The 144179-nt window shown below is 36.0% G+C and overlaps 12 protein-coding genes across 16 annotated transcripts; 6 read left to right on the forward strand and 6 right to left on the reverse strand.

Moving 5' to 3' along the window:
• Positions 1-596: 596 nt before the first annotated feature.
• Positions 597-28659, forward strand: LOC110690535 (calmodulin-binding transcription activator 4-like). Of its 2 annotated transcripts, none has more exons than XM_021867394.1 (13): positions 597-894; positions 2726-2851; positions 2927-3042; positions 3732-3820; positions 4219-4264; positions 7089-7464; positions 21807-21958; positions 22708-22792; positions 22918-23120; positions 23432-24105; positions 25411-25987; positions 26592-26888; positions 28118-28659. In XM_021867394.1, the coding sequence occupies exons 1-13, from the start codon at positions 885-887 to the stop codon at positions 28220-28222; spliced, it is 2856 nt and encodes a 951-aa protein (XP_021723086.1). In that variant the 5' UTR covers positions 597-884; the 3' UTR covers positions 28223-28659. The 2 variants fall into 2 exon arrangements, with proteins under 2 accessions (XP_021723086.1, XP_021723085.1); XM_021867393.1 differs by having other exon boundaries at positions 598-894; positions 7089-7518.
• An 8781-nt stretch (positions 28660-37440) lies between these two features.
• LOC110690536 lies at positions 37441-40520 on the forward strand. Its single transcript, XM_021867395.1, has 2 exons — positions 37441-37788; positions 39736-40520. Exons 1-2 carry the CDS (start codon positions 37636-37638, stop codon positions 40201-40203), a joined length of 621 nt encoding a protein of 206 aa, XP_021723087.1. The 5' UTR covers positions 37441-37635; the 3' UTR covers positions 40204-40520.
• A 1974-nt stretch (positions 40521-42494) lies between these two features.
• LOC110690538 (nuclear transport factor 2-like) lies at positions 42495-45259 on the reverse strand. The gene is made up of 2 exons (XM_021867397.1): positions 44839-45259; positions 42495-42840 (listed from the first exon to the last, which is right to left on the reverse strand). The coding sequence occupies exons 1-2, from the start codon at positions 45130-45132 to the stop codon at positions 42766-42768; spliced, it is 369 nt and encodes a 122-aa protein (XP_021723089.1). The 5' UTR covers positions 45133-45259; the 3' UTR covers positions 42495-42765.
• Positions 45260-47421: 2162 nt separating this feature from the next.
• LOC110690537 (histidine kinase 3-like) lies at positions 47422-55597 on the reverse strand. The gene is made up of 11 exons (XM_021867396.1): positions 54337-55597; positions 53397-53678; positions 53050-53219; positions 51882-52094; positions 51497-51683; positions 51353-51404; positions 51036-51265; positions 50823-50921; positions 49441-50561; positions 48451-48814; positions 47422-47974 (listed from the first exon to the last, which is right to left on the reverse strand). The coding sequence occupies exons 1-10, from the start codon at positions 54841-54843 to the stop codon at positions 48556-48558; spliced, it is 3120 nt and encodes a 1039-aa protein (XP_021723088.1). The 5' UTR covers positions 54844-55597; the 3' UTR covers positions 47422-47974; positions 48451-48555.
• A 17873-nt stretch (positions 55598-73470) lies between these two features.
• Positions 73471-75156, reverse strand: LOC110690583 (serine/arginine repetitive matrix protein 1-like). Its single transcript, XM_021867444.1, has 2 exons — positions 74479-75156; positions 73471-73887 (listed from the first exon to the last, which is right to left on the reverse strand). The coding sequence occupies exons 1-2, from the start codon at positions 75154-75156 to the stop codon at positions 73471-73473; spliced, it is 1095 nt and encodes a 364-aa protein (XP_021723136.1).
• Positions 75157-88324: 13168 nt separating this feature from the next.
• LOC110690539 (protein gamma response 1-like) lies at positions 88325-91648 on the reverse strand. Its single transcript, XM_021867398.1, has 3 exons — positions 91425-91648; positions 89464-90620; positions 88325-89109 (listed from the first exon to the last, which is right to left on the reverse strand). The coding sequence occupies exons 2-3, from the start codon at positions 90617-90619 to the stop codon at positions 88397-88399; spliced, it is 1869 nt and encodes a 622-aa protein (XP_021723090.1). The 5' UTR covers position 90620; positions 91425-91648; the 3' UTR covers positions 88325-88396.
• A 1130-nt stretch (positions 91649-92778) lies between these two features.
• LOC110690540 lies at positions 92779-96883 on the forward strand. Its single transcript, XM_021867399.1, has 2 exons — positions 92779-93365; positions 93921-96883. Exon 2 carries the CDS (start codon positions 94011-94013, stop codon positions 96324-96326), a length of 2316 nt encoding a protein of 771 aa, XP_021723091.1. The 5' UTR covers positions 92779-93365; positions 93921-94010; the 3' UTR covers positions 96327-96883.
• Positions 96884-98876: 1993 nt separating this feature from the next.
• Positions 98877-101571, forward strand: LOC110690541 (stress-associated endoplasmic reticulum protein 2-like). Its single transcript, XM_021867400.1, has 3 exons — positions 98877-99062; positions 100044-100200; positions 101384-101571. Exons 1-3 carry the CDS (start codon positions 99060-99062, stop codon positions 101428-101430), a joined length of 207 nt encoding a protein of 68 aa, XP_021723092.1. The 5' UTR covers positions 98877-99059; the 3' UTR covers positions 101431-101571.
• A 1725-nt stretch (positions 101572-103296) lies between these two features.
• On the reverse strand, positions 103297-109096 carry LOC110690542 (F-box only protein 6-like). Its single transcript, XM_021867401.1, has 2 exons — positions 108342-109096; positions 103297-104824 (listed from the first exon to the last, which is right to left on the reverse strand). The coding sequence occupies exons 1-2, from the start codon at positions 108479-108481 to the stop codon at positions 103576-103578; spliced, it is 1389 nt and encodes a 462-aa protein (XP_021723093.1). The 5' UTR covers positions 108482-109096; the 3' UTR covers positions 103297-103575.
• Positions 109097-115750: 6654 nt separating this feature from the next.
• Positions 115751-119088, forward strand: LOC110690543 (4-coumarate--CoA ligase-like 1). The gene is made up of 6 exons (XM_021867402.1): positions 115751-116547; positions 117213-117803; positions 117925-118126; positions 118226-118371; positions 118524-118591; positions 118688-119088. Exons 1-6 carry the CDS (start codon positions 116119-116121, stop codon positions 118917-118919), a joined length of 1668 nt encoding a protein of 555 aa, XP_021723094.1. The 5' UTR covers positions 115751-116118; the 3' UTR covers positions 118920-119088.
• An 8247-nt stretch (positions 119089-127335) lies between these two features.
• LOC110690544 (squamosa promoter-binding-like protein 2) lies at positions 127336-132571 on the forward strand. Of its 2 annotated transcripts, none has more exons than XM_021867403.1 (6): positions 127336-127633; positions 129132-129259; positions 129462-130258; positions 130420-130556; positions 131220-131471; positions 131917-132571. In XM_021867403.1, the coding sequence occupies exons 3-6, from the start codon at positions 129567-129569 to the stop codon at positions 132222-132224; spliced, it is 1389 nt and encodes a 462-aa protein (XP_021723095.1). In that variant the 5' UTR covers positions 127336-127633; positions 129132-129259; positions 129462-129566; the 3' UTR covers positions 132225-132571. The 2 variants fall into 2 exon arrangements, with proteins under 2 accessions (XP_021723095.1, XP_021723096.1); XM_021867404.1 differs by lacking the exon at positions 127336-127633 and adding an exon at positions 127684-129018.
• An 848-nt stretch (positions 132572-133419) lies between these two features.
• On the reverse strand, positions 133420-140327 carry LOC110690545 (ranBP2-type zinc finger protein At1g67325-like). 3 transcript variants are annotated; one of them, XM_021867405.1, is made up of 10 exons: positions 140092-140327; positions 139781-139826; positions 138642-138757; positions 137285-137564; positions 136605-136681; positions 136296-136341; positions 136085-136194; positions 135900-135924; positions 135652-135803; positions 133420-133633 (listed from the first exon to the last, which is right to left on the reverse strand). In XM_021867405.1, the coding sequence occupies exons 1-10, from the start codon at positions 140098-140100 to the stop codon at positions 133604-133606; spliced, it is 891 nt and encodes a 296-aa protein (XP_021723097.1). In that variant the 5' UTR covers positions 140101-140327; the 3' UTR covers positions 133420-133603. The 3 variants fall into 3 exon arrangements, with proteins under 3 accessions (XP_021723097.1, XP_021723098.1, XP_021723099.1); XM_021867406.1 differs by lacking the exon at positions 133420-133633 and adding an exon at positions 134820-135462; XM_021867407.1 differs by lacking the exon at positions 133420-133633 and adding an exon at positions 134820-135424 and having other exon boundaries at positions 140092-140322.
• Between the last annotated feature and the right edge of the window lie 3852 nt (positions 140328-144179).

Here is a 144179-nt window from a genome sequence, read left to right on the forward strand (position 1 = left end):
GAATTACCACAGATTCTTACACATGCAACATTCATCAGGGTTGTGTGATATTGAGTAGAGAGTTGGTTGTTTGCACTTTATTTCTTTTGCAAGTTTGAATTTATTTTAATTCGATTTTATTCGACACTATTTCTTTTGGGTTTGAATTTATTTGAACACTGAATTTAATCACTTACTACTTTTATTGGGTTTTGAATAAGGGCCTTAATGGTTCCAAGTTGTATGACTTAATTTGGTTTCATTCGTTGGTTTTGAAACTTATTTATAACTGATTTAGTTTTTCCGCTGCTATTTTCTGATAAAACCTTAACGTTTGAACACGTGGCGGTAGCACACCAGTAATTCTCTTGATTATTGTTCAGGGTCCTCACAAATTTAAAGAGAGAATTATTTGGGTGTTACAATAATTTTCTTACGCAGTATTACACTCCTCAATTATGATAAGTCGATGACATAACACTACTTACACAAGTGCATTATAAACCGGCTTTTGATTTTCCTATTATGTTCCACACAAGTGCGCTCTAATTGACAAACAACTTTTTTTTTTTTTTTTTTTTTTTTTTTTTTTTTTTTAAACCTCATGTTGTAATCATGTCCATTTGATTTTTTATTTTTTATTACATAATCACTCTCTTTCTCTTTAATCACTCGACGACGAAATTTCTCACAAAGTCTACTCAATTGCCCACCCAACAACTTTCTTCCTCCAGTCAATCTCTCTCCTACCCAGTTTCCATTTCATTGATTTCTCTTCAACTCACAAAAGATCTGCAATTTTAGTCAACGGGTTGTCAATTTTACTTCGATTTTTTCTGAATGAAAACACAAATTTATACTCAGCTTCTGTATTGAATTTGATCGTTCCGGGTTAATTCATAGTCATGCAGTCTGGTAAGCATTCTGCTATCTTCAATTTATTCACATTTCTCATAATAATTATGTAATTTGTGCGAATTGCATGTTTTTTCTATATGTTGTTGCTCTAATTATTGATTGTAATTGTGAATTTGTGTGAATATTATGTAATTAGAGATTTAAAATTTGAATTTTTCGTGTAAAGTTACAATCTCTGGGTGTAATTTTGTTTATTTATGGGTGAAAACATAAAAAATTCCCCAAATTATAGTGTTTTAACCCAAAAATACACTTGTACTTCGTATATTTTAGGAATACAGAATAACATGCTCAAAAAAGGATTGGGGTTTTGAATTATTTATTATTCCTATTGGAAGCCGTACTTCAATTTTGTGAAATTTGATCTTTAAAAGTAAAGTGTTGTAACTCTTTTGAAGCAAAGGAGATATATTAATGTAAATAGTTAATGGTGACATTTTGGAAAATATTTGATGTGGGTAGATTGATTGTGCACGATGATTGTAATAGTATTTTGATTTCCGAAGGTCAAACTGGCTGTTAGTTTACAATTCCTAGAGAGAGCAATTGCTTGGTTGACCGTAGGAATCTGAAATTCCCATGGGGATTTCTAGTTACTGCATGGGGGAGGGGGGTGGGGGGTGTGGGGTTTGATAGGGGGAGGGTAAGCAACTTTCTCCTTTTTTGGCAAGTAAAACTTTCTACTGGACTTTTTATGCTTATGTCTACTAAACAAATCTTGAGTAGTATTATTTCTACTTCCCATGTATTTGGATGTCGACCCAACAATTTTTGATAGTCTAAGTGAAATTGAAAACAATTTGGTCATAACTTGTTGAGATGTTCAAAGCAGTAAAGCACATCTTTGCCTTATTTTAAATTGAATAGTGAAGCCTTTTCTTAAATATTCATAACCTTATGTTCGTTGTTCAAAGAGTCCTGTAATTGTCAATATGGGTCTTATGGGTACATATTTTTCCAAATAATGTGAAAAGATAATGTAGGTCAAAGATGTGTCTCAAAGGCTTACATGTGTCAATTGGGAGTCATTTAGTTGACATACTGTGACATATAAACTTGTACATCTTTAGAAGTAGAAATTTGAAACTGTTTAGTTGACAGGACAAGGTTTAGCTATTTACCTAGCCCGTTCGAGTAAGTGGAGCTTCATGCTAGTTAACTTACCAGATTTAGGCACTACTTTGTGGGGCTTACAATGTCTAATATTTTTGGGAAGTGACCTGTATGTTTCCTCTTTACATGGGACATATAGGTGCAAAGTTCAATTTAAACAAATATTCTTATATTTTTGGGGCATTTGCTATAGTTTCAGCATAACAGCAAATCCATGGCGAATTTGTCAATGTATTTGCCCATCTTTTTCATCCTAGACAGCATTCACTTATTGCAAGTGGGAAAGAAGTGGATTTTTGAGCAGCGCTTCTCAAAGCCAAGTATCTTTTATAATTTGGGATGCTTAGTAAGGATTTTTCACTTTGTTTGAAAATAGTAATTTGAAGGAGACCTAGAGTAACAATTAGCTGTACTTTACCCTTGTCTAATGGTCCGGAGTACATCTTTGAAAGCTTTGGCATAGAGAAAATATGAGAGGCAACTGTACCAGATGTTTATTTGTTCAAAAATAAGTAGTGATTTTCTTCCCTTTTCCAAATTAGGCTAACGACTTTCGGATGAATCTCCTGAAACATTTGGCATTAGATATTATTGTTTGGACTATGGAATTTTGTTGGTCATTTAGATATCAAGCAATCAACGTAACCGCAGCTGTTCTGATTGGATGTTGAATGAGCTACTGGTGGACACTAATATGTCTTGTTTGTACTTTCAGGATTTGATATAAAAGAACTACTACAAGCAGCTCAGACACGTTGGCTAAAACCTGCGGAAGTGCTGTTCATTTTACAGAATCATGAAAACTACAAGATAACTGAGGAAGCTCCTCAAAAGCCATCTAGTAAGCTTTACTGTAACTGTATCAGTGCATTTTTTTAATTGTTTGACCTGACTGTACTGATGTTAATTTGGACAGGTGGTTCTTTATTTCTTTTCAACAAGAGGGTTCTTAGGTTTTTTCGGAAAGATGGCCATAATTGGCGAAAGAAGAAGGATGGCAGAACTGTTGGGGAAGCACATGAGCGTCTCAAGGTTTGCTTCGGTTGGTTGTGAATTTTTTTTTTTTTTTTTGTTGTTGTTGTTGTTGTTGATGAAACTAGTGGCTGTGACACTGTGTACCTTTTCTTCATCTGGAAATTATGCTCAAAGCCTCAAAGATTTTTGTTGAATCACTGAATTATATGGAGAATGAGCAACCTCCTCATGTAGGTTAAGCAAGAATCAACTGCTACATGCAGAGATCATATGATGGGTTTGAGTCTTTGAGAGGTAATCAGAGAGGCTATGTTTTTCTCCCGATGGCTTTTTTATCGAGCGAATAAAAAAAAGTTGCTTCAATAAAAAATCCTTACACTCTCTGTCCCCAAATTAAAGTCCCTTTTGCCTTTTTCACATATTTATAAGAAGGTGAATAGAATAGTAAGATAGTGGGCTTTGGTTGATTAAAGGTGAATGAAATTAACAAGATTGTGGGATTTGATTGATTAAATAGAGCGTATAAAATATGATAGTGGGGTTTGGTTGATTAAAAGGAGGGTAAACAAAACAAGGGCTAATGATGTTGAGCCTTGGGTTACCATCCCCCTAGACTTTAATTAAGCTGGTTATCATCCACTATTATTGTAGACTGTAGTATATGTTTTTGAGCATGTGCTTAGTTTCAAGATGCATGCTGTCTCTGTTCCGGCTATTAGAGGCTTAAATGTCATTTATTTGGCCAGGTTGGAAATTCTGAAGCTTTAAATTGCTACTATGCACATGGGGAGGATAATCCGAAATTTCAACGGCGAAGTTATTGGATGTTGGACCGGTGAGTTCACTTGATTCCTCTGCTGTCCTGATCTCTTTTCCATGCATGCACTGCAGTTTTCATTTCAAAAATAGAGCCAACCATCTCGCTTTGGCATCTGTTTGGTTCACCTAGAAATAAATTTACCAATTATTCCGGGGAAGCCCCTCAAGGAATTATGTCCAATTCGGCCATTCCTTGTATAATGGGCACATTAGGTTGAATCACCTAAGTGGACCAATAAATTCGGCAGATATGTTCTGATAATTTGCTGTATCAAATAAGTGACATATATTAACAAATGTTTTTTTCCCATTGTAAAATAGTTATCCACTGGTGACAGTGATACTGCTAGTTAAGGATAGGATGTACATGCTTAAGTACTCGCATAGTCTAATAGTATATGCTCTTTTTTGTAGGGAGTATGAGCACATTGTTCTTGTTCATTACAGAGAGATCACAGAGGTAAGTCAAGGAGCATGATGTACTCAATTCAATTTTATCCTAACTATTGCCAATGTCAGTTCTTGATTCTTTCTAGGCACCAGTCCAACGACCTGCTCATGATGTGTTTAGATTCTCCATAAATTTTAACATTTGAATGTTTTTAACCAATCATAGCCCATTTTCCTGACTGTTTATATTTTTTGTTGTTTGAACTTGAGAAGTTTTATTAAATCTTTGATGAGTCTGACATCTTGGCACAGTGGGATTTTGAAAACTTCCAAGGCCTCATATGCTAAATGGCTTTTCCTTATTTGCTTCTGATGGCTTTCCCAAATTTGTACTATGCTCTGGGTTTGACAGTTGTGTCCAGAATCAAGATGGAACTTTCTTGCATTGAGTTTTTTCATGGCTTTGGTGGATAAATAATATATATCATTAAATCTATTTTAATTAATCAATCAATCAATCAAAGCCTTAGTCCCGTAATTGGGGTCAGCTACATGAACCAAATTTGATTATTTCATGTAGTCATCGACAAAAATCTTCCTCCTCCATCCCTTACAATCCAATGCTTCATCCTCACGCAAATCCATATACTTCATATCCTTTCTAACTCTTTCCAACCAAGTCATTTTCGGTCTCCCTCTCCCTCGTTTAACCCCTCCATGGTTCCACTCTTCCACTCTTCGTACTGGTGCACCCTCGGGTCTCCGTTTTACATGCCCAAACCAGCTCAGGCAATTTTCCCTTAGTTTGTCTGCAATGCCTACTTTCTTGCGAATAACCTCATTTATTATTCTATCTCTTAGAGTGTTCCTGCACATCCGCCTTAACATGCGCATTTCCGTAACCTCCATCTTTTAATGTGCTCCTTAGATTCCCAACATTCTACTTTAATGCCTTTTTTTTTTTTTTTCAAAGTTATCATCAGAAAAGCCATTTTGACATATACAATGAACATAATTCATAAAAGAAAGTAAATTTAAACTACTAACATAAACATTACATCGACAACATGCTAATAAATGTTCATACTCTAGCACAGCTATATGCCCATGGGTTCTGTCTTCCCATAAAACACTTTGCATAGATACATCCTTTATAAGTAAAAGACCTCACAATACATGCAATGGTTGTTTAAAATGAGATATTTATATCATAGATTAATCATATATCATACCCTTTACAAATTAAATTTCTGGAAAATTTTCATTTCAAAACAATAAGAGGAGCAAAGAAAACTCTAATCACTAGTGAGACCTAACAACACTAAAGAGAAGAGATACCTCTCACAAATGGGGAGACCATCTATATTATTTATATGAACTAAACCTAAATATAGAAAATATTATTGAAACCAAATACAAAAATGGGCTTATCACCCAATAACATCTGAGGGATGCCTGAACATATAACTGTACGTGAGGTAAGACACAGTAAACGAAGGCTCTTTTTCTATCTTTCTTTTGGTACTTTAATATTCCCTCTGTTTCAATTTTGATATTCCTAGCTGGAATCAAGGTAGAAACGAATGCAATGCCATGTGCTACTCCATTTCTAAGAATCTTACAAGTATTCTCTTTGTTAGAATCTTATAAGAAGTAATTTAAGTTACCTCATGTGCTACTTTCTTTTCTAGAAAAGGATGTAGTGGCTTCATGAGTGGAACATATTGGGATACATTGTGGAATAAAATAAATCTATGAAGAAGAGTTTGAGAATATAAATTTATCATCAATATGAAACGGAGGAAAACTTATTTAAGAACTTGGTTTAATTCAATAAATTTGCATAGGTATTGTATGAAGACATTTGATATTGCATTGATGGTTGAAAAGTAGTATAATTCTACGTAGATATTAATATATTATAGTTTACCTTTTTTTTTTTTGAAACAAATCAATTCATTAATAAAAAGCTATCCGGCATATACAAATGAAATCTAAATTAACAAATACATAAAATTGAATCAAATTAGGTTTTCCTTCATCATAGCTACGATCGTTGAAAAGATTTTGCACTGTGGTACATCTCTCGCACACATCGCTGGAATATACAGCCTTTTCGGAGAGACGATCTAACGATTTGTTGTAGCCGTAAGGATGATATTCTTATCTGATTCGCCTGAATGCATTTAAAAATTTGACAACCGTTGCGATCCCGAACAAATCTTTACCAAAGAACTGACAATAGGGCAAAAGATGATTCCTTTTTTAATGAACCCTAATACACAAACAAACCCTAAACAAAAACAAACAACTAAACTAACGAAAACTAACGACTCCACCATAGGGAGACGGACGAATATCTACACTACTTGTGTAGATTTATTGAAATTCAAATTGCAAAACTAAATAAAATTAAAGGAAAAGGGTCGGAGATAGTCTAATTTCCAAAGAAATTAGACTATTTCCGGCCTAAACGGCCAAGATTTTGGAGAAACCCTAGAAGAGAGGAGGAGAGGAGAGGAGAGGAGAGGAGAGGAGAGGAGAGAAAAATAAAATATTTGCCTAAGTGACATTATATTATAGTTTACTTGTAACATACTAACATTTAACAATGATATATTATTGGATAATATGAAATTGGTGTACGTACACTTTGGATTAAAGGGAGGATTCAGATTTCTTTTTGCTTCTTAAGGATCTGATGCCCCCAAACCCTAGTATTGATAAATCCAGACCCCTCTAATTGTCTGCCGGCTGAAATATCAAACAATAGCTGTAGCCTTTAGGCCATGGCTTGGGCATGGATACATGCTCTCATTTAAAACTTCCTTTTTTTTTTGTTGTGAAAAAAGTTAAAGCTACTTTATACAAGTCCTTTCATTTATATGCTGCAGGGGAAGCTTAGTTCTGGATCTGTCGCAGACTTGTCACCGGGAACATCTTCGACATACCAGAGCCCCAGCGCATACACTATGCAAAACCCAGGATCGTCTTGTTTGAGTGACTTTCATGGATCATACCAGAGTCACGCGAGCCCTGGATCCATAGAAGTCAGTTCAGATGCAGCTGCGAGGAAAGGACTTGACTACTTAAACGGGTCAAACATAACTGAAGATATGAGTATGTTGCCTGAGATTGAGGTTAGCCAGGCTCTACGAAGACTAGAGGTGCAACTGAGCTTGGATGATGACATCCTCAAAGATTATACTCCAGCTGATGATCTAGGTGGGGATGCAGACATATATAAAACGCTGGATGATCAATATGACAGTAAGTATGCTGGATTGTCGTCTAATTCAAATGGCTTATCACAATACGACTCAGGTACAAACTTCTCTAATGTAAATTCATATTTGGTTTCCTTTCAGGCTGTTTTGTGTCATTTGATATGTTTAGACTACTGCAGCAAGGCTTTTTAGGCCTTCTCTTTGATTATAGACGATCCTACTACATGAGAGTGAGAGTGAGGGCTTTTGCACCAAAAATCAAATGACAAGAGCTTTGGTTGGGCTATTCCGGCCTAGGTTGCACTGATACGGATACGGGGACAAAAACGGGTACGGGATACGGCAAAAACAAAATTTCAAAAAACGGGTACGGCTCGGATACGGAAAAAAAAATCCATAAAAATGTGTTTTAAAAAATAAATTAATCCATACAGCACAACTTTAAAATTAGAATTTTCCTTTTTATTAGACTTTCAAATTTATGAGACTTTAATTGGAAAGCACTCCATAATAAGCTATCTAACCAAAAAAATAAATAAAAAGTTACACTGTACACTACCTTCAGCACATAACTAAAAACTAGGCACTAAATATAAAATAAAAATAAAAAGAAAAGATAAACAGCTGTACATAGAGTAAAAACTAGGAGTAATAATAAAAAGAAAAGATAAAAAGGGCGGGTCCACCATTTTGTTTTTAAAAATTAAGTTAGCCATCAATGACCTTCCTTCTACTCACTTCTTTCTTCATTTTCCTCCATTAATGGAATTTTAAGCTTTAATTAAATCTAAAAAACTTAAGAAAATAGAAAATTATTTCGCCTATAAAAACACGATCTAGATCGCGAACCATCATGAACCCAACGCGCCGTCGTCTCGCATTCCGTGTATCAATGCTCCGGCCGCCTTGAATCAGATCCGACTGTAGGAGAAACAAAATAAGAGTTCGAAAGTTTTAGGGCTTTTAAGATTTGGGGTAAATCGACAGTTAGGTAGGTAGATTATACTGATTTGGGTTTTTTTTTTTTTAAAAAATTGGGTGGGTTTCATAGGAAACGTCAGAAATTGGGCTTTTTCGTACCCGATACGTTTCCGATCAAGATGCTAAACGTCCCCAAATTGCCTTGGCGTACCACTTTTGTAAGGGACGGTTTGGGGACGTATTCTAGGCGTACCCGTACCGTTCCCGATACGTTTCGGGCACGAGAAACGGCACTCCATTGGCATACCCGTGCATCTTGATTCCGGCCCTCCCTTGGGATTGAGTTACTTTCTATAAATTTTAATTTTTGGAGTTCCATGACCCTTTTAATCTACCAACTCCAAGGTTGTTAACTAAAGAACTACTGATGTTATCTTCTTTTAAAATACTTCCTCCGTTAACCATTATCTGCAACTTTGGGGAGAGGAACGGACTCCAATGCAAAACTTCTTAATGGTGTTTAACAAAAAATAAGGGTATATCATTAATAGTTAATCAATCCAATTCTAAAAAAAAAAAAAAAAAAATAAATAAATTGAAAGAACAATCCAGCGCCCCAGCCACCGAAACCCACCGACAGAACCACCACCTCCACAAACCACCACCAAAACCCACCTACCAAAACCCACCCGCCAAAACCACCCACCGAGAACGACCTGCGAAAACCCATCTACGAAAACCACCTGCGAAAACCACCCACGAAGAACGACCACCCACCGAATTTTATTCACCGAAATCCACCAACCCACCAGAAACTAAACCCCCAACTCGAACCAGATTACGACCCACCCCAATTCGATGCCAAAACCACCAAAGAAACCGCCACACCCAACCGAATACCAGATCTTCTTCTTCGTCGTCTTCTTCTTCGTTGCCTCTTCTTCGTGATACCAGATCTTGATTGAGTTTGAAGGAGGAGGGAGAAAGGTAATGGGGAAGATGAAGAGGGTGAAAAATTAGGGTATGAATGTGGAGAAATTGGATGATTTTAAACTAGTTTGGTTGATTTTAATGAGTTATTGGGGGAGATGAATTAAATTTGATAGGAGTAGTAAGATTAATTAGGTTAGACTAGTAATTAATTAATTATGTTTTTAAGAATGTAATTGATGTTATAAAGTTTTAAGTAATGGCATTTTTGTAATTTTGTTAAGTTTTTATTTACTAAGTATGGAAAGGTTTGGAAATGTTGCACATAATCTTTAGCGTCCATTTTCGGTAAAAGTTGCAGATAATGGTTAACGGAGGTAGTAATACACTTTTTACTAGGATTGAGAATCCTGGTGTAGTTGTGAAGCTATTTATGGCACTTTAAAAGTATTCTACTAGAATTTAAATTATTATTTGATCTACCATCCTAAGGCTACAAGATAATCATTGTAATAGGTAATAGGTGTTGGGGGGGGGGTAGGGGGGTAGAGGTAGAAAGGGCTCTTTACGAGCATTCAACTTTATTGTTCTCACTGTTGCTCTCTGCCATCTTTCATTGACAAAATAGAAAACCAGACTTTTCTTTTGAGACTTTCGGACTTGACAAGATTACAACTAAAAAATTGTCTTAGGGCTTTTAAGCAAAGAAGCCTTGATTATTACTCATCCGAAAAAACGTAATAGGATTCAACTCATTTTCCATGTAAAAAAGCTCTTTTACCTTTTTCTAATATTCTTTTCATCCACTGTTATGCCCATTGCTTTATCATTCACAGTAGATATGATACATAACTTTTGAGAAGTGTATGATCGATCTTCTTTGGTTTAGGGGTGGAGGAATATAGATCAGTTTGCGATCTCAGAACTTGTCTCAATGCCAATTGAGGAGGTGGGCTTGGTGGTGCACTGGTGCATGACAATAAAACTAAAACCTTGAAGGCGTGATATCGCTGGATGACGCTAGTCTTTATTTGATTATTCCTTATGACCTTATCCAGAAAAAAGATCCTATTCCTCCCTCCACTTATGCCTAGTGTTATATATTCATGCCAATCTAGTTTCATTGTCATCATTTTTTTCCCTCCATCTAAGCCATCTTTGCCTCCTTAGGGCTCTTCTAAAACCCACATGGTCCCAACTCTCCACTTTCCTCACATCCACCAGTCATTGTCTCTTAGGCTCAAACCAACGAAGTCAGTTCTCTGTAATCTTATCCTCAACATTTACTCTAACATTGTTCAGTGTGTCCTCTTTTCGAATTCTATTCTTTAATATGGGCTTGATAGTTTTCCGTCAGCTTTGATGATTTTCCTAGTTACCTGATTCAGAATATTTGTGGCCTTGTCAACAATTGGTTGCTTTGGATGGTTGAATAAGTGCTAGGTTAGTCATAGTTATTTGTGTTAAGAGGCAATCCACATTTGGAATCCTTCTAGGAACCGGTTTTAATGAGGATTTCAAAGAAATTTGGGAAAGAGGTTATACTTTTTTTTATGGTTGCGAGGATAACGCTAATTCAACCATGTTTGTCTAGCTTCCCTCTAATACTTTTTTTTGGATATTCTCTTTTCAAACTCTGGTGGCAGTTGCAAGTAAGGTTGTGGTCTAGCCTAATGATATGAGGATCACTCATTTAGTGAGTTGAAGTTTGGTGTGTTGTTCGAAGGCTAGGGAGATTTAGGATTGGGGAAAATGGTGTAAAATATTATTGCTCCTGTGGTAAAATGGTTATGACGTTTTCCTTCTAAATCTTAGTCGCTTTGGCTAAGCTAATAGTTAAGGGATAGATTAAGCGGTTACAACCGCTCAAATGGCCTCTTTAGGTCGTTTGGAAATTTTTGCAAATTACCTTGGCCTCTATCATTTTGACACCCGACAGATTCAAATTTTTTCTGAAATTGAAGAATACTATATGAAATTTCAGATCATTTCGAGAAATTTCTTTTAAAAAATATAGTGGATGTAATAGATGTGTCTTGAGTCATAAAAGGTTGTCTCGCTCGGAATGTCAAGTCAACAAAAGGAGACATATCCATATTAGGATAAATTGATAGTTAAGAGGAAGAATTTATGGTTTAAACCACTCAAATAGTCTCTTGGGGTCACATAGCCTATGGGAAGCACCTCGACAACTATTATTTCCGATTCTAAAAAAATTAAAATTCTCTAAAATTGAAGTTTATATACGATTTTGGATCAATTATGTGGAAATTTTCCGTAACTAATAGTAGATGTAGTAGGTGTCTCTTGGTGTCATAAGAGGTTGTTTTGTGCAATGGACTAGCGTGCACAAATATGTATTAAGCGTAAGGTTGTGCGTTTGATTGATAGTAAAGCTCAAAGCTTGCAAAAGGGTTCCATGGCTTTAGGCCATGACTCTCAAAGTTTCACTTACAATTTTCTGGATGATCTCTCACTTGCTAGACTACTACTTCTTATACTACCAATGCATATAAATGGCAAACAAGCCTTAATTACTACCATTACTACTATTGGAATTTAACTACTTTAGTTCAATACAAACAAAAGACTAAAGCATCTTGTCCCCCTGCTGCACATCAACGGTCCTCTGCTTCCTTGTGCCTTGGCCAAATCAGGTTGTTGTTGTTGTTCAATTGCTGATTCTGTTTCTGCCTTCTTTTATATACCAACATCACGGGTGGTGTGTGCGAGTGCCTTGCAATACTCCCCCCCAAAGAAGCCACCTTGTCCTCAAGGTGGAAGTCCGGGAATCTCTCAATGAGCGTTGCGGAATCCTCCCATGTAGCCTCAAATTCTGGTATGTCTCTCCATTTAATCAGGACCTCCGTCCCCTCCTTACGGCCAGCCTTTGGTCTGACATCAAGAACATCTTCCGGCTCCACCACGAGCTAGCTCTAAATCCGGGGTAATCTGGCTGGTATGGTGGGAGAACTTGGCACCTCCCCGAGTGCCTTCTTCAGTTGAGAGACATGAAAAACCGGGTGAATACGACAATGATCGGGCAATGACAATTTATAAGCCACCTTGCCAATGCGTTGTAGCACTTCAAAGGGCCCATAAAACCTTGCTGCCAATTTCTCAAATGGTCTCTTGGCCAACGACTTTTGCCGATACGGTTGCAACTTAAGGAAAACAAAATCCCCTACTTGAAATTCAAGCTCTCTGCGCTTCCCATCAGCGTTTTGCTTCATGATTTGCTGGGCTCGAACTAAGTTAATTTTCAACTCATCCAGCATCAAATCTCGCTCTCTCAGCATCTCCTCCACGGTATCCATGGTAGTTTGACCCCTTCCCATGCGCACCAACTTAGGAGGATCCCTACCATATAGGGCCTTAAATGGAGTCATTATACGAAAATTCAGCCCAAGGCAACCACTTTGCCCATGCTCTTGGTTGTTCTCCGGCGAAACATCGTAGGTAAGTTTCCAATCTCTTATTCACCACCTCCGATTGGCCATCGGTTTGGGGGTGATAAGATGTACTCTTTTTCAACTCGGTCCCTTGCAAACAGAAGAGTTCCTTCCAAAAGATGCTAACAAATACTCGATCACGATCAGTCACTATGCTGCTCGGCATACCATGTAACCGTACAACCTCCCTCATGAAGATTTCAGCCACCGAGTATGCGGTAAAAGGGTGTTTAAGCCCGATGAAGTGCGCGTACTTGGTTAATCAGTCAACCACCACCAACACCGTGTCCACTCCCTTAGATCGAGGTAACCCCTCGATAAAGTCCATACTTATATTTTCCCAAGCTCGCTTCGGAATCGGCAAGGGTTGTAGCAATCCCGTCGGTGACTGTTGAGAATGCTTGTTTCTCTGGCAACTGAGCAATTTCGAACATATTCCGCAACATCCTTGCGCATTCCACCCCAAAACCATTCACTTCCCAACCTCAAGTAAGTTTTTGTATCGCCCGTATGGCCGCCCTCCGGAGCGTCGTGATATAGCTTCAACAAAATGGCTTTCCACTGAGAATTTCTTGGAATTACCAACCTCCCCTTATACACCAGGTATAGATTGTCATACCCCTGAGGTCCTTCCCCTTTTCCACCGCAGCTCTGATTCTCTGAATTTCCGCATCCCCCGCAATCTCTTGACTGAGAGGTTCCCAATCAATCCCCTGATTGACATACAAAGCCCCGCAACTAGTAGCGACCACCTCTTTCCCCCGCCGTGACAGGGTGTTGGCAACCTTGTTTGAAATACCCGACTTGTATTGCAATTCAAAATCGAAACCAATCAACTTTCTCACCCATTTCTGATATTCGGCACCGATTTCCCTTTGTTGTGTGATATACTTGAGGCTTTGTTGATCACTTTGCACGATGAATCGTCTACCCAACAAATAATGCTTCCATTTTTGCACTGATAGGCACACGACCATAAGCTCCTTTTCATAGACCGATTTGCCGTGGCTTCCCGGACTCAGAATTTTGCTACAAAATACAATTGGTCTCCCTTCCTGCATTAACAAGGCCCCCAGCCCGTACCCGGAAGCATCCGATTCCACTATGAATACTTTCGAAAAATCAGGCATAATTAATACCGGAGCCGTGCTCATGGCCTCCTTCAAACACTGGAAAGCCACCCCCGCCGCCTCGGTCTAGCCGAAATTGTCTTTCTTCAATTGGTCAGTGAGGGGGTAAGCTATCTGAGCATATTGCCCGATGAATTTTCGATAGTATCCTGTTAAACCCAAAAAGCCCCTTAACTCCTTTAAGTTCCTAGTAGTGGGCCAAGTCAACATGGCCTTCACTTTCTCTTGGTCCACCGACACACCATCTCTTGAGATCACGTGGCCCAAGTATGCCACAACCTCTTTACCAAACTCACATTTCTTTTTATTAGCATACAAAATATGTTCTTTTAAAGTAGCTAACACAATTTTTAAATGTTGGGCATGCTCTTCACGGTTAACACTATAAATGAGTATATCATCAAAAAATACAAGAACGAATTTGCGTAAATAAGGGCAAAATACCTCATTCATAAGTGATTGGAAGGTGGCCGGTGCGTTTGTTAAATCGAAAGGCATCACAAGGAATTCATAGTGCCCTTCATGAGTTCGGAAAGCTGTCTTATGTGCATCTTCCGGCCTCACAAGTATTTGATGACATCCGGCCTTGAGATCGAGCTTGGAGAAAATTTGGGCCCCATGTAACTCATCTAGTAACTCGTCGATCACCGGAATGGGGTATTTATCGGGCACCGTCTCCTTGTTGAGGGCCCGGTAATCTACACAAAAACGCCACGACCCATCCTTTTTCTTGACTAGTAACACCGGGCTAGAGAACGGACTCGTGGAGGGTCTTATAATCCCGGCTTGCAACATTTCTCGAATGAGTCTCTCAATTTCATCCTTTTGGAATTGAGGATACCGATAGGGCCTAACACTAACCGGGTTGCTCCCCTCCTTTAGGACAATAGCATGCTCATGTCCTCTAGTGGGCGGAAGCCCATTGGCCTCGGCAAACACACTCTCAAACTCGGCTATTACTCCCTCCAAGTAAGCAGGTAACTCACTGCCTCCCTGCCCTCCTTCATCCTCTTCTATCCGATTCAACTCCACAAGCATTCCCCCGCTCTCCTTTCGTAGAGTTCGAATCATCGCCTTGAGGGTGATTCCGGTCTTAGATAAACTCGGTTCTCCCTTGATCGTGACGAGCTGCCCTTTCATCGTGAAAGTCATTTCTTGAAGCTTCCAATTCGTCATCACCATCCCCAACTTTTCGAGCCATTGTACCCCTAGTATAACATCTGAGTTTCCCAATTGGAGGGGCAGAAATTCCTCCTCTATCTCAATCCCCCCCCCCAGCTTTAGTCGAACATTCTTGCATTGTCCTTGCCCCTTTATGGTTTCCCCGTTACCGAGTGACACGCCAAAGATCCCCTTCCCCTCAACTAGTAGTCCCAACTTTTCGATGACTTGCAATGAGATGAAGTTGTGGGTTGCCCCCGGGTCAATCATAATGACCACCGGTTGACCCTTAATCGATCCCATCAACTTCATAGTCTTGGGGTTTGTTAATCCGACAATGGAGTTCATAGAGACTGATGCCGGAATCTCCTCTTCATAGTTCCCGGGCTCCTCTATGGCGGAGAACTCTCCTTGCTCCTCCTCGGCTTCCTCTTCCACCATTAACACACTCAACCGGTTGGGCACACATGTGTGGGCCCTGTCCAACGCCCATCACATCGGAAGCACTGACCCCGTGCCCTCTTGTCTTGTATTTCGCGGTCCGTCAGTTGTCGGACCTCACCGTTGAAGCGCGAGGCACCTGACGTTGCTCTGTTCTGAAAGTTGTTAGATGGCTGGGATACCGAAGCTACGGATCCGTGACTGGATTGGCTGGCTGGATAATTGGGTTTGGGTGGGGTCGAAGAGGTGTTGGCTTTGTTTGGGCTGGAGGCTGTGTTGTAGGTTGGGCTGTTTGTGGGGAAAGCTTGGGCTGACCCAGCTCCAAGTAAAGTGGTAGTTGGACTTTTGTTGAAATAGGAATAGGGCCCGGGTTTGGCAAAGGCCCCACCCGTTCTCTTTGGACCGGTAACTCGGTTTCTCTCCTCAACCCGGATTGCTAGGTCCATTGCATCTTCAAGGGTATGCGGATTCAGCATTCGGATCTCCACCCTTATATCTTCCTTCAAGCCACTAATGAACTGTCCCTTTAGGAGACTTTCCGGTATATCCGTCAAGGGCGACGCCTTCTCAATGAAAACGCGGCGATACTCCGGCACCGTCGTGGTCTGCTCCACGGCGAGCCACTGCTCGTGTAGGGTTCCGGCGTTGACCGGTCGAAACTGAGTGAGGACCCTCTGTTTCATATCCTCCCAGTTGACGATGGGGCGGCGGCGATTCTCCCATTGATACCACCGTAAAGCATCCCCCTCCATCGCGACCTCCGCCAACGTGTAAAACTGAAAATCCTGCTCACCGCGCAATATCCATCCGTCCGGATCGGAGCCGTCGAACGTGGGTAAGTCTAGCTTTCGGTACTTCCACGATCCCCGATTGTGGTTGTCGTCGTGGTTGCGATAGTCACTACCACCCCCTGTTCCCAGTTTCCAAACCTCAGGCCGCCAAACCCCCCTAGCGGCGGTGGTTGTTCCACCTCCTCGTTCACCGAAATAGGCGGTGTATTTAAGGACTTGAGGGCGTTCCGTATCTCATCCATGACCTTGTCCTGGCGGCTCGTCGTCATGTGAAGTTGCTGCGTTATATCTTGCCGGAACCTGTCCATTTTCCCGTCGTTCGTTTGCCTCAACTTTTCCATGGTTTCTTCTTGTTGCTTCAACAATACTCGCTGAAGGGAGTTATCCCCATCTCCAAGCCTCTCGAAAATTTCCTCCACCTTTTCCTCGAGCGCCGCCACCCTCTCAGGCGTCACGGTCAGCGGTGTTGGCGGCATGTCGGCTCTGATACCAACTGCAACGGACTAGCGTGTACAAATATGTATTAAGCGTAAGGTTGTGCGTTTGATTGATAGTAAAGCTCAAAGCTTGCAAAAGGGTTCCATGGCTTTAGGCCATGACTCTCAAAGTTTCACTTACAATTTTCTGGATGATCTCTCACTTGCTAGACTACTACTTCTTATACTACCAATGCATATAAATGGCAAACAAGCCTTAATTACTACCATTACTACTATTGGCATTTAACTACTTTAGTTCAATACAAACAAAAGACTAAAGCATCTTGTCCCCCTGCTGCACATCAACGGTCCTCTGCTTCCTTGTGCCTTGGCCAAATCAGGTTGTTGTTGTTGTTCAATTGCTGATTCTGTTTCTGCCTTCTTTTATATACCAACATCACGGGTGGTGTGTGCGAGTGCCTTGCATTTTGAACCATATATGCCCACTAATCTATCATGTAAATGCTCTTGATGGCCTTGTGCTACTGATAGGAGACGTGTCTGTAGGAGGCTAAACTGATTGTTTAGAGGAAGAGTAGATGGTTATACCATTGTAGTGGCCTCTTGGATATCATGATTTATGAATTACATGAGTAGCATCTTCGCAATCTGTCCTTTCTGCCTTCTGCTTTCTGCTTTCAGAATTTTGTTTAGAATCATATGTTTGCCCACATTTTAGTCACATAAACACGAGAAGGCCTTAGTCAATGACGGAAAATGTGATCGTAACAGGCTAAGTTGACATTTTAGAGACATGTTATATAGTTCAAACTACTTAAGTAGCCTCCCAAGTCTCATGGAGTCATTGGTAGACACTGTCCTTTGTAATTCTAATATATATGGAAATAGAAGAATATAGTACACATGTTTTGGATCACTCAGAATTTTTTCTGAAACAATAGTGGATATAGGAGGTGTCACTCATGGTCACAAAAAATGTGTGGTACTTTGGTATCATATATGCCCACTATACAGGAAACTTTTACAGAACTGAAGTGGGTGTAGAAGGTGGATCATAAAAGTTTGTTTGTAATCGTATATGCCCAATGACAGGAGACGTGTCTATAACTATATTTCAACCACTCTAGTAGCCTCCCAGGGTATCACGGAGTTCATGGGAAGCACCTTGTCCTCTATCCTTTCCATTTTTGAAAGGTTTTAAAATAATGTAAAACTGAGGTTATTATACACAGTTTTAGATCAATTTCAGAATTTTTTTCACAACTAAAGTAAATGTAGGAGGTATTTGTAAGGTCACAGGAGGTTTTTTGTACCATATGTCCATTATTCTTTTCTTATAGAAGTCCAGGATAGCCTTGTGCTAATAATTAAGTGACAAATTAGATAGTTTCAACTGCTTAAGTGGCCTCATTGGGTGGCACTTGGTCCTCTATCATTTCTGTTTTGAAATAGAAGTATTCCTCCTTTTTTTTACTTGCAACATTTCTGTTTTTTTACGTTTTCCAATGCATAACTTTAACGGTGTATATCTCTAATTTTGCATTTGTAAAAATTATAAAAATTAGATTATTTTAACAAGCTCCCGTTTGACTTTTGAATGGCACTTACCATTTATGGAAAAACTCTAAAGGGGTGGAACTTTTGAATGTTTCTAATCAAGAAACGTTGAAGAACAAAAAGGATCAAAAGGAGTAGTTAACAGGCAAATTAGCTTGTTCAAACCACTCATGCGGCCTCCCGGGTCCCATAGAGGCCATGGAAAACATCTCGTCCTTTATTCTTTCTAAGAAAATTTTAAAATAATAATTCTTATGCTTTTTTGTAAGTGCAACATTATGAGTTTGACACTATTTACCTAATACCCTTTGGCCATCAATTGTGGTTTCTATACAAGGAAGAGTATAGTCGTGTAGGGTATTGTTAAAATTGTCTTGATCTATAATTTTAAAATATAAAAAAAAAAAAAAATTATTTTTGCTGAATGATGATTAAAAATATTAGAATTTGTATTAGCAAGCATGATAGTCCAAATGCCTCTTATTAAAAAACAAGGAGAGTATAAAATTGTAGACTATATAACACACAACATTGAATCAATTTCGGAAAAATAATATAAACTAAAGGGGACGTAGGAGGTGTCTCTCAAGGTTATAAAAGATTGTTCGTTCTGCGAACTGTTTAATGATTTATAGTGGACGTAGGAGGTGACTCTCGGAGTCATAAAAGGTTGTTTGGAACAATATTCCCTTTATTCAATCTTATAAAAACTGGCTCAATATATTGTTTAATGGAAGAGTAGATGGTTATAACCATAAGGGCCTTGTGAAGTATCTTAAAGTCTATGGATAGCACCTCGTCCTCTATCCTTTTTGAAAAGTTCTAAAATAAACGTAAAAGTCTAGTCTATTCACAATTTTGGATCAGGATTTCAAAATTAAAGTGGATGTAAAAGGTGTATGTGGGTCATTTGAGGTTGTTTGAAATATGTGTCTACTATCTAGTCATATAAAAGCTCTGGGTAAGTCAAGAAAGGGAATCGGAATCGTGTTTGTAACCGTCTTAATTAATAGTGAAGTGCCAGTTGATGGTACTAGCCACTCAAGTAGCCTCCTTGGTTTCCATGGAGTACATAGGAAAGATGCAATACTCCATCCTTCCCTTTCTAAGAAAATTCTATAATACTCTAAAATTCAAGGTTGTAATAACCACTGAAGTAGGTGTAGGAGGTGTCCATAGTTTAGAGGTAGATGGTTCCAACCACTCTTGTGGCCTACCGGGGTATAGGGAGTTCATAAGAAACACCTTGTCTTCTATCCTTTCCTCTTTTTAATAATGTAGCCTATATTACACAAATTTGGATTAATTTCATAAATTTATTCGCAACTAAAGACCTAAAGTGGGCGTAGGAGGTATGTCTTGGGGTCTTTAAGAATCAAGAAGTTGTTTGGAACCATACATGTCCACTAATATGTTAAATAAAAGTCCGTATATAATAAAGTCAATGACGAGAGACATATGTGTTACATGCTAAGTTGTTAGTTAAGAGACAGATGTATGGTTCCAACCACTCAATTGGTCTCTTGTGGGTCTATGGGAAGCATCTCGTCCTCTATCATTTTGACGTTTGAGAAATTGAAATCCTCTTAAATTGAAGGATATTATACACAAATTCTGATTAATTTTATGATTTGTATTCATACAATAGTGGATGTAGAAGGTGTTTCTCGGGCTCACAAAAGATTGTTTGGAAACATATATACCCACTATTCAGTCACATACATAAAATTCATGTCCTTAGTTATTGGAAAGGGATGTCTCCGTAATAGGCTAAATTAATATTACCTCCGTTTTTTTAGCTGTCACGTTTTGAATTTAGCACTATTTACACACTTCCCTTTGACCGTGTTTTATGCTTTATATGTAGTCATGTAGGGTCTTGTTAGATTCGTCATCACATATATTTTCAAAATATCAACTTTGCATAATTTTTGCTTATCGGTAATTAAAGATATTAATGGTTGAATTTGTGCTTTGGAAAATGTGACCGAAGAAACGTGTCAACTAAAAAGAAACGGAAGAAGTAGTTAAGAAGGAGAGTAGATGGTTTCAACCATTCAACTAGCATCTTGTGGTCACATGGAGTCAATAATGCAGGAGGTGTCTCTCAGGATAATAGGAGGTTATTTGGAACCTTTTATGCCACTATCTATCTCAGTCGGCTCATAGCATGTGCTCATTAACTCAGGACCCCCACTTTGAGGGGCCCCACATCCAAAAAAAAAAAAGTCTAATTTATATACTATTGAAAAAAGCAAAGCAAAAATAAAAAAGATATACTTCTTTTTTTTAGATGTCGTTCAAGCTTCCGTAAGAACATAAAAATTAATTAAGTGTAGTTCAAGATTTTTTTCTTAGTCTCTCATCTTATTTACTTTCCATTTCTCACCTCCCAATATTTATAACTATGTCCCTTAAAATCCTTCACTGAACTTACTTATATATATATATATATATATATATATATATATATACACACACACACACACACACACATACACACACACACACACACACACACACATACACACACACACACACACACACACACACACACACACATATATATATATGTATATGTGTGTATATACACACACACACGCACACACACACACACATATATATATATAAGAGAAAAGATGAGTCGGATTGTGAAAAACATTAAAAAAAAACAAGTTAGCAAAAAGGGCGAGTTAACCCAATCTCAAATGACTATCATGTATTTGTAATTTTGGTAAAGTTTTAATATAAAATTTAGGAAATATTATTTATGAAATACAACTCAATCGTTTAAGGTACCCTTTTTAGTTTTTGCTCCGAGCTACAAAAAAAATGTCTGAGATGGCATTGATCTATCTTTAAAGGCCCGTAATGGCCTTGTGGTAATGACAAATTGACAAGAGATGTATCCGTAATAGGCGAAGTTAAGGTAGAGTAGATAGTTCCTACCACTCTAGTGGCCTCATAGGATACCATGGAGTCCATGGGAAGCGAAGCACCTTGTCCATATTCCTTAATTACTTTGGGCAAATTTGAAAATAATGTAAAATTGTAGGCTTTATTATGTACAGTTGGATCAATTTAGGGAAAAATAAAAAAAATTATGAAAATTTCCTATTTTGAAACTACATATTGAAAATAATCTAAGAAGATCTTACATGATCATGTTTATAATTATATAATTCCTCCGCTCCCTAAATATTGCAACATTAAGAGGAGGGGCAGCGGGGGGTGGGGGGTGTTATGCATCCCAACACACATTTTCCTTCAATACATTTTATGTAAGAAAAGTTAATATCATAGAGGTATCTGCGACGATTATACGAGAAAAGTTTGGAACTATTATAATGGAGGGAGTTGTTTAGTAAAAAAATTATTCGGCCAAATTTCAATCTTTTTGGTGTAAAGTTTAATTCTAAGAGCTTATGATGCAAATCTTATTATTTTGCGGATATTGGTGAACATTTGTATTATTATTTTGCTGTGTCCAACCTTCTATTCACTAGATTGGTAGATGCAGTAATCAAGAGAAATTAGTCACTGAAATTTATTTGATTTTTAGGTGGCAATGAAGTGCATCACCATGTTACTCCTGGCATGGCACAAAGTATTGAAAGTAATGATTCTTTATACTGGAATGATGTCTTTGATACGTCCAAGAATTCCCTTAATCCGAAGGCAGAAGGGGAGAAATCATACATTGTAATTGCAAATGTAAGTTCATAGGTATATAAGATGGTTGTCTTTTCATTTACATGTCTCTTTAAATTATATTTTGGGTACCTTTTTTTTTTCAAAAAAAAAGCTTTCTTAGGTTAGATTTGAGAAGTGTGATTGATGATTTCTGAGCCATGGCCTGAGTTGTTCAAAGCTGTAGACATGATGCAACCTTAGTAACAACTGCATCAGGTTGTAATTACAGTATGACTAGAAGTAGTTATGCAGGAAAGTACAATGATGTTGGTTACTTACTACTACTCAATCCAGGCATGTTGAAATGGTTTTTCATCAGTTTTGTTGTTCTTTATACTAATTTGAATTGCTATAAAACAGTTGACTTGACCATGTTTCATAAAAATACTATTATCATATAGGCCATGATTTGTTTTCTTTTAACTATTGGATTAACTATGTTATGGCAAGTGGATAGAAAATTCCTTGGTCATAACTCATCACATTTTAAATTATTTATTATTGAAAGTGATTTAGGGCAGATAACATAAGGTCTAGAACAATTCCTTGTTTTTATTCTTTAGAGGGAGGGGGGGTGTTTAAATTTGTTACTTTTATACTCTGCGCAGTGGAGAGAATACAAGTTACTTTATTGCAGTATGTGATCATGTGCAGTCAGTCTTTATTATTTTAATTTTCTTTCTAAGCCACTAATAAGCTGTAGGATTTCAGCTTAAACATGGATTATATTGTCTGTTTATTTACACATTTCTGGAATAATCACATGCCAGGGAAATGAATCATCTTCCTCTGCGAGGCCAAATGAGCAGGAAAGCCATCAACCTCAAGATTATGAGGCATATATTGCTCACAAATGTAAATTTTCTTTTAACTCTCGAAGTTGTATAGGTCCCTCCCATGGATCTTAATTCATTATAGTATAGAGTGTGAATAAGTATTTCTCTTTAACAGTCACTTTTTATTTACAACTGATGAAATAGGGACTGAAGCTGCCAAGGATACGGATATCCTAGCTTATTCCTCTTCAATATATTCCTCCACCCCAAAGTTATCCACCATGTTGCTTGATCCAAATCTCGGATTATCTCTTGACTCTGATGTAGGCTTGACATTAGCAAAGGAGCAGAGATTTACCATTCGAGAGATATCTCCAGAATGGGGATTTACTGATGATTCTACTAAGGTACTTTTGAGGCTGTCATGATATCTTCTTCAATGCTAATGACAATTTGACTTGGGGATATCACTTATTTATGCTTTATAATCATAGTGCTGCACGAAGCTGGAAAACTGAAATGTATTGGTTTCTGGAATGTTTCGTTCTAATTTCTTGTTCCCCTTATCTTCTCTGTTTTCCCTCTTATTTTATAATAGGTGAGGGAGTGGTGTGTATGACAGTATTTCATATCTTTGCTTGCAGTGATTCTGTTAATTATAGCTGCATTAATTCTCAGATTGATTTGTCAATCATGCAGTTTTTATTTTCTAATGCAGGTCATTATTATTGGGTCTTATCTCTGTGATCCGTCAGAATCTGAATGGCTTTGCATGTTTGGTGATGTTGAAGTTCCACTACAAATTGTCCAGAATGGTGTCCTTAGTTGCCAGGCTCCTCCACATTCATCAGGAAAGGTGACCCTCTGCATCACTTCTGGGAATCGAGAGTCCTGCAGTGAGATTAGAGGATTTGAGTACCGTGATAAGCTTACTACTTGTGTACATTGCAATAAACATGAAGGAGAAACAACTAGAAGTACAGATGAGATGTTGTTACTCGTCCGATTGGTGCAGATGATTCTCTCAAATCCATCTGCCCAACACGGAGAAAACAATGAATTGGGATTTGATAAACAAAAGATTGATGGTGATATGTGGAATCAAATCATCGAAGGTCTCCTGGTCGATGGTGCTTCTTCAAGTGACACCCTTGATTGGGTGTTGCAACAACTTCTGAAGGACAAATTGCAGCAATGGCTTTCCTCCAGGTCCATGGAAGGAAGGGAATGCGGTGACTGTTTCTTGTCAAGAAAGGAACAAGGAGTAATTCATATGATTGCTGGGTTGGGATATGAGTGGGCTTTGAACCCAGTTTTGGGATGTGGAGTTGGCATAAATTTTCGTGATATCAATGGTTGGACTGCCCTACACTGGGCTGCTAGATTTGGAAGGTAAATCTCACTTTCTTGGCCCACTGTAACACTTTCATAAACAGTGTTCTTAAATGCTCCCTTTTCAAAATGTCAAAAGTGGTTTATTCTAAAGATCTGGATTTGACTACGGAACTTAGGATTGATTGCAATTTATATGTAATCAAACACTTCCATTATAATTTAAGTTTTTCTCTGTAAGGGGTGACATTTGACAAAATATGTATATTTCATTTGTGGCTAACTTCTGGAAATAGTAGTTGGCTGTATATATATATATATATATATATATATATATATATATATATATATATATATATATATATATATATATATATATATATTTATTTATTTTTTTTGGGTGGGGGGGGGGGAGGTGTGGGGTGGGGAAGAGGGTTGATAGGGGAATGTTTATAGGTTATGCACTTATGCATATACAATCGTACTAAATTTTGGTAGCATTTATTATGGAAAGTAAACTTCTTATGCCTCAATCCAAAATAATATTAGCGAAGTCTTTTCCTCTTTTTTTTTTTTTTTTTTTTTTTTTCGGGGAGTGTATCAGTAACTTAGAATTTGATCAGGCAATTAGAATTCTAGCCACAGGTTTATGTGTTAATATTTGTGCTTCTACTAGGAAATGGTATCTTTTTTATTTTTTATTTTATTTACGAGAACTAGGAATTGGTACTTTAATAATACAAGGATCATTCTCAGAATCCTAAGCTGAAAGGCTTGACTACTTAAACTCTTATGAGGTCAGAAGCTTCTTCGACCAAGCTACTTTTAAAGTGCTTGTTGAAAACTTCATACCATTATGCATTTCTTTACTAATTTTGTGAGATGACTGATGCAAATTGGTGAACCCTCCTGGGTAAGATTTTCAAGTTATGAAAAGAAATAGTCAAGTCTTCTCTCCTAACCTTTCTTATGATGCTGTAGGTTTAAGGAGAAGTTATGTTGTCACCATATGCTTGAGTAGGGTCTGAGATAATGTCCTTAAATCTACAGATAGCTTTCATATCTTTTTCTGCTTTTTGGTTATAGAATAGGTTAGATTCTCACTGGTGGTCAAGATGTGTATGCCACTTTTAATTTTTCAAGGCCAGGTTGCCATGCTCCCATGCGTCGATCTGGAATTTATTTCTCTAGTAATCTCATAAAGGAGCCTCTTGTGAGTAATGTTATTGTGGAACATTATATGAGAATCAAGGATTGGATGCTTTTCACTTCTATTTTATATTATTTATGCTTACAATCCCTTACTGCTGGATTATTACTTTCGAATATTGTGCAATGACATTAGACAATTTGTTTCTATGACAGGGAAAAAATGGTTGCTGCTCTTGTTGCTTTGGGAGCATCGGCTGTGGCATTGACTGATCCAAGTACACATGATCCAACTGGTAGAAATGCTGCATACATTGCTGCGGCAAGTGGGCACAAGGGACTTGCTGGTTATTTATCAGAATTGGCGCTAACTAGCCATCTCTCGTCCCTCAAACTGGAAGAAAGTGAACTCTCCAAAGGCTCTGCTGATGTTGAGGCTGAATTAACTATTAATAACCTTTCAGAGGACAACATTAACTCAACTGATCAGGATCAACTTTCACTAAAACACACCTTGGCAGCAGTTAGGAATGCTGCTCAGGCTGCTGCACGCATCCAAGCAGCTTTTCGTGCCCATTCCTTCAAAAAAAGGCAACATAGGCCTAGCTCGGAAGTTGCTTCTGATCTAGATGAGTATGGTTTCACTATAAATGACATTCAAGGTCTTTCAAAATTGGCATTTCACAATTTGCATGACCATCAAAAAGCTGCATTATCTATTCAGAAGAACTATCGGGGTTGGAAAGGCCGGAAAGACTTTCTGACTTTGCGCCAAAAAGTTGTGAAGATACAGGTACACATCTGCTTTCACTTCATGACATGAGATTTCAGCACTTCCTTTCTACACTGTCATCTATATGGAAAACCTACTATATATATCTGTAGAAATAGTAATGTGTTATGCTGCTATTACCGTCTTTCCTTAACTGTCCCTTCACCATTTCTCCACATCTCTATTCTTGCTCTCATTCTTTCTCAAATCTTCTCTTTCATACTATCCGACAATATCTTTTGCCTTCTTGGGAGATAAGTCTATATATTCAATATTGTTATGATTTTTTCAGTATGTGATAACTATGTCACGTCCAATATGTTTATAATTTTCTTTTGATTTGGGTTGGGGTCAGAGGGAAGGGAGAAACTTTTTTTGGGGTAAAAAGGATCAGACTGAACAGATACCTCTCATAGGCAACACTTGAGAGTAGGGGGAAGGTAAGGGAAACCCCAGTTTCAAATACAAGTAGATGGTGAGGCTCAACTTGTGACCTCAAAGTCACAAGATGAGTTCTCCACCATTTTCATCAATCTTACTTGGTTAGAGCTGGAACTACATTTACAATTTATTCTAATGTCTGCCTTCAGAATTATTATATCCTGTTATTTTCTGCTATTGGCAGGCACATGTGAGAGGTTATCAGGTTCGAAAGAAGTACAAGGTTATATGTTGGGCAGTTGGTATTCTAGACAAGGTTATACTGCGTTGGCGCCGCAAAGGAGTTGGCTTGCGAGGATTTAGACCTGAGTCAGATTGTGTTGACGAAGACGAAGAAGATGATGACATTATTAAGGTATTCCGGAAAGAAAAGGTCAATGTTGCTATTGATGAGGCTGTCACAAGAGTGCTATCCATGGTTGAATCTCCAGAAGCCCGTCAACAGTATCTTCGCATGCTTGGAAGATCTCAAGAAGCCATGGTAATAATACTGCTGAATATCATATTGATGTCCAATGGATTCTCACATATATAAGCTGTGAAATATAGTTGCTGTCATTATGGCCTCATTTCCAATAGTTTTTTTTTTTATCCATTGCTTCGTTAGCTTAGTAGCCTACCATCAAAATGAAGGCATTTCTTATACTTTTGCCTAGGTTCTTGCGGATGATTTAATTTTATGTGATTGTTCCTGTACTTCCAAATTCCAAATCTCATAATAAGCTATTGATCCTTTTTGAAGTACTATGGGGGAACCAATGCTAGGCTGGAAAAACTAGTAAAATAACCAATTAGAGAATGAGCATCTGATGAAGTTTAGTGAGGCATAACATAGATTAGAAAGCATTTGTCAAAAAAAAAAAAAAAAAAAAAAAAAAAAAGATTAGAAAGGAGGTGAAATTTGAAACGTGGAAGGGGTAGAGGGGGGGGGGGAGTCTCAGCTCAGTTTGTTGGATCTGAATTTTGCTGTTCAAAATTGATCATAGCTATTAGGTTGAGGTTGAGCAGTTTAGATGTGGACGTGTAGTTTGAGCTTCAGCTCATTTGGATTACATTAATTTATACTTTGAATTATTCAATTTGAATTTATTTATTTATTTATTATTATTATTATTATTATTTATTTTTTTAATATATTTTATATGCAATATAAGCCTTTTTTTGTTACTTTGAATGTTATACTTTATATGGGAAGGTTGTACTGAAAACAAGCCTTATGGCTTATCGTGAAAACTAAAAACATATCTCAACCGTTGATTAGCTTGATATATGGCTTATATCACCCCTCCACTAAAACTATTACTGGAGAAGTGGAGAACCATTCATGGTTCACAATTTTCCTCACTCTGAAATTCCCCAATTAACATGCATGATTCTCTGACTTCTTTTGAGCAACTATGTTCTTAGGTGTGACCTCACTGTCTGACTAGCTGTTTGTCTGCACACTAAGCTTCTGTCCTGCAAACACTTTTGGTGCTCAAGCAGGTGTTAAGTGAGCTTAAAACTTGTTCTTTTTGGTATCTTGCACAGAAACTGTTCAGAATTATGGATGGAGCAATATTCAATGTAGTTTACCTTATTATTATTTTCCTATTATTCTGTAGTTGCAGTTTTCTATATTTTACGAGGACTCTCTGTCTGAAAAGAACTTCCGAAGGTCCACTGGTTTAACTTGTATATGGCTCTGAATGTCTATTCATTTTATTTCAGGCTGAGGTCCAACTCCTAACAAGCTCAGGGGCTTCAGGTTCCCAAGATGGTGTTTTAAGCATGGACAATGATGATATCCTCACCTTCCTTGAAAGTTCTGGTTGATTCACCTTTGTAGGTACAAGATTGGTCTAACTCAAGCTATTAGTTTACTTTGGTCTCGTCAAGGTATATATATTGAATAGATAGCCATTGTGTTGTGTTGTGTTGTGCGCTGTTTCTAGTCATCTAGATATCAATTATATATACTAAATTTTACAGCAACCAATTTTTAGTATATGGGTTATTACTGTTCAGGAAGTCGGGATATTCATAAGTTGATGTAAATGTTTGTAAATAATATGGTATTGTGGGTCTAATAATATTTAACCAAGTGCATTCTCATTCACCTGACATTGGCTAGTGAACTGAGTTTGCATGACAGTTTGAAAAAGTGCTGTAACATGTGCTCCAGAGCTCTCTGTTCATCTCTATACCTTGTCGAATCTGATCATGTTGATTATCTTACCACAGTATAATACAAAGTCTGTTTTAAGACATTACTAGCTTGTACAATCGAATGCCACTTCAATTTATTTGTTTGCCTTTTCCTTAAAAAAAAAAAGCTGTTTGCTTAGAATAGATAAAATATAGGTACACTTCCGTCTCAAAAATGGGTCGAAGTGCAACTCATTCCAGAAATCACGTCACATACTTGGTCCTCTGGCAAACTCGTGTAGTCGTGTGGCTTCATCTCCCCAGTATGGAAGGATCCTAGTACGAGAAAGCCGGGTGAATGGAGAGTTGCTGCTTTCATGTGCAGCAGAAATGCAGGGTAGGCCTTCATCCTAAGGCAGGAAGCCGAATTTTTCCAAGACCTTGATGCAGGCATAGAGTGATGATAAATTGGATGGACGAGTTGGCCAATGCAAGAGAACGCAATATGATCCTCACGTCACATACCTAATGGCAGGCGAACCAAGTTCAAGAAATCAGAAAGTTAGCTAAGCAAATACGGAATAGATTCCTATATACGAGTACTTCCTTCGTTTTCTTTTACTTAACCTGTATTCCTCTTTGGGAAGTTTCCTATTCCGCAAGCAACTGGAGAAGTCCACACTCTTTTGGTCCGGACAAGGAAAGGGAATAAACTTTTTATTATTTGATTATCGACAAAACAGTATAAAAAAACAAACACAAGCATGCAATAAAAACATCATCCCCATTCACTGATGAAAATTATGCCACGATGATTTTTTTTATTTTTTTTTAACGAAAGCAAAATGATGCCGCGATTGATTAGCAAAAAGCATTTTTTAAAACATTATATTGAATTTAAAACTTTAGAGAATTCAACTTTAACATATGTGTTCTATCCTAAAAACTAGAGTTGTCGATTCGGGTAAACGGATCGAGTTTAGGTTAGGTAAGAGTGGGTCGGGTCAACTCGAGTTGGGTAAATTCAGATTAGTTCTATAACCTATGGGGGTCGGGTTTGGGTAGGGTCATGCTTGAGTCGGGTCACGTCGGGTCATACTTCTTATCGAGTTTGGGTCGGGTTAATAACAGGGCGGGTTACATTTAGGTCGAGTGAACAATAGGTCAGGTTTAATTCGGGTTTTCACGGGTTAAAACAGGTTGGGGTAATTCTGGGGTTCGAGACGGGTTCGGTTCAAGTCAATAATTTGCGGGTTAGAATCAATTCAGGTCATTCTCGGGTTTGAATCGGGTTCGGTTCAAGTCAATAATTTGCATATTATAATCAGGTCTGGTCATTTTCAAGACGGGTCATTCTAGGGTTCGGTTCAAGTCAATAATTTGCGGGTTATAATCAGGTTAGGTCATTTCCAAGTCAGGTCATTCTCGGATTCAATTTGGGTTATGTTCAAGTCAATAATTTGCAGGTTACAATCTGGTCGGGTCATTTCAAAGTCAGGTCATATTCGTGTTCAACTAACTATAAATAGATAGTTATCATTTTATCAAGCTAATTATTTCCTTTGACTATAATATATAAAGGAATATACTAGGGAACTATAGTCTATAATTTAGAAAGAGAATTATCTCCTTTAACCATACAACTAGGGATGTCAGTGGGGCCGGTCAAGTAGGAGACCCGTCCTATTCCCGCCGCAGTGGGGCGGGGATGGGTCTCGGTTTGGCGGGTGGTGGGACGGTGATGGGGATGAAAACCATACCCTCCATGGGTGATGGGGCAGGGTGGATTTTGGTTGTACCCGCCCCATCCCGCCCCGCCCCGCCCCACCCGTCCCACTTCGTACCTGCCCCATCCCTACCTTATACCCACATCTATATATCTTTTAAAACAAAATTCTATACTTTTGTACTATTTTATAAATATTTATGTAAAATATAAAATATTAATTATAAATTTATAATACTTCGTAATACACTTATAATATAAAAAAAATAAATGTGTAATATTAAGAATGATGATTTTTTTTTAAAAAAAATAATCTATATTAATTATGTAGGATTGTGTATTTGAAATGTGGAGGTTAGGTGGGTCTTGGGTGGAGATTAGGCGGGTCTTTGGCGGGGATTAGGTGGGGGTGGATATCCAAGTGGGGGTGGGGCAGGGATGGTTTTGGAATTGTACCCGCCGGGGCGGGGATGGGGATGAATTTTAGACTCGCCGCGGGGATGGGGATGGGGATGAAAATGTTAGGTGGGGATAGGGATGGGAATACCAACATCCGTCCCGCCCCGCCCCATTGACATCCCTACATACAACAAATATATACTATATTTAACTCTTAAATTTGAGGATGATGCTCCTTTCTCTTGCTGGCCTGGACCGACTTGGTCTCCTAATACAAAATGCTTTGATCAACAATAATAAGGTGCTCTAAATTGCATTTAAGGTGATTTGAAATCGGGTCAGGAACCATTAGGGTTGAATTTAGGTCGGGTCAATAACAAGTCGTGTTAATTTCAAGTCGGGTTAGTAACAGATCGGGTTGGATTTTTGTGTTGGGTAAGTAATAGGTTTGGTAAAATTCGAGTCGGGTCAATAACAAGTCGGTTTGAATTTGGGTCAGGTTAATAACAAGTCAAGTTGATTTCGGGTCAGGTTTGTAACAGGTTGGGTTAAATTCAAGTCAGGTTAGTTACAATTCGGGTTTTGGCGGTTAAAACGGATTTTGGTCAATTTTGGTTCAAGTCGGGCTCAGTGCAAGTTAATTAAATTTGTCGTTGTAAACCGGTAAATTGGTGCAAGTTGTAAACCGATAAATTGGCCGTTAAAAAGCAAATTGAATGGTTCCATACACCTAATTAGACTCCCTGAGGGTATTAGGGATCATGGTAAACATTTCGATAATTTTTATTTTTGGGCGAAAAAAAAATTCAAAAATTCCAAAATTGAAGGCTAGTATCAACGTTTTTTGAGAAATTTTGGAGGTCTCGAGACCTGTTGTCGGAAAATCTTGAAATTCTATGGGATACATATTGGGGTCATATAATGCCGTTTGGAACCATATATGATCATTATTTGTAGTCATAAATGTTCGTGGAAGGCTTGAATTAATGAAATCGGTGCAAATTATAAACCGGTAAATTGGTCGTTTAAAGGCAAATTGGATGGTTTCACCCACCCAATTGGACTCCCAGAGGATATTAGAAACCATGGTAGAAATTTTGGCAACTTTTTTTTCCGAGCGAAAAAAAATCATAAAATATCAAAATTCAAGGCTAATATCTACGCTTTTTGAGAAATTTTGGAAGTTTCGAGGCCCGGTGTAGAAAAATATTAATATTTTAGGGATACATATTAGGGTCATATAATGGTGTTTGGAACCATATATGATCATTATATGTTGTCATAAATGTTCGTCATATGCTTGAGTTAATGAAATCCGTGCAAGTTGTAAATCGGTAATTAAATTAGTCGTTTAAAGGCAAATGTTTCCACCAACCCAATTGGACTCCCGGAGGATATTAGGGACCATGGTAAACATTTCGGCAATTTTTATTCCAGGCGAAAAAAAGTCAAAAAATTCCAAAATCAAAGACTAATATCCACGCTTTTTAAGAAATTTTGGAGGTTTCGGGGCCCAGTGTCGAAAAGTCTTAAAATTTTAGGAGATACATCTCGAGGTCATATAATGCTATTTGGAACCATATATGATCATTATTTGTTGTCATAAATGTTCGTGTTAGGCTTAAGTTGATGAAATCGTTGCAAGTTGTAAACCGGTAAATTGGTCGTTTAAAGGCAAATTGGATGGTTCCACCCACCCAATGGGAATTTCGAATAGTATTAGGGACCATGGTAAAAATTTCGGAAATTTTTATTTTCGGGCAAAAAAAAGGTCAAAAATTTCAAAATTGAAGGCTTGAGTTAATCCAAGTTTTTTGAGATATTTTGGAAGACTCGGAGCCCGCTTTCAAAAAGTCTTGAAATTATAGTGAATATTTCTCGGGGTCATTTAATTCCATTTGGACCATATATGATCATTATATGTTGTCATGAATGTTCGTGGTAAGCTTGAGTTAATGAAATCGGTGCAAGTTGTAAACCGGTAAATAGGCCGTTTAAAGGCAAATTGGATGGTTCCACCCACCCAATTGGACTTCCGAAGGGTGTTAGGGACCATGGTAAACATTTCGACAATTTTTATATACAGGCGAAAAAAAGTCAAAAAATTCTAAAAATTGAAGGCTAATATCCACGCTTTTTGATATGTTTTGGAGTTTTCGGAGCCCGGTGTCTAAAAGTCTTGAAATTCTAGGGAATATATCTCGGGGTCATATAATGTAGTTTGGAACCATATGTGATCATTATTTGTTGTCATAAATGTTCGTTGTAGGCTTCAGTTAATTAAATCGGTGCAAGTTGTAAATCGGTAAATTGGTCATTTAAAGGGAATTTAGATGGTTCCACCCACCCAATTGGACCCCCAAAGGTTATTAGGGACCATGGTAAAGATTTCGGCAATTTTTATTTGCATGCGAAAAAAAGTTAAAAAATTCCAAAATTTAAGCTTAATATCCACGCTTTTTGAGAAAATTTTGAGGTTTCGAGGCCCGGTATCGAAAATCATTGAGATTTTAGGGGATACATGCATCTCGGGGTCATATAATGTCGTTTGGAATTATCTATGATCATTATATGTTGTCATAAATGTTTGTGGTATGCTTGAATTAATGAAATCGGTGCAAATTGTAAACCGGTAAATTGGCCGTTTAAAGGAAAGTTGGATGGTTCCACCCAGCCAATAGGACTCCTGGAGGGTATTAGGGATCGTGGAAAACATTTTGGCAATTTTTATTTCTGAGCGAAAAAGTTCAAAAAATTCCAAAATTGAAGACTAATATCCACGCATTTTGCGAAATTTTAAAGGTTTCGGGACTCGGTGTAAAAAATCTTGAAATTCTGGGGAATATATCTCGGGGTCAAATAATGTTGTTTGGAACTATATACTACCTCCGGTCCAAATTATTCACAACTTTGGGGTACTGTTTGTGAGATATAAAATATTCCAAAGTTGCAAGTAATTTGGACCAGAGGTAGTATGATCATTATATGTTGTCATAAATGTTTGTGGTAGGCTTGAATTAATGAAATCGGTGCAAGTTGTAAATTGGTAAATTGGTCGTTTAAAGGCAAATTGGATGGTTCCACCTACCTAATTATACTCCGGATGGTATTATGGACCATGGTAAACATTTCGGCAATATTTTTTTTCGGACGAAACAAAGTAAAAAAATTCAAAAATTGAAGGCGAATATCCACGCTTTTTGAGAATTGTTGGGGTCTTCGGGGCCCGGTGTCGAAAAGTCTTGAAATTCTAGGGAATATATCTCGGGGTCATATAATATTGTTTGGAACCATATATGATCATTATTTGTTGTCATAAATGTTCGTGGTAGGCTTGAATTAATGAAATTGGTGTAAGTTGTAAACCGGTAAATTGGTCGTTTAAAGGCAAATTGGATGGTTCCACCCACCCAATTGGACTCCCGAAGGGTATTTGGGACCATGGTAAATATTTCAGCAATTTTTAAATCCAAGCCCAAAAAAAAAAATTCAAAAATTTCCAAAATTGAAGGCTAATTATCCACGCTTTTTATGAAATTTAGAATGTTTCGAGGCCCGGTGTCGAAAAGCATTGAGATTTTAGGGGATACATTTTGAGGTCATATAATGCCGTTTGGATCCACATATGATCATTATATGCTGTCATAAATGTTCGTGGTAAGCTTGAGTTAATGAAATCGGTGCAAGTTGTAAACCGGTATATTTGCCTTTGTAAAGCAAATTGGATGGTTCCACCCATCCAATTGGCCTCCCGAAGGGTATTACGGACCACGGTAATCATTTCAGCAATTTTTATTTCCAGACGAAAAAAATTCAAAAAATTCAAAAATTAAAGTCTAGATCCATGCATGTTGAGAAATTTTGGTGATTTCGAGGCAGAGTGTCGAAAAGCTTTGAAATTTTAGGATTAAATCTCGGGGTCATATAATGCCGTTTGGAACCATATATGATCATTATATGTTGTCATAAATGTTCGTGGTAAGCTTGAATTAATGAAATCGGTGCAAGTTGTAAACTGGTAAATAGGCCGTTTAAAGACAAATAGGATGGTTCCACCTACAAAATTGGAATCCCGGAGGGTATAAGGGGCCATGGTAAACATTTAGGCAATTTTTATTTACATGCGAAAAAAAGTCAAAAAATTCAAAAAGTGAAAGCTAATATCAATGCTTTTTGAGAAATTTTGGAGTTTTCGGGACCTAGTGTCTAAAAGTCTCGAAATTCTAGGGAATACATATCTGGGTCATATAATGTCATTTAGAACCATATGTGATCATTATTTGTTGTCATAAATGTTTGTTGTAGGGCTTGAGTCAATGAAATCAATGCAATTTGTAAACCGATAAATTGGTCGTTTAAAGGCAAATTGGATGGTTGCACCCACCCAATTGGACCTTTAGAGGTTATTAGGAACCATGGCAAATATTTCGGAAATTTTATTTTTGGGCGAAAAAAAGTCAAAAATTCCTAAATTGAAGGCTAATATCTTGAGAAATTTGGAAGGTTTCGGGGCCAAGTGTCGAAAAGAAATGAGATTTTACTAGATACATTTCGAGGTCATATAATGACGTTTAAAACCATAAATGACCGTTATATGTTGTCTCAAATGTTCATGGTAGGCTCGAGTTAATGAAATAAGTGCAAGATGTAAACCGGTAAATTGGCCGTTTAAATGCAAATTAGATGGTTCCACCCACCTATTTGGACTACCGGAGGGTATTAGGAACCATGCTAAACCTTTCCGCATTTTTTATTTTTGGGCGAAAAAAAGTGAAAAAATTCTAAAATTAAAGGCTAATATCCACGCTTTTTGAGAAATTTTTGAGTTTTTGGGTAGAGTTGATAATTCAGGTAAACGGGTCGGGTTTGGGTCGATAAGAGTGGGTTGAGTCAATTCGGATTAATTTCATAACCTATGCGGGTCGGGTTGGGTCATGCTTGAGCGGGTCACGTTGGGTCATATTTCTTATCGGGTTTTGGTCGGGTTAATAACAGGTCGGGTTACATTCGGGTCGGGTGAATAATATGTCGGGTTTAATTCGGGATTTCACGGGTTAAAATGGGTTAGGGAAGTTCTCGAGTTCGAGTCGGGTTCGGTTCAAGTCAATAATTTGCGGGTTAGAATCAATTTGGGTCATTCTCGGGTTTGAGTCGGGGTCGGTTCAAGTCAATAATTTGAGGGTTATAATCAGGTCGGGTCATTTTCAAGTCGGGTCATTCTTGGGTTCAAGTCGGGTTCGGTTCAAGTCAATAGTTTGCTGGTTATAATCAGGTTGGGTCATTTCCAAGTCGGGTCATTCTCGGAGTCAATTCGGGTTATGTTCAAGTCAATAATATGTAGGTTACAACCAGGTCGGGTCATTTTCAAGTCAGGTCATATTCGGGTTCAACTAATTATAAATAGATAATTATCATTTTTATCAAGCTAATTATTTCCTTTGACCATATATATAACAATATACTAGGGAACTATAGTTTATACTTTAGGAAGATAATTATCTCCTTTGACCATACAATAAAATATATACTATATTTAACTCTTAAATTTGAGGATGATGCTCCTTTCTTTGGCTGGCCTAGACCGACTTGGTCTCCTTAGACAAAATGCTTTGATCAACAATAATAAGGTGGTCTAAATTGCATTTAAGGTGATTTGAAATCGGGTTAGGAACAATTTGGGTTGAATTTAGGTCAGGTCAATAACAAGTCATGTTAATTTTGAGTCGGGTTAGTAACAGATCGGGCTGAATTTTTGGGTTGGGTAAGTAATAAGTATGGTAAAATTCGGGTCGGGTCAATAACAAGTCGGGTTGAATTTGGGTCAAGTCAATAACAAGTCGGGTTGATTTTGGGTCGGATTTGTAACAGGTTGGGTTAAATTCGGGTCGGGTTAGGAACGGGTCAGGTTTAATTCAGGTCAGATTAGTAACAAGTCGGGTTAAATTTGGGTTTTGACGGGTTAAAACGAGTTTGTGTCAATTGTTGTTCAAGTCGGGTTCAGTTCAGGTCAATAATTTACGGGTTACATTCGGGTCGGGTCATCTCCAAGTCAGTTCATGTTCGGGTTCGGGTCTCACATACTCGGGTCAACTCGGGTCTAGGGTTGGCTTCAGGTCGGGTTTGGGTCACCATTTTTTCGGGTTCAGATAGGTCGTTTAATAATCGGGCTTGAGTCGGTATTTCAGGTCGAGTCAACTTTTAACAGCCCTACTAGAAACTAGTAACTTTAAAAATTTGAAGAAAAGAAAAAGGTGGCCATGAAAGCCTTTTTTAAAAAATAAATAAATAAATAAATCTGACATCTATTAAATTCAATCTCAGGGTGAAATCTAACTAAATTAGATGATTAAAGTATGGAAGGTATTCAACCTAATACCTATAAAGTATTCATCAGTTGTCCTTTGTGACTTTTTAAAAATCCGTTGTATATTGTTACATTTATGAATTAATATCATTTCTTTATTTCATAACAACATCTCTCTTCATTTAAAAATAACAACCGCATATAAATATATATTTATTAAATACATTGTTTAAATTATTAATAATCTAAACATGTATGACAAACGGCCTATTCTCTTCAGCTTAATTTCAGTTCAGTTCACTTCAACTTCAATTAATTCATTTCTGTTTAGTTCGATTCAACTCTAATCAGTTCGGTTCATTAAATCTGAACAGACCCTTTCAATCTTATCTTTTTGTATGCAATTAAAGTATTTCTAATCGAAATGAGTCACATGGCATTGAGGCAATACACACAAGTACAACCTAACAGTTGCGAGTATATCTCAACTTGGTAATGATTAATAATCTAAATAAAATACCAAAAATGGAATTGTCTTGTTCTCTTGTCTAATTGGGTAAGAAAGAAGTAGTCAAATTACATCCGAAATGTAAGAAATCTGTCAATTTTTAGTCACAAAAAATACTTAGAAATCCAATATCCTCAAAATTGATAAATCAATCCTTACTAAAAATGGAAAGTTCAGCAATTAGCAGCAAAAATATCGATGAAATTCAGAAAACTATTCACCAATTTATTGAATCCAAACAATCATCAGCTACAGAAACTTCCATGGGAAACGACGGTGATGGCGAACGCCGGCTCCTCGTAAAACTGCTTTCTCAGGTACCAACAATTCGGATTATTGTTGATATTTATATAATTTGCTATAATATTGTATTATATTTATGGAGTGTAATTTATATGAATTATAGGTTTTCTGATATAATATGCTATTTTTTATAAATCTGGATTGATAAAGTGTAGTTAGATTAGAATTATGTGTGTGAAAGAGAATGGTATGAGACTATGAACTACTACATCTGTTTTTTATTAGTTAACACGTTTTAACTTTAGCACTATTCATTGATCTTTTACCATGTTTTGTGATTTATATGTGGAAAAATATAGCCGGGTGAGATATAATGTATATTTTCAAAATATAATTTTTGCTTATCGGTAATTAAAGATATTAATAATTGAATTTATGCATTAGCAAATGTGACTATAGATTTGTGTTAACTAATAAGAAACGGAGGAAGTATGAAGTACAGAGTATGTAAAATAGTTTTTACTCGTTTGAAGATCCATTAGTGACATAATACTCCCTTGGTCCGGAATTAATTGTCATATACTCATGTAACATGTTACAAAAAAGTTGTACATTTCCTAAAATAGATTTTAATTATTCTTATTATTATCAAACATACCATTTCAAGTACTCCCTACGTCCCTAAATTACATTCCTACTTCTAGCATTTATTCCTCACATAATAGACAGAAGTAAAAATGTAATTTAGGAACGGAGGGAGTACCGTGTAATTTGTTTTGTGATAGTGTGATAAATAACCTATGTGTGACTGAGACTAGACTGTTAAGTTTGGACAAAGGAGTATAATTTAGTCAAACGATAGATAATGTTAAAACAAGGTGTTAATTTGTTTTTTTTACCTAGCAATACTTTCCATTTTTGTTCTTATGCTTCTATGTTTTGGTTGATTGGTGTTAGTCAAGGACAGTTGAGTCAGCAGCGGCCGCTTGGCTGCTACACAGTAGTGAAGTTCTTTACAAAAGCTAGGATTGTGATGTGATTTGGATGATGTGTGACCGCAGAACTATGACTATGTATTTGCACTAGAAAGAAAATTCTCTGAATTCATCAGTTATACAGCTGAAGATAGGTTTTATGTGGTAGTCTGACTACTGAACTCTGCATATAATTAACTGTTTTTGCATGATCTGTCTGCTGTAAGCCTGTAAGTGCGCTTCCAAGCTGGGATATCTAAATGATGGCTTAGAATTGATTGAAATTCAGATCATATAACCTATATATTGCCCTATTTTGTTTTTAATGTACCACATTCCTTATGATGCATCCATTTCATCCGTCCATTGTTTTTGTAAGTTGGTGATGTAGCAGGACGACAAATATTTGGGATAGCCGATGAGACACATAATGGAATAGAATACTGATTTGCTCGAGACTTTGAAGGAGGGTGGGATAGTCCAATGTAGATTGTCCAATGTAGATTGTCGAGGCTTCTTTTTTGGAAAACCATAGATCAATGCTTCTTGTCTGTCATGAACCTAGTGATAGATGATAGTCTTACTACGTATGCTCAATAAACTGTTAAGCTTGCAAAATCTGGATCGGATGATCCATTTATGGTAAGAGTTAGATAGACTACCTAAATGTAAGAAATGTGTACGGCTACTATAATTGTGAAAAACTTCAAGTTTATCTCTGGGATCAACGGAACCAGTCCAATTCCATGTTTTTGGCGGTGCAGTAAATGTGTGCTAGTGTTTCTAGAATCTTGTGGTCGTACATGCTTATATGATGGTACTTTTAGATTGCTGTGGTCCTGTGGTGGTACATTATTGTGAAAGTTTATCAAATAACTCTAGTAGTACTTAAGAGGCTTCGGGTAATTGTAATATGCAAATATTGCTGATTCTCGTGAACACATCAGTCTACATTCTTGTATTTGGAAGATTTTGCATACTACATATAATGATAACTTCTGTCAAAAAATTCAGAGGCAATTTTAATTATTTGTTTTATATGAACAGTTGGAAACTATGAAAGAAGATGAAATTACCAACCAAAATGAGCTATCGGTTGAGCCAAAGGAGGTACCTTCAGGTAGAGCCAGTGAAGAAGAAACAAAGAGCCGTGATGAAAGTGAGGTGTCTAAGAAAAACACAGCGGTTGAAGCAGAAGATGTAGTTAAAGAACTGAAAAAATTAAATAAACAGAACAGAACTACACATTGGTTACTTTCAGCACTTATTGTTCTCACTATTGCTTGGCAAGTCTCTGAGGTCTCCCTGTTACTAAAGCTAAAGTCTGGCTTTTCTAATCCATTTAAATCTCTTGGAAAAATGTTTACCGGAATGGTTAAACGCCGTGCATTTCAAGAGGAAGAAGCAAATGAAAGTTCTGTACTTGCTAAGGTAAATGGGAGAGAGACGTCTGAGAACCCTCTTAAACTTCCCAGCATGGATATTGCAGGATTGATAAATGGGGACGGTGAATGACAGTTTTGCATTTCCTTTTTTTTTTTTAACTTGTTCGCATTGATTAAGTGTAAAGTTTTTCACTGTGAATTGAGTTACGAAAACATCAAACTTAGTTTGCTCAAAAGAAACTGTTGTATGCTTTTTAAATTTTGATGATCAATTGTTCACTTAATATTTTGATAGGGAGTGCCAGTTTTGAGCATTTTTTGAGGTTTGAGGGTTGCTTTGACGCGGAACAAGGTGATTGAGGAAAGGAAGGATTGTTTGTGCACATTAGATATGGTCCTTACATAATAGTTTCTCTGTTCTTTTTTACTTGACTCGATTTGACTTCTACACTATTCACCACCTCTCTTTTGACCGTCGTTTGGGAATAATATGTAAGGAAAAATATATTCATGTGGGGTCTTTTTAAATTTGTCACAATAAGTACTATTATAATATATAACTTTTATAATTTTCACTTAAGAATAATCAAAGTTGATCGTTAAAGTTTTACATTAGCAAAGGTGATAAAAGAAACAAGTCAAGTTAAAAATTAATAGAGTAGAGTACTTTTTCTTAACCCTTATTTATGTATTAATAAAGTGCGATGATTTTCCATATCAATAATGATTATTCTTCATTCTAGTCTCAGACAGGAAAAAAAAAATGGGGTTTTAAGATTAAATTCTATTTCATTATGAAATTATGTATACTTTTCCATATTTAGATAGAAAGACTTCTCTTCAATTTATTTTTATTTATCTCGTTACGAATTAATAATTGCAAACAATCAAATTAAATTGAACATTGATTGGTGTTGAGTAACAAACACACCACCAATATAGTATATTACTACCTCTATTTTAGAATAATTGCAATAGTTTGACTTTTATACTAGTCATTTTGGCTATATTGTTTACCAGTATTTTGAAAAACAAATGTTGTTACAAACGCAGTAAAATTTTTTTGCACTAATCTTCATTATATATCTAAAATATTAACTTTTTATACTTCGTACTAATATATAAATAGATATATTTATGGTTAATAATTTATTAACACATGTGTTAGTCAAACTATTATGATTATTATGCTCGTCAAAAAAATATTGTGATTATTATGAAAAGAAAGGAGTAGGATAAAATAATCATGTTATGTAATGAATTTAGGAATGATCAACGGCACAAATTTAGATGAAGGATTGTCGACACATTAGTAATTTTCCAAGATGCCAAATTTGATCATTGGAAATTTGGAACCATCTCTGGCAACTCGATCTCACTAATAATGGTAACATATTTATTTCGAAAAGTCACATGCCCACATATCTAAACCACACTCATTCTCAAGACTTTATACACCTATTGGTAGGCATGTTATTGTTCCAAACCAACTTATATAACCCTAACCCTTAGGAGAAACCTCACACTTTCACTTTAATTTCGAAAAATTACCAACATTGGCCCGAAACATGGTTCATCTCAAATTTGAAAACATTTTTCGATTTTTTCAAACCCGAAAAAGAAAAAGGTCACAATGCGTCAATGCTTCCCACAAACCCAACACCGCCTCAAGAAGCTATTTAGATGATTGACACAATTTATATGACATCCTATTTATGTGACCAAATATTAGACGTATATTATTCCAAACAACATTACAACCTCTTAGAATGCATCCTCTAATATCTCGAAATTTTTTGACATCAAGTCTCGAAACCTCCAAAATGATCCGAATAGTTGGATAGCCTTTAATTTTAGATAATTTTTTGCTTTCCAAGCCTAGAAGGCAAGCCAAAAACACTACCCTCAATTGTCAAAATTAAGTGTTTTTATAAAGGACAAAGTGTTTTCATGTCTTGTCCTAGTGCACAATCCCCGTGCTGTGCTTCTATTTGCTAGCATCATCGGGTTGTGCCAAATTAAGCAAACCTTGAGGGAAAATGTTCAAAACTACATGTTCCTCTCCATTAAAGGGGGTTCAATCCCAATGGGCCATTGTATACACAACTCTATGAACATGAATACAAGGAAAGAACAACACACTTTCTATCATTAGATCCATGGGGCACTCTCTCTCTTTCTCTCTCTCTGTGCGTGCGTGCGTGTGTGAGAGAGAGAGTGCGCGCGTACGCAACACACACCACTTTCTTCCACAGATTATATTTAAATATTATGAACAACATTGCTCATCCTGCTACAACCGTATCCACAAAACAATACCAGAATACCAACAACCCCTCTTGGCTCCTGCCAAAGCACAAGTATGGGCACAAGCACACGAATGTGTTATCAGAGAGACAAACAGAGACTGAAGGAAAACAATTTAAAAAATAGCTCTGGTATATGTAATTTTGAAGAATGGAGGTGTTTGTTCAGCGTAACATCCAAAGACTGCCCATACAAATGCCAGAATCCAAATTTTTAAAGACAAATGTAACAAGCAAATTCAGACAATGATTAAACATGACCAGCCAAAAATAATTCCAGTTTCCAAAGAGTTATGGAACTACAACATAGTAATCACCAATCTTGGACAATCAAAGACCACACATTTCTTCGACCCTTGTTGACAAACTGAGCCTTATCACTGTATCTAAGCATAGTTCAACCGGAATATGTCATTCTGCACGTAAAAGCTTCCCTGTGGTGTTGGCATCAAATGGAACATCTAGAAGAAAAAAACATGAACGATATGAGAACAAACGGGATTTCAATGACCTCAACTGACGGTTATAACCATGAATGATAGTGAGAACAAACAGGGCTTCAATGATCTCAAGTGAAGGTTATACAATCTCCTTGTTACCCATATAACAACAATTCAAAACACTACTAAGGAAAAAAATCAGAAGCCAAAGAAAAAGAGTCGGCAGACAAGATTCTCTCGGTGACAGCAATCATATTTGCAGAGATTCCAGAAGGAAAAGAAGCCCTTTATGAAAACAGATTTGATTAGCTGTTTAAGATTCAACCATGGACACATTGGAGTTTCAACTCATAAAACAGAAACATTGAAATATTTCAATGGTGTTTCTGATTGATGGATTTTCATTTATCAGATATAAATTCCAAGCCAAAGAAAGCTTAATATCTTAGAGCCTTTTCAAAATAAAAAAAACCCTTAATGATAATTCTAGAAATTGGTTAAGTAAAAAGGCATGCAGTAGTACAATACGAAGCCACTGCTTCATGAGATTCTCTGATCGGCAACAGAAGAGGACGCGTAGTTTAAATAGTAAACAACATTGAAATTAGGAAATTTTGACAATGAAACGTGATGTCATGTGAGGCCCACTAACTAGCTTCTCACCCACCCTATTTCCCTCCTTTTCTCTCAATTTCTCATTCTCCTATAGGTGTAATCCTCTCAAAATTGGGGGAAAACTTCAAATTAAATTACGTTTCATGTTTAATTATTTCACGAATTGAAGTTTTTCCCCAATTTTGAGAGAAGTACAACACAGGGGAAATGAAAAATCGAGTGAGAAAGAAAGAAAATGGGTGGGAAGGTAATTAGTGGGCTCCACATGACGTCACATTTGAGTTGAGAGCCAAGTAGGCGAGAAGTTTTGATGATTTAAAAAATAATTGGTGGTAAAATAAAAAAATAAAAAAAAATAAAAATAAAAAATAAAAAAAAAAACACTATAGGTGGTAATTGCTAAATAACACAATTGTAGGAGGTAATTGTCAAAAATTCCTTGAAATTATAGCTGTCCAAATAGATAAAAGACCATCAAAGCGTCCTAGTCATTTGTGCAGATAGACAACAAAATTAAATCATTAATTCTGTACACCTAATTACGCCAATTGTATCCTCCACATTTGATAAGCAGAAACAGTCACACCATTAATGTTCCAATTTGAAGGTTCAAAAAACCTTAAACCTTAAAATTGCAGGTGACAGTCCTAAATACAACAGAACATTAAAACTCTATTCAAGCCAAATGAAAAATAAAACATCATTGAAGTAAATAAGTTGATTCAAAATGTTCAATTCATACATACGCCTCGGGCCCTCTCCTTCGTCCTTCCTCTTCAACTTGCCCCTAATGAACCTATTTACACCAATTGTACAGCATATGCTCTATACATCCATAATCTAAAACACTACCAATCGATTCCAGGTACACAATCTTTACTATATTCAAGCCAAATGAGAAGGAAAATGTTAATGAAGTAAACTAGTTTGATTTAAAATTTTCAATTCTAACAAATGCCTCGGCCCTCTCCTTCGTCCTTCATCTTCAACCTTGCTCCTAACGAACCTATTTACACCAACAGTGCAGCACATACTCTATACAACCACAATCCAATACACTACCAATCGATTCCAGGTACACAATAAGGTCAATAACCCTAAGATTGCTCTAAAAACCTCCAAATACGTCTCGAACAGCTAAAAACCCTAATATTCAAAGCGTAGTCGATTCATAATCCAATTACCGTAACAATAACAGCAAAATCTCAGAAAATCAACATCAAACACAGATCAAAACATAACAAAACACAAACCATCACTATATGAGTAAATATAACCAAAAAAATCACGAAAACATGCAGAAAACCCTAATTAATCGAATAATCACAATCAACAACAATCAAACAAACAAAAATAGAGTATCATAAACAAAATTGATAAAAAAAATGGAAGAATTAGAATAACCTGACTGAATTTGAGAACGTGTTGTTCGCCGGCGAGTTGGAGGTTACCAGAGACGAAAACAAGCATGCCGCCGGTACCGGAAGGCTGACAATCGACGGTAGAGATGGAGTGTTGACACTGCTGAAAAGGAAGGCCAGTGAGCTTAGCAGTAATGGCTTGAGTACCTTGAATCTTCTGGCCTTCGAAGGTCAACATGGATGAATCCTGGTACAAATTCGCTAATCCTGGACGATTAGAATCGAATGTGGAGTAGTAATGCTCAACGAATGCCTTTGCTACTGCATCTGGATCCATTTTTGTGCCCTAATTTTGGTTCTGGAGTAGTAGAGTTGTTTTTCTCTCTCTTCTCTCAGACAAAATGAAGATCACGAAGGGTGTGTTTTGGGAGTGAAGGTGCTTTTATTTGCTGTGGGTAGCCTCAGATTTACGCCACTGGGAAAAAGGGGGCAAATCAGGCACGGATGAGGGGCGAAATAAACAACCCGTTTCTTTTTAAGGGCTTGTTCGGCAAAATTATATTTTAAGCTTTAAAAAATAGAATAAAATTATCTAAAATTTTCTATAATGTTTGTTTTAAAACCAAGGGAAACACTGTCACCTAATTGCTTCACTTGCCACCTTTTCCAGCCACCCCACCACTTGTTGTACCTCCCCCCATCACTCGCCGCACCTCCCCTGTCCCTTGACGCCGCTCCCCGCGCCCGGGGTGGGAGAGTCGGCCGACGATTTTACGGGGAGAGGGAATTGTTTTTAGGGTTTTGCGGGACTGGGGGAAGTTTTTTCGAGGGAGGGGAGCATTGTACGGGCGCGGGGAGCGGCGTCGAGGGATAGGGGAGGTGCGACGAAGGGTGGGGGTGAGCGACGGTGCAGTGGCTAGGTTTTTCGTTGGTTTGGGTTGGTAGTAGGATGGTGGTATAGTGTTGTTCGGGTGGCTAGGGAATGGGAATGGAAATACCTAGGGGTGTGGAATCAACTTGGAAGGATTTGGGGGGAATGGAAAGGGTAAAGGGAATGGAAAAAATGGCCTAACAAATAACAACAAAGGGAATGAGAGTAGTTGATTCTCAATCCCTTTGATGAATACCCCTAACTAAACGGCCCCTAAGGGTATATGGGTTGAATACAACTAGAGTGGTTGACGCGTATGCGTGCCATATCTAGTCATGTTTAGAAAGCCTTTTCAGTTGTTAACAACACTAATAAGAAAAAATATGTAAACAAATATGTTTAGGGGTATAAACATCTGGCACTCTTTAGAGTTCCAACAAATAAGTAAATAAACATTTAAATGGTAAAATTATCCAAACACTATTCATAAGAGTTCAATCATTAAATCACAAGGAAAAGTTAAGATGTAATCAACATCATATCAATAAGGGCATATAGGCGAACAAATATTTTAATGATGTAATTGTAGTTACAATATTCAGAAGTTTTTCTCATACATTTAAAAAGAAGAAGATAGAGATAGAGGTATGTTTTTAACTCATCTTGTAATACAAAGTATTTTAGAGGTATCAATTTGGGTTATTGGGTCGGGTTCAATGGAATCTAGTTAGGGTTTAAGTCATACGAAGTAATAAACTATTGTACCCATGCTAGTAAAATCATGGAACAATTCACTTTCGAGTTAGGTTGAGTTTAGTTGCATCAGGTCGGTTTTTTTACTAGTTATTATGTTGATCAGCTCTAATATGATAATATATTGACATGATTCATCCTTGACTCAATAGAAATTAACATACACCTAAAGCTCGAATCTGAACCAACCCTAATTGAAACCATCACATGATATACATTCTCAAGATCATGGCCTTATGTGCAATTCTGGTATACCCATTATCTATATATGGTCAATTGCCCATCCTTGTTATAGGCCCACAATGACTATATAATGCCCCTCCCTAGTTCCGTGGCTAGTCTCTACTCAATAAGACGAAAACAAAACAGAAAAGTTAAGGAGGTTATTTTAGCTAATATCGTGGGCATTCTTGTGTAGCCTTAAAAAAAACACGCGTAAATGGGTTTTTTTTGCAATTTTGCATAGGCTTTGCTTTGATTAACCTTGAATGCCCAGACCATAAAATTGCACAAAAAGCTTATAGGAAAACCCATAGAGCATTAATAACTTTGGCAACCCATGATATCTCTGTCATCTCACTAACATACAATACAACTATACAAGTATTAAATGAGTTGCAAAATATTTATGTATCATATTAATACTAATAAACAACTAGTTTTGATGATTAGAGATGAGCCTTTTTTTTTTTTTTTTTTTTTTGAGGAATTTAAATTTGATTAAAAAGACCTTATAAAAAATAAATAATAATAAAGGAAACCATTGATGGGATTAAGACTGTAGCCTAAAGATTTCAAATTTCAACAGACCTCAACATATTCCACAGCAATTTCTTTAACTGCACATATGTTCATCAATTCACGCATGACTCATTGTCATTCAACATTCAAAACAGTTTTCATCGAGACCTTGATCCTTCAACCCTTCAGAATTCGTATCTTTGATTATGTACATTTTAACAGCGAAGAGCTGAGAATCAAACCTCTAGTTCATGCACACCGTTGATACGGATGATACCTCATGAAGAAGATAATCACCAGAGTATACTCACATTATAAGACTGAAAGTCGATTATATACAACTCACAAACTATACTCAGCGACTCAGCGTACACGTTCAATAATTTACATTCAAATGGTGATTATAATACTATAATCCCTCCCATCACAATTAGTGAGTGAAGGAAATGTGATGATATATGACAGGATTTCTAAGTCTTATTTTTGGAGTAATCTATACATGGCGCATTCTTTACACGCTGTGTTGATGTGCAAACGCTAATCTATGATACAAACAAATACTGTCCAAATGAGGATTATGGCACCAAACTCGAGTCACGCAAATTCTTTCAAAGCCCATCGTGAGGAGCTATGAACTCTGAAAAAAAAGGCTCAGGAAAGGCTCTTCACTTACATGGGGATTTTATCCTACACGTCTGTCTCCTGTCGGAAAGAATCTTACAAATAAGTCAGGAATTTAGCTTCTAAGAGCAACCAAACATCACCGATCAAGTATGGTGTGTATCCCATCCCTCATTTTGAAATCAATCATTTTCTGCAAATTATCAACAGAAGAAAATGTTAGTGAATGCAATAAACACTAATACAATAATGGACGGAATACACATACCATCTGAAGACTGTCACAAGTCACAACCCTACAGAATGGATATAATTCAAAATTTGCTACTTTAAAGATTTCTGAATTTTAAGAATCAGAAATTAAAAACTGAAAACCGCTAAATACAATTTGATGTTAGTTTTCGAACACACTCGTCCCATTCCCAAATAAGTGTCTATTAGGTCATGCACAGAGATTAAGAAGTTGTTAATATTAACATTGGAATGCTGTTTTAATCTTCGCTAGGAATAGTATACTGATATTCCTTTTATGAGAAATAGTATACTATTCTAGGTGACCGTTAACATGAAATATAAAAGTTCAGTGGTCAGATAATGGCAAGAGTAACTCAAAACTAAAAATGAACAAGGATGCTAAACAAGTTTCTAGGTGTGTTTCGGGAAACTTACTTATATGCAAATTAGAAGACCACTTATGAAGCCCAAAGCATCCAACAGACAAGAAGCTTTGCTTATGCCCATCTGAGGAACTTCCTGTGAAGGTAAGAGGCTTACTCATTGCTCCGAACTCTTATTGAAAAAGCGTGACACTTCACGATAAAGTTGTTCTGCTTCAAATGGTTTTGAGACATATCCATCCATGCCACACTCAAGGCTTTTCTCATGCGTTGCTTGAAAAACATCTGCCGTCATGGCCAAGATAGGCACATGCCAGTTTAAAATGTTTTTATAGGACCCAGCAGTTTCTTCACCACGATGGATACGCTCATTAATGTGGTGCTCTTTTTCACGGATTTTCCTGGTAGCTTCAAATCTGCATAAAGGAATTCAGAAAAGACAGACTCGAAGACATCAGACAAACAGTTGCATGTAGTAGATAAAACACCACTAGTAAGAAAATCCGACAGAACAGCTTTCTGGATACATTATGGTACTAGTTACTTGAATATTTCAGATTCGAAAACTGAAAATTTATATAGCACAGAGTCAAGTTCAAATTGCACCTATGAACTCATCCTTTAGAAAGATGAATAAGGTCCTTTGAAGGCGTTGCTATCATACTTTTATTATTTGTCTTTCTTAATATTCTTCTTATTTAAAACATAGATTGCTCTATCGAAATGCACACATGTTAAGTAGTAATGTTATTTACTTAAAATTGCATCGATCTTGTAAAGAGGCCTTTAAAATTGTATAGGTTTTTAGATTTTAAGATTTTAAGAATCGTTAACATCGGCATTTTAGATTTTTAGAATGACATTGGATCAAATCAACTAGGTAAAACAAATTACAGTATATCTTAGAACAAAAGGTAGTATGACTTTAGAAGTTTAGAGCAATGGCTTGGTTTTTCAAATACAAAATGGCAAAAAGAAAGACATTCATTTTTTATTAACATAAAAAGAAAGACATCCATAGTTGCAGTAGAAAGATACATACCCATCCATTTCTGGCATCTGGATGTCCATGAAGCAGGCATCGAAATGATGTGGTGGAGAAAGCTTCTCGATGGCTTTTTTCCCACTATCTACACAATCCACCTCAGCTCCATATTTCTTCAAGGCACCAGCAGCCACTTTAAGGTTAATAGCATTGTCATCTACTACAAGAATTTTTCTCCCACGAAGAAGATGCTGGAGTGGCAATGTCGGCAACACTCCATTAGGGGAATTACCTTTCTTCCCAACACCCATTACTCGTTGCAATGATGCAGCAACCATGCTAGCCCTCAAGGGCTTCATGATGATACAAGGAGTATCAGCATCACTAGTACCAGAGTTTGAAGCTCTTACGGAGCTGATACTATTCGTTAGAAGAAAAATTTTAGGCAGCCTTGTCCCATTCTTGACAATTCTCAATTTATTGATCGATAAAGAGTCGTCTTTGAGGTATTCGTTCCACACTTCAAGCTCGATAAACACCATATCAATGCATGGCTTTCCGGCACTGATAATAACAGAACCTTGGTTCAAATCTGGAGCTGCTTCAACATTGATACCAAGTCGTAGCATATGATATCTAGCCACCTTCACTCGAACTTGTCTTGGATCTATAATTAATGCAGTCATGCCTTGAAATTCAGCCGATGCTGAACTATTTTTGTTTTTCGTCGGTTGTTTTTTGGTTGAACTCGAGTTAGCATTGCTAAAAACTGCAGTGAACGTAAAGGTAGAACCAAGTTTGGGCACACTAGCAAATCCAATTTCCCCGTTCATCAAGCTAACCAAGCACTTACTTATACTCAGTCCTATCCCGGTGCCTCCACTTCTAGGACCTACTTGCATGAAGGGAGTGAAGATACGAGACTGCGCTTCATCAGGGATGCCACAACCAGTATCTTCAACTGAGACAATTAGGTTGACAAGACTGTTGGAGGACAATGATAATGAACTAGGCATATCTTTACAGAAAGCTCTGAATCCAGCCCAGCTTCTCCGTCTATCTGCAACAGGCAAGCCACTCAAAGAGTTCCTCAATGATAACTCGGTTTCCACTTCTATAAAATCTCTCACCTCTTCCACGAGATGGACAGTCACAAAAATGTGTCCTCTCTCTGTGAACTGCACAATCAAGAAATACTCAAGCTAAGTAATCATACATCAAAGTTATGCTATTTTTTTTAGCTAAATGAACAATTCTAAAGGAGACTCCTGAGATTTGTCTGATTTAACAGGGAATTGACTCAACTTTGCTATTATTTATTTATTTGCGTAGTATTAATTATTAATCAAATTTCCATACTTTGCCTATTAATAATATGCAAACATTCTTAGGAATGTTATACTAACAAAAGGAAACTTGTTATGTAACTTGTTACTTACTTTAATTGAGTTTCCCATTAGATTTGTCATAATTTGACGGAACCTTCCGGGGTCACCAATAACCAAATCTGGTACTTTCTCAGAGATATATACTGCAAGCTAGAATACCAAAGTTGAAGAGTGTTAAATTTGAGTCCCGAAAGAAATTTCAATGGAACACATGGGCACTGCAAACATGATAAATAAAGGGTAGAAAGGCTCAACAGCGGTTACCTCTATTCCTTTCTCTTGAGATTTCCCCGAAAAGAGGGACAACACATCATCCAGAATTACTCGCAGATCAAACGTAATCGCCTCTAGCTCAAGTTTACCAGACTCAATCTTTGCCTGGTCAAGAACTTCATTGATAAGAGAAACAAGAGCCTTTCCACTAGCTTGAGCTGTCCTTACATAATCTTGCTGAGTCACATCCAAGTCGGTGTCCATAAGCATTTGAAGCATTCCTGAAATTTGAAATGAGTTACTCAAATTGTACATTCACATGCTCATATAATATGTTGATAACATAGAACATTTGTGACAACGATTACCTAAAACACCATTCATAGGGGTTCTGATCTCATGAGAAACGGTAGCAAGAAACTGCAGGACAATCAAAACATGATCAGATCCAAACACAATAGAAATTGTTTATGAATTTCTGTATACGAGTTACACAAAAAAGAACTGTGTACCTGTGACTTTGCAACATCAGCAGTCTCAGCTCGTTTTTTAAGCTCCGTCATCTTAAGATAGTCATCCTCCACTTTGGCAATCCTATTCAGAGTTGCATGAAAAATATGACCAACAAGCAACGCAATAACTAGTATCCCAACAGCAGTCGTAATGGCTAACCACGGCCAAGGCGGTTTCTGTTTAAATCTGCACAAATATGTAAAAACCAATGAAATCTAGAGTTGAAGTCTTATCCAAATAGCAAAAGTTTCAATACATTCTCTCACAAATCACGAAGGTAAACTTGAATCCCTAGAGATTGCACCTTGTGTAAAATGCAAACTGCAGTGGCATGCACACACACACACCTTTACAAGCAACAATATAGAAACCATGTATACTCACCTACAGCGCATCTCATGCCGTCTAAAAGGATCTCCAAATATTAGCGGGCTGACGTGCTCCAACTCATCACCAGATACATCTGAACCATACATGCTGATTGGGTGCGAGAGATTAGTTATATCATAGACATTCACAAGGATTGTCTGCTTGCTGGCAAGCTGCTGAAGTAACTTTTCCACCAGTGACTCTATGTCGAAGACCCCTCCGAGATACCTGCCACAAACATAGGACGTTATCATCCATGATACATCTCACTCTCTCGCAACTTAGGACTCTACCCAATTACTTCATGTCTACTTGGTTCATTGGCACTGATTGAAATATAGAACAATACACCATGGAATTTCACATTGCAGCTACATGACAGGTTGGCACATAGTATGTTTTCCAGAATGACACAGCAACATCCACCATGGGTTGTTAAAGCCGCCATTGTCAATAGTAAGTTAGTAGCCATTACGCTTGTTTATGGAAGCAAGAGCCTCTTAGTTTCTTTACAAATAACTACAACTAGAAGTAAAATTCTGAAAAGAAAATGCAAAAAAAAAAAGGTGGTTAGAAATTTAGAATGACCAAGTTAAAATTTTGGTATGATCATTTCGTGATGTGAAGCGAAATTACAACCAAATGTGAATTCATCTGTTTCTTGGCCGCTGCCACAATTGCAACCATGACTCAATTCAACATGTTGTAAACCCCCACGCCATAAAGAATGCAATTCTATTACTATGAGGAAGAAGGCATCACACAACCACACCTTAAGTTTACCAAAATATTAAGCAGTGTTCGTATTGATGCTTCATTAGTTTCTAACCATTCTAATAGAAAGCAAAATTCTCTTCTTTTTTTTTCACCTTGTTTAAAGCAATCTTTTTATGTAATGTCAGAAAAGTTCCTTGTTCCACTCAACAAAAGTACCAACGTATCATAATGATAAATTGCACCAGCTTAGGTTAACTGTCACACAATTTTATCAATAAATTAGCATTTATCATCTTTCCAGCTTGAGACATCTATGGAATAATTTTCTTTCATACTTCTGGTTGTGCATAGTCATCTGATGTTTGTAGTACAATGCATGAAAAAAACTGATAATAAATCAATTCAAATCACAAATTGAAAAGAAGGTGCTACATTTAGTGTATGAGATTATTAGTTGTAGGCATACCCATCAGCAGCTTGAATTCGTTCATCTGGGGTAGCATTGGAAGGAAGATCTCTTTTATAAACTGCAAATGTCAAAATAACTCCAAGGCGGCCAGTTTTGAGCAATGGGAAAGGGGCAGTGAGAACTCCCTTTCCAGATGCCCTAGCACGCAAAACATTTTCACGATCCTCCTATCAAAATACAAAACAACTGAGATCAGATAGGCAAACAGTTGGTTGCTTAGAAAGTTAGAAGCCTTTGGGTTTAAAAGACCAGCATCAGCCACTCCACATTTGTTCAAGATATACATGTATCATGGACATCAAATAATTATGAGCAAAACGAAAAGACAATAAATAAGAGCATACCTTCCCCGAAAGCACATCCACAGAAACAACATGAGAAATGGTATCTTGTGCAAATATCACAGGGGCATATTCGTCTTGAACTGGAGAAGGCTCCAGCTTTTCCACGGCATAATCATCCTTATGAACAGGTTCTTGCTCAACAGTATCCATTCTCTTAATAGTCCAGCCATGCTGCTTCTCAAACTGTTCTCTTTCAGAATGGAGCACTTTCACAGCATATGCCACACCACTTGTTAAAGGTCGTTCAAAAGCAGTTCTTTCTGTATATCTTGCAAAAGTTTTCTGTTCAATGTTCACCTTAGTTAAGCACTGAGTGTCTAATTCTAGCAATGAAACCATAACATCATACTATCAGATTTAACCTAAAGAAACAAAGACCATATACAAATTAACAAACAACAAACAGGTATAAAAGCTCTGGGGCAGAGTGAGCTATTCTACAACCACAATAACAAACTCTTAGGCAAAAACTATCCCAATCACCTGCATACTCCAATTTTTAGATCATATACTGATCGATTAACTTTGAAATCATACAAGAATGTGTACTCATTCTATCTATTCATCCAGGTTACCCAAGTGAAAAGTTTTCCCTTCCAAGATCACCTTAGTTAGTATCTAATGACCTAATACCAGCAATTTCAGGCTAAATCCGACAAACGGACACAACACCCACAGGCCATTAGCTCTGCTGACAGCAGAAGTACAATTTCAGGAGTAAAAATTAAACCTCAACCCCCCATCAAAAATACAATTTTCAGGTATCATAATACACTGCAAAAATTCTCAATAATTTGCCCACATACATGATGAATACACCAATAATTCCTAATTTCCTACTTATAACATAATCATTTAGGAAAACATGGAGCTACAAAACCAAAAACAAGATCATCAAAAATTTAGTAAAAAAAAAAATAGAATTCATTGGAATTTATACCTGATCAATAGCAGATGGATACTTGCCATGATGAAAAGTGGAAATTAATATGGACATAGCTTGAATATGATTCATACTAACATTAAATTGATCTTGTAACATCCTAGCCCTTTCATCACACATACTAGCAAGACTTTCTTTCCTTTTTTCAACAGCATATGAACTCATGAACCAAAAAACCCCAAAACAAAATATGATCCAAAATACTACCCAAGCAACCAAAAGCTTCTTCCACCATGATTTCCTCAACTTCATTGACCCTATATATTGGTAATAGTAATGGTGGATCATACGGCTATTCGACGCCATATTCGACCACCAATCACCCACCACTTTACCATCACCAACACCACCACTGCCGCCGCCGCCAAGCAAACAAGGCTTGCCGTCCATTACACCACCATTAATCAGCCAATTCATGGGGATCACAGAGATAATCCAACAACATAGCAGTAACAGTACATGTCCTGCTTTTAACCCAAAACCAAGAACATGTAACAAACTCATCCACTGTATAGTAAACTACTAGTAATCTCAGCTCCCAAAGTAGGAGAGAGAAAGATGATTAAATTTTTTTTAAAAAAAAAAAACAATTCAAATTTTGAAGAGAATAAATGCCCAGAAAAAGAGGGACAAGAATAAAATGAAAAAATAAATAAAGGATACGAAGAAGAAAATTAAGCTAGCCACCCACCTTTTTTTTTCCAGAAATAACTGGTAAAATAGCAGAAAATACAAGAAGATGCTAACTTATCCTTCATCAAATTTAAACCCAAAAATAAAATTAAAAATAAGGAATCCCAGAAACAAAAGATTCCAAATTTCCTTTACCAAACAAACAGAATTTGGGCTTATCCTAATAGCAACCAACCACAACCCAAATCAAGATATGAGGAAAAACCCCAGAAATTTTCACAATTTTGAACAAATTCAAGCTAACCCCAGATAAATTTGACAGGGTTTTGATCAAATTGGAGCAGAATCTAGAAAATTTTAGATGAAAAAAAAAAAAAAAAAATAGTAGGAATCTGACAAGGAAATCTTAAGCTTATCCTAAAGAAGGTACTAAAATTGGGAGCAATAAATCAAACATGTGGTGGGTTGTTGCAGATTTTGACACTTAGAGAAAACTACACAAATCAAGCTAAAGTAAGGAAGGTAAGAAGAATTGGAAGTATTATTATTTAGAGAGAGAGTTTGAAGAAGAATCTGCTACAAAATCAAAGAACAAAAAAAATGAAAAAAAAAAAAAAAAAACTAAGCATATGATATGAAAATAAAAAATAAAAAGTGGTACAATTATTATGTACTGTATAGTAATGATATAGTGTAAAAATAAAAATGAAAATAAAAGGGATTATTATTATTTATATTTATAGAAGAATAAATATGGATGTGAAAATGTCTGCTAGCAACAAGCCATTATCGATGTCAATTACGTCCAAATAAATTATTTTTAAATTGAGGGGGGAGATAATATCATGGATAATATATATTTATTTACTTTTTTTGTAGAAATAAAATTAATAATGATTGTCGGACGAATAATAGGTGGCAATGTCATATGTGTACCCGTTTTCAGTGTTTCAACGACGTTAGCTGCGGTCCCATTCACTTCACTTTACAAAAATAATACTTCCTCCATTTTATAATGTTAATCCCATATGAAATCAATCATATAAAATAAGAAAATAAATATTTTTGGAATCTAACATTAAAGAACAATAGAATTCATAATTAGTTTACCTTATTTAACTTTTTTTTTTATTTTTTATTAGGAAAGCACAAGTTATAATTGCATAATTTAAGGTAAAAAATTTCTTACTTATAGTCATGTCATCAATCCATAATCAATTAATTCCAAAAAAATTAAATTATAAATGAAATATATTCAACATGGGTAGATCTTTTTAAAAAGCCCAAAATATTATATGGGACTGACATTATAAAACGGATGGAATATTTAGTACAGAGCCTTTTTGGTGCAGCAGGCCACACGGCTGCTGCCAAATCAGCAAAAATAACGAACACAAATGCGCGCGTAACGGGGTTACTATTCACGTGCATAACTGGGTTACTGGTTTTGTTAGGGTTACTTGTATTTTTCAGGGGTTACTTGTATTTTTTTTTAAGGGGGTTACTTCTATGGATTACTTATTTAGGGATTACTTGTATGAGTTAATTCAAGGGTTACTTGTATGAATTACTTATTCAAGAGTTACTTGTATGAATTACTTATTCAGGGGTTACTTATATGAGTTACTTCAGGGGTTACTTGTATGAGTTACTTATTCAATAATTGTTTGTAAGCCCTGTACCAAACTAGTAAGAGCCTACAAGTAACCCCTGACCAAAACCAATAAGAGCCTACAAGTAACCCCTGACCAAACCAATAACACCCTACAAGTAACCCCTGACCAAACTAGTCGCACCCTACAAATATTCTACAATCTACTCACATTATTATTGTTGTTTGTGTTGCTGATTTTTTGGCGAAAAATGTTCGATCTAAGATTCCACGAAGAAAACGAGCTCACATATCTCCGGTTCTCATCGATTTCACTACTTCAAATGTTGTTGATGATCTTAAGGTTAATTAATCGCAATTTTTCACAACAATTTGACACCCAATTTTAACAATTTTAGGCTTTAATAATCGCAGCAATTTGGCAGAGAGGAGAGAGAAAATGGGTGGAGTAGAGATATGGTTATTGGTGATGTGTGGTCAGGCTTGGAGAATAAGCTAAGAAAAAAGGAGAGAAAAATGGGTGGAGTGATAGAGATATGGTTGTAGGTGATGTGTGGTTTGATTTGGAGAAGAAGCTAAGAAAAGAGCAGAGAGAATACATGTGGTATTTTAAAAAAATAATAATAATTAATAAATAACGGTGGCTGGCCACACCATGTGACCAGTCACATACAAAAATTTGTGTATTTAGTAATATACTTCGTTTTTTTGTAAGTAGTATTCGGTAGTAAATATAATTTCAATTCAGTAAAAATAATTTCAGTAAGTAAAAATAATTTAAGTTCAGTAAAAATCAAGTAACTTTAACTATGAAAAACAATAAAAAATCAATAAAAATAATTTAAGTCAACTTAGTAAAATTAATTTCAGTTCAGTAAAAATAATTTCAGTTCAGCAATACGGGGCTTTATTAGTTATTACATTAAATTTTTCCTCTTTCTTTCCTCTTTGATTATTTACTTCATAATTTAGGGTGTGTTTTATTCACCCGATTTTTACTTATGTGAACTTATCACTAGTAGAAAATACATAATGGCAAGCGGTTCAAACCCCCTAATGGGAAGCTGTTTTGAACCGCATGCCCTTAGGGGGCTTGCCAATTGGTCTTTAAAATGGCAAGCGGTTCAGAACCGCTTGCCAATTGTAGTGAAAGGGCAACGGTTTTGGCGCCAAACTGCTGCCCATTAGGGGTATTAAAAATTAAAAAAAAAATGGTTTTTTTCAATTAAATTGATACATAATCAAACCAAATGTAAAAACATTAATATTTTTATTAATTAATTGTTATAATATTACAATTTCTGATTTTCAATTATAAAAAAAAAATAACAAAAAAATTGAAATAATTACAATTTCTGATAGCTCTTTTGTCAAAAAAAAAAATTACAATTTGTGATTTCCAACCACCAAACACCACCAGCCACCATCCACAACAACAGCCACCACCAAACAACAACCACTAACCACCAGCCACCACCCCACACCACCAGCACCAAGACCCCCTAGCCACTCACCCACCACGACCCCCACCCAAACCACGACCCCAACTGACCTTACCAAACTGAAACTACAACCCCCACCCACCCTCACCGAAACTACAACCCCCAACTGACCCACCAAACCCTCACCGAAACCCACAACCCCCACCCACCACGACAAGACCTCTCACCCACCAGAACCTCCACTTGACACCCACCCACCAAAACCCTCACCGAAACCACGACCCCCACCCACCACGGCCAGACCCCCACCCAAACAACGACCAGAAAACGCTGATTTGGACAAAAAAAATTCGACCCACCTTAAAAAACATACCATCTAACCACAACGACCAGAAAAAGCCGATTTGGGCTTGAAATTATGGTTTAAAAGGTCAAATTCGACCATAAAAACTCTAGATCTAGGGTTTTCATGGTCGAATTTGACCTAAAAAACTTGAACACCCACACATGCACAAATTTGCTCGAAATTGTTCGAAATTTGCTCGATCTTGTTCGAAATTTGCTCGAAATTTTACTTGGGGTTTTGTTCGATATTGCTCGAAATTACCCAGTTTTGGTTCGAATTTAAGGAGATGAGAAAGAACAAAGAAAAAGAGAAAGTGAAAAAGAAGAAAGGGGCGAATTAGAGAAGAGAAGAGGAGAGAGAGGGAAAACGGGAGTAAAAAGGAGAGAGATGGAACTCGGCGAAAATGAAAGAGGAGAGAGAGAGCTGAGTAAAGAAAGAGGAGAGAGAAAAATAAAAGAAGGGGAAGGTTGCGCGCATTTAGGGTTTTTTTAATGGCAAGCGGTTTGGGGTTGAACCGCTTTCCAATATATCTAATGGCAAGCGGTTCAACCCCAAACCGCTTGTCATTATATATATTGGCAAGCGATTCTCGCCAAAACCGCTTGCCATTTAAAATTACAGGATTTTTTTTTAAAAAAAAAGGTTAATGGCAAGGGGATTTTAAAAACTGCTTGCCATTTGGGGCTTCCCATCACTTATTTTCTACTAGTGTATGTTAATTTAACTAAATTTATCTAGACTTATTAAAATTTATTTTGAGTAACCCTCTGATTTTTTTTCCATGATTTGAGTTTATCTAAATTTATTTTTCCTGAACTAAGCTTATATGAACTTATTAGGCCTAAAATAAGTGAAAATAAGAAGAATGTAACAGACTCTTATGTGTTTAATTTTTCTAATTTTCACTTATACTCATCACTATTAATTCAACTACTCTGTATTTGATTAATATGAGAGACCTAAAATTTTGGAGGTGACATGTAGTAGCTTACCTTGCACATCGTAATGCTAGACTCTGTTCACTTCACCGTAAAATAATAATAATCGGTAAAAATAAATTCAGTTCGGCAAAATAATTTCAGTTTAGTAAAAATCAACAACTATAAAGAAAAAAATATAATAGAGAATCAGTAAAATAATTTCAGTTCAGCAAAAATAATTTAAGTTCAGTAAAAATAATTTGAGTTTAGCAAAAATAAGGTGAAGTGAATGGGTCTTACTCTTGTCTTTGGAAATCATTATCTTAGGGCCTGTGCTCTTACGTTGAAATTCATTTCAGTTCAGTTCAGTTCAGCTCAGCTCAGTTCAGTTCAGTTCAGTTCATCTCCTAATTTCCTTCTCTTATAAAATATTCATTTCAGTTCAGTTCAGCTCAGTTCAGTTCAGTTCTGTTTAGTCAATGAGAACAGACCCTTAATGTATGTGTATATATGTGATGGCATCTCTACACAATGTTTTTTTTATCAAATGTGATGGAAACATGAGGAAGACGGAGTATGATTTAACAATGTTTCTCTTTCTTACTTTAAACCCCACTCAAATAATTTACCATTTTTCTCTCTCATGGTCCCCACTACTCTCTTTCACATATTTTCACTTTCATAGTCCCTACATTACTTTTACTAAATTCATTCCGTTAAAACTGCGCGCAAGCACAAGTGATGCCAAAAAAAAAATGAAAAAAAACGAATGAAGTATAATTTAAGGATGTTTTTTCCTCCCAATGCTTTACTATTTTAAGAAGATAAAGTTCAAATAAGTTAAAATGAAAGTCAACCAATAAAACTTTTTTTCCTAAAAAAAGTCAACCAATTTAAAAAATGCTAATTCCACCTTCTTTGTTAATTAACTTAAACTAATTAACATGTTATTCTTATTAACATAAAATGTGAACAACTGTCTTCATTATTTAAAATTCTCATGCTTAGCTTCTTTCAATTGGAGTTGGACTGAGATGTTCCAAATGGAAATATTGTCGTGTTAAATAGAATTGAAATTCATGAATCAAAGTTCATGGATGCTCATGCGGTTGTCCTGTTAGGCCAACGAGCCTCACTATGCAACTAAAGGTGTCAATTCGGGTGTTTGGATCAGGTCGGGTCTTATTTTTAAATCATGCTAAATTATTGTATTCATGCAAGTCGAAATTTGAATCAAATATTTTCAGGTCGAATGTTGAATCAGATAGGGTACAGTCAGACGTGGTTGTGACACCTTTTACATTATGACTGAGCTTACAATCATTTTTAGTAGTTTGCCTTGTAGTAGAGTTTTGCGCACGGCTAGCAGCCCACCACTCATGAACTCATGGTTGGTGATTAGGCATGGAACTAGCTTGTGCCCTTAACGTGCTCTAAGTTGGGCACTACCTACCAGTGCCCAACCCTAATTTCACCTAAACTTTTTAGTCTATTCTGCATCAAATATGACACTTTTCTTAGATTTTCATCTCTGTAATTGGCATCAATTATTTGTTCAAACTTAGCAACTATCCTTATTTTGGTGTCAAATCCAAATGAAAACTTATTTAATGAACTACATGAATATATAATAATTAATTGATTACTTTAACATAAAAAATGAGCAACACTCCTCATCACCGCATTCTTTTGCTTGCGCATATACCTCACGGGCCTAAGGTTTGTTGTGACATATAATTCCTTCCGTTTTCTTTTACTTGCAATATAGCCTTTCGACATTTGATTTTAGAAGGTGATTAGTAAAAATAAATAAATTTTATTTAAAATAATTTTAACACTATGATTAGAGAAGGGTTAAGTATCATCTGTTAACATTATTTTGATTAATTTAGTTGTTTAAATTATATAATTTTGACCTCAAAGTGCGTGTCACAAATATTTAGAAATGGAATATTTTCTCTCTCTACTTTCGTTTTTCTCTACTGATGAACCCTATACTAACACATTATTAGAACTTGTTATATACACCTGGGTATACTGTACACCCAACTAACCTAAGATTAGTTTTTCTTTTTCATTTTATCATCAAATAAAATAATGCGTATATAACAAAATGAAAAACAATTATCAAAATGAGAACGAATAATACTCATAGGTGTACAGTACACCCGAATGTATATAATAAGTACTCCACATTATTTTTTCTTTCTTATCATTAATTTAAACAAAAGAATAACGCGGCAGATCTAATGAGACAAACAAATAAAAACGAAAAGATAGCGAATCGCGTTATAGAATTACAAATGTGTAAGTGAGATGTTAATGAACGTCTTTATTTAAAAATACTACCTCCGTTTTTTTTAATGCATCACTTTGATTTTTGCACTATTTACATACTAGGGTTGATTTGATTTTTTCACCTCTATAAAATAAATAAATGTTATTATATAATATATCATTTGATTCGTCATAATGTTTACTTTCATAATATAATTTTGTTGTAATTTTTACTAATTAACAATTGAAGATATTAATGGTCAAAGTTGCGTCTCGACAAATATGACGGTCAAAATGACGTAAATAAAAGAAAACAGAAGGAGTAGCAAAATCATACGTAGTATATTAACCCTTTAAAACTAAACTTTAATGATGCACCATTTTGAATGACAAGCCAATATGTCATCTCAAGATGTAAGGTTAAACCCCACTAATGATTTTAAAAAAAATCGGTCAAGAAGAAGTGAATAAAGAAGCAAATTGTAGTTGCAACAAACACCTCCCTAATTCCCTATCTAACCTAAAGTCCACCTTAGGGTGCCGGTGTTTAGCCTTTTGGCTTTTATATTTTTTATTTTTTATTTGATTATGTAAAAGCTGGCATTTTGAGTTTAGGCATATCACGAAATTGAATTGAGTTTAATATTTGGTAGAAAATTCCAAAATTCTTTTAATAAAGCACGGTTTTTTTTTTTGTTTTTTTTGTTTTTTTTTCTCTTCCTTTTTTTTTGTTTTAAATACGAATATTCGGTATTATTTTATTTTCAATGTTGTATTGTTATGCAAAAAATATGTAATAGTCTCTTTTTTGTTTTTGGAAAGAAGTCCCAAAGCATACTAAATTTCATTAAATAAAGTCATACGGCATCAACACTTGACAATTCACAATAATGAAAACGAATTTAATAAAATGAAACAAGAATTAATCGGGGAAGGACTAAGAATCCAAATAAATGTATACTTCCTCCGTTTTCTTTTACTTGCAACACTTCCCTAAAAAGGAAATGTCACAATACTTGCAACACACTATAAAAGGAAAGTTACTTTAGGGAAAAACTATACTATTTCCCTTATTTAAACCACATGGTCCACTAAATTATACTCCTAACAACCATTCATCCTATTTTAAAGTTTATTATATCATGTAAACCCCACCTTTCTTAATTACCGCGCTAAAGGGTGCGTTGCATCTAAAAGAAAACGGAGGAAGTATAACAATTCGGCACATTCTCAAATCCTTGTCTTACACAGCTTTTTGAGTAGATCCGTCGTCGCTTCGCAATTTTGGGAGCAATTACATTCTTTTGCTGATTCTGTAACCCGAATTCGAGTCATAATCAATCGTAGCCCCACACAATCGGAGACCAAATCAAACACAAATAAAACTTTGTCTTTCTAAGGAGTCCGAAAAACCTTGTATTTCGAAAGAGATCGAAAAAACCTTGTCTTTCGAATGAGATAAACCCTTTCTTTCGAGGGATACAATATTGTAACCTAAGAAATAAAATTAAAACTTAAAAGAAAATAAAGATTGGGGCTTTCCACCGGTTAAATATGATGGAAGCCCCTTCAAAATTGACAATGGAGGCTAGAGTTTATGAGAGAGAAGGCTAGGGTTTTTTTTATCACATATAATAGCCTCCTGTTTTATATCAATCATACTTCAAGGTTTTAGATAGGATTAATTAAACAATATTATATATTTAATTTGATTACATTCTTGGAAAGTTTTAAGACATTATTATACTTCCTAAAATGAAAATAATTGTTTAAAAAAAGAAGTAATTTGTGAATTCATGATAAAATCACGAGCAAATCGATGTAATAAATGCCTGATTTTATCAAATATTACTCTGTACCGCGTTTGACTCCTTATTCATATATTACTCTGTACCGCGTTTGACTCCTTATTCATAGTCCTTAGGCTGTTTGTCTATCATTTTCCAAGGAAAAAAATATGGAGTATAGTCCGTGGACATTTAATTTATTGAATCATCTCAATGAGTATTATTACAATAATATTTAGTTGTTGCAATTTATACTTATTGATAATTAACGATAATAATGATAAAAGTTTTGCATCGACGAGCGTTCCTAGCTGCAATGGGGCACTAAAAAAAATGAAGGGAGTACTACCTTTGTCCCATAATATACTTTATAATTAACCATTTTGCACTTTTTAAAAAAGTAAAATAAACAAAAACTTTTTTTGCAAGTTACAACCATTTAAGTTTATTTTTGCAAATTACAACTAGAAAAACCACCCAATATTTAAAACTACAATCAAAATTCAATTTTCAACCACTTTCATATTCTAATGAAAGTGGTTGAAAATCGGATTTTATTTGTAATTTAATTAATATGTTGGGACGTTGAATGACATTATTTTTAGTTCTAATTTGCAAAAATCAACATAAATGGCTGTAACCTGTAAAATGGTATTTTTACCAGTTGTAATTGACAAATTTTCCGAATTATTATAATGAAGAAATATTGTATACTGTTACCAACAACAAAGCTATAAATATATTTTGTGCGGTTGTTATGAAAAAAAAAATAAGTTGACACTAAGATGAGTATCCACTGTGCAAAACCTTATACTAATGAAAATTACTAGTGTTATAACTCATAAATGGCTCAAGCTAATAGGGGTAGAGAAATCATCCACCAATTAAATGATAACTTTTATTTTAAATTCTCGAGTTTATGGTATAAGTGTGTCAAAAATGATGACCAAAGATTATTCAATATATGTATTATCAATTCACCCATACATATAACATTAACATTCGAGATTTCGAGGAAATCTAGTATAGGATTGAATACTATTTGTTTCGAGTGAAAACAATGGGCCTTGTCGAAGGTCCAGAGAAGTGGATGAAAACTAATCCGGTCCAAATGATGCTGGGCCGAAGGTTTCCTGCACAGCAAATACACGTAAACTGGCCTCGGGGGTGGATCCGAGGAAAACCCCTCCGATGCCGAAGTCAAACAGTGTTTAGAGAGAAAAGCTATGGAAGAGAGTTATTGCTTGAGGCTTTAATTGTGAATGAATCATAAAGGGTGAGATTGAAGGCTTTTATACCTTAGCATGACAAAGGGAGGAGAATGACTGGGTCGGACCTAATCATGGGCTGACCATGACAGTTTGGGCCGCTTGACCTTATGATGACTTGGCTTAATGGAGGCTTGGGCCTTGACCTTGGAATATTGATCATTTAATGACTAGGCCCAATTAGCTTAATTGGACCCAAACAACTTGCCCCCCAGACCCGATTTGGAAGGATGACGGGTCGGGTTTGAATCCAATAAAAATGGAGGGAAGTAAATGATTTAATTAAATGATTAGATTTAAATTTTAAACAGTCATTAACTAAATAACTAGAATTAGGATAATTAGTGGGGAAGTTGAGTGGATAGTGGGCGGTTATTTAAGAGAGAGAGTGTTTAACGGTTACTTAAGGAGGTATTAAAGAGAAATTAAGCATTCTGACCTTCGAAATTCCCATTTTCTGGAAATATAAGGCCAAATTTGCTCCTCTTTCCTCATTTCTTCACCAATTTGCTCTCAAATCCTTGAAAAACCATTGCTTCCACTTCGAAACTTCACTCCACACCCGAAATCAAAGCTTGACGCTCAAACCCGTTGCTCCGACCAACTGAATCGGCGAGTTTCGATTCTCATAAAGGTAATTTTCTTGAATTTCCCTTGATTTTCTTAATTTTTCCAAAGAATTCCTTTTTTCCCAACTTCCTTTCTCGCGAATTCATCAATGGCTCGCTTAAGAGGTCGCCGGACTGGAAGACGAGGTCAGGCCAGGGACCCTAGGGACCGCGCCGACGTATGGAACGGGGAACGCGTCGAGGAAGACCCGGAAAGGGGGATTCCGGCCGTCCCCTTGAACGCTGCTGCCCCTCAGCAAGGTGCCGAGGTTGGGGTTGCTGAACAGGAGGAAGATCATCCTCCTGTGCTTTGGGATTTGCTACCTGGGCATGTTGAATGCCAAAATGCCAAAGCCCAGAGAGCCATGAGGGACAATACCCCTTATTATTGGTGGGTTAGGCACGCCGAAGCTTATCGGTTTTCCGAACAGATTGAGTTGCACTATGGCATCTTTGAGGAAGATGGGTATTGGTGCCGAATGCCTTCGCCGACTGACAGAATTCATCGCCCTCCCCCTAGGTATGTGGGGGTATATACTTGGCAACTATAGTACGGGCTTCTGTTCCCCTTAGATCCCTTCGTCAGGGACATTTTGATAAAGTACAGGATCTCTCTGTGCCAGTTCACGCCCGTCAGTATTCGGCGGGTGATAACCTATCTCTGGGTATGCCGGTTTTTTTGCTGTTGAACCGAACTTGCACTGTTTCCGAAGGATGCACCAGCTGGTGCAGAACACCCAGAGTGTATATGGTCATCATGGGGCCGGCTAGTAGCGAATCGAGAGCCATCCGCAATACCTGACTATGTGGCCGAACGATTCTTCGGATAAGGACTGGAGAGGCCAGTGGATCTGGGTAAGGGCTCTCGCTGATCCAGAGCACCCCTATTTTTTCGGATCCCCCCGTTATCTCTCCAGGCCCGATCCGAACATGCAGGATTTGGATCCCGAAGACCCTGATGCCGCTAGCCACCCCAGCTATGAGCAGATGAGCTTCTTCGGGAAGCAGAAAAATCCTGGGGGAACTGGCCGAATGAAGTTCATCCCAACCCGATGGCTTCCAGATAACCACTACGTCTCCCAAGAGAAGATGTTGGCAGTTGTCGGCCTCAGCCGAAAGCATAGAGGCGGTAAGCACCTTTGGCTGGGGCCGAGGACTTTATTTTGTTATTGCTTCATTTGTTTTGTCTATACCTTGAGGCTAACCTTCACCTTCTCCTTTCAGAGTTGAGCGAGGCTACCTCCGAAATCGACTACGATCGACTAGGAGTAAACGTTGAAAGGGTTATCTTAGACCGAGCTCCAGCGATCGCTGCTCCGAAGGACCGTCTGCTGCACCTACACTCAACGGGCCTTCAGATCGAGGCTGCTGCAGATTATCTGAAGCAGAAGCCTTGGTGGGAGAAGCGGGATCCTTTAAGGCCCCTGCTAGCTGAAGAAGTGCTCGCCGCTCAAGCTGCTGCGGAAGTGATCAGAGCCATCAACTCCCTGGAAAGGGGTGAAGGGACCTCTGGTGCTGCCGAGGCTCAACCGAGGACTTCGGTAAGGCCTTCAGCAATTTTTTTTTTTTTTTACTGGTCTTTCCTTGCTCCCCCACTTCTGCAGTCTGAGGAAGAAGGCAGAAGGAGAGAAGGGAAGGCTCCATTATCGCTAGACGACCTCTCAGAACTCGAGTCTTCGGATTCTGACGATATGGACGACCAACCTTTGGATCATAGGAAGAGAAGGAGGACGGGCCCAGCTGTTATGGGTCCGGGAGACTTCACGCTGAGGCCGATGCCTGGCGTTGTAATAAGGGAACTTGCTGCTGGCCGAGGTAGGGTTCCAAGAGGCACAGGGGGTCCTCCGCCCCCGACTCAGCCACCCCTCCACCACCTCCTCCTACCGCCGACATGGAGGTGGACCAACGGACTCCTGATCCGAAGAAGGGGGTTCCCGAAGCGGTTTCCAACAAGGGGAGTGCTGCTGAGCTCCCTGAGGTTGAGGTTGTTGAATTAGCCGAAGAGGCGGTTACTGCTGAAGACGAGGCCCCTAGGGGCTTCACTGCTGAGATTCAGCGAGAGGTTGACGCCTTGACAAGTCAACCTCTCGGGGAGGCTGAAGGGGTCCAGACTGGAGGGGACCATGGTGAAGGAGGGGCAACGACTGAGCCCGAAAAAGTGGATGAGGTACCATCAACTTCATTCCCCTCTTTCAATTCTTTCCAGTCTGGAGACATGGGGTTCTCAGCCAAGAAGTGCTCTATCCCAGATGGCGTTAGGATTGAAATCTGGGGGAGACACAAGGAAAGCGCTGAGGCTTACTTCGGCGGTTGCTCCGAATTATCCAAAATGGAGCAGGTCCGAGAGTGGTCTGTTCGGGCAACCGCTGGAATTGCCGAACCCAGTCCCTCAGTACCAGATCCTGCCAGAGACAACCAGAGGCTGCTGATGCAGGTATGCAATAAGATTCTGCACCTTCAGCATTTCCAGTTTACTCCATTTACTTGTAACTTTATTTAACTTAAATTTAATCCCGGTTCTGCAGGTTGTCTACAACCACACCCTGACCTGTGAGATGATTGACACGCTCCAGGGGAGGGTAGACATCGCTAAGACAGAGGCAAAGCTTGCCCAGCTGAAGCAGGAGAAAGCCGAGCACAGGGCTAAGGTCGTGATCGACTCCTTCAACACTTTCTGTGCTGAAATGGAGAAGGATGTCTTGCCTCAAATAGATGAGGGTGAGTCCCTGCTCAAAGCTTTCGGCGCGGTTGACGTCCCCAGCCTCAAAGCCAAGATCCAGCACAAAATCGACGCTGAGGTTTAATCTCAAGTGCTGGCCCGAGAAGAAATATGTCGGCAGAAGATCAAGATCTTGGAGGCTGACGCCAAGAAACACCGCCAAGCCTGCGAGAGAAGGGAGAACGAGTTAGTCGAGGCTGGGGTCCAGCTAGAGTCTCAGCGGCAAAGCATCACCAGCCTGGAGGTTCAGCTGAAGAACCAGGAGGAACATCTTTCCCAGGCCCGAGACAAGGCTGAGCAGACTGAGCAGAGGCTCGCTGATGCCGAGGCTCAGTTGAAGGAACAGCGGGAGTCCTCCCAGAAAGCCTTGGAAGAGGTGCAGAAGAAGCTGGCCGATGCTGAGGCTCAGCTAGCCCTCAGGGTTTACACCCAGGAGGAGTATTCGACTGCCTACCTCAACGGCTATGGGGTGGCTCGGAGATTGGCTCTCCATGTTGCGCCTGATTTGGACTGGTATCAATGCGAGATCTGGGCTGAAGACCCCAAGGATCCTCATATGCAGCAAGCCAGTCAGTCTGAAGTTGACTAACTGGCCCGCCTCCAGGCCGAGGATGCTAAGATGGAAGAGGCTGAGATGAAGGAGGCTGAAGTCCAAGCTCCAGTTCAACCTGCCTCTTCTGCAGCTGGGGCTGATGTCGCGCTGGACTCCAACCTTGCTGGGAGGCCTGACCCCTCAGCTGAAGCCTAGAGAATCGGGCAATCGTCTTCAGAATCTTGCATATCAACGTGCTCTTAAAATGATAGATGTCGCTTCTGAATGTTTTTTGCCTTTGTTTTTTCTTCAGCTTGCCTCAGTGTACAAACTATTTATTTTTTGCCTTGTACGCATTTCGGCAACTGTTATTTTTCGCTTGTGGGCGGCTGCCGATATTATCTTTCTCTTTACTTAGAACACATATGTTTTGTAGCTCGTAATCCGAGCATGATTTCCTATTTATGAATTTGATATTTCCCTCATATTGCCTTGTTTTGGATTTGCATGCTTGAGTATTCGACTTAGAGGTCTCAGCTGAGGCAGTCTGCATTTGTTGTGCTTCTTCCCCCCCCAGAGATTTGAAGACTTGCTCTTCAGATTTCTGAGGTCATTTTTGTTTTCATTGTCTATTTTATATCAGTTTATGCTTTTGCTCTTGATTTTCTGTCTATCTAAAAATGAATATCTCAAACACAGGACCAACTGAAGGCAGTGTTTCAAATAATGGCTATCTGGGAAACAAGGCTCAGTTAAGGCAATATCCCAAATTTGTCCATGGACTCATTGCCTTATAGAACAAGTCTTACTGAGATTTTCACCCCAGCTGAAAGACCAGAGTTCTTTAAAAAGGTGAGTTTATCGACAATCCGAAACCTGGTGCTCTGAGGGCGAAGGTTTCGGACAGGGCCGAAGGAAACCCTTAAAGAGTAGATAGCATAAAAAAAAATGGAAGAATAAAGATTGCAAATGTTTGTGGAAAATAGTGGCTCGGAGGCCTTTCATTAATAATTCAAAATGTACTTACAAAAATTGTTCTGCTACGAAGGATTTACACATGATATTTTTTAAGCACATCAGCATTCCAGTGATTTTTCAGCTTAGTTCCATCCAACTGCCGAAGTCGGTATATTCCCGGCTGAAGCTCATCATAGATTTCATAGGGTCCTTCCCAAGCAGCTCAGAGCTTCCCATGAATTCGGCCTTTCTGTACTGCAGCAGCGTTATGAAGGACAAGGTCTCCAATTTTGAGAGGCCTTGTCTGAACTCTTCGGTTGTAAAATTTTCTAATTCTCTACTTGTATGCGGCCATTCTGACTCGGGCCGAGTCTCTTACTTCGTCGAGGAAATCGAGAGATTCCTTCATAAGTTGCTCGTTCTCGGCCAAAAAGTGGTGCACTCGCAGACTTTCAGTGCCAATTTCAACTGGGAGAACAGCTTCGGCGCCATACACCAATTCGAAGGGTGAATGGCCCGTTGCTTCTTTTTCGGTTGTCCGAAGGGACCAGAGAGTTCCTGGGAGCTCCTCCAGCCATTTGGACTTTTGATCCTCTACCCTCTTTTTGAGGGCATTCACAATCTGTTTATTTGCAGCTTCGGCTTGTCCGTTACTTTGCGGGTGGCATACCGCTGAATATGCCAGTTTGATGCCAAACTGATCTGTATACCGCTTCAGCAGCAGATGATTATCAAATTGCCTTCCATGATCAAAGACAAACACTTTCGGGATGCCGAAACGAGTGATGATATTCTGCCAGATAAATTTCCTGACAGTTTGCTCCGTAATGTTTGAGGCTGCTTCGGCCTCAACCCATTTACTGAAATAGTCGACACCGACTATCAGCCATTTTTTCTGGTATGCGGCATCCGGAAATGGGCCCAGGATATCCAACCCCCATTGGGAAAAACAGAAGTGGACTCAGCACGGGCTGAAGCTCCTGGGCTGGCCGATGGATAACTGGTGCGAATTTTTGACATTTTTCGCATTTTCTGACTAGCTCCTTGGCGTCTGAGATCATGGTGGGCCATTAGTACCCTGCCCTTAATGCTTTGTGGGCTAGGGTCCTTCCCCCAACGTGGTTCCCACAGATGCCGAGGTGGATTTCCCGAAGGATGTAATCAGCATCTGTCGGCCCCACGCACTTCAGCAACGGGGTTGAGAAGGATTTCTTCAGCAGCTCTCCCTTGAAGACAATGAACCTTGAACCGGTTCGTTTTAGCTTGGAGGCCAAAATTTTATCTTCGGGAATTTCTCCCCGAAGCTTGAAAGCTAGGATGGGATCCATCCAGCTTGGTTCCTGGTCAACGCAGCACACTTCAGGTGCTTCGTCGACACTTCTTTCTCGGCGCACTTCCACATAAACAGATCGGTTCATCTCGGTGAGAGTTGAACTAGCAAGTTTGGAGAGTGCATCGGCTTGTGCATTCTGACCCCTTGGGAACAACTGAACTTCAAAAGTCCTCAGCTTTGCAATAACCGATTTGATCTTGGTGAGGTATGATATCATCGAGGGCTCTTTGGCCTCGTAACTGCCACCAATCTGATATGCAAACTAGCTGAGAGTCTGTTTTCAGACAAACATGTTCGGCTTCCAGCGAGATGCACAATTCTAGGTCGGAAATGGCCGCCTCATATTCGGCCTCGTTGTTCGAAGCTTTGAATAAAAATTTTAGTGCATACTCGAAGGACTTGCCTTCAGGAGAGGTTATACCACCCCTGCCCCCGAACCATTCACGATGGAGGATCCATCCGTGAACACGGTCCAGGTTTTCTTTTCATCGTCTAGCATCTCCTGGTATGAGCATTCGGTCAGGAAGTCCGCTAGAGCTTGAGCCTTTATGGCCGCTCTCGGCTGGTAGCTGATGCTGAACTCTGTGAGCTTGAAAGCCCATTTGGCCAGCCTACTAGATTTCTCAACTTTGCCGAGAACCTTTTTTAGCGGCTGATCAGTCAAAACCACTATCTGATGACAATCAAAATAGGTTCTTAACTTCCGAGCAGCTACCACCACTGCATAAGCAACTTTTTCGAGTAAGGGGTAGCGAGTCTCGGCATCCGTCAGAGTGTAGCTGACGAAGTAGATCGGTTGCTGTGTTTTATTTTCTTCCCTCAGCAGCACTGCACTGATGGTGGCTGGGCTGACAGCGACGTACAAGTACAGGGACTCTCCCTCTACTGGGCTAGCAAGTGTTGGAAGTTGAGCTAGATGCTCCCAAAGCTGCTTGAAGACTTCTCTCTGCTCGTCCTCCTAAACGAGCTCTTTTGTTTTTGGGAGTTTCAGGGCTTTGAAGAAAGGTAACCCCTTATCCGAGGATCTGGAGATGAACCTCGAGAGGGCTACCATTCTTCCGGTGAGCCGCTGAACATCCCTTTTTGTTTTCGGCTCGGGAAGATCGAGCGTTGCCTGCACCTTAGCGGGATTGGCGTCAATCCCTCTTTTGCTGACCATGAACCCAAGGAATTTCCCTGACTTCACGCTAAAGACACACTTCTTCGGATTCAGTTTCATCTGGTGCTTTCTTAGAGTGGCGAAATTTTCCGCCAGGTCCCTAACAGGGTCTTCATCTTTTTTGCTTTTGACGATCCTCGGCAAAGGATAGGAATCCTTTGGACATGCCTTATTTAGGTCCGCGAAGTCAACGCACATTCTCCAGGTGCCATTTGCCTTCTGAACCATCACCACATTGGCCATCCATTCTGGATACTGGCAGGGTTCGATGAAGCCTGCATCCAGCAATTTTGTGACCTCGGCTGCGATGTCTCGGTTCTTATTTGCGGAGTAATTCCGCTTCTTTTGCTTAACTGGCCGACACGTTGGGTCGACGTTAAGTTTATGAGAGATGAGGTCTGGACTTATCCCGGGCATATCAGCTGCCGAGAAAGCAAACACATCTCGGTTGTCCCGAAGGAGTTGGATGAGCTCAACGCGGACTTTCAGATCAAGATCCAGCCCGATTGTAACGCATCTTTCGGCATCTCCTTCGGTCAACTCGACCGTTTCGGTCTGTGGGTCCAGCTCCATTGCCGTGGGGCTGGACTCTTCGTTTCTGGCCTGCTGTCTATGTCAGCAGGGGTCCCAGACTTTTTCTTCTTTGGCTGGCTCTCTGAGTCTTTCGGCTCAGATGATGAGCTAGCCTTTTCTTTTTCTGGCCCTTTTTCTTTGACCAGGTCTCCTTGAGCCGAAGCACTTAGGCCTTTCGGCTTCTTCGCGCTCGGCTGCCTGTTTTTCTCCTCCTCATCCTCGTCGTCATCTTTTGTACGACTGGTGGATGGCTTGAGGTAGTTGCACCTTCGGGCATCCTTTTGGCTGCCCTCGATCCTTTCGGGGTAGCCGGCATCCGAGACATAGATCATCAGCTGATGGTATGTCGAGACTACTCCTTGGATCTCGTGAATAATGGGTCTCCCCATGATCACGTTGTACACTAAAGGAGCATCAATGACCAGAAATTCGGTCATGACGTTCCTGGCTGCTTCATCACAGCCGATGGTGACAGGAAGTGTTACCTTCCCGTCTGGATAAGTTGAAGCCCCATTAAATCCTGATACCGGGTAGGGTACCGACGTGAGGTGCTTGGGCTTCAGCTTGATTTGGTTGTAGGCCTTTCGGAACAGAATGTTTGCTCCGTTGCCACCATCAACAAGAACCTTGCTGACGTCGTGGTTGGCCACCGTGGCGATAATCACCAACGGATCCTCTTGACGGTACGTCACCCCCCGGCAGTCGGCGGATGTGAACGTCATGTTCGGTACCGGCGAATGGGGAGGCTGAATGCTAGCATTGTTCACCTGGTGGGTCAAAGCCCTAAGGTGACGTTTGTGCTCCCTCCGAGAACATATTCCTCCCGAGATAACGTTAATTGGAGGAAATTTTCCCTCCGCATTTTTGATGTTCTTTCGGGGGAAATCGAATTCTTGCCGAGAGTCCTTTTCGGATTTCTCAGCCTCTTTTTTCTCGCAGTGATTCGCGATGTATTTTTTCAAATATCATCTCCGGACCATATCCTCGATTTGGTCCTTCAGCTGGATACATTCCTCAGTGTTGTATCCCGGTGATTTGCGGAACTCACACCACTGATTTTTATTTTTGCGCTGGTACCACTCTGGGAGCGGTCTTGGCTTCCTGTAACTCTGCTCTTCCTTTGTCACGTTGTAAATCTTAGCGCGCGGAAGGGCCAGCGGAGTGTAGGATTCATATCTCCCCTTGAAGGGAACGAATTTTTCCTTCTTCGGATCGTTGGCCGAAGATTGTTCCGAGGCTTTCGCCTTTCCTTTCGCCTTCTGGCCTTGGCCTTCAGACGATTGTTTTTGCTTCCCACCCCCAGATTGGGATTGGGATTTTGTTTTGTTCCACTCTTCGGCTCGGATGAATTTATCCGAAGCATTCAGAGCCTCCTCCAGGGTCTGCGGGGTATGCATGACCATGAAGTCCAGGAACTTCCCAGGCTGAAGGCCATTCTGCATTGCAAAAACGGCCAGCCCCTGGTCCAGCTGAGAGACGCTGGATGACTCGTTGCTGAAACAAGTCAAGTAGTCTAGGAGACTCTCGGTCTCCCCTTGTTGCAGGCCTATAAGACTTGCGGTGGTTTTCTCTCGGCGGTTTGCCATGGAAAATTTGCTCCTGAACTTGGTGGACAGGTCGTCCCACCCTGTTATAGAGCCTTCCTTTACTCCCTTGGAGATCCACGCTTGCGCGACCCCCTTGAGAGTGGTGGGGAAATATTTTCACCTGGTCGCTTCGGACCTAGGACAGAGATGCATGTGCCCCTCGTAAGAGGCAATATGGTTCTTCGGATCCGAAGTCCCATCGTATGTAATGTGCGACGGTATTTTAACCGTCGGCACATGCTCTTCCAGAATCCATTGCTCAAATGGAGAACTGGTAGGAAGCATTACGGTCTTGCCCTTATTACTGGCCGAAGGGACCGCGCTCTGCCCTCTTAGAGAGGTAGGAGTGGTTTTCGTCCCTAGTTGGGAAGTTCGGGCCTCGGCTACAGGGAACGAGAGGCGGCTATGCACACTCGGCTCCCTGCCGCCGAGTCGGTCGAGGACACTTCGGCGAACAGTCTCTGGCCGCTCTCGGCGCGCAGTTTCTGGCCGAGAGGCGGAGCTGCTGCTTTTGTGGGTTTCTGGTCGAGAGGTAGAGGATCCTTTAAAAAAATGAGGGTTCTTTTTCCTCTCCTTTTCAGTCCTCCAAGTGTCCTCTTCCCACTCTTCTAGCTCCTTGAAGGAGGGAGGTTTCTCCCCCTCATGGTCGAGCTTCCTCCGTTGATGCCTGGTATGCGGAGGAGTTCGGTCACAAGGTGGAGGCATATTTTGTGCCCTCATCGCTTCCATTAGCACCGCCAATGCTCTTGCCACCTCTTCCGAGCTAGGCCCCGTTAAAAGGGTCCTCGGCTGAGTGTGGGAGTGAGAGTGGACGGTCAAAGGTCTGCTTTGAGGCACTGATTGAGTCCTACGATCGGACTGACTTTTGTTAGACCGAGGAGGACTCGGTCTATGATGAGATTGATGAATTACGGGGGAAAGGGAATCCTCCCGGTATGCTCCTCCCGAACTGGCACCCTTGGAAGAGTTCCGGTCCGGAGAAGGTGATGGAGTAGGAGTATGAGGGTCTGAGGGCCTTTCGCCTGCTCTTTGACTCACTCGCTTGTTCTTGCGGTTCTTAGCCATTGCTACTAAGATTCTTGCAAGATGATTTTAATCGACTTAAAGATTTTTTGAAAGTCTTCCCCACAGACGGCGCCAAATTGTTTCGGGTGAAAATAATGGGACCTTGCCGAAGGTCCAGAGAAGTGGATGAAGACTAATCCGGTCCAAATGATGCTGGGCCGAAGGTTTCCTGTACAGCAAATACACGTAAACTGGCCTCGGGGGTGGATCCGAGGAAGATCCCTCCGATGCCGAAGTCAAACAATGTTTAGAGAGAAAAGCTATGCAAGAGAGTTAATGCTTGAGGCTTTAATTGTGAATGAATCATAAAGGGTGAGATTGAAGGCTTTTATACCTTAGCATGACAAAGGGAGGAGAATGACTGGGCCGGACCTAATCATGGGCTGACCATGATAGTTTGGGCCGCTTGACCTTATGATGACTTGGCTTAATGGAGGCTTGAGCCTTGACCTTGGAATATTGGATCATTTAATGACTAGGCCCAATTGGCTTAATTGGACCCAAACACTATTGATTTGTACTATTGAATTGGAGCTAAAATTTCAACTTAACCCTCATAATACAACAATGGGGCAATCATGGATCATCTACTGACCTACCTTCACCCTACAACTAGATTTGATCATCTTTGGCTTGGTTTGAACATTCTAATTCAATTCAAATTTGTTAAAATTGGTCAATAAATAATATTTCAACCTCTATCTATCCTAGGCTCAGAAAGCCTATTCATTCGACTATAAACACAATCCCAAGTGAAAAAAGTAGCTTATTATTAAAGATCTACTAATTAGAGCAATATTTTAAAGACATAATATTATACTAGTATTAGATATGATATATCGGAAAATACTATCTGTACTCCTTAATTAGTTGACATAATGAAAAATACCAAAGGTAAAGCAACTAAACAAGGGCAAAATATTTGAAAAAAATGTGTAAAGTTGGAAGCAAGGTAGTACTCGTAATAAGGACTAAGGAGTATGAAGTAGCACACATGATTAAGCCATCACTACTAAACAACATTTACACTGCTTTAACAGCTTTACTAGAAGTGACCCCTCTTATTTGTACTGTTTTTTGCGGTGGGGGGTATCCCTTTCTTCTTTGATTGCGACTTCACACGTCAGTGCACCAGTTCTCTGTCAAAATTCAATTGGGATAATCCGACGTGTATATCCCTCTTATCCCCTTTTCATCTTTTACCAGTAATCCATAGTTACTCCATGTGTTCACTGTTGAGAGGACGGACCTAATATCATCGGCTGCTCAATAAAATAAAATTAACCCTTAGCGCATAACTCCTACGGGTTTAGCAAATATATAGGATGAAAAATGTACCATTACATGTATAATAGGTCATAGGCGGTAAATATTTTGGGAGAAAATATTTAACGTATATAATGGTAAAAAGTACCACTACATGTATAATAGTACACAAAAAGTACTATTCAGATAATTTATAGTTTAATAGTATATTATACATGCATAACGGTACATTATAGAGTGAACTTTTTCCAAAACCTTGTCAAATTTACAATTTTTCCCTGTAAACATATAGGAGCTATGCACCTAGTTGCACTCATAAAATAAAAGAAAGGCAAATTTGTAAAAAAAAAACTTTTAAATACATCATTTTGCGAAAAAAAATCCTTTAAAAAGCTTTATCGTTAAAAAAACTCGAATTTAATAATTTTTTATTGATAGAAACCTAGTATCACTAATTCACTTGATTTAAACTTTAATAATTTCAACTATGTACTATTTACTTATAATAATTCCAACTAAGCTTTGTTATCTAATAATCTTAACTAGGGATCAGTTTACCTACAATAGTCCCAATGACTATTGATTAGTAATATGATAAAAGAGTTTTTTTTTTTTTTTTTGGATTTAATAGCCAAATGTCAACATGTGATTAGTCTTATATATACGAAAAATTCTCATCCACCTTCACTGAACCACCACCAAACCCTAACCCCACCCCTAAACATGCCGGAAATCGGCTGGCCACCACCTTAGCTACCGAAACTAGCTAGCCGGCCCACTACCACCCAATTTGACCTAATTTCAACCCTCAAAATAACCCACCCAACCTCCCCGACCCCAATGACGGAATAACTTGCAAGTTGTTATTGATTATTGAGACTGGCGTTGAAGAGAATTGTGGCTTTGATCTTGCGGGTTCTTCACGATGATGAACATAGAAATCGCAGCAATGACGGAAGAGGAAGAGAGAGAAAATGGAGGCTTTGAGGTACGGTCGAGGTGGACTGGGAGGGTGGTTTCGGACTTTCGGGGTCAACAATGGCTGGTAGAGGACATCCGATCGTTTCGGTGGTTAAGTGGGGTTAGTCGGCCGTTTTTCGGCAAGGTTAGGGTTCCGGCGAGGTTAAGGGGAGTGTGGCTATAATTTTAAGTTTTTTTTTTTTTACTTGTATTTTTTAAAAAAATTTAAATATTTTGGCCAATCAATCACGTGCTGACACGTATCATGGTCACTAGTTATAACTAGTTATCATTGACTTGACGTTGACTGGTTGGGACCATTGGAGACAAACTAATCCCATAGTTGAGATTATTAGATAATAAACCTTAGTTGAGATTACTAGAAATAAATCGCCTATAATTAGAGTTATTAAGTAATTTTCTTTTAACAAATTGGTCTTACACGATGATAATGATAGTTTTCGTTATGTTCTTGTAAGTTTAAGGTCACAAGTTCGAGCCTTACATGCCTTACATCTATGCTACTTGTGTGCACTTATATAATCCAGAGAGTTTGCTATATATATTTAACCGATACTCCCTATATGCCAATAATAATTAAATGATTAAATCCCAACAATATTGACTAAGGTTTAATAAAGTAGTGGGAGAGCCTAATTGCTTGTGTAAATGCTACGTAACTATGCAAGGTGATTTATTCAAAAAAATCTACTTGCCACGTGGTTCAAGGAGAATGGTTACAATTCTTACAAACCTCATCTATTATTAGTCCAATTATGATTTCAATTAGAGAATTCCTATATTAATTAATTAATGTAAATCATGCATATATATTTTTTTTTAACTCATGCAAGTTTATATGCAACTATATACGAAGTATATACATGCATAATGCTCAAAGTATCAATGATATAAACTAATGATTTATTAGGACTTGTTCTCTTCACTTAAAACAAGTATATCTAGTCTGAATTTTATAAGGTCTGATCTGAATTTTTTTGATCCGGTATGATCAGATCTGATTTAACAATTTAACTAAATTTTGACCGCATTTTAATACTAATTTGTAAAGAAAAATATTAACAAAATGGATCTTGTTAGATTCGTTTCATTATGAACTTTTTAAATATGTAATTTTTATAAAGTTTTTTAATACGCAATTAACACACTACAAAAAAAAAAAAAAAATCAATATAGCATCAACCAAAATTTGTTGTTATTCACCAAAAATCCGTTGCCAACTCTATTTAGCAACGGGCTGGAAACAAAAATTTGTTGTTGCTAAAAGGCTTGTTGCCATGGTATTTTGGATACAAGTTGCAAAGCAATTTTGTTGCAATATTGCATCAATTTAAATATAGTTTCCATGATTGTTGCTGTTTTTGGTGCATTCGTTGCCAACTTTGGCAACAGATTACCATTGGTCGTTGCTAAAATTAGCAACAAACGATTAATGTTAGTTCCTAAAATAGCAACAAATTATTAATATTGGTTCTTAAAAATAGCAACAAATTATTAAAATTGGTTGCTATCGACACTACGAGACAAAAACCCAATCCCTATTAGCAATTCGGTTCAACCCGATCTCGGTCTTTACCAATCTGAAATCTCACTTAGGTTAGGTCAACTCGGCTCGACTTTGCATGTAAGGGCTATTTGAATCCCCAGTCTCAAGAATCGCATTTGGTAGGAGTCGAACTTGTGACCTCAAAGTCACATGGTGAATCTCTTACCAACTATACCAAGTACTATTTGTTTAATTCTATGCATATAATTTATAATAAGTGAACGAAATATTAGAGACGAAATTGAAAATTTTGTCTCTAAATTAGGGACAAAATAAAAAATCTGTCTCTAAATTAGAGACGAAATTGAAATCCGTCTCTATTTGATGTCATTATAGAAACAAATAATTTTATACATTATATCAAAAAGTAGCCTACATATAAATTAACAACAATATGTATCACAACTCGTTTCCAATGGCAACAAATAAAATAATACGTTATCAATTAGCAACAATAATTTAGAATACTTGTTTCTAATGGAAACAATTCAAAAATTCATTGCCTTTGTTTGTTCCTAAATCAGTACAATCAAATACTTGTTGTCATAGTTTGTTACTACTTGGCAACAAGAGAAAAATATGATGCCATCTAGTAACAACTAGTGAGACAATTTGTTTTAAAAAGCAACAAATCAAAAACATGTAGCCATTGTTTATTAAAAAACTAAAGCATAAAATGTCGCTTTTAATTAGGCAATGAAAAAATTTAGATTTGTTGCTATTTAGCAACGTTCTAAAAATCTGTTGCCAAACTTAGTTACTAAAAAGCTTTTATTTTTGTAGTGACAATATTTAGCGATAAGTAAATGATAATCAAAAGTTCTGATCTGGTCTGATCTGAATCTTTCTGGCCTGATATGAATTTATTAAGTAATAAGTATCTGAAATAAGTTGAAGAGAACAAGTCCTAAATCGGGAATTTTTGCATCTCGCAACCAAAAAGTTGTGCGATCAAACTCCACTAAGAGGAACATTGGAGTGCGGATTCCTTTATTCTTTCCCCCGCTTTCAAAGTGCCTAGCCTGCTTATCCAGGCTAAGAGAACCAGTGAGAGGTTCCGGTCCGATAGGGCCCTTCTACTTACCAACCAAAAATAAAATAAAATTAAATATTGATTAATTAGAGTATTTTAAAAACTAATTGAGATATTAATGGTATGACAATTGCCTTGTTCTATAAGAAAGTTTGGAGTCTGTCTCACACATGATTAATATTAGAACTACTCTAATTAGTGGAGTGCTAGCCAGCTTAACTAATTGGACCCACATAACATAAGCCATACATGCAACTAACTAATCATGATGAAAAGACCACTTATGATTAAGGTTTGTACTAAATCTTATACAGTAGCTTAATTAAAGTGTACTAAGATGAATGTACGTGGTAACTAGTATATTATGCAGGTACTTGATATAAATACACATATATGGTATTGTATCTGTTCCTTAATATTCTTGCTACTTATTATTTGCATGGGAATTAAAGCAATTAGGAGGAGATTGTAGAAACATGGCAACAAGTAGGGAGAAGAAGTGACTATTAATTGACAAATGAACGAACAATGCAAGACGTTCGGGTAAAACCTATATTAACACATTACAAGCAGATGTGTTAAAAACGAACCAAATCGACCCTACTCCGACCCAAACTAAAAAAATAAAAATAAATTAGATTTGGACTTATTTAGACAAAATAATTTAGTATGTCTCATATTAGAAATAGACTAGGCCCTACTTGAATTCATTGAACCCCACTTGTACACCTCTAAATTTGTTGGAAGAAAAGTGTAGCTTAAATTACTACAAATAAAAGTAATGCTAAAACATTTGAAAAAAAAATGATTAAATAAACGTGCACTAATTTAAGTTGAGCACTTTGAACTTTAGAATTGATGCTTGTTCCACACTTCCACTTATTTATATGACTTATATCTTGTATTCTTATCGGAGTAAAACTTAAAGTTTTTTTTATTTTTTTATTTTTTTTAACCCTATTAAAACTTAAAGTTCATTCCTTTTTATTCCCAAATTTTATTAAAGCACAGATTTTTATGAATACTTTTTTATTTTTTATTTTTGAATAATACATTGTTTGAGCTCACAAAACTTCATCAGTCTCATCTATCAGATCATTCAAGATCACCATCACAAATGTATACCAGTATACGTACATTATTTAACCAATACGCCGACCTAGCTCTACGCCCAAAAAAATACCAAAGTATAAATACAGAACTCTTAGAATTTTTTTACTAGGGAATCATATAAATTTTTTTTTTTTTGAGGAATATAAATATATGTTTATTGAATTCTATTTTAAATTTATACTAGAGCACCATCCATCTTATAAAATACTCCGTATAAGGTAGTGTGTTGTATTTTATAAATATTTCCTAACTTAAAAAAATAATACATTATAGAGTAGATGTATACATTTGATTATTGAAGGTCATTTTTAAGAATACACCAATTGTTTCATCACATCAGTATAATAAGGCAGTGTAGTGTATTTTATAAATATTTCCTAACTTAAAAATTAAAAAAATAAAAAAAATTATAGAGTATATGTATACATTTGATTGAAGGGCATTAGTAAGAATGCACCATTTTTTTTATCACATGCATCACATTTATTTTGATATCTGACTTGTGCATTGTACATGCCAAAAAGGCAAAAACTAGTTATTATTGAAATTGAGCTAAAGAGTATTAGTTACATTATATCAAGTTAATAAGTTATATATAGAAAAATATGGATAAGAAACTATGTTTAAGCTAGGTTTGGGTCGGTTAATACTCCCGAGTTATTAAATGTACTCACATTGTTTTTCATTTTCAATGTGTGTGATCCGGAGCTACACCGGTTGCTACTCTAATTACACAAACTTGTGATTATATGTACTTAATAGTTACTTTTAATATTTATATTGCCTTTTTTTTTAATTAGTCCTTGTAATTTGCAATTGTATTCAATTATTTTCATATTTGTAACATGGTTGATGATTGACTTAGATGGTTAAATAACCATACATCCTTCTTTTAATAGGTTAGGTGTTCGAATCTCTTTATTCTTAGGTTTTTTATGGTCGGTTCAAACCTTTAAAACTCGCTTGCATCATTTATGTGTGTAATGAATGACATTAAACCACGATCGACATTTGGATGAGATGATGTGGAGAGAGAGAGCGCTATGTGGCATATATGATGAACTTCACTATGATTTATGAACGACTTTTATTATATATACTTCTATAAATTACTAGTATTTGGGTCCAAGCAATTCCTAGTCATAACTTTAAGATTAACCATTATTAGTAATTTAGTATACATTATTTATGACTCAATATTATCTAATTATCTTAGTTAAATGATAAATTTGTCAAAAAAAAACCTTTTAAATACACCATTTTGCGAAAAAAAAACCTTTTAAAAGTTTTTTGGCAAAAAAATATTTTATTTTTAAAAGAGAGCATAAAGTATGAAGATCAACACACGTTGGTGGTAAGAAATTTTGTGATGAAATTGAAGGTCACACGTTTGAATCTTTAATATTATGACGAATTACTTTTTATTTTATTATTATTGTTATAAGTTGATAAAAAAAAAGGCGGAGGAGAGTGTCATGTATCAGGTAAATATTCTATAGGACACAATTATAGATATATTTTTATTATAGGTGCACCGTAACTTTTAATTGGATATTGGTTTACTCAATATATTAATTATTGGTACACCGTACAAGACTTTAAATATGATGCCATGCACAGTTACAAACTTGTTTATTTTTTTTGACAATCAACAAAGTGACTTAGTCTTAAACCCTAGTGTCATCATCCTAATAAGACATAGATGAGCAAATTAAACTCTATTTTTTCTCCTTATTTAAAAAAGGTATGCATAGATGTGAAATACGAAGTAAATGTAAAAATGAGGACATTCAATAAGATGACTAGAAACCATGTCTATTATAGTATAATTAATTTAGAAATTAAAACTAATAAAATATTGCAAATTAAGTAGTCATTTTATCTTCCTCTTACAAGTTAAAATTATTCAGCTTTGCAGGTCATGTTTGAGGGTAGAGGGGGGAAGGGGAGGTAAGAGAATCTTCCTACACTCAAGAAAATGTATTGTTCTCTTCAGCTTAAGTTCAGTTAAATTTAGCTCCAATCAGTTAAGTTTATTTCCTAATTTCCTTCTCTCATAAACAATTCATTTCAGTTTAGTTCGATTCAACTCCAATTAGTTCAGTTCAGTTCAGCTCGTGTTAGTAAATCAGAACAGGCCTGATAGTTGGTGGAATTCAAATTTATGACCGACCGATCTCAAAGTCACATGATAAGTTTTCCACCAACTTCATCAAATATGTTTGGTCAAAATATTTGTAATTTAGTATTTAATTAGAAATGAAGTACAAATGTCAAATGATCGATCTTATTAAGAGCATTGTACACCAAACATGCGATAATATAATATACTATTTCATATTAGAGTGGAATTAAGGACAAATCATAACATACTTTATTTTGATTTGTTCCGTCTAGAATGGAATATGCTCTTCCTACGTGTATTCAATATCATTCTATGTGAAGTTATTTATTTTGGAATTTGGATGTAGAAATTTGGCATAGTTTCACCTAGTGTGCTTGAGGTTATACATTGAAACGATTTTAATAAGTATTTACACCATTATAATTTACGGAATATTTTTGTATATGTTGTGTAGATTATTAACATTGGTCAAATTAAATTATACTTTGTATTGATAAATGTATCGGGTTAAGAAACAGATTGAGTATAATTCTATTTCCATCGAAATACCAAAAGATTTTTCAAATAGGACAATAAAAAAAATATATAAGTGAATGAGGTATATAATTTGAGTGGTTTTTGCATGAAACAAGGGCTTGTGTAGTTCACATTAATTTTGCTTATTCAATATGATCTAATCTGTTATGACCTGATATGATTGTCTAATTAGATCTATCTTTAACCTTATGTGTACGATAATAAATAAAGAATAACTATATCAAGTGAAATTTTGTTAGATTTTGATGAATGTGCGTTTTATTAATATGTAAGTTTCATAATTTTTTTTTATCATGAAATTAAAGATATTTAGCGATATAAAATCGTACATAAAACGATGAATTGATCTGAACTTATTTAGGACCTGTTCTAATTTACTGAACTAAGCTGAACTGAACTAATTGGAGCTGAACTAAACTAAACTGAACTGAAATGGATTGTGTATGAGAGAAGGAAATTAGAAATTGAACTAAACTGATTGAAGCTGAAGAGAACATGCCCTTACTATAATCTGAGCTGAACTATTGTGTTTTTTTATCTGATTTGATCTGAACTTTTTTTTCTTTTTTTTGTTTATGAAATAAGTGAAAATAACGTGAACTAAATCTGGCTTAAGTCAAAACGGAGAAATAAACTCTGAAAAAGTTAAAATAGGCATAAATAGATGGGACTAACCCAACAAAAACCGATGGCCTATCTATAGTACAACCCGTTGGATGGGATATATACGTGTAAAGATCTAATGAGGAAGTTAAACAAACAAAAAATTAAAAAAGTAGAACATGCAAAATGTAAAACGCAAGCAATGTATAAGTAAGGATTAGTTTAATGATTAAGCTTAAATTAATGCATTAATAAGTGGGGTCATAGATAATGTATATGTAGGTCCATACCCATTAAGAGTGAAAGACATTCATCCACGTGATATTTGGTGGAACTTCGCCTTCATTGATGTATTCAAATTTCTTTCTTTCTTTCTTTTTTTAAAAAAATAAAAAATAAAATACTTTGTATTTATTTATTTAATTTTATTTTCTAATATTTCGGCTCAAGAACAACTTCCTTAACTCTTATTATATGTTTGCATGTTCAAAGTATATTTGGTTTTGGCCTTAAATAGTAAAAATTGTTTTGTTGCAATAAACAAATAAACCTTAGACTTACTCCATAGATTATTATATCAAATTATCATACCATATATACGTTAGCAAGTACCTCACATGTACAAGTATATATTAATGTTTATTAATTAATGTTCAAATATTTAAGTATATAATATATGGTACATTAGGAAGGGGGTAGGGGAAAGCGAAACCTTGAGGTGTTTGAATTTGACTAATTTTACAATTTGTCTGTGGTTATTAGAAATACAATATACATACGAAAGTGTACTTAATTTAAGTAAACCCTATTAGGCACTTTGTTTGTTTGTTTATTTGTTTTTTTTTTTTTTGGTGTTTAGAGAGCCACAAAAGGCGGAGTGAGAATCAATCACATGATTTTCTAGAACCGAGAGGAAAACTCAAACCACTTGAGTTATTTGTGTTATCCCTCACTCTCTAATTTTTTTATCCTCAGTGTTGAAGTAATAATGATGTCTTAAATTGTTCCACTCATGAACCGGAGAATTGATATCGAGCTAGAAGTAGTGTCTAGTTTGATTTAGGGAGGTTATTATCGCCTTTTGTTAAGGCTTAGGCGTAAAAAGGAGGCTTTGCAGAATGATCACTAATTTAAGGTAACACCATATTAACAAGGTTGTCATATAATTTACGAATAACTTATCGATTTATCCGAGTTAGAAAGGAAAACAAGTGTTAAAAGACAACGATGGCCCTCCTTTGGACATTGCCTAACCCGATTAAGCACCGCATGCCATAGTAGATGATGGGGACATATAAAATGTCATGTATACTTGAGTAACTCATCATTCTCTTAGATGAGTCATACTCCAATACCCACTTTTGAAAAGTTTCAAACTTATTAGATGACATTTATTTGATTAATCCAAACATAATTAAAAAAAAAAAAAGTAAATTACATATGACATAAGCAATTAGGTGCTTTGTTAAGTTATGAGTGGCAACCAAGAGTTGTATTAATAAATTATTTGATATTAATATTGAAAAATTCATATAAGTTGGGTATAAAAGCAAATTTCAATTATATTATTTAATTAGAGCATCAAATTCAAAGCCTCTTTCTTTTTTCATATAAGTATACTTTTTATTTTAATTATAAGCTAATATAATAATTAACATGTGTCTTTGATTGGATGGTGGAATTTACTATGACATTCAAACAAGTTAAAATAAATCAAGTAATGATATTCCACTTAACATACGTATAAGGTTTATCCAATAAATTGCTCACGCAAAGTTTAGCATGGATCTTGACTAATTTGGCTAAAGTTTAATGATGTTTAGATAGGCCACCAAGTACTCTATTTATTCGTGGAGCTGACCAACTGGGGCATAGGCCGTATAGCAACAATTATGTTATTATGTATCGATGTTGTACCGACGTTTCGTTGTGGACTTGTGGTGAAGTTTGGTAGGTTAATTCGATCATCTCTAAAAGACTAAAATGGTGTGTTTTTATTTTCGGGGATATATATGTCATCTTACACTTTTTAATCTAAACCATACCAAATTTTATTACTTCGTCCGTTTTTTGAGCCATATATGATATTGATAGTACCATTGCCTCCATTCTTGCTTTTAAAACACCATAAACATTACCACACCTTATCCCCCAATCCCCTAAACATGAGAGTTTTAAGAGTGCTTCTAATTACTTTATAAACTTCTTTTTGATCAATTATATAAGGCCATAAAAAAAAAATAAAAAAAAAAGAAAAAGAAAAAAGCGGCCACTATAGGAAAGCAAAATTTGGGTAGGATGTATGTACAAGAAAACATGTGTAAAAGCCAGAGATTATGACCCACTATCGAAGATGTACAAGGACTCAACACCTAAGAGCATTAAACTCGTAGTGTAGTCAATTTTGATGATAAACTTACTAAACTATATCATATATCTATTAATATAATGTATTGTATATTAATATCATATATTGTGTTGGTAAGGAAAAAAAATAATATAAAAAATATAACAAGTCGCCTCTTACAAATTAGCTAGATCAGTTATATAAGTCGACGCTTCAGAGTAAGGCTCAACCTCGTGAGTTGTGAGTTTTCCTCCATTTCCACTAAACTTGCTTGACAGTACGAACTATGAAGTACTTATCCTCGTAATCAAAGTATTATAAACTTAAGGAGGTGGGTGATTGATGGGGTCATATTATTCATAACTTCATACAAATATCAATGTGGTGTAAATAATAATGAAAGAAAGAGAGAACTTGTTGTGTAGTAATCCAGCTAAGCAGTCCAATCATTAGAATAGCATTAAGCCATGGAAAACAAACCTTTCCTCAAAATTATGAGGTGATGAGCTTTCGGGTTGCGGCCCACTTACTTACTTTGCTTGTCAAAAATATTTTGGGATTGATTAGCCTTCAGAACTAATTCCAACTTAATTATTCAGGCCCCACACGTTCCACAAAATATCATCTCCATTAAGGAGGGTTAAAAGAAGCTTAAAAATCGACATTAGTTTTATGAGACGGGTGTATGGTAAGACTCGGGTGAGTTTTTAATTACGACTATCTTTTATAGGGAAGACCGATGACTATCGTGAAATTAAGAGATTAACTGAATATCCCTCGCAAGTGAGCTGAGACTAGTTATCCTACATTGAAGGAGATGAGGGGATGAATAGCATATAAGTTCGATGCACTACTTCGTCTCTATCTATCACCATTTGGTTTAAGAATAGAATGAGCTTATGTTAAGCTTTATAAAGATTATGAAAGACAAGGGAGACACTGTAAAAGTCTCATATACTTCGTTCAACCACGGGAATTTCCTACAATGAAAAAAAACGTAGTTTTCTAAACATACTTCCACTTAGATAGGTGAGTAGTGAAATCAAGATGACTCCTTTGGGGAGAGCAGATGAAACGACGAATATAAGAAAAAAGGTAATTGGCCAAACATAAAAGCATGATAACTTACCATGAATCTTTTAACCATCTATATACTTGATCGTAGTAAGAGTTAAAATGCATTTCCTATGAATCAAATTACACAATTAACGCTTGAAATTAGGCTAGAAACCAATAACTTAAAACATAGTTTCAGAGCTGACTGATTATAGCTAATCCTATTGCCTTTTACATATGCATTTCCTATGAATCATATTACACAATTTAACGCTTGAAATGAGGCTAGAAACCAATAACTTAAAACATGGTTTCAGAGCTAACTGATTATAGCTAATCCTATCGCCTTTTACAGAAATTGCTAGTGGTGAAAATGGCAGGGATCAGAAGTTGCAACAACGATTAGAAACAGGGCCAACAGGTCTAGTGGATTAGCTTCATCCTGAAAGACTTTGCCTTCTCTAAAGTGAGCACAGGAATGTCAAAGGCTTTCATCAAGTTTTTACCATATACGGAGTAATTGAGAATGAGACTGTGGTTCTATACATGCTACATCATGAATTAGTAAATTGCATTCAATATTCAAATTTTGAAATGCAATAATTTCGAAATTTCCATAAACATTACATTTAACTAAGTTTCAGTATCAAATCCAATATTCCAAAATCCTTCAGGGGTCAGTGGAGGAGCATACCTGTACCTATGCCTTGAAACACCCTCATGATGTTCACACCAAAACTTATGTCCATCAACTTCTCCATCTTTAGCATTGGAAAGGACAGCATCATAAAATTTCTTGCACTGCTTGCATTCTATTCCATTCAAATTTTCCCGCTCAGCTTTTTTCCGAACAGGTTCCACATATTTAAAACCTTTTGAACCATCACCAGACCTAGGAGCTTGCAACTGCTGTCTTTTGGGCGCAGATTCAGCTCTCATGTCCTGTGTCTCGTCATCTGAATCCGTGTCTTTTGGATATACAGCTGGAACATCACGTAAGCTAGCCTTCACGCTCTTGTGCAAATTTCCCCTAATGTCTTCATATGGTGTATCAAGAAAATCATCATGCGGATCAGGACCACCGGGACTTTGACGAGATCGAGTCTCTCTCCAACCAGATATAGGGCGCTTTCCACCAGTTAATGAGCCCAAGTTTCTGGTCTTCCTACTAGTGGTCCAATGGTTTCCAGTAGGAGAGTCAGACCCAGATGAAGATTTGGAGCTTAACTTCTGATTTAATCTGACAAATTTCTCATCATCTGAGCTCTCCATAGTGTTGATTTCTTGCTTCACTTCGTTCAACTCACATGCCACCACACTACTTGCTAAATTTCTCTTCTTGACTTCTGCAAAATACACATGCTTAATTATTTACGCAAAGTAGTATTCTAACTGTAACTCTCTTACTCGTAATAACTAATTGGGAATGAATGGAATGATGGATGCAAACAAAAGAGCCAAAAACGGGTGTAAGGAAGTGAAACCCTTCTTTCCAACAACAAACAGATTGACACCACAGGAATGACACTCATGATACTTAATTTACATAAACTATCATCAGTCAACAGAAGATGAAAGAATCAAGGATAGTATTAAGCAACAAATCATACGATTAGAGTTTGTAAAGGTATATACTTTGAGACAGGAAAAATATATTGCGCAATAATTTTTTAAAGCTAGTCCCTTTCAAAGATCCTCACCAGATAATGCTAATATTGTTTCATCATCGTTCAATGGATCACCTTCTTCTTCTTCTTCTTCTTTCATTTGAAGCAACAGTTCTTCATTGGTGAGACCAAACTTGTTGAGCAGATAGCTGTGTTGAGACTTGAGCCTTTTATAAGCTGCATGAAGATCTCTTCGTCTATGCTTCTCGGTGGCTAACTCTGTAGTTTTTAGTTCAATTTGCTTGACCAAATCATTTTGAGGTACTCTTGTGTTAATTACTCCATCATCCCTATTTCTAAGACTCTCTTGAAGCTTCTCACCAAGCATTTTTTTCTCTCCCTCAAGTGCAGACAGCAGTTGATTCTTCTTTGTCAGCTCGTGTACTAATTGCTCACGCAACTGCTTTCCCTCATCTGCTTCAGCAATTTTTCTCCTATATCCATTTCTGAGACTATCTAAACTGGTTTCCACATTTTCCAGCTTCATTGAGAGTTGTTTGTTTTCTTCTTCACTTTTGATCAGCATCTGTTCAGTATTCCTCATCTTCAGCTCCTGTGAATCAATTTGCCTCTGCAATTCCTTCACTAATTCTTTTCCATTGGTTACATCTTCATTCTTGTCCTGAAGCTCTTTGTCAAGTGCATCAATCTTTCCCTCAAGTTCTTGGGATTTGTTAACAAGAAGCTTCATTCTTTCTTCATGCTCTTTCACCTGCAGGTCCCTATCTCTGAGAGTAGTGGATTTCGCCTCAATGATATCATGTAATGTAGCATGTGATTCCATAGCATCTTCAACTTCTTTTGTCTTCTGCTGCAGCTTATCCTCCAATTCAGCTACCCTTGTTGCTAGTCTCGACTTCTCTACCATGAAAGCTTTACATTCATCAAGGACTAATTCCTTTTCAAGAATTAGCTGTTTCATTTGAAGCTCGAGTTTACTTTGTCTCTCTTTCCACTCATTTTCAGCAGCGTTTCTGGCTTCCACATATATCTTCTGGACAGATTTTGCACTCGTTTGAATATTGGGGTAAAGCTGGCTGCAAAAGATATATTCAATCTGAGAAATTCTATCCTTGGCTTCCTGAATCGTAGCGACCAGTATAGTGCTAAGCCCTGAGACATACTTTGTATCATGGCTCTCTACCTGATGACTTACTTTTGGAGACTTCTCTAATTCAGTAATGTGCATTCTGCAGTAATTAAGAAATAAATTGAAGTGATCATTCACATTTTCACACTAAAAGAAGAATAATCAATTTGCCTAACAACAACGACGACAAGTATATACAGCTTGTACTCACCAATCCTAACAACATCAACAATTCTACGATGTTTGGTGATCCGAGATTTTGAAAATGGGATACGAATTAATACTTGCAAGTTGCAACCAACGAATTTTCATCTTTTATAAACGATTCAAATGACATTGCCTTGGTTACTTTAAGACTTAAAGTATCAATAATATTTCCTAGTTCCATTAGAGATTTAGAGGTAATTCCATAAAATAGATTACAAACATAACTAGGGTTTCACTAAGAGGGGTTCGACTCGAGCCGAGCTCGAATAAACTAGAATCGTCTCAATTTCGATAGGATTTAGGCAAGCTCAGTTCAAGCTCAAAGTTCGACTAGCTTTAAATCCAAGATCAGATTGTGCTCCAATAGCCTCAAATTTTTCCAATTCATATCGTGGTCAACAAATTAGCAACAATTTCAACTCAATTATCAGATTAGGTTCGAAAAATCACATTAATTTCTTCTAGCTTAAGATATCATTCATATCATCATCAATTGCACATAGAAAAATTCTAGAAACAAAATGGCTCAATAAAATATCTCACAATTTCAGTAATTATAACCAATACTAGTTCAATGATCCAAATTAGAAGAACCCTAAATTGAATTTAGACTGACAATCAAATCAACGACAATGAAATTCAAGCCCTAGATTGGGAAATTGATATTCGATGATTACAAAAGAGAAGAACATCGTACCTTAGAAGCTGCTTCAATGGAGGAGAGAAAGCTCAGAAGCCGCTACAGTAGAGAACTCAAAGTGCGCTTCAATGGAGGAGAGAGAAAGAGATTTTCAGCGGGAAAAAAAAAAGCGCCAAAGGAGTACAAATGAAAACATAGGAGAATAGTGTATAACACTTAACACGCATAATATGTCAACCGTTACATGCTTACATAGTTACATCTACTACGGTAAAACAATAGAGTTGTACACAATTGCTCAATACTTCAATAGTAACAAGTTTTGTTTTTGGCCAACAAAGTGTTTGACTCACTTCACACTTAATAAGGCTTAATCCTAAATGTACTAGATTTGAATCTATTAAATGAGGATAATTGGGGGTAGGGATTCCCTTACCTATCCTCTACTCCCAAATATTTGGCCCGTAAATACTGGATCGTAAAAATTATGAGAATTAAGGTCTGATTAGGAAAACAAGTGCAAATATTGAGTTAACACTGCTCTTATACTACTTGGGTTCTTGCTTCTTCCAATCCTCTAGTGGTATGAATGTCTGATAAGAGGAAGGAGTGAAAACCCAATGGCACATACATAGTAACATGGAGCCTATAAGACCCATGAAACCTCTAGCTCCCTTGTAGGCTTGCAGCTTGCTAAACAAAAGCAAGAGGTTAGCCAAAATTTAAGTAATTTATCTTATAATCTTCTATTGGTCCTATGAGTCCTATCTAAAGATGGAAATGGGCATGCCGACCCAAGGCCTGACACGAAAAAAGCAGGGCACGTTACTGTACATGCTGAGTCGTAGGTCGCTTTTATTTGGGAGATGCACGATGAGGCATAACACGACAAAAGCATGTTAAAATCAATGAAAATTTTGCTTAAGCACGCTAGCCCGGCACAATGGCACGTGGGTATGGGCCGTGAGCGAGTCAACCTTTTGAAAATTTTGGCTTGACACAACATGTACCTCATGGATCGGGCCTAACCAACTCCAAAGCATGTTGGCCCGACCCGACCCGACCCGGAGCCAACTTTAGTTCTATCAAGACATTCCTTCTTTGGTAAAAGTTATTGTTTATGACACGACGTATGCTATTTCATTTAAATATAAGCATTGCCATGACTTTTGATGCATTTCCCTTCCCCTTCTTTCTATAACTACCGCCGTCTATCAACCACCCTCTAGTGCCACTTCCATTAATCAACACATAATAACCACTTAAGTTTTTTCAATTGTCCAATAACGATGACGATTGAAGATCACACTTACATTTAATATCAACATTGAACATCCTTAACTAACGGTTTTAAGTGACAATTCTTGATAAAATTTTGTTTGCATATTATGTGGTTGTTAAAGTCTTGGTCCTGTGTGATTTTAGGATTGATGGTGTCTACGAGGAAAGGGAGGAAGAGGGAGACGGGGGAGGGAAAAGAGCTATAGGAAAATAGCAAAATACATCAACTGTCATGCGCGATATCGAGTAGTTCAATTAGTTTGCAAAAGAGAACTTAGGGCATGACAAACCAAAACACAACCTTATCACAGATAAACCCAACAGCCACCTGAGTCGAGTTAAAATTTAACCATAGTTAAAGTCTCAACCAATTAGAAAAAAAAAAAAAGCATTTAGTTTTAATTCATGATGGATTCAAAGAGGCACAAAAATCTTCCAAAAGACAAGCAAAACCCATACCCTCCACATTTTTCTAAGACCTTTTTATTTTTCATTGAATTTTTTTTGAAACTTTCATATTTTTCTTTTGAGATAAAATTAGATTAGAAAAATTACCCCTTAAAAATTGGGAAATTTTTGTAATTGAGAAAGAAAATAGCGGCAAACATTGAAAAACCTTAAACCAACGTTAATGGCGGTCCTTCATATCCATGTTCATGGTGTATTTTGATTCAAATATACTTGTTTACGAAGTATAGTTTACTTCTTTTTCGCCAGGTATTTCTTCAATTCAGTTGCTTTTACTTTCAATTTCTCCTAATTTTACGAACATACTGATTAAGCGTTGATTCTAGGGTTTTGATTTTAGTTTGAAAAATGTTAGGGTTTTTTTGCGGGTTAGTTTTGTTCGTTTCAGTTAGTTGAAACTGTGTTTTGGATCAATTTGATTTCATTTTACTAATAAATTACTATTCATTTTTTTGTTGCTGAATTTGATATTTTGCTGGGTTTTGGAATTTGAATATGGGTTTTATATTGTTGAATTCAGTATGCAATTTTTGTTTGGTATTTTGCATTTTTGGTAAATGAATGAATTTTGATGATTATTTTGTAATGTTTGTTAGTATGCTGAATAATAATTAATAATGTTTGATTGCAGAGGGTATACTATATCCTTCATTTGCAATTCATAAAAGAGGGAATTTGATTGTTGTTGGGCATTGTTTTGGAGATTGTTCTTAATTTTGATTTGGTATTTTATAGAAATTACTTGGTCCCTTCAGTTTGTTTGTGTATTTGGAGATTTGATTCAAATTTGTTGTTATGCTTAAGGGTTATGCTGTTTAATTGAGATTCGGAAGATTTGGATGATACTTTTGCATATTCATTGAGTGTACATTGATAAGGGTGAAAAGAATTGGCATGGAGTGCAATAAAGATGATGCAATCAAGGCAAGAGAGATTGCGGAGAGGAAGTTTGATGCCAAGGACTTACCGGGGGCCAAGAAATTTGCGCTCAAGGCACAAAATTTGTATCCTGGTCTTGAGGGGATTTCGCAGATGTTGGCAACTCTTGATGTGTATGCCGCTGCAGAAGATCCAGTGCTAGGGGAGGCAGATTTTTATGGTGTGCTTGGTGTGACCCCTAAATCAGACGATGATACGATAAGGAAGCAATATAGAAAGCTTGCTCTTATGCTCCATCCTGACAAAAACAAGTCTATTGGAGCAGAAGGGGCTTTTAAGCTAATTTCAGAAGCCTGGAGCTTGTTATCTGACAGAAACAGGAGAGCTGCCTATGATTCAAGAAGGAACATTAGGGGTTTTTCGCAGAAGACTAAACCTCCTTCTCAGAGTTCATCTGTGCCGCCTGGTGCTAATGGTTTTTACAACTTTGCTAAAGCTACCATGTCTAATCCCAAAGTTAATAAAAATGCCTCCCCATCAAATGGCTCTTCTGTTCCTGGTTCATCTAAGAAGGCAAATCAGAATTCTTTCTGGACTGTTTGCCATAGATGTAAGATGCAGTATGAATACCTTAGATGTTATCTTAATCACAATTTGCGCTGCCCTAATTGCCGCAAGCCATTTTTCGCCATAGAGACACCCCCACCTGTTTCAAATGGTTCTGAATCGTCAAAACCACGGGAAGATTTCCAACACTGGCAAAACTCTCAGCAGGAAGCGAGAAACAAAAGTAGTCATAATGCTGGGCATAACACAGATAACTCACAGTGGACTCCATTCTCAGGAGCAGCTGGTGTTTCATCTGTTTCTCAAGCTGCAAATGTGGTTCAACAGACATATGAGAAGGTTAAAAGAGTGCGTGAGGAAGCACAAGCTGCCAGAAAACGAGAAAAGGCTAAAAGGAAAAACGATGCTTCTGGAGAAATGATCGGTTCCTCTAGCGAGAAAAAGAAAAGAGTGAGTGATGATAGCAATATGAACAATGATCATATGGGCCTTGGAGGTGCTGGAGTTGGCATATCAAGCACAATCCCAGCTCCCAGGCACAGTGGTACTAGGTGGTCTGGGTCAGTTTATGCAAATAGAATCGGTGAACTCAACCGTACTAGGGAGCTATCCCAGAGCGAATTGCGTAGCATATTGATGCATAAGGCTAGGAAAGAAATTCTTACAAAAATAGCTGAATGGAATTCTGCTAGTATGTTAAACAATGCTGCTCAAAAGGAGATAGCAACTAAGAAATCTCATGACAAGGACAATAGGCAGGAAAATGTGGTGATAAATGGCAACTTGGGAATGAAGTCTAGTAAATCAGCAGACTCTGGCTTAGTTTCTGAGGATAATTCCCTGTTAAGTGTGACTCAAGATCGGTTATCAATTCCTGTTCCTGATCCAGAATTCTATGATTTTGACAAGGATAGGACTGAAAGGGCCTTTGGAGAGAATCAAGTATGGGCTGTATATGACAATGATGATGGCATGCCCAGATTTTATGCTATGGTTCAAAGTGTAATATCTCGGGATCCATTTAGGATACGGATCAGTTGGTTAAACTCAACCACAAATACAGAACTTGGTCCTTTAAATTGGGTTGGTTCAGGTTTCTCAAAAACATGTGGAGACTTCCGAGTAGGCCGGCATGAGAAAAATGATGGTCTGAATTGTTTTTCACATAAAGTTAGATGGACAAAAGGTTCACGTGGAGCTATTTGTATCTTTCCAAGGAAGGGAGATGTGTGCGCACTGTATAGGAATTGGTCTCCAGACTGGAATGAACTCACTGATGATGAGGTTATACACAAGTATGACATGGTGGAAGTACTAGAAGATTATGATGAGGAGCTTGGAGTTGTTGTAATACCACTTGTCAAAGTTGCTGGCTTCAAGGCTGTTTTTCATCATCACTTGGACTCAAAACAAGTGAGGAGGATCCCCAAGGAGGAGATCTTTCGGTTTTCTTATCAGCTTCCTTCTCACTTGCTTTCAGGTCATGAATCTCCTAATGCTCCAAAGGGTTGCCGGGAGTTGGACCCGGCAGCTCTTCCACCTGAATTTCTTCAAGTGATAGCTGATGCAAAGGATATAGATATAGTGGAAAATCAGGCGACTGAGAGGGTGGACATTGTAGATGATGATGATGAAAAACCACGTGATAGAGGCATGCGAAATACTGCAGAAACAAAGGATCATCTTCCGCCAATACGAAAGCGCAAAAGGAAGCCAGCAGCCCAGCACTGTAAAAGATTTCGTAGTTACTCAACTGAAGTATGACAGTGCAGAACATTCAAGACGATTCAATTTCTTGACTTTCCTGTGGAAAGCTATCTGAATTTGAAGTTATTCCAGAAAATTTGTTCAGGACCTATCAATAATACAATCTTGTTGAGCCTTGGTCATCATGCTAAATATTGCACCCCTGTACTTTCAGGCTTTCAGCAAGCGAGTGAAGAACCGCTACTTGGTTGCAATTTGAAACAGAAACAATGAGGACTGATGTATATTCACAGGTTTCAGCCCAATGACAGACAGCTTGGCTCATTTGTCGAGTTTATTTGGCAACAAGTGAGTTGGGGGCTCCTCGAGTTCATGTAATATACGCTACAAGGCCTTTAAATATACAAGTCACACCTCAATTAGGCTTAGCCACAGTTGTTCTCACTACAATTGTTGTAGCTTAGGATTTTTTTATTTTTTTTTAGACACTAGTCTGTGTTCTTAGTTTATACTGAAGTGGTTTTATAAAGATCATCTGCTGAAGCAAAACAAACTTTACATTGTGATCTCAAGTCTACCCTTGGTTCTTATTCATAAACACTTGGGCGCGGTTATGATCACTGTCTCACTGATGCTTATGCTTCTACAATAATTTTCGACATGAATATAATTTAGTTTTCAAACCTAAAAAATTAAATTATAAATATACTTCCTAATTCAAATGATCTTGGCTTAAGTTGTTTTTTTTTTTCTTTTTTTATTTTTTTTATGGGAATTTTTGCTTAAGTTTGTTAATGACAACATTGTGAAAGCAGGCAAAATAAAATACTCTCTCCGTTCCATAATGATGTTCCTGTTTGGAATTTTTGACTTTTTAAAAATAAGAGAGAATCTTCTAAATTTCTTTTAATCTATAAGAACAAATATAGTCATGTGGGATCTAGTTTGATTCGTCTTGATGAGTAGATTAATAATATCTAACTTTTATAATTTTTTCTAGCGTGAAATTAAAGATATTTACGGTCAAAGATGGGTCAAAACTTGCATCGATTTCCGTAAATAGGAACATTATTTTGAAACGGAGTAAAAAATAGAGTTGCTTAACTACTTTTTGCGGGAAACTCTTAATGTACGTTCACAACTTCACACACCATTTAAAACCGCCCAAAAGCCCAACTGTTTATGATAAGTTGCCAAGTAAAGTGGGTTACCTACTCCTTTGGGTATGCTCAGCTGTATGCATTATATTTCATATGCACTCTCTTAACCTCTAACGACCAATTTGATAATTGTTTTAATGACAATAAATTACACCCAGTATGGAACAATTTTGCCAAATTTAAATAGTCATTATCAGATCCTATCGAATATTGTTGTTCTTTTTAATATGGGCTATAGAATTATAGATATAACCAAGACGGTGAATTAAATATGTCTCATCAATTTGTCACATAATTTTACAAGAATTCGATATTAAAAACTTGTTCTCTTCACTTAAACAAGGACATCTGGTCTGATTTTAATAAGATCTGATCTAGTCTGATCTAAATTTTTATTATCTGTTCTGGTCTGATCTGATTTAATAATTTGACTAAATTTTGAATGCATTTTAATACTAATCTATAAACAAAATTATTATCAAAATTGATCTGGTTAGATCCGTCTCATTATGAACTTTTCAAATATGCAATTTTCATAATTTTTTTGTAATACGCAATTAACGATATTTAGCAATAAGTAACTGATAATTAAAAGTTCTGATCTGAATGATTCTGGTCTGGTCTGATCTGATATAAATTTATTAAGAATAAGTAATAAATACATGAAATAAGTTAAAGAGAACATGTCCTAACTTACGTCAGTGTATTTGTAGTTCTGTACCACATGTACGATTATTCCTTTGAGTTGAATCAAAGGTAAAGCCGTAAAGGGATGTCTAAGACTCAAAGGCATCATTCCAAGGACCTCTCATTGTTCTCAACAAGAGTTCTATTGCCGGTATACCTTGAATATCAAATTCAAGAGTCAAGACATTAAGAGAATGAAATTATTCCAATGATACCAAGTACTTCCTTAACCATCATAAAAGATGTTCTTTTCGTGAGTTTTTCATAAGATAATCATCGTCCAAACAAGAATTTTTAGACACGTAAAGTGAACACTTAATTTTATATCAAAACAATATTATGGATGTGCTCTATCCACTTGATTTTCACTTATCAACTTATTTTAGTTGTAATTTGTATTCGGATAATCCTTTATTTTTTCTGAACTGAACTTATCTAAGCTCGATTGACTTCTTATTACACCTGAAATAAGTGAAAAATGAAAATAAGATAAAAAGAACATACCCTAACCGTAATTTATAATTGCTAATCTTTTTTTGAATCTATATAATTTATAATTAAAATTAAGTAATAAAATAAATCAATCTAATAGAAGTAGACAAGTAGAGTAGTACTTCCTCAATACTTGTTACAACGTTAATGAGACACATGAAAACGTGGCATCCACGTAGACAAAATAGACCAATAACAACATGCCATGTCATAGAGTTGACGTTTAAGACTTAATCCAAAAGCTTTCTCTCTCTTCTAATAAATTAGCTCTAAACCCATCAACAACTTTCTTCAGATCGACAAAAAAGCCGCGTTGAAGAGAGAGAAAGTGTTAGACAGAGAATTTCATTGTTTTTTCCGGAGTAAAGATAAAATCTTTCTTCTTTTTTCACATTTTTCGGACAATTCCCTGAAATTCTCCTGTTTTTCTTTTTTCAAACACCCAGTAATCATGGTATTTTTCTCTTTAATCCCTTTTTTTTTTATATGTAGTTTGATTTCGCTTTTTATAATGTTGTAATTTGATTTTGTGTTTATTATGAATTTCTCTCCTTTTGGGTTTAACTGGTAAAGTTGTGATCTTGTTGTTGAATTTTCAAATTTTTTGATTTGTTTGACTGAATGTTAATCAGATTCATGCAATTATAATTTCCTGTAGATTCTTGAATATGGATCTTGTTTGATTAAATTTTGAAATTGGTTTTTTTTTTTTTGTTGATAAAGTGTGATAAAGATCCGTCATTTTCTGCATGCAGATGCAAATTGCAATGCATGAACTTGTTGGCTTGAATTCTAACAACAAACCCAAATCTTAATATTTGATTGTTAAATTTTATAATTTTTTTTTTTGAATGTGGCGTAATATAATGTTGGAATTTGTGGATTTGGTAAACCACTTGTATTTGGTGTATTGATTAGATTGTAAAATTGTTCGATGATTTAGTGGTTCTTTAAGGTTAATTGAATTGAAATGTGGGTAATTGGGGTTTGATATGCCTGATTTATTTTGGTGGTAGAAGCAAAATTTTGAGAAAACCAAAGAAGAATGGTTATTGGTCTAGTGTATGAAAATGATACATGATTCATGATTGATATAAAATATGGTTGTTGCTAGTTTTTTTATTTTTTTTTGTTGGTGATTGTGCATTTCTATGTATAGTTAGTTTATGGTGTATACAAAGTTCAATTCCATTCACTCATCAAGTTTTATGTGAAGTTGTAAAGTTATGATTGAAGATTTTTCATATGCTTTGTAATGAATGTGCATTGATTGAGATTAGCATAATGGATTTTATATTGGCTATTGAATTGTTGGTGGGATATATGTATGTATAGATTGTAGAACACCCTATGAGGATTTGGCATCTAAATGACCCTTTTGCAATGTATGACTGCTCCATATTAGCTCATTGTGTGATGTGTGTCCTTTATGTAGACGACCTCAAGACGTGTTGCTGACAGGAAGAACGAAAAGTTCCAGAAGAACGTCACAAAGAGAGGCTTTGTTCCCGAGACTACTGTCAAGAAGGGTTCTGATTATCCCGTTGGGCCTATTTTGTTGGGTTTCTTTGTGTTTGTTGTCATTGGCTCATGTAAGCTTCTGTTTTGCTTTATTTCCTTGTTTCTAATTGTTGGTTGTGTATTCTTCAAAGCTATCCTTGGTTTGTAGGAAGAAGTTTACCTTCGTTTTTTACATTATTTATTGTCTGATATTACCACTGTCCTAGTGTTGTGACTATAGATTTGGGAATAGTTGAGGGCCTTGAGGATAATTGGGGTGTGGTTTGCATTTAAGCTAAGAAAGATGGCTTTGATTTCTGCAATTGCGAATATGAGAGTTTCCTTGTAAACTGGCCTCATTAACAGTTGCACGACATATTTGGGGTGTGATTTGCATTTAAGCTAAGAAAGATGGTTTTGATTTCTGCAATTGCGAATATGAGAGTTTCCTATAAACTGGCCTCATTAACAGTTGCACAACAATACAACATATACGAAGTAAAACATGATTTGATTTCTTTGGTATTTTTGAAACTGCTCTACCTAAAGTTTTGGACATCTTAGGATGCATAGCTGTAAACATTAAGGCTTATTACTTTATTTTCAGTTGGCAGCTTCAAGGTGTAGAAAGTCTAGAAACCCTTTCCCTGAGTCCTGACTAACTGTGAGTTTTGAGGGCTTTGGTTTGAGTATGCTAGTTATGCATGAACAAGACTACGCATGTGGACAATGTATTTTTTTTAATCTACTTTTTGTGGGTGATGTTCAACTGATTATCTTGTTATGTTCCTTTCTTTATACTGTACGGTTTTTTATATTCATGTTAGCAGACCCTAAATCATTTTGGGACTAAGGCTTTTGGGACTAATCCAATTCTCCAAGTGGCTTCAAGATTTGCAATATATTCCTTTTGAGGATTGACTCTACCTTTTTTTTGAATTAGAAAAGTCATATTCTGGTTGCATTTTCATCTTGATTCTTTATTCTCCATCTGCATCCTTCTTTGGTCGTATTACTCTCTTCATTTTTGTTCGCTGAGTACACACTTGACCTTTTGTACACATGATTCCTGATAGTTTGAAGTTATAAAATCTGTGGATAATAAAATCCGCGTTACTTGAAACTATTTTTCAAGAGAAACTTGGGAGGAAAAACCTTACATCTTATCTGATTGTTAGAATCAACCCATCTTTTGAATTGTTGACGAAAGTTTACAAATTTGTCATGAGGTTGTATAAGCTCTTTTACTAAAATTGTTTATTTCCTCCTCTTCAGCTCTCTTCCAGATTATCAGGACAGCAACAAGTGGAGGAATGGCTTAATCGCACAATGTGATGTTTAGCTCTTTCTCATATGTTTAGTCCACAGAAATAGTAGTAATCGAGATGAATGTACCAACTGTGTTGATCGAATGCAAATTTTGAATAAATAATAAGATGCAGTGATGCACATTCTCTACTCGACTCGCTTGTTTAACATGTTCCCTTTACTTACTGCTATTGCTTTGATGTTACACTTACAGTCTGGGTCAGTTCCAAAAATAGACAGTGGCGCTTAAAACAGAATGTAAGATACAGGATACTGAAATTCTTATGCGGAGTATAGGAAAATTATGTAATGCTGTTATTTCCGATACCAGTGTCTATAATATGTACATCCTTATGGAATGGTCGTCCAAAGTAGTTATTCGCTATTTCACTCCTTTCCCCCTTGACAAGAGAGTTAAAGTTTGTTAGATTGTTACGTACGTGTAGTTCGTTACATAAAAATTTCGGCTGGGATGGGTCATCCTCAGCTATGAGAGAGAATCATAACTCATCACAGATCCTTTCAGCATCACGAAGACTGGACATATAAAAGCAATACCTTTTTAATAGCAAAGACAATTGCTTAAGCAGTAGTTTTCAATGGATGAATGTTTACTTGTTTAGAAGGGAATCCCTCTAACCCTCCTGTCCTTGGACGTTGCATATTGTAATTGGCGATGTTCATGCTTATAGAAAGTAATAAAGCGCAAAATCTGTAGCAAATTGGCCATATAGATTTGGAAATGGTCATTTGTCTTCAAACAATCTAAACTATTGCAATGTGTTGAATCTAGCACATTTTAAAGATAATTTTCCCTAGTCCCTGCAGTATCAACTATCAACCTAATTTTGCATATAAGAAATATGATACAAGGGCATTTTTGGAAATATTCCTTCCTCTTTCTTCTTATCGAAAATCCATTTGTAAATCTTTGGTAAAGTCCGGTGCTTAACTAAGTATGCTACATGCTCAATTGCTCATGAGTCAATACTCAATAGGCATTGGGTGACTGCAAACTGTGTGTGCTGTGGAACAGATGATATGAGCACCGTTCAGTCTTTTTCTGTTTGCGGTGCTCTTCTCAACAAGTTTGAAGTGTATCAAGATCGATTTCGTGGCAATTACAGGTAATTCAAATTGTGCAGGAAGATTGCAGAAGGAGCCAAGACCCGTGTCTGGTGTACTCAAGCTCGTCGACAAAAAGAACTGTTGTGATATCTGGCTCTGGCATGAACTCTTGACAGTTCAGTTTGTTTGCAAAGATCCTAAGATCCGATCCTGTGGGATTTACAGCAATTAGTAACATACGAAGTAAAACTTGTGACAGATCCTTTCACAGAGATTAAGGACCTGTTCTCATACGTTTATTTTCAGTTCAGTTCAGCTCAGCTCCTAATTTCTTGCTATAAAATGTTCATTTTAGTTCAGTTTAGCTCAGCTCAGCTCAGCTTAACTCAGTTCAATATATGAGAACAAGCCCTAAGTAGACTACAGATGTTAAACCATATATAATGTTGGTTTCAAATTTTCCCTGAGTAATGAAGGAAACACTTAGATATTTGGCTCTGGTTGCTTTCACAGCCGGTGACCTTCATAATTACTCTGTTCACATGATTGTTATTCAAGCTCAGTCGAAGATGGGATACAAAGGTAAGATTTGTTATTCCAGGAAGCATGTTCAGAGACAATTTACTGTTACAACTTACAAGCCGCCAAGATGAAGCTCAATAGGAGGATTATGCATAGAATTGCGTCATCAAATGACACGAATCAACAAAAATTCTGTGTTTGTACCTATGGCCAAAATCGCATTTCGCGTGCTGCCTCTCAAATGATGCGATATGATGTTCAACCCACAGCATTAGAACAAAAACAAAACATTGCCAAACAAATAATAAGTACTCCGTAGTATATCAATTTTACATGACACTGTCGGATGTTACGATTTGCAAGTTCTACAATACACTGCTCAGCAGGTTCTTAATTTTGTAATAAATAAAATTAAAACAACAAACTTTCGTGTATTCAAACACTTGCGTAAAGGATAACTGCCATTGTATTCTTACAATCAAAGTATTCTTGCAGGGTACTGAAGCCTGAATGTTGCAGCATCTGAAAACATGGAAAGTACTTGGCAAGGAATAAAAGAATTAAAACAATTAAGGAACCGCGGTAAGGCAAGGGTTAAAAGCAGTTCCACAAGCAATCCATTGCCGTTTCCTCCCACGTGGAAGAACACAACCAGGAACCTTCAACCACTCCCGTTTCGCCACATCATAGGTGACGATCCGGTTCATCTGTCGTGACCGCAGTGACAGCATGAGCAAACTCTTGTTGCCCAAGCAAGTCATCCGCACGTGCTTTCCGTAAAACTCTAAGCACCATACATTTGGCATTCTGTCAACCTCCTTCCACAAGAGCGTCATTTTCTGAAGCTCCCATACACACACACAAGTGGCGGCATTCTTTGTCAGCAATCCCACCAAGAAGATTCGGCCTCCACACTCCGCAAGGTTGTGGTCGGTCGAGTTTGGTGGGGTTGGGATGAGATGTTGCTTCCAAATCCCACTCACCATGTCATAGGACACAATCCCATCAGGTTCCGACCTCATGAAGTAGATCGTGGCATCGACAGACACCGTATTTGATCTAAAATTCAGTGAAAGTGGGAGCTTGATTCCTGAGGGCAAATTTCGCGGGCGTGCCCAAGTGTTCTTTAGAGAGTCGTAGATTTCATACTCCCCATCACGACCGAACCATAGTATCTTGTAGCCACGTGTAGTTGAATTTCCATATTGATACATACCGACAGCAACACGGGACCAGACCTTGACAGATCTTGGAGGGAGCTCTTTCCAAACCTGGGTCAGAGGGTTACATACGTAAAACAACCGATGACCTATATCAAGGAAGCAGACAAGACCCCCTACAGAAGCAACTGGCAACAGGATAACCTTTGGAGGAAGTGGAGGGATGGTAGGATGGCGCCATTTCTTTGCAGAAGGATCATAAATAGCCCCTGTGTTCACATTTTCATGAGTTATGGTGTAGAACCAAGGTTGTGATTGAGACACTTGGGTACAGTGTTCTGTAAAGCTCCTCGAGGTAAGCATGCCATTCCATTTCCGACACACTGAACGGAAGCGGAAGAACGTAGCGATGGGAAGCCTAGCAACGACTGCCTCCAAAAGGTCCTCAGGAAATTCCTTCCAGATCTCCTGACTCATGTTTTCACATGAGTTTGAGGATCCAGAATGCTTTCCACGATTTCGTTCTTTCCGAGATCTCTTGGTGGGAGGTGGCTTATAATGATCAACCATTTTTAAAATCCCAGGTTTTTCAGCTGGCATGATGACACTATTGCAGTTTTCTTCCACGAGATTGTCATCAAGATTGAGGAAACAGCAACTGTAAAAACAGCAGAAATAAATCAAATAATTATAAGCAAATATGCCTTTTCAGCATGTAAAACAATAAACAATATCTTCAAATCATCATGAGGATCAGTATAAATAGTTTAAGGTCTGCAAATACAGCAAGGATTTTTAACATTAGATACAAGGAAACTGTTTTCACTCCCAAATTTTCATAACATTCCCACCCTCTCACATAACAAGATTAAGAGAGGGAGTGCAGCAGCTATATGTGGAATACAAATATCAACGAGGAACCACTGTGATCGACTTAGGAGTGATTGTTCTCTGTAGACTGAGCAATACAGCATGTAAATGGCATTGTCCTTAAATCAAGGATATCCAAATAAATAAAACATATTATGTATAGGTTCAAGTCAAGAGTGTAAATGCAACCATATTTTAAAATCCAATTAGGTCATTGTCCCATCACAGTTAAAGAATGAAAAAGTTAAAAGCGAGACCTACTCAGTCCCAGTAATGACAAAAAGCAGGGATGGCACTTGATTACCCCAATAGTCTAGTTGTATATAAAGCCAACTCCATTCCAAGTACAACTAAATCACAGATCAACGACAGAGATCACTAACAGAGTAACAGGTATTGATGTTTAATCCTTCTAAAGCTTGATAAATAGCATCCTCATATAACATAGTAATTAGAAATTGTATATTCATCCACCTGATGCTTCAAAAGCTTTGAACCACAAAGATAAATGTAGCAAGATGAATAGTGTTTGGATGATAAATCCAGAAGAAAAAGGGAGGGACAGTGAGGGATTTATCTTCCCTAAGTTCAATATGGAAAGGGAAAACAAAAGGTAATACTGTTTTGAAGGTCGGCCACATTGTCTATATAGAGTTAGCTTCAATGCGTTGAAATACAATTAATTCTAGCAAAAATTTATTCAAAATTCCTTCCAATTTTACTTCTATAACACCAGCAGTAGGCCTCAGCTCAACCTTCATCTATCGCACAATACAAGTCACGATGTTCAACACTGAATGAATGAACAGTAAGCAATTTAGGCCATTACTTTGGTGAAGTAGATGCAACTCATAGTAGAAACCAACTTGTCATTCTAATTTTTATAATCAAAAACAGACTTCATGCCTTAAAATCTCTAACCCTAAATCTTAAACCACCACTGCTCTGCCCCCCACTCCAATTAGAAGGAATAACAGTCTAAACACCCCTTCAAACTGACAATTTTCATGAGGTAACACTCCAAACATGCCTTAACATTTTTTTCTAGAAAGAAAAAAAAAAAAAAAAAGGTTCACAGTCAATGAGGTATGAGAGATGAGCAAACTATTAAGCCAAAAAAGATTTGGATGAATTTTGTACTTCTCTTTATCTAATACAATGACTAAATAATAACCAAACAACATCTTTCTGAATGAAACAACTGCCATATCACTCCCATTGGTATGATGGCAGGACAATCAGAATAGAAAGCTCCTCAACCATAGCCATAAACATCTCTGCCTTTTCTTCTCCTGTTCACTTCAGTCCCCTTCCTCTATAAATAACCCTAGTAACACCAATCTCAAAGGCCATCCGACACCCAGCTCTTCAGTGGTTTGCGACTTCCCGGAAACTACTACTATATTTAAATTGTTTATCTCTCAAGTTTTTCATAGCCCCATTGGGGCTTTGACACTATGTATACATTTAGAGACCTTATATTACACTGCCATCCACCGTCATCAACATCTGATACTCATTTATCCTTTTAGTAACTCTTTAAGGTCAACCTCATATCAACTCAACCTAACATTAGAAAACGGTTTCTGAAGTAGAGAGTTGGCCTTGGAACAATATAAGAAAATCATGTACTTAGGGAAAGACCAATCCACATCCTTCCCAATTTTCCATATCCTGCTTCAGCAACAGCCAAGTGCAATTGAGCTGCTTACGAAATGGTTTGATGTTTCTTTCTAAAGTGAATTCATGCTCAAGTACGATCCAACAATAGCACATTGTAACTTTGACAAACGCCTCGAATTAATTTTCATCATATCACGCAGATACAGGCATACAGCTAACCTTAACGGCATAATATCATGTGGTATATTATCCATAATATCACACACATACACCTTATAATATATGAAATAATCTAGCAATTAAAAGAAAAAAATATCATTTAAGATAGCTCTGCATTTCGCTACGTAAGTACATAGTAGTAATTCATTGGAGCTTCACTTTAGTGATTAGTGTAGTCATTTAATCATTATTCCTCACTGTATCTATGATTCTATGCTTACTGTGTATATCATCATTCATTTTGAAATTTGGTAATAAGATGACACATAAAACATAGTACATTTTAAGGTTGCAGCCTGAGGTGAGCATTACTACTTTAAATGGGAAGACAAAATTTAGGCGTATGTTTAAAAGAGAAATAATACTTCATTTCAGAGACAGCAAGATCTCATAATCACATTCTCACCTTGACATGCATAAAATCTCAAGGAAAAAGAAAACTACTAAAGATGTGTTCAATTAGGGATAACATCCTTTCTTGAGGAATATAAAATCATCATCATCCCCTCCTCTCCCTACCCTCCGCCCCCATCTCATCCCCCCACCCCCCTTGACAATTGATTTGGAGTAAGTCTCACCATGTTAGCGTGATTGGCTATCCTACATAGATAGTGCCCCCTCATACCATGATTTTCCAAAGGCTTCATTGCCTTTAATGGAAACTTTTTTCTAATGTAGAAGTAATTCCAATCATTACTTTGAATGGAAAACTTTATTCCTCATTCACTTCACCAAAAATGCCAATTAAACCCTAGAAGAGTAGAAGCATACCGTTACTTACCTAAAAGGCTAAAACAATATAATACCACCAACTATACAATAATATTCATACATATAAGCACCAAATCCGAGCTACCTCATTGAAAACCTTACAACCGTGTGTCAATACAATCTACCAAACCAGCCACTTTCCACCCAACAAATTAACACTAGGTTGTTGAGTGATTGAGTCCATCACTTAACTCGAAATCAGAGCAAGTTCGAAACAGGATCTCAGAGTGTCTACAACTAAGCCAAGAGGTTATCTCCCAGCTTTCTACTCCCTACCAATCGTAGGTATTACATGACACGACATGACAGGCCTTGCCATGGTAAAAAGGGAATCATTATAATCACTGTTATTCATCATTAAGACCTCAATTCAAAGCTCAAACAACCACATGGACAAATTTCAATCACTTACAATCAAAATTGCATATTAGCTAAATCCCAGAAAACTCATAGCTACCCCAATCAAAGGGTTTGAATAAATAGCTAAATTAATCACAATAACATGAAAAAAATCAATTAATCACAAACCCAAAAATCATAATCATTCACAAATGAAATTAATAAATTACCCACAAAAAATTGAATAAAATGCAACAATAAAAACCCAAAAAGAAAAAACCATAAAAATAAAAAATAAAACAAACCCACAAACAAAAACAACCCAAAAAACCGGATCAGATGAGAAATTATACCTGGGGGAGGAAGAAGACGAATAAGAGTAAGAGTGAAGAAGAGGATGAGAATGAAACGATGTCGTATTATAGCCGTAAAGTTGAGAGAGTTCATGAAAGTGAGAAAGAAGCTGCCTAAGCATGGCAAGCTCTTGTTCCATAAAACCAAAACCTTGGAAATTAATTAATCTTCAATTTCCTCTGAAATTTCTGGGAAATCTTCCTTGTTCTGAAATCTCAAAGAAAAAGAAGGATTCTGGAGAAGAAGAAGAAGATGAACAAACCAAAACCACTACTACCCTTCTTCTTCTTTTCCATTGTTTTTCTTTTCTTTAACTTTCTCTCACCTGTGATTTTTGTGGCTTTATTTATCTGCCTTTTTTTAATTTTTTGTTGTTGTTCTAATTATAATTACAGTATAATTATTGCTTTGTTTTTGTTGTTGTTAAGTAAAAATGTAATCTTTAGATTTTTTTTTTGACAATAAAAAAGTAATCTTTAGATTATTTGTAATGTAAGTACACTAGACCACCTACTCGTAATTTTTGCAACGTCAAATATATCAACCGTGCGATTTGCGATATCATTGCTTTGTATTGACCCGTACGCAAACCATCTTCCGGGGGCTTTGTTTGTTGAATGAGTTTTAAGGAGGGTTGGTCACGGCCAATGGGCCGTTCATCTTGAGTTTGTTTCGGGTTTTATTATGTTTACGTAATGTGATACTTTGTTTTATAATTGGATATTTTTAGGTTATTTTAGTACGGAGTTATATAATTGAAATTCTTATTGGTGTTTAACTTTATATTTTTAGTATATATAAACCTTTTAAGTTGAGTAATTTATTCACGCGGGAATGAAATTGCTTAAGATGGAGTAATCTTTTAGCAATCGATGGAGGAAGTTTTTGATGAAAATAAAATTAATGTTGGCTTTTGATTTTTCAAGTTGATAGAACCACCATTTATGTCAAAATAAGGTATGATGTTTTCGGTATTGAGTCCAGCAATATGGCTCAATTTATCGAATATGATTCAGTTTTCTCAAGTCTAGTTATAGCAAGATACCTCTAGTTTTGTTAATAATGCCACTATGTCAAACTTGATAAAAGTTTTAGATGATTAATAACATATTTACCAATCAAAAATGTTATTCTATGCTTCTATTAAAGCTATGTGCTTTGTGTGCGGCTACCCACACCAGGTGACCGCTTGTAAAATAACAAAATAAACTCTGTCACACTTACCGAATAACCCCTGTAACACTAACCGAATAATCCTTCACAGCAAAAATTACCAAAAGTAGGATCCACATCCTTGAAATCTCACGAAAAAACAATTATGCCCTCGAAACCATGAGATGTAAAATAAAAATTAAAAAAGGATTTATAGAGAAAATAAAAGGTGTGGGCTTTCTGTATTGGATTCCTTCTTGAAAAGTGATGGGGTTGGAATTTTGGTTGCATAAATTCACAAGCTACATATTCTTCGGACCGCGTTAACATCATGCACCTTTGAATATTTTTCCTTACAAACAAAAATAATTTCATAATTTTGCACCCAAAGTTTCTTAAATTAATTACTTATTTTTGATGGATTTTTGTGCCGTATTTATTCTTTAGGCCCACCACAATTTTGCCTTTACATCATGATTTTCTTATATTAAAGGAAGTATCTACTAAATTTCTTCGAACTTTTCATGTTTTGTCCATTATTATTAGTTCTCTTTGAACGTAATTTTGGTTTTTACCTTAGTTTTGTATATGTCTTTCCATTAACAAAGTAAGGTCCAATCCAAGTGCTTTATGATGGGTTTTTTCTTTCAAAAAAGTTATTAAAGCTTCGTTAGTCATCATCAAGTCTTGTCAATGACATAGTACTTCTCATAGAGTTAATCAACTCTAATTACAAAAGTTACATGTAGTAAGGCTCTATTATCACCAACTTAGGGCATGTTTTGATTTATTAAACTGAGTTGAATTGAACTTATTAAAGTTGAATTGAACTGAAAATAAGCTAAAGAGAACAGACCTTTAATTAATAAAGTTAAGTTATTACGCTTTTTTACTTGTATGAATGTATTTGAACCCTTGCCTAAACTGTCTAGAAGTTGATAGAGCTTATGATAATTAATTTTAATTATGAATTGAACTTGAACAATCCTAGTGAAACATAATACCTCCATAAAAATGTCGTCGCGTGGCATCCTCCTTGTGTCATATTGACATCGCTTGCTTGGTTACACGAGGACAAGGGTTGGTAAGAGAGGGAAGGGATGTCAACAAAGAAAAAAAAAGAGTAATAGATGTACATATTGTCACCTTCCATTATATTAACCAAAAAAAATTAAACTCTTTAAATTTGTATATAGTAATATAGTCTTATAATATACAGTAATTCCAACCTAAACTTCCACCAAAAAAGTGTACGAAAAATACCTAAATGAGAAAAATGAGCCAAACCCAAATGATGCCACAACCGCCACCCCTCTCCCTCGTCACATAATTCACATTGCGGTTAGTGATTGTTCCTTCAAGCCATCACCTTTATGCACAACATTATTCTAGTATATATGTTCCTTGTACGATTTGTGTATACATTATTAATTACCTCTTTCAATAAAGTTATTTAATAAACCCTCTACCCTAAAATGTTAGGTGATTTGTAAGTTGGTTGCATTTTAAAAGTTTCAATATTTATATTCTAATAAAAGTAAGATTTATACATAATCTTTAATCCATCTCATCTACTATAATTTGTCTCACTTGTCTACTCATTACACTACATGTGTAATACTTATAATTTATGAGATCTTTTAAAAGACACCCTTATAACTTAATATAGTTACAGAGGTGCGTTAAACAGATCGGGTATATGTGTAAAAGGCAAATTAATAAAGATTTAAATTATTAACTAACTTATACTAACCAAACCTTTTTTTTTTTTTTTTTTTTTTTTTTTACAATAGCAAAAGCAAACCAAACTTCTCTATGTACTTAAGTTTGACTTTTTATTTATTAATTTAGTATCATTAAAAAGTATTGTACTGTATATAGATAAGAGTTCGAAAGAAGTGAAAGTTTATAATGTTGCCTACACTTGTGAAGTTAAGAGATCAAGCCCAATGAGGCGAAACTATTTATAAGCGTTCAACACGCTATTGAAGAACATATACATAATAGACGACACTCTTTTGATAACCTAAGGTGTTCGATGCATGGAAATTTGATTATAATTAGTTTATAGATTTATCTTCGTTTTTATAACTACTTTCATCTATTAATTTTGATTGAACTCACTAAAAGTATTATAAAAAAAATTAAAATTAAAATAATTATAGAGCCTTGTTAAATTTTTTTCCATGTGTAACTATTTAAGTTTATAAACTACTACAATTACTAATTGAAAAATATATAGTTAATAAATCTATTATTGGAATTTATAATTGATCACATACAATGGAAAATAAGTACAAATGCGTTACATGTGAATAAAAGAAAAAAAAATTGATGATTATTCGTGACAAAAGAAAGTCATGCTAATGATGATGGAAAATAGATAAGTGGAGGTAATAAAGATGGTAAGGTTATTATGTTAATGATTACAAGAAATTAATTGAGAAAAACCCAAAAAATAAATAAAAAATAAATAATGAAGTAGCAAGTTAGTATTATGTAAATGTAATGATAACATGAATGTTTTGGAGGAGAGAAAATTGGGTGGAGTGGGTAAGTATAATTGCTCATTATGATCAGCATCATGATTGTTCCCCTTCTTTTACGTGTGCCTTGATTTATCTTTAGCTTCTTTATCAATCACAATCAGTTTATTAGTTTACTAACCCCCAAATTACCACTGTTTTAGTCTTTTAAGTAATCTATAATATGATGGTTAATACCAAAAGTTTCTGCTACAAATCATCCACAACTCCCGCCTCCCCTCAACTCCTCTTTTTTTTTTTTACATACCCTCTTCTCGACCGCCTTTTTTCCGAGCTCGAAAATTAGAGTTGGACATGGATGGGCCGTAAGTCTGTAATAATAATAGTGTGTCTTGTCAATCTTCAAGTGAAATCATGCCAGATGAGTTGAGAAAAGTGTCACCATGTAAAGAGTTTGTGTCAATTTATCATACACAAAGCTTCATGCACGACCTGACCCACATGTTATAAACCGATAAAAAAAAAAGTTAAAAAAAAAAGGGTTGGCTCATCAAATTATGCTAGTACTAAAGCTTGAAATTTATGTTCATTCTTAGCCCATGGCCCATTGGTGTGCTTCTTATGTATGTTGTGTTTCATGTGTTGAGCTTGCGTAGGACTCATGCTAGTTTTGGCTATTTTTAAACCGGGCAGTCCATGACCAACTTTATCGAATTTTATAAAATTGCTTCAAGCTATGTATTGTGTTGTTTTATGGATTGTTGCAACTTACAAGAGTTACAACTAAAGATGGCATTTGCCGGTATGACCTGTTAAGGTTGTTATATATTGAAAAGACACAACATGATACGGGCACTGGGTAAGTATAAAAAAACACATAATTTTACATGTAAGATTTGAGTTACAATTTTTTAAAAGTAAAACACGAAACACACACACACAAGCAAATAAACAAACAAACAAACAAAATTGAGCCTAGCATGTCAAGACATTAGGGTGGGAAACTGGGAAATAATGGCATGTTCTCAAGTTCCTTTGTTGAATTTTGGCACATATTCTTAGGTGCACACTCATGCACCTAGAAATAAGTGTAAAAACAACACCATATGAACATTAGCTTTTCAGAAAGTGAACATTAGGTTTCTTCCCTTTATTTTTCTCCTTCATTTTTTTATTTTCTCTCTCCTCTGTTTTTTTTTTATTTATTTTCCCCCTTTTTTACACTTTTTTTATTGAATTTGTTTCTTACAACATGAAAGTAGTTATTAAGTATGAATTTTTGTGTGAATTTCAATTTTGTGCCTTAATTTTGATTGATTAAGGTATATATGAATCTTTGAATTTACAAATTATACTCTATTTTTTCTCCTTCCTTCTTTAATTCCTTTTTCCTTTATTTTTTTTTCTCTTCTATTTTTCTCATTTTTTCGATTTAATGATTGAATATGTTACTTACAATATGGAATTGGTTGTTTATTTGATTTTTTGAATTCATATGAATTGTTTTTTTTTTTTTTTTTTTTTTTTTTTTTTAGCTTTGATCAATTTCATTTGTGTATGAATTTCATTTGATTTTCTGCATTTTTTTATCAATGAACATAATCATGCAAAATATGAACATATGCATAGGTTCCCTCAAATGTGAACATTAGCTTTTCAGAAAGTGACACATAAGCATAAAACATATGAACATATGCATTTAAGAAAGTAAACATAACAATTCAAAATATGAACGTAAGCATTGGTTTCCTTAAAGTGAATATAACCATTTAAAAGGTGAACATATGCGTAAAAAATATGATCATATGCATTTAAGAGAGAGAAAATATGCATAAACAGACTTAATGAGAACAACAAATATTTACTTTGAATATTTACATTATGAACATATAAAATATTATTATGAATATAAGGCATTTTATTATGAACATTCAAAATTGAAGAAATAAAAATAATATGATTATGAAACATATGCATCATAATTCATAAGTATTAAAAATATGAACATATGAATTCAAAATATGAACATATGTATTGGTTCATTTTTGAATGCGTATGAACATAATTAAGCATTTCAAAAGGTGAACATATACATAAAAAAATATGAACATAAGAATTTAGAAAGTGAATATAAGCATTTCAGAAAGTTTAAAAACGGATTCAAAATATGAACATAAGAATTCAAAATATAAACATATGCATTTCGAAATGTGAACATAAAATATCCGTTTGATTTCACTAATTTTTTTGACAATTCCAGTAATAAATTTCGAACAATATTCAAACAAAATTAAGTGATAATCATATAAATTCAAACAAAATTAAGTAAAATTTACATAAAATTGCTTTTTTGGGGAGGATCCTTTTGATTTTGCATCTCTTTCCTAATGTCCATTGAAGTTTTTGCAGTTTTTTAGTGAAAGAATGAAATAGAGGAGAGAGAAAGTGGAAAAGAGGAGAGAGAAAATCATATAGAAGAAGATTTTTGAGTTTGGAAATGACGTTACATTTATTAGGTGTGGATGGGTGTATTGCAATTTTCGTGTTTTTTAGTTTTAGGGCTTTTTTTTAATTGAGTTGTGTGTAATTAGGCTTTTGGGCTACGTTGTTACACCTATTTAAGGTGCACAAGGGTGCACCTTAGACTAATTGGAATTTTGGCATTGTACATCATTTAACTATTGGGCTAGGCCTGACCAGGCTCAAGCCACACAAGCTTGGCTTGAAACATGACCCACAAACATGTTAAGTTAAAAAACAAGGTAAAAACTGTCAAAATCTAAGAATCTCAAAATACAATGACGCTCCATAGTGCATCTCAAAATTTTAAACTCCGGTGTAAAGTCATCAAAATATAAAAATCTATGTACTTAAGGATATATGTATTACGAGTATTAAGGGAGAATGATCAATCATTCAATCCACATAGTATCACACATTCACACCTCTATTGTGATCTCATTAGTGAGAATGCGATTAAGTTTGGTCAAGATCCTATAGAAAAGTTAACGAAGATCAAAATTTGTAAGACAATTCAAGGATCTAACTGAAAAGAAAGCATTGAAGACTCAAGAGGCATCAAAGACTAGACATAATGGCTAATTTAAGTGGGTGGCATAATTACGTACAATTATTTGGTCAAAAAAGCATATAGATTATGAATGATCAAGACCCTGTCAAAAGAAAAGAGTGATCAACACATCTTTTTTGGTAAACTACTGAAAAAAATGTGTTTACATTAGTTCACCTCATTTTTCAGCAACTGTACTTCTGTACGGTAATCTTATAGTGAGTGTAGTGGGCTTTGGACATGTGTCCAATTTACACATTAAGCCCACTTCATAAGATCATTAACAAAAAAAATAGGCCCAACTAATGAACCTTACCAACTTAAAAGTTTAAACTACCAAAAATATAGTTCTACTGCCGATTCATAATGTTCTTTATGTTTTTCACCTTTGTTCATTCGTCTTTGTTTTTGCTATAAATTATTACACTTTTACCCGCTTTACTCTACAGGAAAGGATTTTTTTTGTTTTTCATTTACTTATTTTTGCTACATATTACTCCAGTCTAACACCCTAGATCTCCAATTTTAAAAAATTGTGGAAACAGAGGTAATACTTCATATGATTTCCGCGTCAGTGTAAATGATGTTTACTTTTCTTTTATTATTCTCGAAGTGTGACATCTATTATGAGACATTGGAAGTAAACAAATTTTAAGTTCCAAATTTATTTTGAAGCACCTTGATCCATATGGATCTACAATACAAAACATTACAACCAATTTATAAAAGGCCCAAATCATATAACAAGTCCAAGCTATTATTCATAGTTTTTATTTTTTATTTTTTAATAGAATACAAGTACAATTATTCATTCAATTGAAGGAAGTTTGTACTTGAGGTAAGGTTGAAAGTTAAACTTAACCCAAAACCAAGTATAGAAAAAAGAATGTGACTCAACAATACCATACTTGCCAATATAGTTGTTAGCTAAATAATTCATTCATACCATGCATATCATCTTTTCAATCTAATTACTACCCATTAATTTCTACTAGCTAAAATTCTTCCCTTTAAATCCCATTTTCCTCCTCTCAAAAATCAAGCAATTAAAACACTAACAAAAAAAATATGGGAACACAATTGTTAAACCAAGTCCCCTTAGAGGAAGAAGAGATAATTTTCCGAAGTAAGTTCAAGCCAGTTCCGGTTCCAAAAAACATTAGCTTACCGGATTTTGTGCTCCAAGACGCGGAGTTATACTCCGATCATGTGGCATTTGTTGATGCAATGACGGGTAAGGAGTATACTTATGGTCAAGTAACAAGAGACACAAAAAGGTTTGCTAGGGCCTTAAGGTCACTTGGCCTAAGGAAAGGGCACGTTGTTATTGTTGTCCTTCCAAATATGGCAGAATATGCTATTGTTGCTTTAGGTATTATGGCTGCTGGTGGTGTTTTTTCCGGTGCAAATCCGGCAGCACACGTCTCGGAGATTAGCAAGCAAGTTGAGACCGCTGATGCTAAGCTTATTGTTACCAATGGTACCATATATGAAAAGGTTAGTGTTACCTAAAGTATTATACTTGCATTAATTGATACATAACTATCATAAGTACTTCTTTTGAATTACAGTATAAGGTTAAAAAAAAAATTGGCTAAAAGGTTAATACTCAATTAGGCATGCTATAAAATATGAGGCAGTTAATAATTAGACTAAGATGAGTCAGAAAATATAAAATAATATGACATTGCATAACAGAAATTAGATGGTTTCTTTAAAGTACCATGGCGAACACCAACTTTTTATGGAATTATTACCTGTAAGCCCGGCCTAATTCGGTCTGTCTATTAGCAGACCGAATAATCAGGCCGGCTATATATAAGGGTCAAGTATGCAAACCATATTTAATAATGCAATTTTGACTAACCTAGTCTAGCTCAATTGTGTTTGTAGGCCCAAATAGTGGGTTATGGCTGGGTTAGCCCAATCCGTTATCATTTTTTTTTCTTGTAACATACAATAAAATTTAAAGGTCATAGTATTGCATTTAAAAGAAAAAAGAGTTGATTTCGCAATTGAACTAACTCAACATAACTAGTTCAAAGCAATTAAGCAAGCTAGTATACATACAACTCAACATGCTCATTTTAGGCCATGTTTTGATTTTGAGTACATAAATGTATAATGTACTAACATTAACAAGTACTAAAAATGCATAACAGGTTAAGGAATTGAGCCTACCAAAAATCATCCTAGGAGAAGAAAGAATTGGAGGAAATTCAGGAGCAATCTACTGGGAAGAACTCCTCCAAGCAGCCGATAAGACGAACATGAACCACTTCTCCGAGCCAATTCAAGAAACTGATCTTTGTGCACTCCCATTTTCATCAGGAACAACAGGAATGTCTAAGGGAGTTATGTTAACTCATCGTAACATCGTCGCTAACCTTTGCTCTACCCTCTTTAGTTTGCCTAAAGAAGCAATAGGCAAAGTTACCATCCTTGGTCTAATGCCCTTCTTTCACATATATGGTATCACAGGAATATGTTGTGCTACCCTTAGAAATAAGGGTAAGGTAGTTGTTATGGGGCGGTATGAGCTTCGTACATTTTTACATGCTTTGATAACTTATGAGGTTAATTTTGCACCTATTGTACCACCCATTATATTGGCCTTGGTTAAAAATCCTATTGTTGATGAATTCGATCTCACTAAGATTAAGCTTAAAGCTATCATGACTGCTGCTGCTCCTCTAGCACCCGAAATTCTCAATGCATTTGAGAAGAAATTTCCTGGTGTACAAGTACAAGAGGTACGCTTTTTAAGCTCAAACTTATCACTGTTAAAGAATCAAGTCAACCAAAATTTTAAGCTGACGGTTGAAGCAGTGCAGGATTCATATATTAATTGGTCTATATGTTTGAACTTGCTAGGCATATGGACTGACGGAACATAGTTGTATAACTCTAACTCATGCTGAACCAAGTCAAGAACATGGTGGCATTGCTAAGAGGAACTCAGTAGGGTTCATCCTACCGAATATTGAGGTTAAATTCGTCGATCCTGAGACAGGCCGATCACTCCCTAAGAACACACCCGGTGAGATTTGTGCTAGGAGCCAATGTGTTATGCAAGGTATATATGTACATAATTACTTAGCTTGTAACAAGGTATGTTAATTAATATTGATCAATACTATATAGTACTTAGGAAAATTAAATATAATGTAACAAGGTTATTACAAGAACGACGAGGCAACTCAACAAACTGTGGATAAAGATGGTTGGCTTCATACCGGAGATATTGGATACATAGATGACGATGGAGATATCTTTATAGTTGACCGTATCAAAGAATTAATTAAAGTCAAAGGCTTCCAAGTAAGTTTTAATTAAACTTGCCTTAACATAACGAATTAAATGTACGTACAGTTATAGTATAAGGTGCATTAAGTAACGTGTTACAATAATATGTTACAATAATATGCGCAACCATATTATGTTACAATATACGAGTAATATTGGTTTTGTAGGTTGCTCCGGCTGAATTGGAGGCTATCCTTCTCTCTCACCCTTCAATTGAAGATGCAGCTGTGATTCCGTACGTATTTGTTGTTGTTGTGATACGTGAGGTTTCTTAACACGATTAGGACTATTGTTTGTAAGCGTTTTAAAATCTTGTCGAATTTGAATGCAGGGTGCCAGATGAAGATGCAGGGGAGGTTCCAGCTGCTTGTGTAGTAATCAATCGAAATGCCAAAGAAAGTGAAGAGGACATAATGAAATATGTTGCATCAAATGTTGCAAGTTATAAAAGAGTGAGATCAGTTCATTTTATGGAAACAATCCCAAAATCTCCATCTGGGAAAATCATGAGAAGGATCCTCAAGGACAAAATCGCCGAAAAGATCAAGGCTAACACCAAATAAGCTTAGATAAAAGTATCGTTAGTTGTACTAAATTGTACACGTGCTAATGAAAATTGGCGACAAAGAATTTACATGTTTGTGTTATTATAGATGTTTACTACAAAGATTTATCTAAAATTTGTTTCACTTACTTAAAATGATAATTTCATGGGTAATTAAACGGAATCTATCTCTTTTGAGTAAGTCAATTTTTTCTATTAGAAAGCCAATTGACAAATGATGGCTTATAGGGGGATCAATTTCCAATTTAGGGAATGAATCTCAACCTTTCAACACTAGGAAGAGGCATCTTAATTAAACATAATCAATAAATTTATTTAATTAGTTGATTAATTAATGAATAAACAATATCAAGGAAGCGAAAAGGGAGGAATCCAGTTGGATCATGTACCTCAATTGCTAAGTTGTTGACATTATTATCCCAAAGAAGAAAAGAAAGATGTACTTAGAACTATGTCCACGTGATTAAGGACTAACCTAATCATCATGATCAGCATCAATTGGGAGTTTAGGGCCTTGTTTAGTTCAACTTATTTTAGAAAAAAATAAGTTCAGATCAGATTAGACCGAATCAAATCAAATCAGACTAGATCACATCTGATCAAATTAGAAAAGCAAAAATGAGGTGAACCAAACAAAACCCTAACTCTCGACCGTCTCCTATTTACAGCCACACACGTTTGATTGAACATCATTTTTAATGAGCAAAGTTGATATATAACCGATAAATATTTATGAGACGAAATTTTATACGGAGTATTGTATTTTTACATTTAGATTCTTAGTCATTCCCCAGTTAATTTTTGTTTGATTTTGCGAAACCTATCTTCTTTGTCGTTAATTGTTAATTTTAGATGTCGTATGACTTTAATCAATAAAAACTAGTGTCCTTTAGGAGGACTTATAATTTATTTATTTTTGTAAAAAAAACCAATAAATATTTAAATTTGTAGAATTTCTTAAAGCTATTCTAGGAAGAAGAATATCATCATTAATAAATAACCATATGACATCTAAAATAATAATAATAAAGAATTTCTTAAAGCTATTCTAGGTTGCATTATTGAAGGGAATCATTAACGTTATCTAACATATATATTTTTAAAAATTATAAAGGGGTAACGATTAATAATAATTCAACAAGTTGCTTAGTATAATAATGAATTAACCATAAACGTATCTTAATTAGGAGGCTAATTGAATGAGCTAAAAGAGGAATACTGCCCATAAAACAGTGGGCTAATTAAGAGCTAATACACCTGACAATACGTGGTTAGTCAAATCTAAAGTGGGCTTAATTATAATTAAATCCCACCAATCGCATTTAATTAATTCCAATAACCTGGGCGAACAATGTGAACAAGTACAAGTTGCTTAAAAATTAACATATCATCAGCAAAGTGTACTTACCTAGGATAACATTTCCTCCATCCTAGAGTATCACAAAAAAAAAGATTCATTAGCCAATTTGATGATTTTAATAATATTATATCCCTATTATTAATTAATTAATTAATTATTGGTAGTTAATTATACTAAAGTTGATAATAATACTCGTACTACATAATGAAAGCACATCAACTATATATCTACCTTTTCCACATGCAAATTAAATCATCTTCATCTATATTAGTTTCACATTTTGTTTTGGCCTTTGGAGGATGGGGTGAGGGAAGGCAAACAAAAAGAGCTACTTACGTATGTAGATTGAATATTGGTCTAGAATTAGGGCATGCGGTTCATTTCATCTTGTTTTTGTTAAATTGAAATTATTTTTGCTGAATTGAAATTATTTTTATTGAGCTGAAATTAAGTTTACTGAATTGGAATTATATTTGCTGAACTAGATTTATTTTTACCGATTCTCTTATATATTTCTTCTTTGAAGGTACTTATTTTTACTGAACTGAATAGTTTTTTTTAAGGTGAAACGAAGGGCTTTAGTAGTCACGCAGCCTCACGCTCATTCGTGTAATCGTTTATTATTTGAAATTTTTCAAAAATAAAAGTGTTTCCTTTCTCTAGCATGGTAATGATTTATTATCAAACTTCTCAATATTTAATTTGTGTCACACACATATGATTAGATTTCCAGCTGACCACTGTTACATAGTGTCATCTCATTAAATCAAAATGTGTAATTTTTTTTTTCATGAATTAAACAGCGTGATAACTAATTGTTTAAGGACAAGTGAACTTTGAACTATATACGTACATAGTAATAGACTAATAGTATATGATACCCCATAATCTTTACTAGAAAAAAACAATTCTAAAAGTATGGTAATTTCAAAATATTGGAAAATTCCACTTACGAAAGTGATCATGATTATTATATATTCAAAGTTTGGATTGGAATTTTTATGCTCTTGAAATAATAAAAATGGAAATCTATAATTTAATGGTAGTATTTTGCATTAGTGGAACTTGGAATTAATTAGGTCAAAATACTTACAATATATATATAGAAGTATATATATGATATCTTGTTGAGATACTTCATTAGGTAAAAAACAAGCATCCCTAATTTCGTTGTAAATTGTAGCCTAACCACATATTAATATATAAAGATCAAGTCCATTAACTATAAATACGTCTTAAAATCTAAACTATTGAAATTGTTACAAGCAGTGCACCAATCAACATGGTCAACTTATTCGTTAAAGACCTACCAATATTGCACCTAATTTGCAATTATTTATTATAAAAGTTATAAATATTTCATTTATTTAGTAATTTATATCAAATCACTCCATTCAAGAGTCAAGAATGAAACCAATGTTTTGTTCAAGTTTTCATGTAACATGAAGAATTCCAATTGTGTTAAAAAAATGTGTTTAAAACTAAATAAGTTTATAGGTTAATTTTGTAAGATAAATTTAGGCAAATTAAAATTAAGTTTGAATGGTTTGGATGTAAGGAGTAACATTCTTCAGACAAAATAATTAAGTTACAAAATCACACATAATCACAAGGACAAATAAATATTATGATGATTTTCCAATAATTTTAAAGGTTATAATAAATTAAATAAGTTGAAGATAATGCAGTCATAGACCATAATAAGTCAAATATGTAGCACAACATAGTGACATACATAACTCATTATTATTACTATATAATATATATTATGATTGATTTTGTGTTTTCATTTAAGATTAGAAATGTTATGATTGATTATTTTGAGTAATTGTAGTACTTAAACATATAATACTAATAAATTTTCCTTTTTCTTAAATGGAAACAAAATTGAAAGGATGTTAATTATTGAAATAGCATATGAAATTATAATGCCAAGCAATCGGACCCCCTTTGCCAATTTCATTCACTTCTTGTTGTCGTATTAAATCTTCCATGCCACAATAAACAAGGTTAATTTTATTTGGTTGTATATTTGTGGTTTTATTGAACATTACCTGAAATTATTTGTTTCTGGATAATAACTTGTTGTCAAATCACTACTATATTTTTGGCCCACTTTTTTTTTTTTTTTTTTTTTAATAACAAAAATATTTCATTAATTAAAAGTCATACGACATCTACAATAGAGATTCGGTGTTAACAAATACATAAGATATTGAATCAAATAAAATTTTCCTTCATAAAAACTACGATCGTCGAGTAGATCTTGTATTGCGGAGCATCTCCCGCTTATATCGTTGAAAATTACAGCCTTGTTGGAGAGACAATCTAACGATCCTTTGTAGCCGTGAGGATGTTTTCCTTCTGATTCATATGTTCGTATTCGAAAACTTGATAACGTTTTCACCAACGAAATAATTTCACGACAATCCATTAGATTTTCTACCATGGATTCAAAACTAAGAAATTTCTCCCTCGAAAAGAGGAGATAAACCTTGTCTTTCGAATTATAAAAATATTTTCTATCAAGCCGGCCTATAAAATCAAATCATCAATACAAGTATTGTTAATAATAAATTATAAAAATATTCTACACAATTATTATCTTTATTTCTATTCGAATGGACAATAATCTATCAAAACAAGAAATCTATTGAAAAGAAGACTGATGTAACTCTAATTTAGACCTACAAACCTAAATATACAACTAAAAATCAAGAGGTTAGGTAGTGGTACCACCATTTTTTACAAGGTTTTGAATGCACCCAAGATATAAATATAAATGAACAATGAAGATAAGCCACTCTTATGTGCATCAAGTGCAATTGTGGATGAGACAACAGGTAGAAGCCAATTGAAATAGAGTGATGATAAAGAAAATAAATGGAGTAGGGTTCACAACTAAATTAAATTGTTGATAATAAGGTTCAATATAAATAAAATAAATAAAAAAATAATAATTGATCCATAAAAATTCTTTAAAAAAAAAATTAAAGTAAAAAAAATAAAAGGGCTGTGACTCACAGCCACTGACAAAATGAGTCAGCCACACATGATTCTTCCACATGTCCCTATCTAAAAAAATGCATCACAAATTGCATGATTTTTATTTTTTCTATAGATAACCTTTTTCCATCTCTCAATCACTCAACTTTGGCTTTTGCAACCCTTTGATTTTACTGTGTAGGCCCCTCCACCTGATTACTCCCTTTTTCCCTCAAAAGGAAAAGAGATCAACCCATTATTAGTAATAATTCTTAAACATATATTGGCATGCATTTTTGTAAATGACAAATATAACCTCGAGCACAAGTAGTAATAATATGTCAAAGTACGATATATTCAAAATTTGTTAATTTTTCATTGAAGTTGCATGGACATTGGACACTCTAGATGGCATTTTTTTTTTTAATCATGTGTTGTGTTCTAGCTACCTAATTTTGCTTTTCTGGATATCTTATCTTATTTGAAGTTATATCTTATTCCTTCCGTTTGTTTTAAGTGAAACAATTCTACTAGATATGTATGTGAATGCAAAATTTGACTAATAATATTTTTAATTATCAATAAATTAAAATTATAAAATGGAATATTAATAAAGTATTCATTGAACCGATTGTAGCAAGCAATTACAGAAGACACTTTTTCTTATGTATAAATCACCAACATTAGTCAAAATGAATTATGTAAACAATGCGCTTTAACATAAAGAAGGAAATCGTAAACCTATTTTAATTATTGTAATTTGAGCTTCAATAACCCTTAGCATAACTTATTTTTCTTAAACTAACATATAAAACATGAAATAAGTGTTAACAACGTTTTATCCGTTGTTTATTTCTATAGTCAGCTTTGCTTGTGATAAACTGGATTTACCATAAGAACCTCTAGTTACTTAAAATGAACAATTTGGAAAATATAATGCTAAAGTACTACTAACAAAAAAATGTACCGGTAATATAATCCTTTAAGGGCATGTTCGGCAAAATATAGCCGTGAAGGTAGCTGTTAGTTGCTGTTATATATAAAATCAATATTTTTTTCCTAAGATTATAGATAAAATTTTCAACAGTTACCTCTAATTTCAAAAGCTAATATTTCTAATTAACTTTTGATAAAAGTTACCCAAATTACTATATTACCAAACACTGATATTTTTGTTAAAAGCTACTCAAAAACCACTGTCGAATATGCCAAAATTTTGTTAGTTACACAATTGCATCAATTTTTTAGAAAGATACCTAGTAAAAGGCATTTAGGAACACAAATTCTTGACGATTAAGACGGACTTTCATTAACAAACTTATTGTAAAATGGGTTAAAGTTACCCTAACTATCTAACCTACTACAAAAGTTACCATTTTTTTAACATGAATTTTATCGTTAAAAAAACATGTATAATAATTATAATGTATTAGATTAATTATGTTAGTTTTCATACCATATACAGAGTGTAAACAATAGGAAGATATCTTCGTATCCAGATTCGGTTCCACCACTAATGAAAGCTTCAAGTTAGGAGAGAGAAAATAAGAGTGTCGATTCAGGGGTTACTTGCCACCGTCACTAATGGGCAATTTTCATCCGTTAAAATAATCCGTACAATTAACATAATACTAATATCTACGGTGTGTGGCCCGCAACAGCGACTGATTGATAAAATTTCGTCAATCAGGCTGATTGCCTGGGTCTGGCTCAATAAACTGATTGTGGGGTAGATAGTTTAGGTATGATTTTAAAGGGGGTACAAGTGTTATTTCCCCATAAGTTATTGAACAAGCTAATTGAAAAAACTCTTAAAATGAGTTTTTAGAAAAAAAGAGCTTATTTTTTGTGGAATAAGCTCTTAAGATCAACTTCTCATCAAACACCTTAAATTAACTTATTTAATAATCAATAAGCTAATGTTGGTAAAAAAAAAAAAGCTATTTACCAAATATAGCCATTACTTTTTTGTTGGTCTTGGGTTAAGAGTGTAAACAATAGGAAATTTTGCGTAGATTTACCCTAAAGATAGGTTTTTTTTTTTTTTGATACCATAAAGATAGGTTCATTTGTGAACACCTACCCATTTTTATTTTATTTGTTTATAAATACCCACAAGTTTGAAAATGTTTGGGTAGCACTACCCATTCACATTTTCCGTCCAATTAAAACGTTACTGGAGCCAACTTTTTTCACTTTTGCCACCCAATTAATTCCCTCGATTTGTTAAGGTTTTAATTTACCCTAATTAACCTAATTAGGGTTTTAATTAGAATTCAATTTGGGGTTCATAATATTTGGGGATTTTGATTTCTAAGGTTTTGAGGTTTAATTGAATTGGGGTTTTCGCTTATTTTAGCATTAATTGACCATTGTAATTGATAAAAGTGAAAATTTGGGCAAAATAACGTTTTAATTGGACGAAAAACGTTAATGGGTAGTGTCACCCAAACATTTTCAAACTTGCGGGGAGTTCTAAGCGAATAAAAAAAAAAGGGTAACTGTTCACAAATGACCTTATCCTTAGGTAGGGTAGTTCTACACAATTTTCTAAACAATATTTCAAACTATACATATAAGAAATGAATAAAAATATACAATAACAATATTTCATTGATTTGTTGTGGATTACAATTCTCTTTTCATTACTCTCTCAAAAGGTTAAAATTTTGAAATGTGTTTATAATACGTAGCCTTGTCGACTTATTTCATATTATATGCTTATAATGCATGTTTGACAACAGGGAGATGAAGTCTTTGTGACTTAGGGCTTGTTCTGTTCAGTTTAATTTTAGTTCAATATAGTTTAGTTAAAATCAGTTCAGTTCAATTCAGTAAATCGGGACAGGCCCTTATTACATTTGAGTCTTGTTAAACCCTAAGAACAACCTTTTACATATAGAGAGTTATATAGTAATAAACAAGATGACTATAAATTACAGCGCATTTTGTGTGCGGCTGACCACATCATATGACCACTTATAAAAGAATAAAGTAATTCTTATAACATTGACTAGGTAACCTTTATAATATCGACCAAGTAACCCCTAAAACACTACCAAATAACCCCTAAACGAGTAACCCCTATAACCCTAACCAAATAATCCCGATCACATAGTTGTGTATGGTTAAGTTCATGTAACCTAATTAGGGTTTTAATTAGAATTCAATTTAGGGTTCATAATATTTGGGGATTTTGATTTCTAAGGTTTTGAGGTTTAATTGAATTGGGGTTTTCGCTTATTTTAGCATTAATTGACCATTGTAATTGATAAAAGTGAAAATTTGGGCAAAATAACGTTTTAATTGGACGAAAAACGTTAATGGGTAGTGTCACCCAAACATTTTCAAACTTGCGGGGAGTTCTAAGCGAATAAAAAAAAAAGGGTAACTGTTCACAAATAACCTTATCCTTAGGTAGGGTAGTTCTACACAATTTTCTAAACAATATTTCAAACTATACATATAAGAAATGAATAAAAATATACAATAACAATATTTCATTGATTTGTTGTGGATTACAATTCTCTTTTCATTACTCTCTCAAAAGGTTAAAATTTTGAAATGTGTTTATAATACGTAGCCTTGTCGACTTATTTCATATTATATGCTTATAATGCATGTTTGACAACAGGGAGATGAAGTCTTTGTGACTTAGGGCTTGTTCTGTTCAGTTTAATTTTAGTTCAATATAGTTTAGTTAAAATCAGTTCAGTTCAATTCAGTAAATCGGGACAGGCCCTTATTACATTTGAGTCTTGTTAAACCCTAAGAACAACCTTTTACATATAGAGAGTTATATAGTAATAAACAAGATGACTATAAATTACAGCGCATTTTGTGTGCGGCTGACCACATCATATGACCACTTATAAAAGAATAAAGTAATTCTTATAACATTGACTAGGTAACCTTTATAATATCGACCAAGTAACCCCTAAAACACTACCAAATAACCCCTAAACGAGTAACCCCTATAACCCTAACCAAATAATCCCGATCACATAGTTGTGTATGGTTAAGTTCATGTAAAAAAAAAAAAAAATTATTTCTAAAAAAAAAAAAAAAAAAAAAAAAAAAAACCACACATATTGTATGAATATTACTAGCTGTCCTTACATAATCCCCCCAACCAATAATTCTCTTTCACCTGTCTTTCTCTCTCTTCAGCTTCACTCCTCTCTCTCTCCCTTTCATGGCGTCTTATTGAAATTGGTGAAAAGTGGAACACTAATTATTAAATAGACCCAGATTTTTTTTTTTTTTTAATTTTTTAAAAAAGGGTAAGCTTTCTTTGAGCTTTTCTTACCTAAAATTGATGAGATTTATAGAGAGAGAAAGAAAAGATTATTATTGTTGGCTAAAAGGTATGAACTTCCAGACTACTTATTTACCCTTTTTTTTTTTTTTTTTTACTAAATTTGGGCTGTTCTTCTTCTCTTCTAATTAATCCAACTAATTTAATATTATTTTGATTCTGATTCAGTACTTTTTTAAGTATATATTTATGAGTAATTTCTGGGTTATTTATATTATTCTCCTGTGTTTATTCTGCTAGTTCGTTTTTTTTTTTTCAGTGCAGATTGATAAGATTGAGATAGTTACTTATTTAGGCTAAGCATAATTTTATGATTTTATTTCTTGTACTGGGTATTTTTTGCAATTTTGGTCATGATTTTCCCAGAAAAAAAGTTTTAATTTTTTATTCATTGATTTCTGTGATTTGGGTTGTTATACTTGTATTTTTCTGGGCTAGTGAACATGAAAACGGTGTCGTTTCGCTGCTTATTTTATTTTATTTTTGCGAGCTAATACAGTTTATTTTTTTTTTTAAAAAAACAGTTAAGCCCTTGAAGTAGAGCAAGAGGCAAAAACCCAGAATTTGGGTTTTTGTAAATCTTTTATATTAACGATGATTTGCGTGAACGTGTGATGGGTTTTTATTCTCTCCAAAAGCTGGGAACTTGACTTTTTGACTAGTATTTTTTAAGAAATAAAATGTTGGGATTATGGGAAAGATCATACTCACATTGTAATGTGTTTAATATTATAATTTTTATTAGTATATACTTGTAAAAAAATAAATGGGAATCCACTTTGTTCATATTTAAAATTTGTCAATTGGGTATTTCAAGAAAGGGTAAATTGTTTGCTTAATATTTTGATGGGTCATTAAGCATTAAAAATCTAGTAGAGTTTTTGGGAAGATGGGGTCATTTTAGATCTGCAATGATTTGGTGGGCATCCTGTTTTAAAAGGGGTTTTTGGGTTAAAATTTAGTAGCGTTACATCTCACTTTAATAGACCACATTGCGCTTGCTTTCGTATTCGAGAGTAGTAAAAGTCGAGTAAAGGTAAAAACTATCTATTCATTATAGGGTGGCTAGTTGCCAGTCTTGCCACAAATAATTGGAGAGAGAGAAAGTGAAGGTTATGGGTGGTTGTATGTTATGAAGAAATGAAACAAGCTAGGCAACTCTATTCTATAAAATGAGGTTAAATTAGTTACTTTCCAAATAGGTTAATTGGGGGATGGTAAAATTTCTATAAATGGGATTATAAGAGTACAAAAAGCTTAGCAATTTGCAATATAAGTAGTACCTTTCCCAAGTTTGAAAGTGGGTTATATTATTGCTGGCATTTATTAAGCAAGGTGATTAAGTTTTATTAGTAGGGGATTGGATAGAATTCATCTTATTATTGTACTTGAGCTTGATAACTTTGAGAAAATAAAAGTTGCAGAAAATGATTGGTACTGTTCATTGCATTCTATTGACTTTGGTTTTGTGTTCTTATATTGTATTTACTTTTGTTTTTGGGTTGTAAAAATGTAAACTAATATTTGTTGGTTTTACACAAGAATAGGTTCCTTTAAGTTGTTTCCGAGTGCTACGATGCATCCGAGTTTCTGTATGAATTGAGGCGACGACCATGAGGGATTTGTGCTGCACAACTGCTGATTGTACTCTGCCTCTTTTTCTTTTCAATTAAAGGTATGACTTATTGTTGTGCATTGAGGTTTAGTTATGGTGTTGATCCGTCGTGAATTTGTGATTATAATGGTTAACTCCTGTCTGAATATCAAATGTTTGTTCATTTATTTTGTTTCTTGTTTCTTAACACCAATCATGTTAGTTGTTTTTAAGGCCTGCTTCAAAAAATTTGAAGATCTTGCTGTTATATTGTTTTTTGCAGTTTCAATCAGTATTCGATGATATTCAGCCATTCAGGTTAATTAGTGGAGAGATCTAGTCTGTCCTGAAGCTTCAGGGTTATTCTGCTTTCAAAGATTTTTTTTTGATGAGTGCGATTTCGATGATGGAATTGAATGCAAAAAGTCCCTTCCTGTGGGACTGGGAGAACTTAGTCATGTTTAACACAAAAGCAGCTGAAACACCGAAAAAATTGCAGTCGGATTCTGAAATTGAGGGAATAGAAGGATTTGAGGCCGGGTCTTTCTATTCCTCTGGTGGTCGTAGTGATGGTGGTACGGGTTCTGATCTGGGATATGCTTCCTCGTCGAAGAGCTCAAAATCAGCCTCTGTTGATTCATCCGCAGACAGAGAGTTAAAAGGAAACCAATTTTCATTGGAGGCAACCGATTGTTTCCAACAGGATCTTAGAGGCAAGAGAGATTTGGTTAATAGTTCAGGGACAACAAGAGCATCACCAACAATTGAAAGCTCAGTGGCTTCTGGTGAATCTTTGATTGCCTTGGAACTTGGGAAGCGGACATACTTTGAAGATGTTTCTGGGGCCAGCAATGTGAAGAATACTGCTCGGAGCTCTATTCCACCTGATTCTGCTGCTAAGAAAACCAAATCTTCATCACCCAGCATAGAAAATCCGCGTTGCCAAGTTGAAGGATGCAACCTTGATCTTTCCTCTGCTAAAGATTATCACCGGAAGCATAGAGTCTGTGAAAATCATTCTAAAAGCCCAAAGGTTGTTATAAACGGACTCGAGCGAAGGTTTTGTCAACAGTGTAGCCGGTAAACTTCTATGGCAACTAAAAATATTATTATATTGGGGGAATCTCGCTGCTTTCTTCTGCTTATTGATATCTAATATCTAGGAGATTGCATTCATTTTTAATTTGAGGTAGTACGGTATTTGGTTAAATCTCTGATAGTACCTGACCCTATTATTGTAGGTTCCATGGCCTTTCGGAGTTTGACCAAAAGAAGAGAAGCTGTCGCAGGCGTCTTTCTGATCACAATGCACGTCGCCGGAAGCCAAAGCCAGAGGTCATTCAATTCAACTCGATGAGGCTGACATCCTCCTTATATGGTATTATTTGCAGCCTTTTTCTCCTTAATTTTGTCTTTCACATGCTCATCCATATAGTTCTTCTATTCCTTGATTGTCAATTCATAAATAGTTCTTCATTTGGGTAATTTCCTTGTTGGAGGTCAGCAGTGACCGCTGTTAGTCTGCGTTATGTTTCTGTGTGATGTGTTCCTACTTCCCATGATTAATTGAAGTCATTGACCGAAGTTGCCCATAAGCTAGTTCAATAAGTGCATCATACAAGTACTACGTACCTCCTCTTGTTAGTCTTAACTCGTAAGAAGGGTTAATGGTTTATGTACAACATTCGGTCTTCTGTGCAGTTAACGTATTTAGATACATTTCTTTCACCCTGGAAGTTATAGTATGGGGAACGTCAAACTCAAGTTATTCTGTTCGTTTATTAATCATATTTTGCTACCTTGATATTGGTACTTGTAAGAATTTTTTTTCTTAGCTCTGGTACACAAATTTAGCATTGTAGACCCAACCTCACTGAGCAAAAGATCAGGCCAGTTGGGGTTGATGGGTTCACCTTTGTTTCTGCGTCCTTAGATATGTTCAGTCAATTTATTGATGTGCTGCTATCTGTTAAATAAGTTAATAGTTAAACTAGTTCGGTAGGGCCTCAATGGTTGATGTTTCTTATGTTTGATATTGCAGAGGGTAGGAACCAGCTGAATTTTGCTTTTGACCAGGTACCAATGCATCAGACTAGGCATGGTACCTGGGATAGTGCAAGAGAATCTAAGGTTACACTGGCAAAACCGGGATTTTTTACTACCATGAAATCCGGGGGTACTGATCAGCTGCATTCAACCCACAGTGGTCTGCCAAGCCCGACAACCAAAGTCTCTCCTGTTTCGACCCAACTATTGCCATCCAAGGGTGTGCCGTCTGATGTCTTCCAGCGAGGTATATGCTCATTCCATAGCCTAAATTTTTGAAGTGATATTTCCAATATGAATTTGTCATAGTAGTAATGTCTTTAAAAGAGTAAGATGTTCATCCTATTGTTCCGAAAAGTTGCAAATTCAAACTAAATCACCATCCCCTGTTCCCCCCATTTTCTTTGCTGGATGGGAGAGGATTAAACATTCAGCGGGGGCAAGGAAAAAAAAAGCTCTGAATTTGCATTTCAAGATGTATATTTAAGTTTGAAGGATACAGGAGAGCTCCATCTAAGACAAAAATATGATTAAATATAGAGGCTTAACATCTTCGAGTAATAATAAATATCTGTTTTCTTTTTTCATTGTAGAGCAACTGACTTGCATAATAAATTTTTACTTCATACTGTTTGTTACTGTCCTAAACATATTATCTAACCAAGTGCTTGGAAATGACTAATAATCTGTAGGTTTACCAGTCTCTGTGGCACCATCCAACTTGGCTGCAGCTCAAGATTTCCGTGCTCTCTCTCTTCTGTCAACAAGTTCTTGGAGTTCATGCGACCCAGAACCTCCCGCACTTAACCATTCTATGCATACAAATCATGCCTCCTTGGCTCCGTCTTTGCCTCCCATGCATCCATTGCCTCTAGGTGGCCCTCCCATATCATCGGAGTTCTGGCAAGCTGATCAACCAGCCTCAGGTGGTCCTGGATCTCACACCTCGACTTTCCAGTTGTTCAAAGCACCGAACGAGTCCAGCTTCTATCTTTACTAAATTGCAGCTGATATGCTGAGTAGTCCAGTAGTTTATGTTATTGCTGCAGATACGAAGTTTTTGCTCATCCTAGACCATAAAGTGTATGGAGTTTTAAGTGGTTTGGTGTGAGCTTGGTTATTGTAACTGATTATTAAGCTTGACGTCTATTCTAAAATTTAGTTATGCTTAGCAGCAGACTGTCCTCTGATTTCTTCTGGTAAAAAGATGCTTGTACCTGTATGATTTTAGTTGAGGTTTCCGACGATTGGTTCTTGTCCGGCTTTGTCAGACTTGTTTTCAATCTACTTGAGCTTTTTTAGGTTCACTTTGAAACTATGAACAGGTTATGCTTTTGTAGTCTCGTCTCTGTATATCTTGCTTGAGTTCCTTTCGTAGTGTTGCTTACCAGTTTTTTTCTTTCTGCTGTATAATTTTGTCCAAAAACCATAATTGGTCGCGTATGATTCTTGTCTCACAATTTTACTCTCCTTAACGCGTCCCAAACTACTTAAAGATGCTCATTAGTAAACCCGAAACCACCTATTATTGCTGGTTTTTCTTCTGCTGAAATTCAAGAATATAGTACTCTTTAATCAAACTTAATTTGACAGAATGTTTATTGCTTTGTTTCATTGTTTTGAGGCTAGGCAAACAACCTAAGTTTATTCATCAACATGAGGTCATAAAATGATAGTGAAATTGATATTTAGAGACTAACCAAAATCTAAAATTAATCGTTAGAAATTATGACTACCACCAATAAACTAGTAGTGAGACTACAAATTATGACTACCAAGTAGCCAACTAGACAAGTAGTTGTAGTGAGCTACAAATTATGAAAGTGCCTACTTCGATTTGTCACGAACCAACTTGGTTCTTTAGTCTTGACTAGGTACTAAGATTTTATTGTTACGTCGTTGTCTGAATCATTTTTGAGAGTGTTCTTCGATTTGTTTATTCTAGACCACGTTTTTTGTAAGAGTGAAATATCAAATTATACCACGTTATGTATGAGATTGATATATCATGTTCTGCCACAAACTTTATAAATGTACTTCTTTCATCACATATTAGTTGCAACTTTGAGGTATTGTATGTAAGACATAAAAAATTTCTTCGAATTTATCAACACGCAAACTATTGAGGTTACATAGGTTCAAAGCGTTTTCTAGAGATTAATAGGTACGTACACATTTGTGAAACTAATCCGAAGTAAGCAGTGAATAAAATTAAAGGTTCATTCAAGAACAGTTGTTTTTATACAGCAGAATACACAATTTATAGCCAGTTCATATGAAGTGACGAAAAAAAAAATACAATTAGGGTCAAGTCCAGTTTCTCCGACGTGCAGCTTTGGTTTTTTTCCCCCAGTGAGATTAGGTCAGATGCATCTTCGTCTACAATTGTAGCCACACTTGTTTTTCTTTCTGCAAATCAAACATAAAATAATAGAACACCCTCCCTTTCCCCTTCGGACTACCAAGTAATACAAGTAAAATATTACCAGTAAATAATATAGATAATTCCTTGTTAAAAAAAAAAATAAAAATAAATAATAATAATAATAATAATAATAATAATAATAAATAAATAAATAAAAAAGAATTGAAATGTTTTCCTCGAGTAAATTATAAATTTATCCTTAAGAACAGAACTTAAGTGGCTTTTAATCTAAATAGTACTAAAGTATCCCCATGACATAAGATAATACCCCATACGACATAGCTCGTCCCAAGTCCTGCCCTAGCCCCTCCCCAATCAAACTTAAAGTCTCAACCCCAACAATAGGTACAACATTTGGAGATCTCACTACTGCTTAAAACTTGAGACTCCAAATGGATTCATCTAGCAGTCAATTACATGCCCTCCCGAGTAGCATTTCCCATGAGGTATACGCTCCATGTTGACATTATTCGCCATCTCCGATTTCAAAAGTTAATATTTAAAAGTCAAGTCTTTAAAATATGCAAACTTGGCATCACAAAAGCACTATGTATTATAAATCGAAAAAAAAAAAAAAAAAAAGAAAGCACTACGTATTAAAAAAATCATTCAGAAAATATTGTTTAAGGTACATTTTCACAAGTTAATTTGACGATGCCGACAAGCAGTCGGACAACAGCACATATTGGACCAGAGGCCCACTTATGGGTCCAGTAGCTAGAAAATCTGACCCACAAAAATTGGTCCAGAGAGTCCAATAATTGCTGTAGATAATTGCTTCTCGCGTCGTCAACAAAAATATAGATATGAGTATATGATAGGTAGACATGTAGAAAATCAACATAGGCCTTGCCAGAAATTTGAGAGGTTTCACAACAATCTGTTGCAAGAAAAAGCATCGACAAGCCTAGATTCGACATTTTGAAAACAGATAAGACAGAAAGTAGGGTGCAATGATAAATCAACAAAACAATACGCCAAAAAATAACGAATAGCATGAGATGATGAGGGTCTTAAATTATTTACAGACTTCTCACAAAATGTACTGCAAACAAGACTTTGGGCCACAAGTCAACTCACCCAAACTCAAAATTATGCGACCTGAGCTAAATTGACCTACCAGTTAAAAACCTCCAAGACACTCGAATCAAAGCTGAGGTAAAAACAATATGAGCATAAAATTCATGTTGCAGGACAAAAAACCTCAAAAGTAACAGCTGAGTTGGAATTAGCAAGGTGAAAATGCAGATTCTGGGGTACAAATAAGGAGTTGTTCTCTCTGTACCACAACTGTGAACAAAGATCGCTGGAAAAGGATAGCTTTAATCTAGGTACTAAGACAACTACAAGAACACTTGTATTAAAAAAATCCAATATTAAGTGACCCAAGAAAACCCTGGACACCCAAGGACCGTATGCTGCATAGACAATAAAACTAAAAAATTACTGAAAATACAGACTGCAGTAGCTAATTTTCCACTAATTGAAAATACGCAGTTGCATGCTGACATAACCTCTAAATGAATAAATTCATCTCATAGTAACAATACCTAATCAGGTAAAACTTCGCCAGAGTGCCAGACTTAGCTGGACAGAATAAAAGGGATCCACAAAGACATCACAACAGATAATACAATAACTCGACACAGATTATGAGCAAGGTAGAGTGACCGCTGCAATAGGAAGACGACATGACTGACTTTCAGACACCGATATTGAGCATGCTGGACGACAACTCTGGACCTTCCCAATAACCAGACATGTCCTAGTACTCACTGGAACAGTAGACAATTGCGAATCAATAAATGCATGGCTTCACAAGATACCAAGAAAAAAGTAAAGACAATTGGTGAAAATACCATAAATGCCATACTTGAAACCTGATCCTAATCAAGATGAACATATATATGCAAATGACAAGACAATATAAATCTGCAGATAATGCAAAAGAAATACAGACAAATAACCCATTTGACACACGAATGTGCAACCCACTACGGACCTGATCGTTGCCATCTGCTGCAGGAGAAGGTGATTTATTTTCCTCACATGGCTTATCAGCACCACAGTTCTGCCTATTGCACTTAGTCCTAAATGGATAGTTTATATTACCACATTTTTCACACTTCCAGCTTCCTTCAGGCATCTTTTGCTCTGTTGATTTGATGAGGCAAGCAACATGTTCAGTTAACATTTATGCAGACAACAGAAAACATAAAACTGACAAGTATTATACATTCAAAGACTTACTTGAACTTTTCTCTGGTTTTGGAGCCTACAATTTTTTTTGAATGCAAAGGGAAAAGAGAAAGAATCAGGATCCTTGAACTTACAAATTACGTTGTACACACACAGTAAACAGTACTGACAAGCGAAGAGTGCAAAAATATGTATTCTCTAATAAATACAAAAGATGTTAGAGAAGCCAATATAACCTGGGCACCAGGCTTTGGTGTGTTGCACTTCCTCATATTGCAAACTGTTCTGAACGAGAAATTCACGTTTCCACATTTAGGGCAAGTCCAGTCATTGTCTCGTGTGCCATCTTGATTAAAGAACAGGAAACACTATGTTAGCCCTGGCCAGAAAGATAAATAATAATGCATACTTTTAATTAAGATCATCCCTCGAGTAAATATATTAAACCTTTTTTCTGAGACTTGTCATCTGGAAAAAATCCTGGTCTTGCGCCCTGAAAAAACAGGTAGCATCCAATAAACTACTAGCAAGTTGCGAGATGACCACCATCGATGGATAAAGCATATCATTAAATTATATTTTCACGTGTCATCTAATTATATGTTGCACACATGTTATCTTAACCGCAAAGCATGAGACTTGGAGGTGTGATACTAAATGAGTGGAAAGAACCTCAACAGTTGGTGGTCAAGATTAAAACATTTCTTGGTACCACACAAAACATCAATGCTATTATTAGTTCTAGAAAGGACATACCATGGGAGGGGGAGGCATGGGTGGCATGCCCATGCCATAACGGTCCATCATTGGTGGAGGGACACCATACATTCCACCTATTAAAAAATGATTAGAGAAGTTACTACTAGCCTAATAAAAATGTATCAAAATGCTCAATCAGAAATAAACATGCAAAAAATTATCCAAAGCAAGAAGATTGGTACTATTTTTAATTTGTCCTTATAAGCAACCTTCGACAATGTAGTGTCAAGACTATCAACTTAATGTTATCCATAAACCATCAAAATACTTAAAAATAAATAAATAAACAACAACAACAGCAACAAGCAAATCAATAGTTCAGAAATCTTAACAGTAAATCTGCATCTTGACAATTAAAATTATAAACTCAAATTACCTTGACTCATACATTTAATTACATGTTAACAGGTAAAACTTGGCAGTATAAAATAACTAAAGCCAGTAATAAATAGCCAAACAAATACATTAGGATGTAAAAATAAAAATGAAAGAGTCAGTACAAAGGGCAAGTTTTCATAAAAATCCGTCCGAACAAAAATAAATAGATAAATAAATAAATAAAAGAATATAGAAAATGGTACTTTCACAACATAGACTGAAGAGAAGCAGAGACATCTTTCCCCGATTATAGAATTAATCTAGAATGAGATAAAGAAAGAGGCAAGAAAAGAAAATACCATTTCCCATCATAGATCCACCAGAATATGGTGGTGGTGGTCCAGACAAAGGCATTGGTCGGTAGGGGCTACCTCCAGAGATGCGATTTCCATAATTATAATGGTATGCTGATCCCCCGGAATATGGAACATCATAAGGAGGAATCGATGATCCATTAAAAACAGAAGAACCATAAGGTGGCATTCCCATGTACATGGAAGAAGGTGGAGGTCCAGATCCTCCGTATGGTGCATTAGAAGAGTAAGGCTGGGGAGGCTGCATTGGCCTTAATGCAGGTTTCTGTAACATGCAAAAATCATAACAAAAAAGTTAACTGGGATCAAATTGGAAGAAAATTGATTAGCAATGAAATAAACAGCAAATGATATATTGAAAAAAAAAATTCAATATATAGCTGGAGTACAGACTATCACAATACTGCAGGCACTTGATAGTTGACATTACATTCCAAGCATCCAGAATTTCAGTTTCTATCGGGTAAAAAAGAAGAGAAGAGGAGGAGGAAGGGGGGGGGGGGGGGGTAACAATCAAAGCACATCCCCAGCTATGTCGCATTATAGTTGCCACAGTGAAAAAAAAACTCTTGGTCCCTCCATTTCATAATACAACATTGCCCCTTTTTTGACGTTAATTTCGAAAAATGTGCTCAGTAAACAATCATTTGAAGAAGATAGTTTGAAAATTCATCCAACGGGAGGCGCATATTTTAAAATCTTACTCTCCTCCAAGATCATCTCCAATTGTGAGACTCAAATCGGGTTTAACCCCCTTCCCCCTCTCCCCCCCTATAACGACCATTAGTCTCGTGAAAGTTTTCTATAACGACCATTTGTCTCCAACATATTTCTATAATGACCATTATTTTAATATACAATTAATGGTCCAGATCATCATTATCCAATGGTAAAACTCTCCTATAACAACCATTAGTCTCATGAAATTTTTCTATGCTACCTAATTTTTCATTATTTCTTTGATAAATAAGAATTTGTTTCTCCCGTATAATGAGACCTACTAAACAATTCTATCAAAAAAAAAAAAACCTGCTAATTCATATGATGGGGGGTTCTCTTTTGACAACTCTCTCTTCATGTGCCCCTATTAGCCCTCATTAGAAGTGTTCAAAGACCCCCGCTCCCCTCATACACAATGCTCTATGAGAAAAAAGAAAAAAGGTGTTGTCTAGGAACATGGGAGATGGGCAGATAGCAACTAGAATGCGAAGGTAAAATTAGTACTCTACTTGAAGAATCCTATATAGAGGCCAAATAGTTCAGTAAAATGATGGCAGGAAAGAGGAAAAAAAAAAAAGAACACCAATATATAGTGATACATAGATTTCATAGCACATCCTACCGCATTGTGATCAGCTGGTCTGGGCTGTGTACAATTTCGCATGTTGCAGGTTGTTCTAAACGAGAAATTGACATTGCCACAACCAGGGCAAGTCCAGTCATCTTCCCTACGACCACCTGTGTATGAAATGGATGATGTAAGTTACAAGGATAACAGTTTTAAGAAGCATAACTTAAAATAGGCCACAATCACTCTTCCAGCTGAACAAGCTTAAATTCCTCAACTGCCAAATTACACTTCACAGTTCAAAAATTAGCTTCATATTTCTTGACATAGTTTCCACCTCCTCTTGTCACTTTGTCAGTAAATTATATGGTCAGATAACACACTAGGTGAACTCGTTATATAGTCGATTTAATGAACTTAACCTTAAGTTGTAGAAAATAAAAGATGAATGGCAAGAAAATGCAAGATTGATTAATAATTTCCCTTTTAGTCTCTTTTTGTTGTAGATATATCTATGAAAACATGTTCGACATGGGTGTATAAAAACCCCCTACTCAATTCTATGCGCTTCAACCATCAAGTTCATACTGCACTAAACCCTTAAAATAGTTCTTCATAATCTTTCCTCCCCCCCTCCCCACAACCCCATTCCGAATTTCCAATCTAGGGACACTTGTACCTTGCCCGACTTCAGTTGAAGATATATAGTCCCTCAAGTATCAAAGCAGAGGACGTGCCACACAGTAGATTATAGTGGAACATTTGGCAGTACCAGAAAATCGATAACTTCAGTCTTCAGCTATACTAAGATGACCAATTGATCAAATACTAACCGTTGAAGACAGCGCTAGCTACACACTATGTAATATGTATGGCATTGGGCAGCAGAAGGATATTAAGTATTTATACAATTATACGGAGCATAAATTATGTCGTGCTTTTCCTATAAGTTAATAATATATAAAACTAGGGAGAAACCAAGAAATCATACAATATTTTCATCATATCCGCCAATTAATTATGTTTTCCATATTTCTCATAAATGAAAAAAAAAATCAAAAATAGTACTCCGTACATAGCTACATTTTTTATGTCAAATTAAATCAGAATAACTTCACTAACTTAAATTAATTAGACAACATCAACAACAACAAAATTAATTTCAATAAAACCCAAGAAATTCGAATTTTTACCATCTGTTCGAGCACGCTTGGCGTTTGAAGGATTTCTGTTATCCACCTGAGAACATCAATCAACCAAATTTCAATAAAAACCCTAACAATTCAATGACAGCATATCCTAAATTAAATTAAAGAAAATCTCCAATCAGAGGACAAATCAACAATTACAACCTCAAAAATTAAAACTGAATAGCAATTAAAACCCTAAGTAATATCGAAACAAATCAAAACGAAAAAAAGCTCAGAATTAAAAAATCGAGCCAAGAAAAAAAAAATTAAGCTTCGAAAATCGACATTGATGAAGAAATGAGAGTGAGGATTACCTGAGACATGTCGAGCGAGGAGAGAGAGATCGAAGAGAAGGGTGGATTGGTGAAGAGTGAGAGTGGAGGAGAATTAATTCGATTAAACAAATTAGGGTTTGTTGTCGTAGAAATTGGGAACGAGGAAGTAAAAACTAAAAAGGGAGGGATTTTATTTTATTATTATTAAAAGGAGTCGACTAATAAACATGATAGTTGTTGATGATTGGACGAGGCTCACGAGAGGGGTGCAACAAGTTATGAACTTGTTTTTTCGTAAGTTAAAGAAACACTTGGGTAGCATTATTCTATAACGTTTTTCGTCCCGTTAAGATATTACTGTGGTCCATGTTTTTACTTTAATTTTTATTTTTTTTAATGCTCTGAACTTCTGTGCAAAAGGTGCACTTATGAGTCACGAACTCAAGACGGATGGGAGTAAGGCTATAATAAGACGGTAAGGATCAAAACGCTGAGTTATCTAAGTTGAAATTTAGGTTGTATGTGAATGTGATCACTATTGGCAGAGTCACATTAGTATTAGCTGGAGCTAACATATGCCATGTGCACTTATGAGTCACTAACTCAAGACGGATAAGAGTAAGGCTATAATAAGATGGTAAGTATCCTAACTTTGAGTTATCTGAGTTGAAGCATGGTTGTTTGTGATCACTAATGGCGTAGGGTGGGGGAAAGGGAGGGGGTGGGTTACCGGCGCCGGCCGAAGCTCTGGGCGTCGGGCGCCGGCGGGGGAAGGGGAAAGGGTGGCAGTTGAGGGGAAGGGTGGTTGGGTTACTTTTTTTTAATTTAATTTTATTTTTTTAATAAATTTAATGGAACCTTAACGGATTCCGTTAATTGGTAGTGAAATTTTAGTTATTAGATTTTAGGTGGTAGCAAAATAAAATAAAAAAATTAAACGGGTAGTAAATATAACACAAGATACTTTCGCTGGTAATAAATGTCAATTTTTCCTTAAATAAAATGAAAAGGACAAGAGCTAAGAAAATAAAGATTGCATGGTCAAAGGTATAAAAGAATATGCAAAAAAATCCTAGCTTGCTAATCAATCAAATACCTTATGAAAATCAATAAAGCAAAGTTATTTGAAGACATATTTCACTTGATTAACAAAATCTTATTTGCACGATGGTCCAAACTAAATATGACGGTAAGGACTCAATGTCTCAATTGCTCTTATGATCCAGTAATGTCAATCATCTTTTTGAGCCTTTTATATTTTGCCAGACACCCTTATGAGTTCTTCATAGTTCGAACCCTTTGATCATTCACGGTGAATAATTGGGTGACAGGCACAATCACGCCACTTTATTTGTGAATAAAAAATAAGGAGATATCAGTTAATTAAGTAAAAGTTTCCTAATTGATGAAGATGCTGAATAACAATGTATATCAACATTAATCAATAAAGTTTCTTCAACAATATATACTACCTCCGTTAACAGTTATTTGCAACATTTACCAAAATAGGGTGCTACTTATTATTTGCAACAAATCTATTTTTTTCTTAATATAGTAACTTTTTCTGGTAAAATGACCAGAATACCCTCATTTAAAAATTATTAACACATAATACTACATATAATTACAAATTATTATAACTCTAATCTCACTTTTAATTTTCTAACTTTTCCCCTCAAAAAATCAGATTAATCTCATCTACCCACCATCTCTCTCCTCCATCTTCATCTCTAAGATCACCATCTCTCATCTTTTTCGATCTTCATCTTTTAGTTCACCATCATCATCTTCTCTCATCTGTCATCTTCTTCCATGTTCATCTCTTATCTTCTTCCCTCTTCATCTTCTTCTGTATCGTCATTTCTTCTCAGATCGTGGTGGATGATAATGGTTTGTGGATAGGTTTGGTAGATTAGGTGGTAATTTATGGTTTGAGGGTTGTTTTTGTGGTTTGTGGGTGGGTGTTATTCGCGGATGGTTGTTTCGATTCGTGGGTTGGTGTCAATAGTGGTGGTTTTGGGCGGTTTGTGGGGGTAGTTTCGTGGATGGGTTTAGTTTTTGGGTTTCAAATTTAGTGGTTCTAGGGTGGTTTTCGTAGTTATTGTGTGGTTTCCGTGATTCTTGGGTGGATTTCGGTGGTTTGTGGGTGACTTTCGTTGAGTTGTGGGTGGCGTGGGTGGTGGTTCGTCGGTTATGGGTGGATTCCGTCAGTTCGTGGGTGGTTGTCGGTGAGTTGTGGGTGATTGTCGGTGAGTTGTGGGTGGCGTGGGTGGTGGTTCGTGGGTTCTGGGTGGCGTGTGGTGGTTATTCAAGGATGTTCTTTTTAATTAGAATTGATTTTTTTTAATTAAAATAATGTAGTTAATTACATATCCATAACTTTCAATAATCATGTTTAAGAAGTTTTGCCTAGGAGTCCGCGCATGTCCCTTTCGTTGCAAATAACTGTTAATGGAGGTAGTATTAGATATACTTCTAGCCAATATAAATAACATACTTTTGTAATAGAATTCATTGGAAGATGGATGTTAGCACACAACTATGCTAGTACTAGGTTTATTTGTTCCCTCTAGGTTTTCTCCTTGGGAGAGTTTTTTTTGTTCTTTCGGGTTTTTTCCCTTGAGGGTTTTACTGGCTTCCATTGTTAGGTTTTTTCAATTTCTTTGAAGGTTTTCCTTCTCTCTTCTCCCTTCTCCCTTCTCCCTTTTCTCTCCATCTCTACCATTTCGTTTCCTCTTGGTCTTAGTTGTGAATCTTTGTAGGGGCTTCCATTGGTATTTTTACCGGTGGTAAGCCCCAAAAACATTTCAATTGCTTTCAATAAAAATCTTATATGATAATTTTTCTCTTGAGTTTAATTTCTTTTTTGTGTTTGTTTGGTGAGAATTGAAGATCTAGGGTTTTATAATTTCTACAAGAATCCATAGGACCACATGAGTATTTTCACTCAAACGACTACACATCAGTGGATTTCAAGCCGAATCAGTGTGAACTCACAGATTGTATTGCTTCAGATGAAGTTTTTTATTTTATTTTATTTTATTTTATTTTATTAAGACGATTGTAAATCAAATCTACGATGTATATAGTTTTAAGGTGTGTACTTATGTTGGAATTCTTGATTTTTTAGGAATTATATGTAAGTGCCGTTTGGCTATATTTTTATTAATGATATCCCTTTTATTCTTGTAAAAAAAAATCATTGAAAGATGGTTTAATACAATTTACAATCAATGAATCAAAGAATCCTTTTTGAGATTTGCCCATAGCATACTATGTAAGCTATCTCGCACCCCAAAACAAGTCAATTATTTTACCTTGTAAATCATGTTAACAGCAAGCTGAGGAGCAAATTTGTTTACACTATTAGGCCCTGTTCTTTTGAGCTTCTAGCAGAGCAGAATTCAACAGAGCACAGCAGAGCAAAACAGAGCAGATTTTAGCAGAGCAAAGCAGATTTCAGCCGAGCCGAGCAGAGCAGAGCACAACAGATATTATTATTATTATTATTATTATTATTATTATTATTATTATTATTATTACTAATACTACTATTATTATTATTATTAAATATTAATTATTATTATTATTATTTTATTATTATTATTATTATTATTATTATTACTATTAGTATAATTACTATTATTATTACTATTATTATTAAATATTAATTATTATTGTTATTAATAATTTAATATTATTATTATTATTATTAAATATTAATAATTAATTATTATTATTTTTATTTTTTATTAAATATCAATAATTAATTATTTTTATTATTATTATTAAGTATTAATTATTATTATAATTAAATATTAATTATTTATTATTATTATTAAATATTAAATATTTATTATTATTATTATTATTATTATTATAAAATATTAATTATTATTATTAAATATTAATTATTTATTATTATTATTACATATTAATTATTATTATTAAATATTAATTATTATAATAATTTAATATTAAATATTAATTTTAAGTAGAGCAGAGCATGGCAGAGCATAGCAGATTGAAGCAGAGTAGAGCAAATTTCAGCAAAGCAGAGCAGAGCAAAGCAGATTTCAGCAGAGCAGAGCAGAGCAAAGCAGCTCTAAAGAACGGGGCCTTAGTTA

The sequence above is a fragment of the Chenopodium quinoa genome, unplaced genomic scaffold (assembly GCF_001683475.1).
Source record: "Chenopodium quinoa cultivar QQ74 unplaced genomic scaffold, ASM168347v1, whole genome shotgun sequence".
NCBI lineage: Eukaryota > Viridiplantae > Streptophyta > Magnoliopsida > Caryophyllales > Amaranthaceae > Chenopodium > Chenopodium quinoa.

What these genes read in the sequence shown, in the direction of transcription:
- LOC110690541 (XM_021867400.1), top strand. An exon ending in GTTTGTTGTCATTGGCTCAT is followed by an intron (nt 100,201 to 101,383) that starts GTAAGCTTCTGT and finishes CCTCCTCTTCAG; the next exon opens with CTCTCTTCCAGATTATCAGG.
- LOC110690537 (XM_021867396.1), bottom strand. Translation starts at nt 54,843, where the DNA reads ATGAGTTTGTTACATGTTCTTGGTTTTGGGTTAAAAGCAGGACATGTA. An exon ending in TAATGGGAAACTCAATTAAA is followed by an intron (nt 50,562 to 50,822) that starts GTAAGTAACAAG and finishes TTGATTGTGCAG; the next exon opens with TTCACAGAGAGAGGACACAT. An exon ending in CAGATGCCAGAAATGGATGG is followed by an intron (nt 48,815 to 49,440) that starts GTATGTATCTTT and finishes TCCTTTATGCAG; the next exon opens with ATTTGAAGCTACCAGGAAAA.
- LOC110690540 (XM_021867399.1), top strand. Translation starts at nt 94,011, where the DNA reads ATGGAGTGCAATAAAGATGATGCAATCAAGGCAAGAGAGATTGCGGAG.
- LOC110690539 (XM_021867398.1), bottom strand. Translation starts at nt 90,619, where the DNA reads ATGCACATTACTGAATTAGAGAAGTCTCCAAAAGTAAGTCATCAGGTA. An exon ending in AACAATATTAGCATTATCTG is followed by an intron (nt 89,110 to 89,463) that starts GTGAGGATCTTT and finishes TGTATTTTGCAG; the next exon opens with AAGTCAAGAAGAGAAATTTA.
- LOC110690542 (XM_021867401.1), bottom strand. Translation starts at nt 108,481, where the DNA reads ATGGAACAAGAGCTTGCCATGCTTAGGCAGCTTCTTTCTCACTTTCAT. An exon ending in TCGTCTTCTTCCTCCCCCAG is followed by an intron (nt 104,825 to 108,341) that starts GTATAATTTCTC and finishes CTGTTTTTACAG; the next exon opens with TTGCTGTTTCCTCAATCTTG.
- LOC110690535 (XM_021867393.1), top strand. An exon ending in GGCATATATTGCTCACAAAT is followed by an intron (nt 22,793 to 22,917) that starts GTAAATTTTCTT and finishes CTGATGAAATAG; the next exon opens with GGACTGAAGCTGCCAAGGAT. An exon ending in TGGGCTGCTAGATTTGGAAG is followed by an intron (nt 24,106 to 25,410) that starts GTAAATCTCACT and finishes TTTCTATGACAG; the next exon opens with GGAAAAAATGGTTGCTGCTC.
- LOC110690544 (XM_021867403.1), top strand. Translation starts at nt 129,567, where the DNA reads ATGAGTGCGATTTCGATGATGGAATTGAATGCAAAAAGTCCCTTCCTG. An exon ending in TTTTGTCAACAGTGTAGCCG is followed by an intron (nt 130,259 to 130,419) that starts GTAAACTTCTAT and finishes CTATTATTGTAG; the next exon opens with GTTCCATGGCCTTTCGGAGT. An exon ending in GTCTGATGTCTTCCAGCGAG is followed by an intron (nt 131,472 to 131,916) that starts GTATATGCTCAT and finishes AATAATCTGTAG; the next exon opens with GTTTACCAGTCTCTGTGGCA.
- LOC110690583 (XM_021867444.1), bottom strand. Translation starts at nt 75,156, where the DNA reads ATGGCTAAGAACCGCAAGAACAAGCGAGTGAGTCAAAGAGCAGGCGAA. An exon ending in ATAGCCGCCTCTCGTTCCCT is followed by an intron (nt 73,888 to 74,478) that starts GTAGCCGAGGCC and finishes CATACCCCGCAG; the next exon opens with ACCCTGGAGGAGGCTCTGAA.
- LOC110690538 (XM_021867397.1), bottom strand. Translation starts at nt 45,132, where the DNA reads ATGGATCCAGATGCAGTAGCAAAGGCATTCGTTGAGCATTACTACTCC. An exon ending in ACGTTCTCAAATTCAGTCAG is followed by an intron (nt 42,841 to 44,838) that starts GTTATTCTAATT and finishes TTTTTCTTCTAG; the next exon opens with ATGTTCCATTTGATGCCAAC.
- LOC110690536 (XM_021867395.1), top strand. Translation starts at nt 37,636, where the DNA reads ATGGAAAGTTCAGCAATTAGCAGCAAAAATATCGATGAAATTCAGAAA. An exon ending in TCGTAAAACTGCTTTCTCAG is followed by an intron (nt 37,789 to 39,735) that starts GTACCAACAATT and finishes TTATATGAACAG; the next exon opens with TTGGAAACTATGAAAGAAGA.
- LOC110690543 (XM_021867402.1), top strand. Translation starts at nt 116,119, where the DNA reads ATGGGAACACAATTGTTAAACCAAGTCCCCTTAGAGGAAGAAGAGATA. An exon ending in CTGGTGTACAAGTACAAGAG is followed by an intron (nt 117,804 to 117,924) that starts GTACGCTTTTTA and finishes TGAACTTGCTAG; the next exon opens with GCATATGGACTGACGGAACA. An exon ending in TTAAAGTCAAAGGCTTCCAA is followed by an intron (nt 118,372 to 118,523) that starts GTAAGTTTTAAT and finishes TTGGTTTTGTAG; the next exon opens with GTTGCTCCGGCTGAATTGGA.
- LOC110690545 (XM_021867405.1), bottom strand. An exon ending in GACCAGCTGATCACAATGCG is followed by an intron (nt 137,565 to 138,641) that starts GTAGGATGTGCT and finishes TGCATGTTACAG; the next exon opens with AAACCTGCATTAAGGCCAAT. An exon ending in CACCAAAGCCTGGTGCCCAG is followed by an intron (nt 135,925 to 136,084) that starts GTTATATTGGCT and finishes AAAAAATTGTAG; the next exon opens with GCTCCAAAACCAGAGAAAAG.